The sequence below is a fragment of the Peromyscus maniculatus genome, chromosome 22, assembly GCF_049852395.1.
Source record: "Peromyscus maniculatus bairdii isolate BWxNUB_F1_BW_parent chromosome 22, HU_Pman_BW_mat_3.1, whole genome shotgun sequence".
Taxonomy (NCBI): Eukaryota; Metazoa; Chordata; class Mammalia; order Rodentia; family Cricetidae; genus Peromyscus; species Peromyscus maniculatus.
The window spans coordinates 7171860-7316038 of record NC_134873.1 but is presented as its reverse complement, the minus strand read 5'-3'; the positions used below and the strand labels follow the sequence as shown (position 1 = coordinate 7316038).

The window sequence follows — 144179 nt, the reverse complement described above, 5'->3', positions numbered from 1 at the left end:
GTTAAAGAAACAAAATGTAGAATTCCTACCCTTTCATCAGAAGTTTCCTAGGAAAACAGATTATAAAGGATCCACTGAGGGATTTAACTAGCAGCTGAAGGGAGGCAAAGAAACCTGTCTCCGAATAGCATTGCTGCCATCCTTCAGATCCCAACTCAAAAGACTAAGACAAGTTCAAGAGCTCCTGGGTGCAGCTGGATATTGATTTCTCTGGATACCAGTGTTTCTGGAAATGTCAAGGCCTCTATACACCAGCACAAAGAGGGCCCTGAGCCCCTAATATGGACTGAGACTCAACAAAAGCCATTTAAGGCTTTAAAAACAGCTATGATTTCCACTCCAACTATAGAATTCCCAGATGTCTCAAAACCTTTTCATCTGTTTGTTCACAAAATACAGATAAAAAAAGGAGTTTTAACCCAAACTCTGAGGCCATGGAAATGTCCTGTGATGTACCTGTCCAAATGACAGAACCCTGTAGCTACAGGTTGTCCCGTCTGTCTAACAGGAATCAAGGCTAATGCCAGTTTAATGAAACAAAACAAACAAGTTAACTTTGTGTGAAGATCTTATACTCACAGCACACCACGACATGTGTGAGGCAACCCTCTTCTGTGTTGACAAAGGTGCTCATCCATGACTGTCAAGAGATGGAAGATAAAACCAGGTATATGGGAGCTATAGCAGTTCCATTAACTGAAAAAATTAGCAACCACACTGGGTACCTCAGCCCAGAGAGCAGAACTGATTGATTTGACCTAGGGTCTCAGGTGGGGAAAAGAAAAGTACTCCACCATACACATGGACAACTGTTGGGCATGTCCACAGTATGATCTACAGAGAAAGAGGGCTTTTCATCACATGGAAAAAGGACTTTAAAAAATCTTGGCCATTCTAGAAGCTATTTGGCTTCCCCTACAAATTGCTGTCCTCCACTGCTGGGCTTCTGACCTAGCTGCCAACAAACCAGTGGGGCTACTTAATATTATGGAACTGGGGCGGGGTAGGGTGGGGATGACATTCTGATGACATACTGTGACCCTTTACTGCCTGACACTCCATGGTAAAATAAAATGGACAGTTCAAAACCGCAGGATGATGGAGGACACCAGAGGGAAGGATCATTCTCCCCAAAACAACTGACTGGACTGTTGGTAACTAACCTCAAAGGCTACTCATGTGGGGTTCACAAAACTTTCAGAGTTGAATCAGACCAAGGCATATTATACCTAGATGGGACAGCCTAGCAAAGGATGTCTCAGCCAGATGCCAGGTTTGTGCTCAAGTGAATCCAAAACAGAGAGCCCTTACCCAGGAAAGCATCCAAATGACAGAGGAAGACCCCCAAGAATTCTGGGGAAAATGACTTCACCAAGATCCACTCTGTCCAGGGAAGATAACAGTACTGGCTAGTTTTGATAGATACACCTTCCTGGTCAGCAAAAGTGTTTCCCCACCCAGACTCTAAAACTCAAGTAGTAGCTTAAAAAGCTCCTTCAGGAGCTGGTCCCATGATTTGGACTCCCTCTAGCAAAGGGGTCCAACAATGGCCTGGATTTCATAGCCAAAAATCTCTCAATGGATAGCCAAAGCTTCACATAGAGACTAAAAACGTCATACATATCTCATACATACTGCATACAGATCTCAGAGTTCTGGCCAGATAAAAGGAATAAATAGGACACAAATTAAAAAGAAAAAAATAACAAAACTCTCATTAGAGTCTACCAAGAACTGGACAGGCCTCCTTCCCTTGTGTTGCTTCTGCCAGCTGCACCCCATATAATGAGAAATTGACCCCGCTGTGAGATTATGTTTGAAAAACCTCCCCCACTGCTCCCAGGCTCAGAAACCAACTGTTTGCAATCAGTCTATTCATTAATTTCTCAAGTCATTACAGACACTCTAGCCCTCCATAAAGGCTATTCACTGGACTAGCCTAGACACCCAGCTGACCTCCAAGTCCACCACCAGTTTACCCTTTTTCCAGTCCAATGATACTGTCTGGGTCAAGCAAGTAGACAAAGAAACACTGGAACTAACCTGGAAAGGACCCTAAGAGGTGATTCTCTCCACTAATATGGCAGTGAAGAAAGCTGGCATTACACCATGGATCTACCACACCCAGGTCAAGAAAGCAGAAGCCACAGATGCTGCCACCTGGACTGTCTCTGGACTATGGACCCATTAAAATTAGGTTTCATTGATCCCAAAGCTGTTCTACTTCCTATCCCTCTACTTCCTCCTCCTGAGTCTTACATTGGTTATGAATACAGGGTAAATGTTGCAACCCCCACTGCCCTTAGGCCTGGACTAGGGAACTAAGGACAGATAGAGGGAAGGTATCTCAGACCAGCAACCCATATTCACTGTGACCTTGCTCACTGATGCCCATGTTAAATGTCTGGTTGTATTTGAGAAAGGAAAGATATGGGGGTTTATCTTTTGATATAGAAATACAGAGTTTGCAATTCTCTGCATACCCTGTGGTTGGACACCCTGGTTGTCAGAAACAGAGTATCAATTGTGAAAACTGGGTTTGTGAAACGAGCTTCCTGGAAAACATCATTAAAAAGATTCTGACCTATGGGAAACAGGAAATCCTTGCAGAATCAGACCCTATGCTACAGGAAGGAACACTGAGGGTGCACTCAATCATTCCCAGCCAGAAATAGGCCAGGATTGCTGGTTATGTTTAAACACCTGGCCCCTGTCATACTACATAGGGATAGGAGTTAACCAGACTGTCAGCACATTGACTGACAGAACTTGCTATGACAAGGTGTCAGCCCAAATTAATGTTCTGCTTTATGGACTAATTCATGGGGATAACAATATTTCCAAGGCCCTGAGACTATTTGGTGGGCATGTACCAATGGTTTGACTAAATGTACCTCGTCTGATGCTTTCCACACTAGGCAGACGGGTTGATCAGCACCTGATGGTAATAAAACGTTCCATTTCTGAATTAAAACAACAGTTAGATTCCCTTACAAAAATGATCCTACAAAACTGAAAAGATTTATGCTTTCTTCTCATACTTCTCATGAGACAAAGAAAACTATGTAAGGCTTTGGAAAAATTTGTTGTTCCTATGATAATTGACCAAAGTAATTTATAAAAAAAAATTGCTGTCATGGTTGGGGAAATAATTGATACCAGTCTATGTTCTCCTTGTCCCACTGGCTAACTTCTGTGCTATTGGTACTGACCAGGCCTTTAATTCTCATTCTGATTGGATTAATGGTGGGGCCCTGTATCTTAACTAAAACAACATGAATCCATGATGTGACTCATTCATTAAGTCCAGGGGGAATGTAACAGGCCCAAGGTTTTAGTAGGCCGCCAGACCTTAGCACAACTGACTCCAAGATGGAAGTGCCATTCAGGCTGCAAAACTCAGCATGTAGAAAGTACCACTAGCTAAAAGAAAACAAATGCCTAATCCATCAAAGTGCATATTTATAGGAACTCTCTAAATGTACTAACCTTGCTTTTTAGACTGTAGTTCTGCTTCTGGCTCAATGTTCCTGTTAACTGAAGTATGTCAACCCAGGACATGATTTTTGTGCTTATAAGCTTATTGTGAAAAACGATCAGGGCTACACTGGGATCCAGAACATCCAGTGTACTTTCAGGCAGATAATAAAGACTTTCTATTGGTTTAAACCCATGTCCAAGCTGTTGTTTGTTTTTGCTCTTTAGGGGGGCCCACCATCCAGCTCCCAAATAAATCACACACAGAGGTTTATTCTTAATTATAAATGGTTGGTCTTGGCTTGGCTTGTTTCTTGCCATCTTTTCTTAACTTAGATTAGCCTGTCTGTCTTTTGCCTCTGGTCTTTCACCTTTCTCTATTTCTGTATATCTTTCTTTCTTACTCTGTGGCTTGCTGTATAGTGGGGTGTCTGATTCCTGGAGTCCTCTGCCTTCTCTGGATACTTCTCTTCTCCAAGATTTCTCCTATATATTTTCTATGCCTGCCAGCCCTGCCTATCCTTTCTCTTGCCTCGCCTTTATTAGACCATCAGGTGTTTTAGATAGGCAAAATAACACAGCTTCACAGAGTTAAAAAAAAAAAAAACAACAGAAACAAAAGCAACACACCTTAAAATAATATTCCCCAACACAAGCAGTATTCTCTCACACCAAGCACCCCACAGAACTTTCTCCAAAACTGACCACATACTCAGACACAAAGTAAGTCTCAAGAGATAGAAGAAAATTGAAATAACTCCCTGCATCCTATCAGACCACCACAGATTAAAGCCGCACGTCAATAATAGCAGAAGCATCAGAAAGCTTACAAACTTGTGGAACCTCAATACATTTCTAATAATGAATAATGGGTCAGGATATATAATAAAGAAAGAAATGAAAGATTTTCTAGTCATAACTGTTCCACAGACTGAAAGCTTTCTCAAGGAATCAGTCCACGGGGCTGGAGAGATTGATCAGCAGTTAAGAGGATTGGCAGCTCTTCCAGAGATCCTGAGTTCCATCCCTGGCAACCACATGGTGACTCACAATCATCTGTAGTGGGATACAATGCCCTTGTCCAAAATAAAGGCATATATGCAGATAGAGCACCCATATATAAAATACATAAAATAAATAATTAATCTCCAAAAAAAATCACTGTTTCTCAAAACCAACATTCCCCCCGCCCCCCGCCCAAAAAAAAAAAAAAAAAAAAAAAAAAAAAGATCAGTCCATTACTCTTTCATTTAGCCTTATTTGATTTCCCAGGACATGTACAGAATAGAGAGAGATAATATAACAAAATATTACACAACCTCTCATACTGACTCTTCCTTGCTGTGAAGAAGCACTATGACCAAGGCAATTCTTATAATGGAAGGCTTTTAATTTGGGGATTAATTACAGTGACAGAGGGTTAGTCCATTCTCATCTTGAAAGAAAGAATCACAGTGGCAGGGATGGAGCCGAGTGTTACATCCTAACACAGAGGCAGAAAGGAACACTTGCCTTGCACAGGGCTTTAGAAACCTCAAAGTCAGCCCACGTTGACACACCAATACAAACAAGACACACCTACTCCCACAAGGGCATACCTCCTTATTTTACACAATTACTTCTCCCTAATTGGGGCCAACCATTCAAAGATAGGAGCTTAAGGTTGTGAGCAAATATAAACCATGGAAGAAATACAACCTTAGAAGAAAGAGCTCTAAAGGAAAGGAGTGAATGATATTAAGGAAAACAGAGAGAGGAAGATGGGACAACAGAGAAAAAGACAGACAGAGAAACAATGGAAAAAATATTCCATCCAAATAGGAAGAGACAACTCCTCTGGCTGGATTACAGGCTTCCTTAATATAACCTTCTCTACCCCATCTAAGAAGAGATTAAACAATTCAAGGTCCCCAAATTAGGTTTAAGTCCCTATCTTTTCTCTGAGTGCATGGCATTATCCCTTGTTTCCCTCCCTACGCAGTTCCTTTGCAAAATCTGGGACACCTTGGATCAGGTCTGATGGACACAATGAAGGCAGTCAGTCTCCTGGTGTGCTGACGTGTGACTGCTGTAGATGAGGCCATCTGGAAGCTGCATTTCTAACTCAGTTGTTGTGCCACACAAGGCCACAAAAGTTTTAAATTTTATTTAACTTTTTTTTTTTTTTTTTTAAGACAGGGTTTCTCTGTGTAGCCCTGGCTGCCCTGGAACTCACTTTATGGACCAGGCTGGCCTCTGCTTCCCAAGTACTGGGTTTAAAAGCATGCACCAACACCGCTGATTTAACTATTTTAACAAATTAAACCCAAAAGACTTCAGTCCAGCAAACATGGAGAGTCACAAATCTGTCTGATCACAGCCCAGACCAGACTCAATTGGGAGAAAATGGGGCCAAGCAACATCTTGTGTCTGGGGACTGAGGAGAAGGTGAAAGACCTGGATGAGAACAACTGGCTTCAACGGTTACAATCATCGATGGATTCAGCTGTCTCTGGTTGGAGTCATGGAATTCTTTCCTCTGTTCCCTAGCTGCATGTGGCCTACCTGCCTAGAACACAGGGACCATCTCCTCCTACATACATGCAAACCTAATTAAAGAGTCTTTTAAAGGAAAGGGTGTAACAGTGCACATTTAACCATGGAGAATGGGGATCCCACTGGAACTGTGCCTGATGGAGGAGGGGCTTCCTTAGCAGGGAGCAGGACTAACCCTGGGTAGAAAGCAACCCTGTGGTTTGCTATCATCTTGTCTATTATGTTAATATTATATTACAATACAGAATTTGAGCCATAGAAACAGCAAAAGTCCAATGAAAAGTCTAACAATTTATGCTATAAGCAACAGAAATCGCGTGAGAAAAGGTCATCATGAATGATAAAATGATCAACACATGACTGAATAAATAGTACACACAGTGACCATCTGACTTTTAACTTTGAATGAAACTGTAATAAAGACTGCACTGAACTGGGCGGTGGTGGGGGCACACACCTTTAAACCCAGAACTTGAGAGTTTGAGGTCAGCCTGGTCTACAGAGTGAGTTCCAGCACAGTGAGGGCTACACAGAGAAAACCTATGGGGGTGGGGCCGGGGGCCGGGGGCCGGGGAAAGACTGTACTGTTCAGGAAAGAATAAAGAGATTAAGAGAACAAGGGAGGAAACTTAGAAATAAAAACACAATAAATATAGAGTCAAACGTGACAGGAGGCCAGGAAACCCAGGAAGGGTGGCCTTACTGCTATATTCACATATTCAGTAAGGCATCCACATGCAAATGAGTTAATGACACAGACTTTACGCCCTGCACAGAATTAACTGCAGACGGCTCCTACACCTGAATGTTCAGTGCCAAGTCCAGAACTTCTCGAAGACACTACAGTGACCAGGGCTCTGCAAGTTAGCAAATCTGCCTTCCCCGGCTACAGTAAAAACGCCGCGTGCGGGTGTACTGCATGGTGACTAGGAAGTTGCCACACAAAAGCTCACACGCCCCCATGCTCTGCGCAGGCGCACACCTCAGAGCTAAATCCTCACAGGTCCCGCTTGTGCCTGGGAATTGCATGGATCAGGGGACCAAAGGGAATCACTCCGGACACCGCGACCGGACGCCATTTCCACAGCCCCGGGAGGACACTACACAAGCTCCCGTGGCTCGTCTCCGTGGGGACAGCGGCCCCTCACTCACCATGGCGAATTAGGAGCTCGCCTGCTCTCCTCAGGGCTCCCAGAAGCCGGTCACAGCCCAGCATATGAAACAAGACAGTTTGCCTCAGCCGTGGTCCCCACAGCCGGCAGCACTGGGGAACGGAAGTGCCCTCCCCTTTCTGACTGGCAGTCCATCTCGAGGTCCTGATTGGCTACTGAGACCCTGATTGGCTAAACAGCTCCCTTAGCGGACAGAGTGCTCTGAAGTCAGCTTCCACCCCAGGCACAGAACTGCCCCAGACCTGCAGAGACTGGCATTGCAGCAGAACTTGGGGCTGGACTGCAAAGTCTTCCCTGAACTATTCCTGCACTCAGGAGGACTCTTTTCTGGGGAATTAGTCAGATTTGCTAAGAAACTGAGAAAGGACAAAGGAAACCTGCCACTTTCTGGGCTAGCAAAACCTCAGGCGAGCTGTGGAAAACGTGCTATGATTTTTGTTTTTGTAAGAAGAAAGTTTAATTAAAAAAAAAAAAAAACAGCTATGCACTCTCTTAAACTGTTATTCTGTAGAAAAAGCCCATCAATGTAAATACAGGATTTAGAGAAGTAAACACTATGGGATCAGAGTGAGCTTTTTACTTACCATTCCATATTTACTATAGAGTCTCAATACTCTGATGACGAAATTATACATACTTAGTTGCCCACTTGACATAGGAGTCTACAGATTTGTTTTCACTTAATTCTGCATCATAAGTGAAAATAAGTAAAGCAAATTAAGAATACTTATTTTTTCATCATTCTCCTATTGTTTCATCTTCTTTATCAAGGTCTCACTCTGTAGCCCTGGCTGGTCAGGAACTCACTATGTAGACAAGGCTAGCTTAAAAATCATAAAGATCAGTTTGCCTCTGCTGCACTACCATGCCTGACTTCTATGAATTCTGCACATTTACTAATGAAATAAACAGAAGCTAGGTGTGGCATGCAACTGTGCTCTGCACCGAGGACACTGTTGCAGGGAGACCACTGAGAGATTTAGGCAAGCATGGTTATAAGGGAGACTATGTCCCAAAAGTGCAAATGGCAAACATGTGCAGGCTCTGACACCCCAGAATTTTTGGACCATTAGTGTCAGTCTTTGTCCTGGAGTCCACATGGGACAATGGCACCCTGGCCTTTGCCCCCAAGTCCACTGTCCACTTTTTGACACCCTGTCTGGCATCTGTGACGGTGCTGAAACAGCAGCCAGCAGCAGTGGCAATGGCATGAAGAATCCCTGTCCAGCTGCTTTACTGCTGTGCTCCACTGCTCTGTGGAGGAATTTTATCCTGTGTCCTGCCTGCAGGCCTTCCACTGAGGGTTCTTTAAAGCCACAAGAACACTTGACTGGCATGTTCAGTCTGGGTCACTATAGGATTTCTGGCTCAGTAACCTAGTTTCCCAGGGCTACTCTTTTGTACCTGAACTTGGAAAATAGCAGGTGGATCCACTTGCTAATGCTGATTAGGGAATGTATGGGATGTTGGGGGAACAGAGGTTCTTGTACTCACAAAGAAGCACTAACAGAACTAGGATGTTAATCATCCACATGTGTCCACTCAATGGAGGAGACACAAATCAAAGAATTGAATTGTATCCAGAAGACTAAGAGTGGATTTTGTTAATAACTTGGTGACCTTTTGCTATCTGTGGAGCAGACCTCACCAATATTCCCCAGAATAATTATCCCAGAGTCTTCTCTCCCTAGTCCACTAAGCATTTAAGGGGAGATGTCTCCTTCTCTCTGGCAAGAGGAACTAGTGGCCCTTCCATTAACATATGACTGTGATGTCTAATAACCTCTCATGGTCCATGCTAGCTCCCTCAATCCCTGTTCACAAACCCCCACCCAGAACACCCCTTCCTCCCATTCCCATTTAATCCTTTGTGCAATTGTAGAGTATGAAATAATAAAGAAAATATTTAAAAAATATTAAAGAAAAATAAAAAAATTTCTTTAATAAAGCAGCAGCTATTCAGATTTCACCTCAGATCCTGTCAGTCTATGCCCTCACCAACTCTACATCTCCACTTTTGGATCTGAACCTTGATAGAGCTGGACTCTGGCAATAAAGTGCCTGTTAAATAGTTTTTATAAAGTGGAGTGAGAAGGAGAGGGAGAGAATTTTCTGCTGGACACATCTTGGCTGCAAAGGCAGAATGGACCCCAGAGCCTTTAGGATTCCAGGCCAGGCATGGACCTTTGGGACTTGTCCCTTCTTAGGATCTGACTCAAACTCAGATCTCTTTTCCTGATCCTTTAGTTAATGCTTAAATTAGTATTTAATTTTCATAGTAAATGAACTAACAGAGCAAATTTCATAATTTTAAACTGTATCATTGGGTGTGCTTGAATAAAAAATGAAATGCAAAGGACATGATTGCTCCTAAGTATGGTGAAGGAAGAAGTTTTTTGTAGTTGTGTGGGAGAGCATAGTCAGAAGCAGGGATATCTGGGGGAGTCCAAAGTGGACAAGAGCAGACTGAGCTGGGTCATGTGGAGAGAGTGGGAGGGGAAGGGAAGAGATGGGAACCAGGTGGAGCAGTCAGGAGGCCAAAGATACAAAAGGGGCAGGAGACAAAAATGTCTAAATTATGTATGGATGAGTCTCTGGGGGAAGGATAGCCCAGCCCTTCAGCAGAAGACTTCAGGGTAGGGGGTGAGATATGCTAGACATACCTTGTAACAGGTAGGGACTGAGCGATTCTGGGAGAAACTGGTGGCCTGTGAGACAATGGCGAAACAATGCCCAGTGGACGGTGACTCCCCAGCCTCTCTCTCTATCGATGGCCTGAGTGCCGGGTGTCCCTTCCATGCTGCCCTTAGTAAAGATGGTGGTGAGGTCATTTGACCTGCCTCTTTTGACTTTATTCAAGATGGTTCTCTTCCCTGCGCAGTAATTCTTAACTTTATCACCCAACATCACCAGGCAATCTCACTGCTTTCTCCTGCCCACCTGCAGTCTGAGGAGCTCTGGGATCATCTACCACCCACTATTTTTTCCAGGCTGGAGCACCACTGGGGACTCTTCATCCTACAGGATCAGCATCCTACAGGATCATCCCCTTCTCGCCATTTTCCCACAAGTGAGGATTTTTCTCATTTTGCTGGCTGGTACCACGTGCCTTTCAGGCTCAGAGTCCTTAGGTCCCCATCCCTATATGACAGCATATGGAGAAGGCCTGTGCCCTCTCAATTCCACGGCCCATAGCCTTTGTGACAACTGAGGGTATCCCACACATGCAGGGAAACATGCTAGGCAGATGCAGTGGTGGGCTGGGCAGATGCATGCCATGCAGGCATGGTGGCTGTGGCAGTGGCCAGTAATTCACACAGATGCTGCATACATGTGGAGAGTTTATTATGACAGAGAGATGACGAGAAAGATAGGAGAGAGAGAGGGAGAGAGAGAGAGAGAGAGAGAGAGAGAGAGAGAGAGAGAGAGAAGGAGTGTTGTGCCCAGATCGTGACCCCCAGAGAGACCACCAAAGACAAGCATGCCAGAATGCAAAAGCAAGGTTTAATTCTGGATATCCAAAAGCAATACAAGCCTAGGCAGGGACTTCGTCCAATATACCCAACGCAGTGGAGGTTGGAGGAAGCTCCCACCTATCTGCAAGCTCAGCTTTTAAAGGGAAAAGTCACAAGGTTACATCATTTAGGGGTGCTAGTATGGATACAATTCTGATTGGCTCGCTTCTAGGGACTTCTAGAAATTACTTCTAAGGGAGTGGTTGCCCGCCACCATTTCTCATTGGCTGCCCTCAGGTGGGGGCATTTCTGTGGTCAGTTACCCTGGAAACCAGGGAGAGGACATTCCATAGTCTGGCAGGCATTACCTCATGACTATCTTGTGACTCTGTACTTTTACACTTCCTGGTTTCTGGAATCTGAACTGACTGGTTTTAGTAACTAATGGCCTATTCCCAAAAGGAGAAATCTTAGGCCTTAGTTTTTGGGTGAAAGCATTTTGGTCTTATTTCTAAGATGGCTCATTTTGGTCTCACAGAAGTATATTTTGTGGGAGGAAAAGTGGGAGAGAAAGAGGAAGGGGAGGAGTTTTTCCTTAGAATGAGGCTTTTATGTCAGGACACAGGGCGGGATTTCAAGGGGTGGATCAGAATATTAACAGTAAGTGATACCACAATCCAGGCCGAGTTGCCCTGTACCATCTATCTTCTTTGGATACCTTAATCATTCCCTCTATGTTGAGGCAGATCTATTTATTATGGGGCACTTAAATATTTTAAATTCCATATTCTTCAGATCTCTGAAGCATTTGAGGACCACCTGTCTATTAGGTATGTCTGAATAGACAAAGTTCACTTACTTCTAGTTACTTGTTTTAGGATTAACTTTGAAAATATATACAAGGGGCTAAATAAGACTTATTCTTATAATTAATTACATTAGTATTTAGAATGACTATAAGCATAGTTCTGAGCATATTAAAGAATTTCATCATTTAAAAGGTGACTAACCATTAACTTATATTTCTTAATTATCTCTAAAAGTTACAATAAGTTAGGAGCTTTCATAAGACTAGGACTTGACATTTCAATTGTATTTAAGGTGACTGACCATAAACTGGCATTTCTTAGTCATCCTTAATAGGTTACAATAAGTTAGTAATTTCCCTAAGACTAGGAATATATATATTTTCCATCTCTTTTACATTTAGCTTTAAAAATGATTTTGATTTGATGCTTTTCTAGTATCAAAATAAAACTTCTAAACATAGGTGTAGTCCACAGAGAGACTGGCAACTTTACTGATCCCTTTATAGTGCACCATGAATGAAAATGGGCACAGAGAAGAAACCAAAATACACATTCTGAGGGATAAAAGGTCAAAAGTTTATTGTCAAGGCTGTCTCACAAGAAAGCAAGGAAAACTGACAGGAGAAACATTTCCAAGGTTAAATGGGAATGAGAGAAATCAGACTTGTGAACTGGGATGAGACATGTGAGCAGGGATTGAGGGAGCTAGCATTGACCTTGACAAGTTAATAGGCACCACTGTCATCTGTTAATAGATTGGCCACAAGTTGCTTTTGTCAGAGATAAGAATGACTCCATTTTTAGTAAGCAGGAAGTTTCTTCAAGCCCCTCAGGGAATCCTGGCTTTTGTGTAAATGCCTGACCTTGGGAAAGGGACTTTCTTGAGGGACCAGAGACACCATTATATAATATTGAATTTTTTTAGTAATACTTAACTTATCCATATCGCTAAAGCTTAAAGTGAGCAAAGAGGAAGCTAGACAAATATTATTGTGAACCTGAGTAGATCTTAGGAATTTATAAATCTTGATAATCAAATATACCTTATTATCAAACATGTTACTTATCTAAATCTTTCTAGCAGCTTGGTGTTAAACAATAAAAACATTCATGGTTATCTTTTATCTATATATCTTAAATCAGCTTTTGTTAATGTGAATAGACATTGGTAATCTTAAAATTTCCCACCATACATAGTATATTCTAAACCATAGTTGAATACATATATAGTATGTTGTAACAAATATAACCTTAATTTTTTATCTTCATATAGAAATCTATAATAATCACTGTCATTTCTCCTGTTATGCCCAGATCTCAGGGACCTCCAAAAGGCCACCATGGAAACCGGATACCATATGTAAATGCAAAGAGCCTTTATTTCAAGCTCTGAGCTTGGACTCTGTCTGTCCAAGACAATAGAGTGAGCAGAGAGCCCCAACCCAGACAAGGTGGGGGTTTTATCATAGCAGAGGTTGGGGTGAGGGGATTTACAGGGATCAGGACCCTGTTTGGCTGACATTTGTCTGTGGGTATAGGGCATGTTTGGAATGCCAGGTATTTCCTCTTAGATGCAGGCCCCACTGGGTGGGGTCAGCTCATAGCTTTTTCTGGGTCTGGGTGTTACCTGCCAGTAAGCCTGTCACAGAAGCTGTGTCTGGGCCTCTAACCCTGTCATGGCAGCTGTGTGTGTTAGGATTCTGCTGCCACTCCAGCTGCATGTTTGCACATGTGCAGTTCAGGAGATAAGTAAGGGGTCTTGTGTCCTATGTCATCAGTGCATGAGTGATTACATACATGTGGCATAGTCATGCAATCTGCACATGCGTAGCTTCATAAGCCCACCTGTGCCTTAAAAAGCCAGACGCAGACTCCTCCTTTTCCACTCTCTGTTCTCTCCTGCCCCCACCACCTCTATCTCTCTTTCTTTCTCTCTGTTCTCTGCACATGCTTCTTCCCCAGGCCTGGTTCTTTTGTCCCTCCATCCTCCTAATAAAGCTCTGATACTGGGTTTTGTCATGGCTCATGCCTCATGACCTTTTTTACACATGGTAACCAATGTCGCTTATCTTTAAAAACAACAACAACAGTGTGGTCAAGCTGTTTTGGTTGTCCCCATTCCCTTAGTGTAAAAGGAGATACAACAAAAAGCAGAGAGCTCATTAGGGCTAAGAAATTTTACATTTGTTGCTTTATGCCATGTGGTCCTCCTAAGATGGTGAAGTTATGTGGCATGGACTCTAACCTTAGTAAAGATGATTGCCAGCTATATGGCTGCTTACATTCTGATGAGGTTACCAGCCAAGGTGGGGGAGAGGCATGTGATGGCTATTTAAAACATGTTTTCCTATACAAGAGTTGAATCTAAGTTACAAATTCAGTATATTCTAGATAAGAGTTTAATCACATACATAGGATGTTGTTGCAAATTAAAATTCCTATGTATAGGCTTTAACTATAATAAGCCTTTTGCTATACGTTTAAAGTCAAATTTTATTACAGATTTTAGATTCTTTAACCATACCCACTGAACTTACAAATCTATCCTGAGATAAAGACTATTTATATAATAGTCTTAAATTGTTTTTTGAGAAAAAGCCCAGAGAAATCATAGGAATAAAAGATTTAAGAGTAGGAAATTGTAGAACCTGAGAGATAAGGGAATTTGGGATCATTTGCTTGTGCAACGACAAAAATTGTTATAATCTGTGAGAACTTGGAACTCAAGTGTGCCATTTTTGGCCAGAAAGCTATACTGAGGCCAAGCTATTTTCAGTAAGACAGGGAGGCATTAAGAAAATCTGAGTCTGGGACAGAAATTGATTCCAAGGAGAAAAGGACAGAGAGTTACACAAAGAACTCTTTCATAGGGAGGGTTAGGCAGCTCAGACACAGAGAAAAGTGTAGCCATGAGGGACAAGGAGGAACAAGCTGGATCTCCACCTGAAGGAGGGTTCCAAAGTTACAGAAGCCAGAAGATTATAGAGAAGCTGTGGGAATTAGCAGGCAGTTCCTGGGGGAGAAAGGGGAACTCTCACAATGTATGGGCCCAGTAGAGCACGAGGAGAGAGAGCTGGTAGCAACCTGGATCATGTAGGCAGATGGGGAGGTGAGGAAGGCACTGAGAGGAGGTGAGGAAGGCACTGAAAGGTACTGAGAATAGCCATGAGGGAGCAGAAGTATTAAGAGTCTTAGTAACAACAATTTCAGTCAGGGGCATCCTCAAGCAGACTGAGAGGCTTCTCACAGAGAAATATCCCAATGTACAGAGGAGAGGTATTACTTTTCAAGTGATGGGGACCTGGTAGGGTTAGAGGAGGGTTTCTGGCACACCGGTGTGGCTTTCATTAGTGAAAGTAGACAAAGAATGGAGCTCACTATTGACACTTGCCTTGTAGGAGGGGAGAGACAAGTGGCTAGAACTGGTAGAGAAGAAAACAGCTGGAGAAGTGCAAGTGTCTTAATAAGTAGAATTGCCCAGGTGGTGAGTCCCCCACATGCACTGCAAGGGGTAGGCCATGGGGTGGGCAGGCCAAAAAGGGTATGAAAGGGAGATGACCTTGTTTCAGACAGCTGAAAAAGAGCATAGGAGGGAAATGCCCACATGGTGGGTGACCCCAAGGGGCATAGCAGAGAGGGGGGACATTTACTGTACAGGGACGAGATGGATGGTTAGATAAAGTGAGGGAAGAATCAGCTGAACATATTTGGAATCAAATATGGTGGGTGGCAAATTGCAGCAGAAGCAAATGATCCATACACACCTTAGGAGAGTCAGATCAGCAGCTTGGGTCAGAGGCGGCAGAGTTCCTTGGGGAGGGAACTCATTTAAACCACTCCTGGATTTCAGCTCTGTTACACCTTGTCTGCTGTGCCCACGAGGAGGGAAAGAGAAAGATGGGCTCATGAAACAGCAAAGCCTTTATCAAATCACCACATAATTGGGGTCGCTGATCCACCAGGGCTGCAGGACAAGGACTCGGGAGCCTTGCTGCTCCTGGCAGCCCTGAGCAGGGGCAGAAGAGGGGTTTATAAGCATTAAAACATTTGTTGCTAAGTTACAGTTACAATTTTCACCAATTAGGAGTCAATGATTAGGGATTTCCCATGTATGTACAATTGTCTACTGACACAAAAAGCTTTTCAGCCAAACCATTAAGATTCATTTGTTCTCTCTGCTGTTAGGAACAGCCATAATGTACTAGAGAACGAAGAGGCATCACAGACAGTTTCTGTTGTCTAAGGAAGAAGTTGGTCAACTATTAGGAATTCCCCAGTTCCCCTAGGGCTTGGAAACATGAAGTTTATTTCACTCTACAGGAAAAACGGAGTCTGAAGTCAAAATGGCAGTACTCAGGACAAGGTGCTTTTGCCTGCTCCCTTAAGCACCAGATGAATGAAAAAAAGAAATAAAAAGGAAAGAAAAGGACACGACTACTCCTAGGTGTAGTGGAGGAGAATGTAATCAACCAGCTCTATTAGACGTTTCTCAGCCATTGGATGTCTTTGTTTTTTGTTTGTTTGCTTTTGGAGTTTTGGTTTTACGAGACAGGGGTTTGAAGCATGATCCTAACTAGTCTTATCAGTAAAAACCAGGATATCAGGGTGAAAGCTTAAAGATCAGAGAAGCAGAGCAGAGAGCCACTGGACATTTCTTTCCTTTAAGATTCCTCTCACCTAAAAGGGCAGAGATCCTGTCTCTGCCCCACCTTATCACTTCCTATCTCCTGTCTGTATAGACCTCCAGACCTCTATGGTTAACTAGTGGCTAGCTTCACCTTCTGATTTCCAGGCAAGATTTATTTGTCAGAATATCACCCATCATTTCCCCCTTTTTTGTCTAAATAAAAAGTGAAGGTTTTAACTAGCATAGAGAAACTATATACAATAAACATAATAACTATACACATTGTACATATATTATACATTATAACATATATGTAATAATTACATTAACAGTGTCTAGTCCATTAACCTTTGACAAAATCAGAAGAAATACTTCATTATCTGTCCTATCTTGGTAAGTCCAAAGTGTTGTTCCTAATTTGGTATCTATCCTAACTTACATTACCAACTCAACACTATCTTTTTATGTCTCTCAACCTTATACACTTTATACTCCTTTTATGAGTGTCTTTTCTGATTTTGTTAAAAAGGAAAACTATAACTATAACTATCTAGTCTTCATCTCCATCAGAGCCCTGTCTCGAAAGAAAAAAAAAAGAGAGAGACAGCCATTATATACAACCTCATCTTCCCATAAAGCCTGCACAAAATTTCCCAAAGGAAAAGGCATAAAGAAACTCCTATAACACATACTGAAAATTATTAAAACTGGGAGTAAAAAGCTGCTGAAGAATTGTGATCTGAGACATAAAACTGCTGAAACTTTTTCAAACGGCAATGGTCATCCTGCAGTCCATGTCAGGTTCTAAAGTGCTGAACCATCTCTCATCCCTTTTTATTGCTTGCGCATAAATAGTATACTTGCAATGGCAGATGACAGCCTTTGTGTACCAGTCCTCTCCTTCTACCATGTGGGTCCTGAGGACCAAATCATGTTCATCAGGCTTTGTCGCATGTACCTTTACCTGCTGAGCCATGTTGGGACATCCACTGAGCCCTGATCCTTTTTTTTTTTTTTTTTTTTGTTATTCATTGTTTTGGGGGTTTTGTTTTTAAAATGGGCTCATGAAGGCCAGGCTAATCTTGAAATCATGATCTTCCTTTGTCCAGCTCCAAAGACTGGGATGACAAGTTTCAATACCATGCCCTGTTTATGCAGAGGCCTGATGCTGCTGGGATAGTGCTCTATCCAATAAGACCATATGAGCTGAAAATATTCATGTAGCTGAGTTTTTGATGCACAGGTCCACACTGAGACCTTGTCTCAAAAACAAAAACTGTGAACAAAAATTTTTGTTAAAAGAAGTTGTGTGTGTGTATGTTGAGACAGAGTCTCTCAGTTACCTAGGCTGGCCTAGAACTCACGGTAGACCTTGAATTCCTGCCCCTTGACCTTAGCCTCCTAAGTATGTGGAGAACAGACCTAGACCACAAAGGGAGGAAGCCAGGGCACAGAGAGGCTTAACTATGTGTCTGGATACACACAGCAGCAGCCAGATATTCATGACAAGATCAGAATGTTCCTAGGGTCAAGTCTGAATCCAGAACCTTCCTTGACGTGGAATGCCATCAGTTCAGTGCAGAAGGATGGGAAGAGGCCCAGGATCTAATCCACTTTGGGGTCGAAATGTCCTGAGAGTCTCATGTGGGCTAGGGCCACAAATGCAGTGTGAGGCATTGCTTATGAAGAGAGAGATATACACTACTGAGGCCATGGTCATGGCTCTGTTGCAGGTTCAGTGGCCTCATATAGGGAGGCCAGAGCTGTGCCTAGGAGTCCCTGGAAAATGATGAAAAGGAGGTTCACTGGTGGGGCACATTAAGCTGAAATTACACAAAACTGAAGAACCTCTTAGATGGAAAGATTTTGCAAAATTCTTCCACTTCTCACATGGGAAATGTGGAGACCCACAGAGGTTTCCTAGTGAGAACTTTCTCAGGGTCCGAGAATCTGAACTTGCTTTGTCCAGCAGGGTTGCATAAGGGGATGATTTGACCACAGACAGGCATGGTTACCAGGTGTTTGAAAGGGTCTACACTTGGCTGTGTGGTGTGCTTTGATCTGAAAAGGGGGAAGTCTTTTGCCCCACCTCTTGGCATTGCTATAAAAAGTCATTTTGAATAAAAGGAAAAGGTCATTGGGTAGATACCTCCTGAGGCTATCCTGTGTTTCTGTCTTTCTTCTCATTAACTAGGTCTCTCTTTCTAATATTTTCCTATCCCTCTCTCATAAGAACTCTCCAAAAGGTGAGAACTGGCCTCCCACAGGGAAACTAAGGCATAGAGAAGGAAGACAGTCTTGGCTAGAGCAATTCTGGGTTTTGATGCTCCAACTGGTTATTGTAACCATGGTAACAAGTGTGCTGTACTTACATCTCTCTAAATAGGCACAGGGAGGTGATGCCACTCTCACAAAGTCACAATGCAGTAAATGGATCATAAGCCAGGATTCGAACCCAGTTTCCCATGTGTACCCTTATAAAGATTTTAAGATGGCTTGTATTTGTTAATGTAGGGGCATGCATGTATTTGCTGCTCATGGGTAAAACCTCTGCCTAAAATATCCTGATGAAGAATTTGGGGCATTTCTTAGGGCTGAAGCCTCTGCCTAGAATCTCCAGTGAGGTGCTTGGGGGCATGCCTTAGGCATTGAGTCCCTGTGTAGTATCACTCAGTAATCTCTTGGGAGCATGGTCAGTGGTGGAGTCCTGTATGCTCTACAGGAAGTGGATCTGGGACAATGGAGCTGATATTTTTGGTTGACTAAACTGTATACAGTAGTCAACTTAATTTCCAGCACCAGAGAGTATATACTCTGAAGTATTAGGAACTATAATATGAGTAAAATTCTCATGAGTTCAAGCTGTATATGATCAAGGACAAGCCACAGGTGGCAAAAACATGTTTATCCGTAGAGGCATAAACATTTGACTGGATAACAGAAGCAAGCAACAATAATTAATTCAGAGTAAATGCCCTCCTGTCAGCTACCCTTGGCAGGAGCACAAAAACACATCCGAGAACATGTGTTTTGAAGAATCTGAGGTCCCAAGACTCTTGTTTTCTTGTCATGTTCTCACAAGCACTCAGAAATCCCACATGACTCCAATCCTGGACCGTGTTCTGACAAGCATGAGCCATCCACTTATGCAAGATCTACTTATCGAAATTGCCTATGCATGGTAAGTGTCAATTGGGTGGTTTAAATTTGACTGTGAGGGGATGGGTGCCCTTTCCACTGTGAGGCAGGTGGATATCTCCACTGCAGTTCAGTAATGGTCTGTGTATGCTAGAGACAGTGTACCCAGGAGGAAGAAGCTGAAGTGCCTACTGTGTGCAGGAAGACTGCAGGGCCAGGTGCAAGATCTAGTACAGTGCCAATCATTGCAGGTCTGGGAGAGTCCTGTGGCTGGGGTGGAAGTGCTGTGTCCCTTCACAGTACTCCTGTCTCTAAGGAAGCTGCTCCTGTCACTTTGGCCTCAGTAGCTAATCAGAACCTCCAAGCAGATCTGCCTCTCAGAATGTTGGAGGGCAATTTTTGTTTGCCATGCTGTAGTCTAGTCTCTCAGGCCGAAGGGGCACTAGTGGTCCCCTGTGCAGCTCTATAACCCACTGCAGGGGAGGGAGCTGGGCATATAGTGCCAGAGGTTCAGAAGCCACCCCACAGTGAGTTCCTGCACAAGATGGATGTTCAGGAGACACTGTAGATATGCAACCAGGGTTGGTTTGGAAACAGCAGGCAGACTCAACATCCCAGGACTAGTGTGAGATCCCATGAGGACCCATGAGGTCCAGTGAGAGATTCTATGATGATCGCAGCAGTTTTATGAGGTTCCTTGAGGTCCCATGAGGCCCAGTGACATCACATGAGGTACTGTGGGTTCCCTTGAGGTAACATAATGTTCTGTGAGGTAGGTTTCATGTCGTTTGTCAGAACTTACTATATTTTAATTGTGTGTTTATTTCTAAGTTTTCTTTGATGTGCTATTGATCTCTTTATTCTTTTCCAAACAGTACAGTCCCTATTGTAAGTGTATGGAAGTTTTGAAGTCAGTTGATGTCTCTATGTATGCTATTTATTTAAATGTGTGGATCATTTGTTTTTCATGGTGATCTTTAGTCACTACTTTTCAATTATTGCTAGCATTAATAGTTAGACATTTTGTCAGATGTCTGTTGAATCTACAGCTCAAAGCTGTACTGATATAGTGTTGAGGCTTCCTGTCTACAATCATGGAATTCTATCCTTTTATATAATTCCTTGATTCTTTTAATTACCAATGTATAGTTTTGTCTACAAATATTTGTCACATTTTTATGTATTTCTGGTTGTTTTATCCATGGTGATATATAAGAAATATGAGGAGGTTGGTATTTAATTTAGTGTATTTTCTTGTTTTATTTCATGTGTTTGAGTGTTTTGCATTCATGTATGCATGTTCCCCATGTGTGTTTGGTGCCCATAGAACACAGAAGGGGGCATCAGATCCCCTGCAACAGGATGTAGGAACAATTGTGCACCACTATGTCAGACCTGGGGATGAAACTCAAGTCTTCTTCAAGAGCAATATGTGGCCTTCACTGCTGAGCCATCTCTCCACTTCTAAACTTGACAGATTATCAGAATTGTGTGTGTGTATGTGTGTGTGTGTGTGTGTGTGTGTGTGTGTGTGTGTGTGTGTGCATGCAGATGCTCACACTGAAAACTGAGTGTTCAGAGAGTTGAAGTTTGATTAAAAATCTGTGTTTGTGAGCTGGAGATGATTCAGTAGGTATGCTTATTGGATTTGGTCAGCTTGATACAAGCTAGAGTTAGATTGACATGTAGGCAAAGATTGCTCCCTTTCATTACAAATTATTTACTCAGATTGCCCCCTTTCATTATAAATTTGGGTGAGAGCAACCACTGGTAAGCACACTACAGAGTCAATACTAGGCTGTCTTGAAATCTCTTCTCCAAATGCCATTAATCCAAACCTCTTATATTTACCCCCCCTTCATAAAGCAAAGTAAAAAGCAGCCAGATTCTTTATCAAAATACCACAGGAATGCTCTCTATGGCACTTACTAATGTTCTCTTCTAAAAGCTCCTGAGCAGAGCCATCGTTGTCTACATTTCTCTCTGCATTGCCACCTCCAAGCTCTTTCTAATGTGGCCCATTAAGACCCCTTAAAGCATTCAGCCACTTTCTTAATCCAAAGTGCCAAAGTCCACAGTCCACCAACAAGCAGCATGGTCTGGCCTGTTACAGCTTAACCCTGTTCCCTGGCACCAGTTCCTGTCTCAGTCAGTGTTCTCTTCCTGTGAAGAGACAGCATGACTAAGGCAAGTATTTTAAAGGAAAGCATTTCATTAGAGTTTCAGTGTTTATTCTATTATCATCATGGTGGGGAGTGTGGCAGCACCCAGGCAGCCACGGTAGCTGATATTTCTACCTCCAGATCCACATGCAGCAGGAAAAGTGAAAAGCAGTGGGCCTGACTTTGGCCCTTGAAACCCCAAAGCTCATTCCCAGTGATAGACTTCCTCCACCAAGACCACACCTTCTCCAACAACACCTCACCCCCTAATTCCTCCTTAGTAGCATCACTCCCTGATGAGTAAGCTTTCCAACCTATGTTGTAATGGAGGCCATTCTCATTCAAAACACCACATTATCTCTCTTTTTTATTTCATTGTTGTACATAGGTCACTAATTTAGGTTTCCTACATTTCTGATGTTTCTCAGTCATTAAGAACTTTTTTGATTTTCTACAAATGGTTATTTATTTCTTTTTAGAGCAAGTTGTCAGGTAGGTGTCTTAGTTTTGGTTTCTTTGCTGTGATGAGACACCATGAAAAAAATACATATTGGGGAGATAACAGTTTATCTGGCTTACACTTGCATATCATCAAAGGGATTCAGGACAGGAACTCAAACAGGGCAGAGACCTGGAGGAAAGAGCTGATGCAGAGGCCATGGAGGGGTGCTCCTTATTCTATTGCTCCCCATGCCCTGCCCAGGCTACTTTCATATAGAACTCAGGAACACTAGGTTTGAAATAGCCCCACTGAACGAACTGGCTGTTCCCTATCAATCACTAATTAAGAAAATGCCTTACAATCCAGCTTACTACTTGATCATGCAGAGGAGTTCTTTTTTAATATAGGTCCCTGGTTCCCAGGTGATTTCAGCCTGTATCAAGTTGACACCAAACAACCCAGCCCATTAGACCAAATGTGCCTTGCCATTGAGAGTTGCTTTGAACACCTAAAACTGCCTGTGTCACTCAGTGCTGGGAACACAGGAATGCAGGTCAGTGGGAAGGAGAATGAGACAAGAGAATGAATGTCCTCCTTTTGTTGTGGAGTTGCAGATGCATAGGGACCTGTGTAAGAATCACAGTCCATTGTCTACTTGCAAGCTGGTAGAGTCAAGAAAATTAATTTTTGATGAAAAACTTGCAAATAATCTAATTTTATTGATTGAATTTTTGGTTTAACTCCCCTTAGCTTCCCAGGAGATTCAAGAAACATACAAATATGGTTGCATTTTTTTGGCCCTCATATTATCAAGAAGAAATATTTTACAGACTTTCTTATTTCAATTTACTCCTATTTTTAAAAATGCATTCTAAATTTGTTTATTTTGTTATATTGTACAAAAGTGTAAATTTCAAAACAATGTTTGAATAATAAAAGACAATATAAAATGTCTTTTTCTTAAAGATTTATTTATTAAATAAAATTTCTTATTTTCCTATCAGTTATTGGATAGATGCATAATTTGATCAAGCAACAGCTATTAACTTTACCTAATTTTTAAGTGAACTTTTTTGTTTTTAGTTAATCACTTTAGGCTTAAATTTTACAATATATATAGAAGGGCAAATCTTGTCTTTTATAGTGAATCATATTTATACTCAGTATGACAAAAAAACTTAATTTGGCATATTATAGGATTTGCTCATTATATGATGATTGGCCATTAGTTTACATGTCTTAATTTTCTTTAACAGTTTACAACAATCTAGTAGCTTTTATAAAATTAGGATTTTACAGTTTTAGATATAGATCTCTAAGTTAATTTTTGTTAGCTTAAGTATAACTTTGTAACCTTAGGAGTTTATCTTTGTACAAAAATCCATTTTAATCTAAAATATTTTGTGAATTTGCTGTTGCTTCTCAAGTTTAAAAAGGAGATGTAATAATGAACAGAGGACACATTACCACTAAGAAATGTCACAGGTGCTGCCCTTTTCCAGTAACAGTCAGAGCTGCTCCTGGCTTTCCTCCTATGCAGGTTTCTCCTGCTAGTGTTTCTAGAGATGGAGGTGCCCGCGGTTCAGTATTACAGTCATGCTTCAATAAGAGCTTATTTATTTACTTATTTAATAATTTATTTATTTATCATTTTTATAGCAAGGAAACTGAGGTGAAGGAGCACATTAAGCCCCTTTTCCACTTTTTTGTTTCCTTTCCATTTCTGTCTCAGAACAACTAGTGTTTCATCCATTCCAGCTTTCTGTTAACTAGACTCGAAACTCAAGTTCCTCATTCCAAATGTTTCCTCCTGCTATATCATTTGTACAGTTACAGTCCTTCCGTAAAATTCTTTCAATTTCACATTCGTTCTCACTTTTTAAATAAATAACTACCTGTATTAATTACCTGAATTGATAATTCCACAAATGTTTGCTTGTATGGAAACATCTTATTGCCTTCCATATGTAAAACTATTTTTTAATTTAATTAACATTTTTTCTTTTATTTTAAATACCCACTACAGTTTTCCTCCCTTATCTCCACCTCTTACCTTCCACCTACCTCCCATCTATCCCATTCCCCATTCACTGCTTTTCTGTCTCCATTCAGAAAGATGCAAGCCTTCCATGGTCTTAACAAAGCATAGACATCAAGTTGAGGCAGGGCTGAGCTCCTCCCCTTACATCAAGGCTGACAGGATCTGAGGGTGAATCTGAACAGCTGCTGCTTTATTAAAGAAGGCTACACTTTCATACTCTACAATTGCACAAAGGAGTGACTGGGAATGGGAGGAAGGGGGCTTGTGTGCTGGGTTGGGACTTGTGAGCAGGGATTGAGGGAGCTAGCATGGACCATGAGAAGTTATTAGACACCACAGTCATATGTTAATGGAAGGGTTACCAGTTCCTCTTGCCAGAGATAAGGAGAATGGCTCCCTTTATAGCAAGCAAGAACTTTCTTGATGCACTTGTGGAAATGTCAACTTTTGTTTAAATGCCTGAACTTTGGAAAAGGACTTTCTCAAGTGACCATCCCTTCTATTATAGAATGTTGCTTAGTTTATCCAATAGCTAATGCTTAAAGTTAACAAAGACAAAGCTAGACAAATACTAGTGTGACCTGAGTAGACCTTAGGAAATTATATGTGGTGATATTTTATTTGTGCTGAAATGTGGTATTTTATTTGTATATTAATAAATAAAGTTTGTCTGGAGATCAGAGGTCATAGCTAATCATAAACAGATGTCAGGGGGTGGTAGCACATGCCCTTAATCCGATAACATGGCAGGCAGAGTCTCTGTGTGTTTAAGGACACAGCCAAGCATGGTGACACACACTTTTACTCCCAATACCAACCATAGAGACCTGGAGGTCTGTATAGACAGGCACTGATGAGGAAGTGAGGTGGCTGGGCTTAGAACCAACTAGAAGGCAGAACAACAAGGCAATAAAGGCACAGGTTAGACAGGAAGAAGCTGTTTTTGGCTCTCTTGGGAAGCTATTTTGAGGTGGTTGGCACCTTAGCAAAGCTAAGGTTAGTTGGCGGCTATTGCTCTGATCTCTACAGCTTGCATCTCTGTATTTGGCTCTGTGTTTCTTATTTAATAAGACTGTTTAGAAATTTGTCTATGATTATAAATCTTGTTTGTCAAATATACCTTATTTATATAAAAAAAACTTATTTGTCAAATAAATCTTATTAATCAAGAATATGTTACTCTTCTAACTTTTTTAGCATTTTGATGTTAACATGTGCAGGAATAGGAAGAATTATGGTATATGGTTTCACAGTGGTAGGGATTTTTTTCCCAAGAATTATTTTGTGTAAATATGCTCCCATTGTATACGTCTCCATCTTCCACTGAAGCCCACACAAAATTTCTCAAAGAAAAGGGCATAAGGGAACCCCCATAAGACACAGTGAGAATTATTAATTAAAAGTGAAAGTCAAAAGTTGCTGGAGAATTGTGATCCACAATGTCAAAATCCTGGGAAATTATCAAGCAGCAGTAGTCCCCACATAGTTCATTCCACATCATTATCCTCTTTTCATGGACTCTCTTTGCTTTAGTTCCTATGCATTCTAGTTTGTAGACCTCAAGCTCTAAATATTTTGTTCCTCTGGATCTTAACAAATATTTCAATAATTGTACAAAATACTTTGTTGCAGATAGCTGAGAAGAGCCCGTATTTAGTCCCCCTCTCTCACTTTAAGGCCACGATCACTTATCAGTGAAAGGACCCTTATTTTCATTAAGGTAAACTCTTCTTACCTTCTTCAAGGGTCATGTGCCCCACATTGGGCACCAGTTGTGGGGGTCCCTCAGCATGAGAATGAAAGCCCAGTGTGGATTTACTTCATCAGTCTGGATCAGACTTCAGGAACACTGCTACCAGATAGAGCATGGTCAACATATTTAAAACAGTACAATTTGAGAAAAGATTCCTAGGTAACAATCAGTCCAATTCCAGGTGCACAATAAAGCTTAGGGTGTGATTACATAGACATTCCTTTAAGTGCATGTGACCATAAGAGTGGGTTCTATAGCTAAAAGGCCTATAACCTCATGTGATCTCTGACCAAGAAAGCATAGATATCAGCAGGCCATAGAGTACATGTGACATCTCCCCTCAAATGCTTAGTGGACTAGGGAAGGAAGACTCTGGGATAATCATTCTGGGAAATATTGGTGAGGTCTACCTCTGCAGCAAAAGGTGTGTAAGGTCTACTGCATAGAGAGCAAAAAGTTTACCAAGTCATTAACAAAATCCACTCTTAGTCTTCTGGATGCAATTCAATTCTTTGATTTGTGTCTCCTCCATTGAGTGCACACATCTGGGTGATTAACTTCCTGGTTCTGTTAGTGTTTCTTTGTGAGTACAAGGACCTCTGTGCCCCCAACATCCCATACATTCCCTAATCAGCATTAGAACGTGACTCCACCTGCTATTTCCAAGTTCAGGTACAAATGAGTAGCCCTACCAAAGTAGATTTCCTGAGCCAGAAATCTACTATAGTGAGGCATACTGAACATGCCAGTCAAGTGTTCATGTGGCTTTAAAGAACCCTCAGCGGAAGGCCTGCAGGCAGGACACAGGATAAAATTCCTCCACAGAGCAGTGGAGCACAGCAGTAAAGCAGCTGGACAGGGATTCTTCATGCCATTGCCACTGCTGCTGGCTGCTGCTTCAGCACCGTCACAGATGCCAGACAGGGTGTCAAAAAGTGGACAGTGGACTGGGGGCAAAGGCCAGGGTGTCATAGATCCAAGTGTACTCCAGGACAAAGACTGACACTAATGGTCCCAAAATTCTGGGGTGGCAGAGGCTACATGTGCCTTGCCATTTGCTCTTTTGAGATAGGGTCTCCGTTATAACCATGGTTGCCTAAATCTCACTGTGGTCTGCAAACAGTGTCCTCAGTGCAGAATACAATTGTGTGCCACACATAGCTTCTGGTTATTTTATTAATAAATGTGCAGAGTTACTAGAAGTAAGGCATGGTGGTTCAGGCCTTTACTCTTAACACTCTGCAGCGGAGGCAAACTTATCTTTATGTTTTTTAGGCTGGTCTGGTCTGCATAGTAAGCTCTTGTTCAGCCAGGGCTACAGAGTGAGACCCTGATAAAGAAGATGAAGCAATAGAAGCATGATGTAAAACTACATATTCTTAATGGGGCTCACTTATTTTCACTGATGATGCAGAATGACAGAAAACCAAATCTGTAGACTCTTATGCCTCATGTGTAGTAAAATATGTTTAATTTAGCCATCAGAATATTGAGACTCTCTAGTAAATATGCAGTAATAAGTAAAAAGCTCACTGATCCCATAGGGATGGGCTTTTTCTACAGAATAACACTTTAAGAGAGTGCTTATTAGTGGATAGTTTTTTTTTTTTTTTTAAATCAAACTTTCTTCTTACAAAAATGAAAATTATAACACGTTTTTCACAGCTCGCCTGAGGTTTACCTTAGCCTGGAAACTGGTTAGGTTTCCTTTGTCCTTTCATAGCAAAACCTGACTAATTCCCCAGAAAAGAATCCTCCTGAGGAAAGGAAGAGTTCAGGGAAGACTTTGCAGTCCAGCCCCAAGTTCTGCTGCAATGTCAATCTCTGCAGATCCGGGACAGTTCAAGTGCCTGGGGTGAAAGCCAGGGCTGCCAATCCTTGGTCTCCCTCACTTCACAGCACTGCCCCTAAGGGAGCTGTTTAGATCACTCAGGCCTCAGTAGCCAGTCAGGACCTCCAGATGGACTGCCAGTCAGAATGGGGAGGGCACTTCCGGTCCGCCATGCTCTAGGCTTGGCTGCCCGAGTTTTAGGCAGGCTTTGGTGTCAGGATGCTGGGCTGAGACCGGCCTGTGAGAGACGTGAGGAGAGCGGGTGGCACGGAATCCGCCATGGTGAGTGAGGGGTCGCTATCCCCACGGGGAGGAGCCGCGGAAGCCGGAGTGGCGTCCCCCGCGGTGTCGCGGTGTCCGGAGTGATTCGCTTTGGTCTTCTGAGGTCCCTGCAACTCCCAGGCATAAGGGGGACCTGTGAGTGATTTAGCTCTGCTGTTTGCGCCTGCGCATAGCATGGGGGTGCGTGAGCTTGTGTGTGGAAACTTTCATGGTGCGGTGCAGGGCGCGCGTATGCGCTGTTTTTTCCCCTTGTCGGTTAAGGCAGATTTGCTAATTTTGCTAAGCCCTTGTCACTCTAGTGTCTTATGTAAGGGTGGTCCAGTCATGTGTGTCACTAAGGCCAGCTTCCTGGATATCTTTGCCTCCTGCTGTTACATTTGACTTTATATTTATTGTGTTTTTATTTCTAAGTTTGCTCTCATGTTCTGTTGATTTTGATCTCTTTATTCTTTCCTGGACAGTACAGTTTTCCCCACGCCCCCACTCCGATAGTTTTGTTTTTGTTTTTGTTTTTTCTGTGTAGCTCTGGCTGTGCTGGAACTCACTCTGTAGATCAGGCTGGCCTCAAATTCTCAAGTTCTGGGTTTAAAGGTGTGTGCCCCCACCACTGCCCAGTTCAGTGCAGTCTTTATTGCAGTTTCATTCAAAGTTAGAAGTCAGAGGGTGTCACTGTGTGAACTGTTTATTCAATCATGTGCTGATCAATTTTTCTCTCATGATGCTCATGTGATTTTTGTTGTTGGTAGCATTAATTGTTAGACCTGTATTGGACTTTTGCTGTATTTATAGCTCAAATTATGTAGTCATAACATAATGTTGACATAATAGACAAGATGATAGCAAACCACAGGGTTGCTTTCTACTCAAGGTTAGTCCTGCTCCCTGCTGAGGAAGCCTCCATCAGGTACATCCTCCATCAGGTACAGTTCCCAGTGGGATTCCCATTCTCCATGGTTAAATGTGCACCCTTACACCCTTTCCTTTAAAAGACTCTTCAATTATGCTACCATGTATGTAGGAGGAGATGGTTCCTGTGGCCTAGGCAGGTAGGCCCTATACAACTAAGGAACAGAGGAAAGAATTCCATGACCCCAACCAGAGACAGATGAGCCGATCCATATGTTTCAACAACAATTGTAACTGTTAAAGCCAATTGTTGTCATCCAGGTCTTTCACCTTCTCCTCAGTCCCCAAACAAAGATGTTGCTTGGCCCCATTTTTATCCCAATTTTAGCCTGGTCTGGGCTGTGATCAGACAGATTTGTGACTCTCCATGTTTGCTGGACTGAATACTTCCAAGGTTTAATTTGTTAAAATAAAATAAATTAAATCAGTGGTGGTGGTATATGCATTTAACCCAGTACTTGGGAGGCAGAGGTCAGCTTGGTTTGTAGAGCTAGTTATAGGGCAGCCAGGGCTACAGAGAGAAATCCTGTCTGGAAAAAAAAAGATAAATAAAATTTAAAACTTTTGTAGCCTTGTTATTGCCTAGTTCGAATGCATATTCCAATGGCATCATCTACAGCATTCACAAGTCAGCACACCAGGAAACTGACTGCCTCATTGCTTCCACCACACCTGATCCAAGGTTTCCCAGGTTCTGCAAGGAATCAGGGTAGGTAGAGAAACAAGGGATAATGCTATGCACTCAGAGAAAAGATAGGGACTTAAACCTGAGTTTGGAGACCTTGAATTATTCAATCTCTTCTTAGATGGTGTAGAGAAGGTTATATTAAGGAAGCCTCTAATCTAGCTGGGGGAGTTGTCTTCTGCTATTTGGAGGAAATATGTTTTCTTTTTGTTTCTCTCTCTCTCTCTCTCTCTCTCTCTCTCTCTCTCTCTCTCTCTCTTTTTCTCTATCCTCCTCTGTTCTTCTCTTTCTGTTTTCCTTAATAACTTTTAGTCTTTTCTTTTAGAGCTTTTTCTTAGGTTGTATTCCTGTTATGGTTTATATTTGATCAATACCCTAAGGATCTTATCTTTGAATGGTTGGCCCCAATTAGGGAGAAGTAATTTGTGTAAAATAAGGAGATATGCCCTTGTGGGAGTAGGTGTGTCTTGTTTGTATTGGTGTGTCAATGTGGGCTGACTTTGAGGTTTCTAAAGCCCTGTGCAAGGCAAATGTTCCTTTCTGCCTCTGTGTTAGGATGTAACACTCGGCTCCATCCCTGCCACTGTGATTCTTTCTTTCAAGATGAGAATGGACTAACGCTCTGTCACTGTAATTAATCCCCAAATTAAAAGCCTTCCATGATAAGAATTGCCTTGGTCATAGTGCTTCTTCACAGCAAGCGAAGAATCGATAAGACAGGTTGTGTAATATTTTCTTATATTATCTCCTTTATTCTGTACATGTCCTGTATGGTGATTTTTATTTGTACTGAAATGTGATTTTATTTGTATGTTAGTAAATAAAGTTGCCTGGGGTCAGAGCTAATAGCAAGCCATAGCAGAAGCTGGACGGTGGTGGTGCACGCCTTTAATCCCAGCACTTGGGAGACAGAGGTAGGCAGATCTCTGTGTGTTCAAGGGTACAGCCAGCATGGAGACACACGCCTTTAATCTCAATACCAACAATAGAAGACCTGGAGGTCTGTATAGATGGGCAGTGATGAGGAGGTCATGTGGTTGGGTTTACAACCAATGAGAAGGCAGAATAGAAAGTCAATAAAAAGGACAAACACACAGGAAGTAGGTCTCTTGCCGAGAGGTAGGACAGCAGCAGCAGTGAAGGGTAAGGTTTTTAATCTCAGCTCTTAGCTATTGCTCTGACCTTATGGCTTTTAACTCTGTATTTGGCTCTGTGTTTCTTATTTAACAAGACGGTTACATCTACAGTCCTGGGAAATCAAATAAGGCTAAAGGAAAGAGTAATGGGAAAAACATCATGCAAGTGACAACCACATGAAAAGTTTTATTATTAAAAGGGGGAAGGGAAGGTGGGAAGGAGAACGGAAGAGAGAGAGACTGGAGGTGCGAACCTCATCGGAATTGAGAGTTTTCTCTTAAAGTGGACTTTATGTAGGATGATGTTGTCATGGACCAGGGGCAGGTCTGAATGCTAACAACTTTGTGTCTGAGTATGTATGTGGTGGTATTCTAATTGTACTGAAATGTGATTTTGATTGTATGTTAATAAATAAAGTTACCCAGGGGGGTCAGAGCTATTAGAGCCATAGCAAGAGTGTGGTGGTGGTGGTGGTGGTGGTGGCGGCGGCGGCGGCGGTGGCGGCGGCGGCGGCGGCGGCGGCGGCGGCGGCGGCGGCGGCGGCACACGCCTTTAATCCCATAGATCTCTGTGTGTTCAGGGATACAGCCAGCATTGGAGACATATGCCTTTAAGACCTGGGGGGCTGTACATACAGACAGTGACGAGGCAGTCACGTGTTTGGGTTTACAACCAATGAGAAGGCAGAAAAAAATACTATAAAAAGACGGACAGACAGAATATAGCTTCTTTTGGGAAGCTGGGACACCGCAGGAGGAAGGGTGAGATTTTAGCTCTGAGCTCTGACCTCTCGGCTTTCTCTTTTACATTGGTTCTGTGTTTCTTATTTAATCAGACTGTTGGTTACATCTACATATGTAACCATATGTAACCAGTTTTGGAGAAAGTTCTGTGAAGTGCTTGTTGTGAGGAAGACTGCTGGGACATGGGTTTAAGCCAATAGAAAGTCTTTATTATAATCTGCCTGCAAGTACGCTGGATGTTCTGGATTCTAGTGTAGCCCTGATCCTTTTTCAAGATGAGCTTTTAAGCACAAAAACCATGTTCTGGGTTGACATACTTCATTTAACAAGAAAAGCCAGAAGGAGAACTACAGTCTAAAAAGCAAGGTTAGTACATTTAGAGACTTCCTATAAATATGCATTTTGATGGATTAGATCTTGTTTTCCTCTTGGCTGGTGGTAGTTTCTGTGTGCTGAGTTTTGCAGCCTAAATGGCATTTCCATCTTGGAGTCAGTTATGCTAATATCTGGGGGCCTTCTAAAGACTTGGGCCTTTTACATTCCCCCTGGACTTAGTGAATGAGTCAAATCATGGACTTATCTGTTTTAGTTAAGATGCAGGTCTCTGCCATTAATCTAATAGAATGAGAATTAAAGGCCTAGTCAGAAATTTAAATTAGAGTTTTAAATGTCATCATGGTGTGTTTTACCTTTGATAAATATATAGTGTTCTTCATCTCTTTTGACTGAGTTTTATTTGAAGAGCTTCAGATGCATGTTATATACTTATGCACATATTGGATGAACAATGAGGCCACATTAGTTATTTATTTCCTCCTGTGAGCTAGGGATCAAAACCATGCACTTCCATGTGATAGTCAAATAATCTGCCACTGTGTCAGGTTTTATATGGAATTTTCTTCAGCCAGTCATGGTGACTCATAATTGTACTCTAAGCACTTGAAAAACTGAGGCAGGAAGTCTCTAGCTTGAGGCCAGACCAGAGCACAGAATAAGACCCTGTTCCAAATATGTGAAACAATTTCCTCATATAGGACCAAGATCTCTCCAGGACATATACTGTTCATATTCTACAGTGTTTCCTCGAGAAATGAAATACCAAGTTTTCCTAGACCCATAGGAGACCACGTGGTTATGCCTGTTACATGGTTAGCCTTTCCATTGGCAAGAGTTAAAATCTGTCACTTTCACTTTAGTTTTGCCCTTCAAGAAGGTGCCCCATATCTTTGTATTATACTTTGATTTAATCAGTATATTTATTTAGCTGAGCATGAAGTCATCCTAGTATTTTGGCAGCAGATGCAGAAAGTTCAAGACTAACCTGGAGGAGCTTTTGTGGAGGAATGTAGTCTCACCATATTTCTTTGTTTTGGTGAAAGTGAGCAGCCCCTTTCCTTTTAATGTAGTCACACCAACACCATCAACAGAGACTTCATTTCTAAACAATGTAAGGTAAAATAGAAGCAATTGCTTTTCCCTGCTAATTCATTTTTCTTGCCTGATATTTTTATGTTTATATTTTTGACAGATTGAATCAGGTTTTTGTACATGTCAAGCATTTGTTCTTGTGCTTAACTTTACCCACTTCATGACTTTTGAACTTTGGTAGAGAGTGTCATTTTTCAGACCAACAATGTTTGCAGTCATGAAATTAATAGTGATCTCCTGAATCACTGAATTGCAGGTGTGTAACATTGTCCCTACCTCTGTGTATTTTTTTTACATTTTTATATTGTTTTCAAATGTCTGAAAAAATATATACATATATACACACACACACACACACACACACACACACACACGTGTGTGCGTGCGCGTGCGCGTGCGCGTGCGTGCGTGCGTGCGTGCGTGCGTGCGTGTGTGTGTGTGTGTGTGTGTGTGTGTGTGTGTGTACCACTTGTCTTCCTGGCATTTACTGAAGGCAGAAGACAGAGCATTGGATTCTCTTGACCTGGAGTTAGGAATAGTTGGTAACCTCTAGTCTGTGTTGAGAACTGGTCTAGGACCTCTTCAAAAGCAACAGGTGATTTTTTTTTTTTGAGACAGGATTTCTCTGTATAACAGTCCTAGCTGTCCTGGAACTTGCTTTGTAGACCAGGTGTGAACTCACAGAGATCTGCCTGCCTCTGCCTCCCAAGTGCTGGGATTAAAGGTGGGCACCACCACAGCCAGGCACAACAGGTGATCTTATCTGTTGACCCATCTTCATATATTCCCTCCCTTTTATTGTTTGTTTTACTGTTTTAGGATCAGCATCTACTTTACTAATGTTCTTGAGAACTCATTGATCTGTGAGTCAGTAACTTCTTAAAAAATGCTTTCCTTCCTGGGAATTATTAGTCTTACAGTTCAATAGGGGTCACTCCAGCTTTTATGATAGACAAGTGTAGATTAGAGTGAATGTTTAACTCTGTGGAGGAATTTTGAGTGAGGCCTGAGTGCTTTCTGTTTTTTTGTTACAGACAGGGTCTCACTACGTACCTTCTGCACAGGAATGGAAGGTGTCATCCTCTTTTTCTGTTTCCTTTTAAAATGTGTTGGTGACTGCATTTGATATTTACTGACCCATGTCATAGAATTTTTCAAGCACACAGAATTATGTAAATATATTCTCAATGAAGTGTACATTTGCAATTCATTCAGTCTCACTGTTTCAATTATGAACATGCATGGGACATTTTAGGATGCAGTGACCTATAAGGATGTGCATGTGAACTTCACTCATGAAGAGTGGGCATTGCTGGATCCTTCCCAGAAGAGTCTCTACAAAGATGTGATGCTGGAAACCTATTGGAACCTCACTTGTATAGGTAAGAATGTGAGGTTTCTGTCAGTTTTTAACTTAAGGGGACAAGCTTTTCTTGGAGATTGGTGCTTTTCTGTGATTTTGATATGAAAGGGGAAGAATCTGTTGAATAAATCAAGCAGGATACTAAGATTAATGATAGTAATTTCAAGTGTGCCCAATTTTCAGTAATGTAGCATGAATCTTAAAAAGTTCTTATTAATAAGATCAAACCTGGACCAGGTATTGGGGTGAATTCTGGAAGATCAGAGAGACAGAACAAGTCACAGCTAACCTCACCTGGCCAACTTCTCAGCTGGTCTTGTTTCCTCAGACTGGATGCTTCTGTGTCCTCATCCCAATGGCTCTCAGCTGAACTGCTGCTTGAAAGCCTGAAGCTTAAAGCTTAACCAGCCAAATGCTTCTAGTTTCTGGTCTTCACGTCTTATATATCTTTCCTTTCTAACATCACTCCCTGGGATTAAAAGGCTCGCTTTCTGGGATTAAAAGTGTGTGTCACCATGCCTGGCTGTTTCCAATGTGGCCTTGAACTCACAGAGATCCAGAAGGATTTCTGCCTCTGAAATGCTAGGATTAAAGGTGTGAGTGCCACCATTTTCTAGCCTTTGTATCTAGTGGCTGTTCTGTCTCTGACCCCAGATAAGTTTATTAGGGTGCACAATATTTTGGGGAACACAATACCACCACACAGTAATATATCACATACATTTTCTGGTACTATATTTTAGGTTACAAATGGGAAGACCACAATATTGAAGAACATTGTCAGAGCTGTAGAAGAAATGGAAGGTAATTTTCATGTGCAAGCTGATATATTTGTATGACTGAAGAAATGTTAATGTACCCTGAACTTTTAATGAAAAGCAACTGTGTGAATAGGCATAGCCGTGTGATGGTTATTAAATTGTCACAACACCATTCACTCCAATGTCAGTCACTGTTTGCAAAGCATTTCTTTAAGGACAAGACAAGTTAACAACGTCATAGTAGATGTCACAGTTTCAATCATAGCCATGTGAGAGGCAGGCTGTAGAACTGTCCATCCACTTACTGTCATGCCATTCAATTATCATATAAGGTATACGCATTGATGAGGGGATTAATGTATGTCTAAGACCTTTTATAAGCAAAGCTGTCATATTAAAGCTAGTGTTCCTCATATGCTTGTAGTGAGTGACTTAGCATAGTTTAGTGAGAGGAGCACTTTATGAGCAACTAGGAGGTTGTCTTGATGTAGCAACATGAATCCCTATTTGCACATCTGTATGACACACAAAACGTTTGACTATGTGAATGCAATGTGAAAACTTTATTTGTTATCTTCCTTTACCAGGGATGTCATCTGTCACTCTGGATACAAGCCACGTGAGCATAAGGGACATGGAAAGAAGCATTGTAGTTCTGTCTCTCTCAGAACAACTGGAAGATATGTGATAGTCCCCACTATGAGAAGACATGATGACTGTGATGCAAGTTTACAATTAATTGGTTTTCCACCTTCAGTGGGAATTCATCAAGAAACTCTTATTGGAGAAAAACTTTATGAGTACCAGGAATATGGAAATTCATCTCTCTCTACTGGTTCACTGTGCACATGTAGTGTGGCTCACAGTATAAGAAAATGTTATGAATGCAATCTGTGTGGTCAGACCCTGAGTTCTTCAAGTTTTCTTCAAAGATATGAAAAAGCTCATGTGGGAAAAGAAAATAGTAAATGTGAGTCATCTAGTAAAGACTTTAGTCATGACAGCCATCTTCAAACACACCAAACACCCAATAATGAAGAGGATCTCTATGAATGTAATCAACATGATAAAGCCTTTATATCTGATTGCTGTTTAAAAGTACACCAAAGAACTCATTTGGAAGGAATACACTCTGAGTATGATCAAAATTGTAAAGTTTTTGCATGTCCAAATCTTCTTCAAGTAGATAGAATTCAAACTAGAGAGAAAAGGTATGGACATGATCAATGTGATAAAGCCTTTGAATGTCCCACTTATCTTCAAATACATAATAGAAGTTATACTGGAGAGAAAGCCTATGAATGCAATCAGTGTGGCAAAGCCTTTGCTTATAACAGTCATTTTCTTACTCATCTAAAAAGTCATACTGGAGAGAAACCTTATGAATGTAATCAGTGTGGTAAAGCATTTGCACATAAGAGCTATCTTCGAAGTCATGAGAGAATTCATACTGGAGAGAAACCCTATGAATGTAATCAGTGTGGTAAAGCCTTTACGTGGAAGAAGACTCTTCACTGTCATGAAAGAAGTCATACTGGAGAGAAACCCTATAAATGTAATGAATGTGGTAAAGCCTTTGCAAAGAAGACAAGTCTTCACAGTCATGAAATAATTCATACTGGAGAGAAACCCTATGAATGTAATCAATGTGGTAAAGCCTTTGCACTGCAGAGTAGTCTTCACAATCATGAAAGAATTCATACTGGAGAGAAACTCTATGAATGTAAACAATGTGGTAAAGGCTTTGTCCAGAAGAGTAGTCTTCTCAGTCATGAAAGAAGTCACAATGGAGAGAAACCCTATGAATGTAATGAATGTGGTAAAGCATTTGTGCATAAGAGTTATCTTCGCAGTCATAAAAGAATTCATACAGGAGAGAAACCCTATGAATGTAATTATTGTGGTAAAGCCTTTGCACAGAAGAGAAGTCTTCACAATCATGAAATAATTCATACTGGAGAGAAACCCTATGAATGTAATCAATGTGGTAAAGCCTTTACACGGAAGAGTAGTCTTCTCAGTCATGAAAGAATTCATACTGGAGAGAAACCCTATGAATGTAATCAATGTGGTAAAGCCTTTGCACAGAAGAAATATCTTCTCAGTCATAAAATAATTCATACCGGAGAGAAACCCTATAAATGTAATCAGTGTGGTAAAGCCTTTGCACATAACAGTAACCTTCTTAGTCACAAAAGAATTCATACTGGACAGTACCACATGGATTTAATCAATGTGGTAGTTTCAGATGTGAGTTACCATGTGGGTGCTGCAAGCTGAACTGTGTTTTCTACAAGCAGTACTTGTTAGAGTCCAGCTCCGTAGGAGTTCAGATCCCAACGAGAACAGGCATCAGCAAAGGAAGGAGACTGCCATGATTTGAGGGTGAATCAGGATAGCTGCTGCTTCATTGAAAAAAGATTAAATCTTTTACACTCTCGATGCAAAACTCAGTTATGGCAATAAACACGAGTACAATGCAATATTTAAAGAATCTAGGGAATGTTGTGGCTTAGGGTAAAGCCCCTGTGTAGAAAAGCCTATGGTTTTTTCTAGAGGTAATTCAAAAGGAAGAACTCTGCTTTCTGGAGTACGCAGAAGGTGTGGAAAGGCCACATTGGACTGAAGAATGTAGATCATCTAGGGACAGACTAGGTAAACTTTTGTCATTGGGAAATGTCCTGAGTGTGCCTGCTGGAGGCCCCAATATCAAATTTTATCTAATTCTCTGTCAGCATCAAGATCCCCCCCAAAGTAAGATTACACAATGCTTTATTTTAAATTTTTTAAATGCTAATGAGAATGAGTAATAGTTGCAGAGAGATATTGTAGAGTACAAAAAGCTCCTGAATTAAATCAGGTTTTATATTTTTTATTTTAAAGATATGTTCACCTCAGAATGGAAACTGGGATGTATGTTGAGTTGGGGAAGAGATTTTGCTTATGTTTTCACAGTAGAAGATACTATTCAGATTGATATATTGAGGTTGATAAAAGTTAAATTTGAACAAGACGGATCTGCTAAATGAAAGATGATATTTCATTAGACAATTCAGTCATTCAAGGTAAACTAACTTATAAAGAGTAATAAATACCTTTTATTTAATCAGGCAAGAAAAAGTAAAAATGAAAAATAATATTTTTAAATGATAATTTACCCAAGGCACACATGCCTTACTGGCATAAAATGAAACATTGGTTGTCTTACACCACATGTGTTACTTCTATGTTACAATGTTAGAGTGTAGATTGTAATGTCGCCCACAACATTTTGGACATGAGCTTTTGAGTTTTCTTAAATAAAAAGGATATTTTTTTTTTATTGTTTGCTGTTAAAATCACAGTGAAGAGATTTAAAATTTTAGAAGTAAATTCAAAGGGTTACTACAATTCAAACTTGTTTTCTAAATCTCTTAAGAGTTGGAGTGATTTGGAGCTAAGATAAGATATTTGAGCAGAGTAGTGGTAGCCTGTACTTTCATCCCTGCAGAGACAGACAAATGTCTTTAACTTGTTTACTAAATTCTAAACTTGGTGGTTCACACCTTTAATCCCACTACCCAGGGACAAAACTCATACCACTCCTAACTGGTATGTATGTACTCTAGAGAAATCAGATACCATATTTATAGGACATTGTAATAAACCCTCTACAGAATTACTAGAAAGGCAGCTAATAACCAATGGGACAGGAGCAAAGATGTAGACGAATTTCTAAATGGTCTCATTAGATTAAAAAACATGGAGCCAAGTATAGGGGTGAAAGCCTTAAAGAGATCAGGAAAATAGGGAAAGCCACCAGCCAACCTTACCTCACCAACTCTGCAGCTTCCAAATGTGAGTTACTTCCTATCTACCCATGTCTGTATGCCTTGCTGCTCTGCCATCTGCTTTGTTCTCTCTGTTCAGCTACATCACTTCCTCTTCCTACTCAGCTCTGTCACTTCCTGTCTGTTTGTACAGACTCCCATGATTAACTACTTCTGGAATTTAAGATGTGTGCCACCACACCTGGCTTTGTTTCCAGTGTGGCCTTGAACTCAGAGATTCTGCCTGCCAAATGATAGGATTAGAGGCGTGTGCTACTGTTGTCCAACTTCTTTGTTTACTTAAAATGGCTTGCTATTTTCTCTGATCTCCAGGCAAGCTTTATTTATTAAAGAACAAATAAAATATCACCACATTTCAGCACAAATAAAATATCACTACATTTCAGCACAATTAAAATATAACCACACAAAGAGTTTTTGCAGCTGCCATTAACCTCTTCTCTGTGCATGCAACTGTGACCATTATTGAAACAGATGATACCCTAATTATGGATATCATGTTTATTAGTAAATTGGAAAGTAGGAACTCTTCATAAAGCAAAAAGGAGTCTATCTACATTTGCCTTTTGGATTTTATTGCAAATGCTTTCCATATAAGGAGAATAAATATCCTCTCTTTGAGAAACAAATCTGGACATTTTATGAGACATGGAGAAACTCATAGTGAATGGCATCTATCCTGTGGTCATCTTGGTATACCTTACAATGATGGATTGGATCTCTTCAAAGTCTGAGTCCTCAGCATGGAAGGAAAGGTATTACAGTGGAAATGGTACATATCAGAATTCCTTAGTGACTAGGATATGTGTAGCACTGAAGAAATAGTTCAGAGCCTAAAGTGGTCACCCCTCCTCCAAGAGAGGTAACTATTGAACTGCAGGGACCAAGAAAATGGTCAAATCATTTGGCTAAGGCATGGTTTACTGATGGCTCATCAACCATTGATGGATCTCAAACTAAAATGGAAAGTGTCACCCTCTAGACTTGAGATGGAATGGCCAAGTTTGAGGAAGAAGACACCACAAAATCATTAAACCACAATTGGCTAGAAGACAAACAGCTAAAGGAGGCCAAAGGAACATCTTCAGTTTATGGTGCTGTGCAGTAGTATAGTTATACAGCAATCAAAATGGAAAAGCACTCACTGGCAGGTGAATGGCAAAGACAGCGGGTCATGGGAGGCATGGGTGGAAATGGAAGTGCCCGGCAAAACTTAGCAAAAACATGAAATTTTATGTATTTCAGAAGAGTAAGACAGAGAAAATGTCTCAAAATAATAAAATAATGGGCAAATTGGCATCGTGTTTAAGTCTACAATATTAAAATTTGCTGTGGAACATGTAAAATGTTAGATTATACACTTAAAAATGATAGATTATACACTTAAAAAAGGAGAAAGTTTACCCTAATACTGAAAAATAAGGAAACTGTAGAACCAAATATACCAGGAAATCCTAATTATCAAGGTTTTGGGCAGTCTAGGCCCTCAAAAGCCCACTCCCAGGTTCTGGGAAGAATCTATGACCAGCTGATAATCTCATCTTTGATGATATTAAATGAATCTATGCACACAAACCTCTTTAGTCCATTAATTTTATTTTTCTGATTCAAGATTCTATCTACACAGCTTCGATTCTTTTCTTACACTTAGCTCCTCTCTGTCCCGTCTCCTCCCACCCTATCCTCATTCTAATTAAGCTCCTTTTGCCTCATCCTCATCTTCCTTTCTCTCTGTCTTGAATCCTACCCATTCTTTTCTCTGGAACAGGTCCCTCACCTACCAGCAGCCTGACTCTGACAGTACCATGCAATGCTTCCAGACCCTCTGAAAGGGTATACGGCACTGGTGGCTGGAGCTGGTTACCAGGGCGGTGCTGGTTTTAGAGCTTTATTAGGAGGGGAGGGAGAGAGATAGAGAGCGGCAGAGAGAGAGAGAGAGAGAGAGAGAGAGAGAGAGAGAGAGAGAGAGAGAGAGAGAGAGTATGGGGGTGCATGTCTGGCTTTTAGGCAGGGATGCAGTCGCCTGCTGATGACATAAAAAAGTGCTAGACAAGACCCCTGAGCTGCACATATACAGAATCCGTACATTCCAGACTTTTGCTTATCATAAAATGAAGTAGATGGGAATAGGGACTGACTTGGTGGGTGTTCGTTTGGCTCTTGGGGGGAATAGGAAAAGGGGTGTCTTCTGAGGTAGACAGGTGTTGTTGGATAATGGGCTATCCATCCTGGAGCTGTGCATCTTTCTTGGCTTGGCACTCTGGTTGCTTTTGTATCTGACAGGATGCTGGTGAGACAGGAAAAGCCTGAAGTAGATCCGACCTGTCCAGATGGATTTAAGCTGGTTTATGGAGCATGGGAAAAATTTGAACATGTTAAGAAGCAGCTATGAGAAGATTAGTGACCATATGTGGTGTTTAGTACTTTGCTTATATTGGTTAGTGTTAATGGGAGAGACAGAGAGATTGGACCATGTTAAGCTTTATCAGAGAGAGATTATTTTAAGGCACCTGTTTCCTTTACTAGTTTGGTATCCAGGACACAGGTGATCAATTGTTAAAAGCATTTCACAGTAATAGATGTTTTTATTAAAGTCTGTTTGGGTCTGGGGGTGTAAATACCTTTTAGCTGTTACAGTTTCTTACTTGATCTCTGGACTTCACTTCTGTGATGATCCTGTACCATTAGCTGAGCAGTGGGTTAGAACAGGGAACTGGGAAGAGAAAAGCTTGTGTGCATGAGAACTTATTTCTTTGGAATTAGGGACAAGGCAGAGAGCAGGGCCCTTGTAAGCACAGGCGGGGGAGTCTGGAGTGAGGCAATGAAATGAAAGCTCCTATCTTAGCTGGAAATCTTTTCCCATTTAGTAACCCTGAAAGTGCAATTAAATCTGGTGAGGTGGGTAAGGCTGTCCTCCCTACCCCGACAATAGGGAAACAAGGAGAGGTGATACTTCAACACTCCCAGGATTGAGTCAGTGGCTCTGGTGTCCAGAAGGAAAAAAACAGATCGCTTCCCTGCTGCATTCTGGGTTCCCTGCCACGTCTGTAGCCAAGCCTAGGTCTGCTGGAGGTCTTAGCTTGATGTACCCATGCGTCTTGGTGCCTGGGGGCAGTCAGCTGACTGGTTGTCTTTCTAGGTGGTACTTTCAACAAGGGTATTGATGGCCTGGCAGGGCACTTGCTAGCCCATGGCCTTTCTCCACACTTAGAACAGGGACCCAACAGCATTTGGGAGTCAGTGAGTGCCAGCACTTGGCAGTTGTGTTTTCAGGCTTTTTTTTTAAATCTCTCCCCTAGGGCACCTTGAATGCCACAGATGACACTTTAGCCTGTGGGGTCAGGATCCTTGCTCTCCAGATGCTTAAGTTTTAGTCGGGGAGGTCTGGGGAACAAGAGACAGATTTTTTTTTTGGGGGGGCTTGTTTTGTATGCTTCTTTTTTTTTAATTTTTCTTTCTATTATCAGCTTGATAATACAGTACAAATTCTTACCCTAATAGTGAAATGTTTCACTGAAGCTTGCCCAGTGATTGAGTAAAACCAAAACTTATTATAAGCCACAGTCATTCTAGGGTCCCTCCTGCTATATAGCGTCCCTGGATCTGTGGGTTGCAGTCTGATTGTTCTTTGCTTTATATCTAGAATCCACTTATGAGTGAGTACATACCATGTTTGTCCTTCTGGGTTTGGGTTACCTCACTCAGGATGATATTTTCTAGCAAATTTCATGCTGTCATTTTTTCCCCTCTGCTGAGTAGTACTCCATTGTGTATATGTACCACATTTTCTTTTAATTTTTATTTTTTTAAATTTTATAATTGATTTCATTTTACATATCAGCCATGGATTCCCCTGTCCTCCCTCATCTCACCCACCCCCTACCCTCCCCCCATCCACCCTCATTCCCACCTTCTCCAAGGCAAGGACTCCCCTGGGGATTCAGCTCAGCCTGGTAGATTCAGTTGGGGCAGGTCCAGTCCCCTCCTCCCTTCACTTAGGCTAAGCAATGTATCCCAGCATAGGCCCTAGGTTCCAAAAAGCCAGCTCATGCACTAAGGACAGGTACTGGTCCTACTGCCTGGAGGCCTCCTAAATACTTCAAGCTAATCGACTGTCTCACTTATCCAGAGGGCCTGATCCAGTTCCATGAGGGCTCCTCAGCTATTGGATCATAGTTCATGTGTTTCCACTAGTTTGGCTATTTGTCCCTGTGCTTTTTCCAATCATGGTCTCAATATCTCTTGCTCATATAATCCCTTCTTTCTCTTGCCGATTGGACTCCTGGAGCTCCACCTGGGGCTTGGCCTTGGATCTCTGCATCTGCTTCAATCAGTCACTGGATGAGAGTTCTATCATGACAGTTAGGGTGTTCAGTCATCTGATCACCGGAGTAGGTCAGTTTGGGCTTTCTCTCGATCATTGCCAGTAGTCTATTGTGGAAGTATCTTTGTGGATTTCTGGGTTCCTCTCTTGCACTTTGCTTCTTCCTATTCCAATGGGGTCTTCATCATGGTCTCTCTTTCCTTGTTCTCCCTCTCTGTTCTTGATCCAGCTGGCATCTCCCACTCCCCTAAGCTCTCTTTCCCTCAGCCCTTCATTACCCCTGTCACATCCAGTTTGCCATGTAGATTTCATCTATTTCTCTGTCATTGGGCAATCCCTGTGTCTTTCTTAGGATCCTCTTTGCTAGGTAGCCTCCCTGGAGTTGTGAGTAGCAGTCTATTCATCCTTTGTTTTACATCTAGTATCCACCTATGAGTGAGTACATACCATATTTGTCTTTCTGAGTCTGGGTTACCTCACTCAGGATGACTTTTTCTAGATCCATCCATTTGTCTGCAAACCTCATGCTTTCATTGTTTTTCTCTAATGAGTAGTATTCCATTGTGTATATGTACCACATTTTCTTAATTCATTGGTCAGTTGAAGGGCATCTAGGTTGTTTCCAGGTTCTGGCTATTACAGATAATGCTGCTATGAACATAGTTGAGCATGTGTCCTTGTGGTATGATTGAGCATTCCTTGGGTATATGCCCTAGAGTGGTATGGCTGGGTCTTGAGGTAGATTGATTCCCAATTTTCTGAGACACTGCCATACTGATTTCCACAGTGGTTGTACAAGTTTACACTCCCATCAACAGTGGAGGAGTGTTCCCTTTGCTCTGCATCATCTCCAACATAGACTGTCATTAGTGTTGTTGATCATAGCCATTCTGACAGGTGTAAGGTGGTATCTCAGAGTCATTTTGATTTGCATTTCTCTGATGGCTAAGGATGTTGAGCATTTCTTTAAATGTCTTTCAGCCATTTGTGATTCTCCTGTTAAGAATTCTCTGTTTAGCTCTTTAGCCCATTTTTTTTTTAATTGGATTGTTCAGTATTTTGATGTTTCTTGAGTTCTTTATATACTTTGGAGATCAGTCCTCTCTCAGATGTAGGGTTGGTGAAGACCTTTTCCCATTCTGTAGGCTGTCTTTTTGTCTTATTGACCATGTCTTTTGCCCTGCAAAAGCTGCTCAGTTTCAAGAGGTCCCATTTATTAATTGTTGTTCTCAGTGTCTGTGCTACTGGTGTTATATTTAGGAAGTGATCTCCTGTGCCAATGTGTACAAGAGTACTTCCTACTTTCTCTTCTATCAAGTTCAATGTAACTGGATTTATGTTGAGGTCTTGGATCCACTTGAACTTGAGTTTTGTGCATGGTGACAGATAGGATCTATTTGTAATCATTTACATGTTGACATCCAGTAATGCCAGCACCATTTTTTGAAGATACTTTCTTTTTTTCATTATATAGTTTTGGCTTCTTTGTCAAAAATCAGGTGTTCATATGTGTGTGGATTAATGTCAGAATCTTCAATTTGATTCCATTGGTCTGTATGTTGGTTTTTATGCCAGTGACAAGCTATTTTTATTACTATAGCTCTATAGTAAACTTGATGTCAGTGATGGTGATTGCGGCGCGCTCCTCGGCCAGCGAGGAAGAATGACCACCATGCGAGGATTCTTCTCAGATCACATTTTATTGGAGCACCTCTTGGTTAAGGGAGAGTGGGAGGTGAGGGGCCGCGAGGACTAAACTGCAGCTGCTTATATAGGGAATCAGGCAAACGTGCCGTACTGTGATTGGGTCCTGCCAGAATGCTAGCACGGGGAGCCACGGGATAGGCTGAGGACATAAGGCCAATTACCATACTCATGCATCATAGCCAAATATGGAGTTGTTTACAGCTAGGCTACCAGGAAGCCAGCGCCATCTTAGAATGGCGGCTCCCTACATCTCCCCCCTCTTTATTAATTAAGCAGCAGGAGAGAGTATAGGTCTGATTTCTGCAGCACAAGTATTTCATCCGATCAGGTCCCCACCTCATGATGTGTTGACCGATCGAGGATGAGTTAACTGTGAGTAATTGCCTGCATACCTTCCCGAGTGCAATGGACCAACCAGTCCCTGGGGTGCAAAGGCTATGCATGTAACAATTGTCCACATACCTTCCCAAGTGCAATGGACTAACCAGTCCTAAGGGTGCAAAGGCTATGTGAACCCATATGCAGTCAGACTTGCTCTCCTTGAAGGAAAGAAAATGTCCTACACTTCAAGTGCAGTGCACAAGCCTGGCATCCTGTGCTTAATACAAGTATTATGTGAGAGCTGTCCACATACCTTCCCGAGTGCAATGGACTGCCAGTCCCAGGGGTGCAAAGGCTATGCGTGCAACAATTGTCCACACACCTTCCTGAGTGCAATGGACTAACCAGTCCTGGGGGTGCAAAGGCTGTGTGGATATTAGGTAAAGCCAGATCTGGGGGGAGGAGCCACACTCCAAAGTGGCTAATGCTTGAGTGACAATGACCTTGTCCTTTTTTGTACCTGCTTGCAAACAGCAGACCAACCACAGACAAAACACGCATCCTCCAAGGCAGTATGCCAAAAATATACCCTACCCCCACCCATTCTAAACAGGGAGAAGGTAGAAGCGATCCAGGAGGACAGTCCCTCTGCCATGCTGAGATCCACTCGTGTAGAGTTGATGGTCACCACCGCCACTCTCAGTTTCTCCAGCGTCTCTTCAAATTCTCCGGACCAATTTCCTATAAGATAACTAGACAATTGTTTAGACAAATTTGCTGCTCGGGAACCATTTTGGAATTGTACACTAGTGACACACAAACCAGGCATCCTCCACTCACGGCCCAATTGGGCCAGCTGCCAAAGGATGTCAACTTGTTCTTGTACCAAGTCAATGCACTGGTTAAGCACCATAAGGCCACCTTTCAACTGTGCATTTAGGGAAGTAGAGGTATGAAGGATAGTTTGGAGCCATCAACTCCTTCCACCTGAAGAGGCTGAAATGGCCAAGCCTGCATCTCTGGAGAAAGGGACCAGCTGCAGCAGTTTGAACCGCCACTGCAAAGGTGATACCTAGCACCTGGCCCCCAGCCAGCCCAAGGATTCCCCATAACCTCTCTGAGAATGATTAGAATAACAAGTAATGTGTAAACACCATAATTCCCTCCTTGGAGCATAATTAAAGGAGCTATGTCAAAGCAGCTAGCATCCATTCGTGCAGCTCGTGTGGCTGCAAGGACTGCCGCTGCTAAGCCAGCATTACTTAGCGGTCCCCCAATTTCCCGACAGGCTTTTAGCCAAGCTTCTAATCCCTTTCCTTTCCACAGGGTAATAGCTCTACGACATTCTTTTGTGCTTTGCTCATATACTAATTGTTGAACCAGAGGCATAGCTGTTTCTACATCACCAAATATCTTTCCTGCTGCCTCTACCAGGTCTTTTAATTGTTTGTAAGGCACAGGTTCATGATATCTGTTGTTTGTTTGCGGATCTTCAAAGACTGGAAACGCGGACGCTAGCCGCGCCCAGGTGTCTCTCCTGATAAAATGACAACCTCCACCTGTTTGCAGGCACGAAGGTGTTGCCGAGGGTGGATGTGGTCCCGAAGGCGCCGTTGGTTCCACATTCACCCCAGCAGAAACATTATAAGGAGGAGGTCGCCGCCGCCCATATCTCTCTTTTTTATATTCAGTGGCAGCTTCCTCTAAATTTTCCTCCTCATCTGAATCTAATTCATTATCTGATAAATCAAGTTTTGCAAATCTCTCTAGTACTAGATACAAAGGATCCCCTTTCTTTTCTGAATTTTCTTCCTTTTCTTCATTCTTTTCTTTCTTCTTTTTTGGCCTACTTAAGTTCTCCCCTTTAAAGTCTGATTCTGATAGACTATCCTGGTGCTTAATTAATGCCTTGCGTCCCTTTCTAATGATTTCCACATTGCGTCCTTCCTTGAGACATGCATGTACAAAACAGCAAAGAAGAACAACAATTGTCATAAGAATGAACACAAGAGCAAGCACAAACGGATTAATCCCAGCAATCAGCATACCTGGAGAACTTACCGACCTCATCGCTGTTCCTGGCGAACTTATCGACGTCACCGCTCCGTGTGCTGAGTTCTGAATCCTCTTTGACCCCTCACCTGGTGTCCGAAGTTTCCCAGGTTTCGGCACCAGTTGGTGTCCGAAGTTTCCTTCCCGTCCCGGGTTTCGGCACCAGTTGCGGCGCGCTCCTCGGCCAGCGAGGAAGAACGACCACCATGCGAGGATTCTTCTCAGATCACACTTTATTGGAGCACCTCTTGGTTAAGGGAGAGTGGGAGGTGAGGGGCCGCGAGGACTAAACTGCAGCTGCTTATATAGGGAATCAGGCAAACGTGCCATACTGTGATTGGGTCCTGCCAGAATGCTAGCACGGGGAGCCACGGGATAGGCTGAGGACTCAAGGCCAATTACCATACTCATGCATCATAGCCAAATATGGAGTTGTTTACAGCTAGGCTACCAGGAAGCCAGCGCCATCTTAGAATGGCGGCTCCCTACAGGTGATGCCTCCAGAGGTTGCTTTATCATACAGGATTCTTTTAGCTATTCTTGGTTTTATGTTTTTCAATATGAAGTTGAGTATTGTTCTTTTGAGGTCTGTGAAGAATTGTGTTGGTATTTTGATGGGGATTGCATTGAATCTGTAGATTTCTTTTATTAAGATTTTTTACTATTATTTACTATGTTAATTCTATCCATGAGCATGGAAGATCCTTCCATTTTCTGTTATCTTCTTCAATTTCTTCCTTTAGAGACCTAAAGTCCTTATCAAACAAGTCCTTCACTTGTTCAGTGTTATCCCAAGGTATTTTATATTATTTGTGGCTATTGTAAAGGGTGATGTTTCTCTGGCTTCTTTCTCAGTCCTTTTATCATTTGTGTATAGGAGGGCTACTGATTTTTTTGAGTTGATCTTGTATCCTGCCACTTTACTGAAGGAGTTTATCAGCTGTAGGAGTTCCCTGGTAGAATTTTTGGGGTCACTTATGTAGACTATCATATCATCTGCAAATAGTGAAAGTTTGACTTCTTCCTTTCCAATTTGTATCCCCTTGATCTCCTTTTGTTGTCTTATTGCTCTAGCTAGAACTTCAAGTACTATATTGAATAAATAAGGGGAGAGTGGACAGCCTTGTCTTGTTCCTGATTTTAGTGGAATCACTTTGAGTTTCTCTCCATTTAATTTGACTGTAGCTGTTAGCTTGCTGTAAATTGCCTTTATTATGTTTAGGAATGTTCCTTGTATTCCTGATCTCTCTAAAACCTTTATCATGAAGGGGTGTTGGATTTTGTCAAAGGCTTTTCCAGCATCTAATGAGATGATCATGTGGTTTTTTCCTTTCAGTTTGTTTATATGGTGTATTACATTGACAGATTTTCATATGTTGAACCATCCTTGCATCCCTGGGATGAAATCTACTGGATCATGGTGGATAATTTTCTTGATGTGTTCTTGAATTCGGTTTGCCAATATTTTGTTGAGATTTTTTGCATCAATGTTCATGAGGGAGATTAGTCTGCAATTCTCTTTCTTTGTTGCATCTTTGTGTGGTTTGGGTATTAGGGTAATTGTAGCCTCATAAAAAGAGTTTTGTAATGTTCCTTCTGTTTCTATTGTGTGGAACAATTTGAAGAGTATTAGAATTAGTTCTTCTTTGAAAATCTGGTAGAATTCTGTACTGAAACCATCTGCTCCTGGGCTTTCTTTGGTTGGGAGACTTTTAATGACTGTTTCTATTTCTTTAGGGGTTATTGGTCTATTTAAATAGTTTATCTGGTTTTGATTTAACTTTGGTATGTGGTATTTATCCAGGACATTGTCCATTTCTTCCAGATTTTCCAATTTTGTGGGGTACAGGTTTTTGAAATATGACCTGATGATTCTCTGAATTTCCTCATTGTCTGTTGTTATGTCTCCCTTTTCACTTCTGATTTTGTTAATTTGGGTGCTCTCTCTTTGCCTTTTGGTTAATTTGGCTAGGGGTTTGTATATCTTGTTGATTTTTTTTCCCAAAGAACCAGCTCTTTGTTTTATTGATCCTTTGTATTGTTCTCTTGGTTTCTATTTCATTGATTTCAGCCCTCAATTTGATTATTTCCTATTGTCTATTCCTCCTGGGTGAGTTTGTTTCTTTTTGTTCTAGACCTTTCAGTTGTGCTGTTAAGTCATTGGTATGAGATTTCTCCATCTTCTTTATGTGTGCATTTAGTGCTATGAATTTTCCTCTTAGCACTGCTTTCATAGTGTCCCATAAGTTTGGGTATGTTGTACTTTCATTTTCATTGCATTCTAGGAAATCTTTAATTTCTTTCTTTATTTCTTCTTTGACCCATTGGTGCTTCAGTTGGGCATTATTCAGTTTCCATGAGATTGTAGGCTTTCTATAGTTTCTCTTGTTGTTGAAACCTAACTTTAAGGCATGGTGGTCCAATAAGATACTGGAGGTTATTCCAATGTTTTTGTATCTGTTGAGATTTGCTTTGTGACCAAGCATGTGGCCAATTTTTGAGAAGGTTCCATGGGGTGCCGAGAAGAAGGTGTTTTCTTTTGTGTTAGGGTGGAATGTTCTGTAGATATCTATTAAGTCCATTTGAGTCATAACATCTGTTAGGTCCTTTATTTCTTTGTTAATTGCATTTTGGTAGATCTGTCTTTTGGTGAGAGTCATGTGTTGAAATCTTCCACTACTAGTGTATGGGGTTTGATGTGCATTTTAAGCTTTAGTAATGTTTCTTTTATAAATGTGGGTGCCTTTGTATTTGGGGCATAAATGTTCAGAATCGAGACTTCATCTTTGTGGTTTCCTGTGATAAATATGTAATGTCCATCCCAATCTCTTTCCATTGATTTTAATTTGAAGTCTATTTTATTAGATATTAGGATAGCTACACCAGTTTGCTTCTTAAGTCCATTTGATTGAAAAACCTTTTCCCATCCCTTTATTCTGAGGTAGTGTATGCCTTTGAAGTATAGGTGTGTTTCTTGTATGCAGCAGATGGATGGATCCTGTTTTTGTATCCATTCTGTTAGCTTGTGTCTTTTTATAGGTGAGTTGTGACCATTGATATTGATGGATATTAAAGACCAGTGATTGTTAATTCCTGTTATTTTTTTGTGGTAGTATTGTGTTTCCCTTCTTTGGTATTTGTTGGTGTGGGATTATCTATTGCCTGAGTTTTCATGGGTGTGTTTAACTTCCTTAGGTTGGATTTTTTTCCTTCTGGTGCTTTCTGTAGGGCTGGATTTGTGGATAGGTATTGTTTAAATCTGTTTTTTTCATGGAATATTTTGTTTACTCCATCTATGGTGATTGAGAGTTTTGCTGGGTATAATAGTTTGTGTTGGCGTCCATGGTCTCTTAGTGTCTGCATAACATTTGAGCAGGACCTTCTAGCTTTCATAGTCTCTATTGAGAAGTCTGGTGTTATTCTAATGGGTCTGCCTTTATATGTTACTTGGTATTTTTCCTTTGCAGCTCTTAATATTTTTTCTTTGTTCTGTATGTTTAGTGTTTTGATTATTATGTGGCGAGGGGATTTTTTTTTTTTTTTGATCCAGCCTATTTGGTGTTCTGTAAGCTTCTTGTATCTTCATAGGTATTTCTTTCTTTAGGTTAGGAAAGTTTTCTTCTATGATTTTGTTGAATATATTTTCTGTGCCTTTGAGTTGGTATTCTCCTTCTTCTATACGTATTATTAGGTTTGGTCTTTTCATGGTGTCCCAAATTTCTTGGACGTTTTGTGTTATGACTTTTTTGGCTTTAGTGTTTTCTTTGATGAATCTATTTTCTCTATTGTGTCTTTAATGTCAGAGATTCTCTGTTCCATCTTTTGCATTTGGTTGGTTATGCTTGCATCTGTAGTTCCTGTTTGTTCAGTCAGAATTTCTATTTCCAGCATTCCCTCAGCATGTGTTTTCTTTATTGTCTCAATTTCAATTTTTAAATCTTGAACTGTTTCCTTCACTTGTTTAATTACATTTTCTTGGCTTTCTTTGATTTCTTCCAATTTTTTGTTTGTTTTTTTTCTTCCATTTCTTTAAGGGGATTTTTCTTTTCCTCTTTAAGGGACTCTATCATTTTCTTAAAGTCATTTTTAGGATTGATTTCTTCTGCTTCTCTGCCTGGGTATGTTCAGGTCTTACAGGTGTAGAATCACTAGGTTCTGATGTTGTCATATAGGTCTTTATGTTGTTGCCTGCATTTTTGCACTGGCATTTACTCATCTCTTCCTCTGCTCAGTGCAGGTTGTATCTGTGTCTGAAGGTGCCTCTCTTGTTCTACTTGATAGTCTTAGTCTATTAGGGGTTTTTGGTCGAATCGGTGTTGTTGGGCTCTGTTTCTCCAGGAGCACCTTACTCCAGTCAGTGTTAGTGGGTTCTATCTCAGGGAGCAGTTGTTCACAATTGGTGCAGGGTGGGCTTATAGATCCAGTGGTTGTTGGGTTTGTAGGGGTTAGGTTTTTTTTTTTTTTTTTGGTGGGGGAGCAGGGAAAGGTAGCTGTCTGGTCACTGGGACTCTGATGGCTGAGACATAGGGCTAGATACCTGGTCTGCCAGTCTGGGAATGGGGGCTTACCTGTTCCTAGTCGGTGTAGGGTGGGCTTATTTGGTTCAGTAGCTGGGTGGCACCTTCTTTTGTGTTCTCAGGTTGAGTTTTGCTCATTTGTCAACTCCTCAGCTAATCTTGTTTCCTCAGACTGCAGACTGTAAGATTCTGAAACCTCTCCCGAATGGATCTCAGCTGAGCAGGTTGTTTAGTAGGGTAATCTCACCAACACCTCCAAGTTGTTGGGTTTCACCGGAACAGCAGCTGGGCCCTGGGTTGGCCTCAGGCAGAATGTTCAGATCTGTTCTGGTTGGTCCCACAGAGACAGCTCCTTCCCCAGTGCTGGGATTAAAGGCACCCCTACTCCAACCTCTTAATCTCCATGTTCTTACCAACTCTTCAGCCAAAGAGATGGATTTTACTCTGTGTCTTGAATTTTTTTTTCGTTGATGATTACTGGCTTAAGGGCAGCTTTTTGGAAGATCTGTCAGGAGGCAGATTGTAAACTAATCTCTGTATTGAGCCATCTTCATTACTGTAAACTTATTTGTATGGATCTTAGCCTGCTTCCAGACCCGTCTGTGCCTCTCACAGCAGCTTGAGAATGAGTGGCAGGAGTGAGAGTCAGCAGAAGTGGCCCACACAACAGTAGAGAGTCCTCCCACTGCCGGAGAGCAGAAGGCAGAAGTCAGACAGACACAAATGGTTGCACGTGGCAGAGAAAAGGAAAACATCAGAAATGTGGAGGGAGAAGCGTTCAGAGCTTTAGCAGAAAGCTTGGGGATAAAGTAACTCTTTTTATTTGCCCATTCGCTGGCAGAAGTTCCCTCGAAGCTGTTATGTGGCCAGATTTACTGATATCTGCCAATTTAAGCAGTATCCTCCCCTTTGTCCCATGGCTTCAACCGAGAGAAAAATAAAAAATTAACATAACAAACCTGGACCCTAGGCTCCTTTCCCAAGCATCCCTGAGGCTAGGAGGGGGATCTATGAATCAGCACAAGTTACCCAAACCCCTGTCTCATTATGGGTAAGAGTTGAGAGCATACTCGGTATGTGGACCACCTGGTGGTCTGACAGCATCAACCTCCTTGTCAGGAGCGAAAATTTGTCATTGCCAGCACAGCCCAAGGATAACACCCCCCAGCCGCGCCCCCGCGACCCCCCCATGTCTTTCTCAAAGTATATAGGTCAGGCTGTAGCCTCGGGGAATGGTGGAGGACTCACCAATTGCATGGTGCGGTGGAGGATGCAGCAGCAGGAGCTGCGGTGTGGTGGAGTGGTGTGCAGGTCCACCATCTAGAAGCCGCAGCAGGCGTGGAGGCTTTAGGGTGGGGGATGCGTGCTCTCGGTCTCACTGGAGGGAGGTGGCAGTGGCAGCGGCAGCAGCGGTCGCATGAGTGGTGGGCAGGGTCGAAGCCCTCGGTGATCCTCCGAGTCCAAATGGCACCAATGAAAGCGAATATGGTGCTGGTGGCTGGTGCTGGAAAGGTCACCGTCACAACAGAATCCAGTGGTACCTTTTAGAGCTTTTTGGGAGAAGAGAAAGAGAGAGAGTCGCCCGCTGATGACTTAATAAGGCGCTGGACAAGAATCCTTGAGCTGCTGCGCACATATAGAATCCTTACACCTGTGATAGCCAGTTTCATTTGCAACCCAAAAGGGGAGTGAATAGAGGAGGTGGGGTCAGATAAGGCCTGGAATAAGTCAGAAAGGGAATTTATGTGCTCAAAATATATTCTTATAAGTGGTTAGGTGGAACATTATGAGTCTATCATAAATGTACTCAAACTACAATCTTTTTTTTTCTTTCAAGACAAGGTTTCTCTGTGTGGCTTTGTGCCACTGGAACTCACGCTGTAGCCCAGGCTGGCCTCGAACTCACAGAGATCTGCCTGCCTCTTCAAACTACAATCTTACTGGTGGTTAGGTAAAGGAGTCTATAAGTCACTAAAATAAAACTGCCTCTATTTTCCTATGCTGCCATAAATAACTCTGCCAAGAATTAGGAAACCTGCCTCAATACTTCATTGTACCTAGTATGCAAAAAAAAAAAAAAAGCCCTTTTGTTCTGAATCAATTGCTCTGGCATGTCATTTGGACTGTGAGAGAGAGGAGGGTCTGAGCTGCTTTTGCACAAGAATTAAAGCTATGCCGAGGAGACAGGCAGCATTTCCCTGTGGGTGTTTACTTTAATTCAAGAGACAGCATTTGGTTTGCTTGCCATTTTGGCCTAGGAGGCATGAGAGGTATATCAGATAAATATACTGTTAAGAGTTCTTGGAACCAATACATAGCATACAAGAAAATCAATGCAGGAACTGGCTAATATATCTACAGAAGCTAAAATATCACCAAGATTTCTTAAGCCATGGCTTGATCTTTGGAAAATTCTTAACGTTTCCAAGCAATAGCATTTGTCATAGCTGAATTCCATTACATTTTCCTGCAGGTTACAGCACCCTATGAGAATAACCATTATAAGAAATCCATAGATAGGTGGTGGTTTACACCTTTAATCCCAGCACTCGGGAGGCATATGCCTTTAACAGCAACACTGGGAAGCAGAGGCAGACACATAAGAATTAAAGTGTTTTAAATGAAAAGCCACTTGCAAAAGGCATGCTGAAATTAAAAGTGAATGTTGTTACATAATATTCCTTTACACTGCTTGAAGATGTGTCGCCTATGGTTGGTTTAATAAAAAGATGAATGGCTGCTAAGTAGTCAGGAATGAGTTAGGCAGGACTTCTGGCTGGAGAGAGGTCTTACAGAAGAAGAAAGATGGAGTCTCCAGCCAGACAGGGGGGAGGGAGACATGCAGGAGGAGAGGTAACAGCTACAGGTGACGTGACAACAACACATAGATGAATAAAAAGAGGTTAATATAAGTTATAAGAGCAAGTTAGACGTAAGCCTAAGATGTCTCCATGTTGATTTTTATGTGCTGGTTGCCCAAAGAAAAATATGGCAACCAAATATCCTTTGATCTTAAAATAAATACACTTAGACCTTGAATTTATATATTAAAGAAAAATGGGAATATGTATATTTATCCACACATACTAAGGTATATTTAGTTTCAAAGTTGCAAAAAGAATTTTTTTAAATTGAAAGATAATACTTTTTCTGTTGCCCAAAACAATTTTGCCCTAGGAAAGATATAACCTGCTGAAAAAGGGAGACCCCAGAGTTATACTGGGGCATGATTTCCCTGTTATCTTTCCAGGAGAATAAAAGCATCCAACAAGGAAAGCAAAGACCACTAGACAAGTGAAACATCTGAAGAGATGTCCCATGAAAAAGAGTCAATTGTCCAAGTGTTATCACCTGCTTCCAGGTGACCAGCCTGAAATCCTGGCTTGCAGCTCTAGAATAGCACTGGTACCCATGCCACCATCTTGCCTGACTGGCTACTCCTTCACACAGGACAACAACCCAATGTGGGCTGCAGATGAAACAGCCTGGGTAGGCCCTCCCTTCTTTCTTCCTGCAATGGTGGATTTCAAAAAGGTTGTCTCTACTGCCCTCTACAGACGTAAGTGGCAATTGCTCTCTATGTGGTCCTGATTCAACTAAATATTAAAGTTGGCTTTGGAGTTGCAATGTGGCTCTCACCTCTAAATGCACACATTCTTCTTAAAGGAAAACCCAAAATCTCTCTCTCATGTCAGAATAGCCACCTGGTATGGAACAAAAGAAAAACCAGCACTTGGGAGGCAGAGCCAGGTGGATCTCTGTGAGTTTAAGGCTAGCCTGGTCTACACAGCGAGTTCCAGGACAAGCACCAGAATCACACAGAGAAACCCAGTCTCGAAAGACCAAAAATAAATGAATAAATAAGATAAAATAAAATAAAAAAGAGTGACCACTAACAACCACTCTGTAGAGTCAATACTAGTCTGTCTTGAAATTTTTTGTCTCAATGCCATTAATCTAAACCTCTTCTATTTACTCTCCTTCAGAAAGAAAAGCAAAACACAGCCAAATTCTTTGCCAAATTACCACAGGAATGGTCTCTATGGCACTTACTAATATTCTCCACTAACTTCTCTTGAGCAGACCATCATTGTCTACATTTGTCTCTGCACCTCTGCCTCCAAGGTCTTTCTAATATGGCCCACTATCCATCCCTTAAAACATTCAGCCACTTTCTTAATCCAAAGTGCCAAAGTCCATAGTCCACCAACAAGCAGCATGATCTGGCCTGTCACAGCTGTACACTGTTCCCTGCACCAGTTCCTGTCTCAGTCAGTGTTCTCTTCCTGTGAGGAGACAGCATGACTAAGGCAAGTATTTTAAAGGAAAGCATTTCATTACAGTTTCAGATGTTTATTCTATTATCATCATGGTGGGGAGTGTGGCAGCACCCAGGCAGCCATGGTAGCTGATACTTCTACCTCCAGATCCACATGCAGCAGGAAAAGTGAAAAGCAGTGAGCCTGGCTATGGCCCTTGAAACTCCAAAGCTCATTCCCAGTGATAGACTACTCCACGAAGACCACACCTTCTCCAACAACACCTCACCCACTAATTCCTCTTTAGTAGCATCACTCTCTGATGACTAAGCTTGTGGACATATGGGCTAAGGGAGGCCATTCTCATTCAAAACACCACATTATCTCTCTTTTTTATTTCATTGTTGTACATAGGTCACTAATTTAGGTTTCCTACATTTCTGATGTTTCTCAGTCATTAAGAACTTTTTTGATTTTTCACAAATGGTTATTTCTTTTTAGAGCAAGTTGTCAGGTAGGTGTCTTAGTTTTGGTTTCTTTGCTGTGATGAGACACCATGAAAAAATACATATTGGGGAGATAACAGTTTATCTGGCTTACACTTGCATATCATCAAAGGGATTCAGGACAGTAACTTAAACAGGGCAGAGACCTGGAGGAAAGAGCTGGTGCAGAGGCCATGGAGGGGTGTTCCTTATTCTGTTGCTCACCATGACCTGCCCAGGCTACTTTCATATAGAACCCAGGAACACTAGGTTTAAAATAGCCCCACTGAATGAACTGGCTGTTCCCTATCAATCACTAATTAAGAACAAGCCTTACAATCCAGCTTACTACCTGATCATGCAGAGGGATTCTTTTTCAATATAGGTCCCTGGTTCCCAGGTGATTTCAGCCTGTATCAAGTTGACACCAAGCAACCCAGCCCATTAGACCAAATGTGCCTTGTCATCGAGAATTGCTTTGAAAACGTAAAACTGCCTGTGTCACTCAGTGCTGGGAACACAAGAATGCAGGTCAGTGCGAAGGAGAATGAGACAGGGGAATGAATGTCCTCGTACAGTCCTGGCTTTTGTTGTGGAGTTGCAGATGCAGAGGGACCTGTGTAAGAATCAGAGTCCATTGTCTACTTGCAAGCTGGTAGAGTCAAGAAAAATAATTTTTGATGAAAAACTTGCAAATAATCTATTGGTGAAAATGTTAAGGCCATTCTACATAGTTAAAAGGTGTAACATTTAAAGCTTAAACTGAGGATCTTTGAAATGTTTTGAGGTCCAAGAAAAGGGGTTTTGAGTTGTGTAAATGCAAGTTTTTGTAAGGTGTGAAGATGTCAAAGTTTAAATTGTGATAAGGTATTGAATTGAGGTATATAAAAGAATGAATAATGCTTCACATTTCTGTCTCTCACCATGCTACATTTATGTTAAGACTTCAAGCTCAAAGTCTTATTAATCAATGCAGTTCTGATAAGCTATTAACGTAGCTCTAGGAAAGCTTTGCTTCTATTGTCAGAGTCACACCCTCAAGATTTTAAATTCCATCTGGTTGTTTTTGAGGTACAGATTTAAAAGTTCTTCTTATTGAGCTAAAACACCAGAATAATCTATATGCATCCAGTCTTCTGGATAGAGAGAAGAGGCCCTGCTTTTTTACATATTTGAAATCAAGATCAAGTGAGCTATTGCCCTTCTGCTCCCCAAAATGTTTCTGTCCTCTCTGAGATCACCTTAAATAGTGTTCATGCTTTTAACCCAGAATAATTTTTGGGTCCCCAAGTTTTTACCATGACACAAGGGCATGAGTCTACTGCTCCTCCCACAATGTGTATATGAGTACAGATTATAAACAGTAGTAATGCTAACATATCTAAATGTTGTGCCTCTTTATATAAACTTAAAAAAGTCTTGTAAGCTTCAGGTCATCTACTTCCATCCACCCCTCACATGTCAAATGGACTCCAGATATATACTCTTGTCAATCAACAGCCTGCTTCCTCACCTGACTATTCCTGAGGGTGGAATCTTCCTCTTTCTCTGGTCTTTGGACTCCCCTCCCAGAGTGACAAGGATTGTGGACCTAAAGGTTTCAAATGGACATCTAAGAAACAAATTTTCCCCTAACCTCCTCAGCTTTATCTTCTGTTGCTAATATGTGTCTCTTCCAGCAGATCTCTAAGCAATCAAATGCTGCAGACTGCTCTAACTGCTGCCTGATTTTCTATCAACAAAAGGCTGGGATGTTAAGATTCAAGCTTGGGACAAATGGCTGAGGTGACTATTTATCATAGCAAGTCAGGATTTTGTCACCAATTTCTCCCATAATCCTTCAGTCTCTACCTGTTTCAGGGTATGGCTGGCATACTCTACCCCCTTCCCTGAATTCTTCTGCCCAGAGGCTGGGCTATCCTTCCCCCAGAGGCTCTTCCATATGTAATTTAGACATTTTAGTCACCGGTCTCTTTTGTATGTTTGGCCTCCTGACTGCTCCACCTGGTTCCCATCTCTTCCCTTCCCTCCCACTCTCTCCACATGACCCAGCTCAATCTGGTCTTATCCAGTCTGGACTCCCTCAGATATCCCTGCCTCAGACTATGCTCTCCCACACAACTACAATAAACTTTCTCCTCCACCATACTTAGGAGCACTCATGTCCTTTTCTTTTTATCCTTTTCCTCATTGAAGCACACCTAATGATACAGTTCAAAATTATGAAATTTGCTTCATTATTTCATATACCATGAAATTAAGCATTCACTTAAGCATTAACTAAAGGATCAGAAGAAGAGATCTGAGTTTCAGTCAGATCCTGAGAAAGGAGAAGGCCTGGAAGTCTAAAGGTCTAGAAAAGATTCGATCTTAGTGGTCAAGATGTGTCTGTAGCATGAATCTTAAAGAGTCTTATTAATAAAATCAGACCTGAGGCAGGTATTGGGGTGAACACTGGAAGATCAGAGAGACAGAACAAGCCACGGCTAACCTCACCTGGCCAACTTCTCAGCTAATCTTGTTTCCTCAGACTGGAAGCCTCTGTGTCCTCATATCCAAATGGCTCTCAGCTGAACTGCTCTGCTTGAAAGCCTGAGAGCTTAACCAGCCAAATGCTTCTTCTAATTTCTGGCCTTCACACCTTATATATCTTTCCTCTCTACCATCACTCCCTGGGATTAAAGGCTCACTTTCTGGGATGAAAGGCGTGAGTCACCACGCTTGGCTGTGAACAGATGGATTTCTGGCTCTGGAATGCTAGGATTAATGGTGTGTGCTATCACTGTCTATCCTCTATTTTTAATATTGTGGCTGTTCTGTCTCTGATCCCAGATAACTTTATTAGGGTGCACAATATTTTGGGGAACATAATACCACTACATTTTCTCTCTTTTTGTCTAAAATTTAAACTTTTAACTAATACAAGAAAAACTATATACATAATATAAGTATATACAATATATACAGTCAAAAATTACATTAACAATGTATAGTCCATTAACATTTGACAGATTCAGACAAAAAACTCCATTATTTATATTAACAATGTCCAGTCCAGTAACATTTGATAAACTCAGACAAAAATTTCATTACTTATCCTATTTAAAACAAGTAATTCCTTTTTAAAAGTATGTTTTTCTTTTCATAATAGATTTAGTAATCTACCTTTTGTCATTTTTATATCTTCCTCTTTTTCTTTTTAGTGTAGATTCAGTGATCTACCCATTTATCCTATTATTTCTTTATCTTTTTTCTCAGAGTAGATTCAATCTACTTCATATCTATATTGTCTTTTTTTTAAAAAAACAAAACCTCTGAATCTACTGTCCTTGTTCAGTTTTTTTCCTGACCGTTAACAATCAACAAATTGTAACCAACCATTGTAAACAATGACAATATCCATATCTCATTAAATGACCAAAAACTACCCACCCCACTGCTTGGGAATGTGGGCGTCTTTTTCTTAAAATTACTTCCTGCTTTCTAGGGGTGAAGACATCTTTAAGGAATCCTGAAAAGAAAAATTTTGGGTTAATTGTCAAGTCCTGTATCATTTGTCCAGTCTCTACAAAACCAGAAAGTGTAGGGCTTGTTTCAAGTCCTGGTTCAAGTAGTCTGTCAGGCTCGATCATCTCAGCTAGCCATCTCAAAATTGCTCTGAGCAGTTTGTAGTCCAAAAGCAAATCTTTCCGTTGTGTTCATCATCTTAGTGGCTTTCCATGTGGAATCATCTTTGTGGAGTCCCGTCTTCCTTTTGAAGATTTCAAAGTCGCTGTTAGGCATGGTCATGGTTCCCTGCAGACTTGTGTGTGTGTGTGTGTGTGTGTGTGTGTGTGTGTGTGTGTGTGTGTGTGCCTCCTCTGTGATTTGGAGCAATCACAGCCTGATAAATGTCTGTCTCTCAAAACCATGAATGTACTTCCCTAGAAGAGAAAATCTCCACAGCAATTTCTCCCCACCATTCATCTTGCCAAACTTTTCCAAACTGACCTTTGATGATGCTTTCTTGTAACACGATGGTCCAGGCAATTATTCTGTGAACAAAGAGCAGTAAACCCTTTGTCCCATGTAGCAGCATCACCATAGTCACCAACAGGATGAGAAGGAGCTGGCATTTCAGAAAAGCAGCCACTGTGTCCATGGTCCCACCAGTGTTTGTGGTTTGCCCCAGGCTGAAGCTTCTCTCAAGCCTCCTAGGCCGGCCTCAAACTCGGGATCCTCCTGCCTCTTCCTCCTTCAGTAAATCCTACTGGTGTTTGCCACCACAACCTGCCTAGTGTAGATCGGGTCTGAGCTGGGGCCCACAAGGCCACAGCAAGCAGCTTTTTCATGAATTCTTACTACGAACGTTGGGCACCAGATGTACCATATGTGTGTGTGTGTGTGTGTGTGTGTGTGTGTGTGTGTGTGTGTTCTGTGTCTGATCCCAGATAAGTTTATTAGGGTGCACAATATTTTGGGGAACATAATACCACCACATTTGTCCAGCAGAAAATTCTCTCTCTCCCCTTTATGAACAAGGAGGCTACTTACCATTATGCGTCTACATAAACAGAGGAAGGGAACTGTTACTACCCTCGCGTCTTATAGGTGTGGATTAGAGTACAAAGCTTTCAAGTGTAAATGCACCATGGTGCTATCCAGGCATATGACAAAAGCATTTTTTAAAGCTTCATCACAGTTGAGTTTAGTTCTGCACATGGTAGCTATAAAATATAGAACAGACGTAATGCCATGTAAGCTAGACTGATGAGTCATGTCCTCGCAGGCTTGCAAGGCTGTATGCTAAAACTGCTGGTACCTATTATAGTTACTCATAGGGTAAAAGAAGACTTTTATGAAGGCCTTTTTATTCCAGGTCAGTAAAAGCTTTGATGTCAAGGCTCTCAGTCTTTCCCATGGCTGTCTGTCTGTAGCACTGTTGAGAAGGTCCATGGAGCCTCATGATGGATATTGCAGTGGACTATCTGCAATGAGGACATGGGTTAGATGTCAGCCTCTCTACACACCTGAAAGCATGGATGCCTATTTATTTCTGTGTCTTCAGCATCTTCCTGAATGTTACTAACAAGTGTGTTACCATGGAAGAATGCCAGTTCTGTGCTGGTGAATAATTTAGGTATCAGCTGGTAAGGTGAGATTCTATTACTTAGACAGACTCCAATATGTGTTAAACTTTGACATCAAATCGAAAAAAAATGTTTCTTTTGTGAGAAAGCACCATTACAAAAATTGTATATATTTATATTAATATAATATATTATTATATATTATAATATATATACAATTAAAATTAAAATCCCATTTAACTTAAAAAAAAAAAAAAGTCTTTGACAGGGACTTTATTGCCAGAGTCCAGCTCTGTCAAGGTTCAGGGCCAAAAGTGAAGGTGTGGAGTTGGTGAGGGAAGCAGACTGACAGGATCTGAGGCTGAATCTCAACAGCTGCTGTTTATTTCGTTAGTAACTGTAGAGAATTACTAGAAGTCATAAAGAGTGGAGCAGACCTTTAATCTTAGCACTCTACAGCAGAGGCAAACTTTTCTTTATGATTTTTAAGTTAGTCTGGTCAGCAGATCAAGTTCCTGTCCAGTCAGGACTGCACAATGAGACCCTGATAAAGAACATGAAACAATAGAAGCATGATGTAAAAATAAGTATTCTTAATTTGTTTTACTTATTTTCACTAATGATGCACAAGTAAGAGAAAACAAATCTGTAGACTGTTTCATGAATCTTAAAACGTCTTATTACTAAAAACAAAGCCGGAGCTAAGCTATTGGGGTGAACGCAGAAAGATCAGAGAAATAGAACAAGCCACATCCAACCTCACCTTGCCAAATCCTCAGTGATCTTATTTCCTCAGACTGAAATCTTCTGAGTCCTCATGGGAATGGATCTCAGTTGAACTGCTGCTAAAAGCTAAAAGACTTAAAAAAGACTCTTGTTCCCCCTCTTCATGCCTCATATACCTTTTTGCTTCCTGCCATCATTTCCTGGGATTAAAGGCATGTGTCACCATGCCTGGGTCTTTCCAGTGAGGCTTTGAACTCACAGAGATCTGGATGGACCTCTGCCTCTGGAAGGCTAGGATTAAAGGGGTGTGTGGTATCATTTTCTGGCCTCTATGTCTATCTAGTGGCTGTTCTGTTTTCTGACCCCAGATAAGTTTATTAGAGTGCACAATATATTGGTGGACACAATATCACCACAGTAGAATACTATGTCAAATGGGCAATAACATATATATTTATTATTTAAATTATTAAAAATATAAATTTATATATTTATTATTAATTAAATAAATATATAAATTATATATAATTTAGTCATTAGAGTATTGAGGCTCTCTAGTAAATATAGGTATAAGTAAAAAGCTCACTCTGATCCTGTAGGGTTTACTTCTCTAAATCCTGTATTTATGTTGATGGGCCTTTTCTACAGAATAACAGTTTAAGAGAGTGCATATTAGTGTATAGGTGTTTTTTTAATCATAATTTTTTTTACAAAAATGAAAATCATAGCACGTTTTATACAGTATGCCTGAGGTATTGCTAGTCCAGAAAGTGGCAGATCTCCTTTGTCCTTTCTCAGTTCATAGCAAAACCCAATTCCCCAGAAAAGAGTCCTCCTGAGTGCAGGAATAGTTCAGGGAAGACTTTGCAGTCCAGCCCCAAGTTCTGCATCAATGTCAATCTCTGCAGATCTGGGGCTGTTCTGTGCCTGGGGTGAAAGCCAGAGCTGCCAATCCTTGGGCTCCCTCACTTCATGGCACTGTCCCTAAGGGAGCTGTTTAGATCACTCAGGCCTCAGTAGCCAATCAGAACCTACAGATGTACTGCCAATCAGAATGGGGAGGGCATTCCTGGTAGGCCTTGCAGGATGGTCTGTGGCTCAGTGGTTAAAAGTGGATCTCCTGTTCTGTGTGCTGGGCTGTGACTGGGAGCCACGAGGCCAGCTGGTGAGCAGGGAATCTGCCATGGTGAGTCAGGGGCCACTGTACCACGTGTGGAGAAGCCATCGTAGTCAGTGTGGGATCCCCCCCCCCCCGGGACTGGGGAAATGATGTCTGGATGGAGTGTCTGGAGTGATTCCTTTAGGTCCCCTGAGGTCTCTGCAACTCCCAGGTAGCAGCAGGACCTCTGAGTGATTTATCGCTGGGGTTTGCACCTTCACAGAGCATGGGGGAGTATGAGCCTTTGTGCGGAAATATCCTAGTCACCATGCAAGGCATGGTGATCATGGTGATCATTTTTTCATTTCTTTTAGTAAAAACTGTGGCTAGCAAAGGCAGATTTGCTAACTTGGAGAGCCCTGGTCACTCTAGTGTCTTCTAGAAGTTCTGCACTTGGCACTGAACATTCAGGTGTAGATCCGTCTGCAGTTAATTCTGTGCAGGTGTAAAGTCTGTGTCATTAATACATTTTCAGGTAGATGCCAGGGTGGTTCATTTACCTGTGTCATTAAGGCCAGACTTATCGTGATTTCTGGCCTCATGTGGTAAAATTGACTCTACATTTATTGTGTTTTTATTTCTAAGTTTGCTCTCATGTTCTGTTGATCTCTTTATTCTTGCCCAGATAGTACAGGTTCCCCCCCCACGCCCCCAATGAGATAGGTTTTCTCTGTGTAGCCCAGGCTGTCCTGGAACTCACTCTGTAGACCAGGCTGGCCTCAAAAACCAAATGCTTCATTTAAAGGTGTGTGCCATCACCACCGCCCAGTTCATTGCAGTCTTTATTGCAATTTCATTCAATAGAAGTTGAAGTTGAATTCAAGTTAGAAGTCAGATGGTGTCACAGTGTTTATGTACTATTGATTCAGTCGTGTGTTGTTCAATTTTTCATTCATGATGACATTTTCTCATGTTATTTTTGTTTCTCATGCAATTTACTTTGTAGCATAAATTGTTAGACCTTAATTGAACTTTTGCTGTATCTGTAACTCCAATTCTGCATTATCATAATATAATATTGACATAATAGACACATGTTTGCATTCTACTCAAGGTTAGTCCTGCCCCCTGCTACGGAAGCCCATCTTGCATTAGGCACAGTTTCCAGTGGGGACCCCCACTCTCCATGATTAAAAGTCCATGTTTACACCCTTTCCTTAAAAAGACTCTTTAATTAGGTTTGCATGTATGTAGGAGGAGATGGTTGCTGTGTCCTAGGCAGGTAGGCCCCATGCAGGTAGGGGACAGAGGAAAGAATTCCATGACTCCAACCAGAGACAGCTGATTCCATCAACGAGTTTCACCAACTGATTGTAACAGTTGAAGCCAGTTGTTCTCATCCAGGTCTTTCACCTTCTTCTCAGTCCCCAACCACAAGATATTGCTTGGCCCCATTTTCTCCCAATTGAGTCTGGTCTGGGCTGTGATCAGACAGATTTGTGATTCTCCATGTTTGCTGGACTGAAGTCTTTTGGGCTTAATTTGTTAAAATGTTTAAATCAGTGGTAGTGTATAGATGTATCCAACCGTCTTATTAAAATAAGAAACACAGAACCAATGTAAAAGAGAAAGCTGAGAGGTCAGAGCTCAGAGCTAAAATCTTACCTCCTTCAGTGCTCCTAGCTTCCCCGAAAGAGAGCTACTTCCTGTGTGTCTGTCTTTAAATAGTCTTTCTGTTCTGCCTTCTCATTGGTTGTAAACCCAAACCCATGACTGCCTCGTCACTGCCTGTAAGTACCGCCCTCCAGGTCTTAAAGGCACATGTCTCTAATGCTGGCTGTATCCCTGAACACACAGAAATCTACCTAGCTCTTCTCCCAACTGCTGGGATTAAAGGTGTGTGCTGCTGCTGCCGCCACCGCCGCCACCACCATGCTCTTTCTATGGCTCTAATAGCTCTGACCCCTGGGCAACTTTATTTATTATCATACAATGAAAATCACATTTCAGTACAAAAAAAAATACCACCATAGTAGTGTTACTTGCTATTTCTCCCAGCACTTGAGATGCAGAGGCCGGCAGATCTGTGAGTCTGAGGCCTGCCTGGTCTACAGAGTGAGTTCCTACAACAGCCAGGTCTGTTACATAGAGAAACCCTGTCTACAAAAACAAAAACAAACAAAAAGAGTTGCCTTGGTCATAGTCCTTCACAGCAAGGGAAGAGTCAGTAAGATAGGTTATGTACGACTTTGTTATATTATGTCTGTATTCTCCACATGCCCTGGGAAATCAAGTCAGGCTAAATGAAAGAGTAATATGCTGTGGAATATTATCTTAACTGGACAAAGATTTGTTACCTTTGTTTGTGATGTGGAATGTTATCTCATGTGAAGGTGTTATATTTGTATCTGCTGCATTTGTTTAATGATGCAAGGATGTGTTACCTTTGTTTATCCTGCGTTTGTTTAATTATGAAGAGATGTGTTGCTGTTTCACCTTGCCTGTCTAAGGTACCTGAGTGGTCTAATAAGAAGCTGAATGGCCAATACCTGGGCAGAAGAGGGATACACACAGGGCTGGTGGGCAGAGAGAATAAACAGGAGCAGGATCTATGCTCCAGAAGAAAGAGAGGGAGGAAGAAAGGAGAGAATGAGGGGGAAAGAGAGGGACACACCCAGGGCCAGGAGCCTGGCAGCCCCCAGGCAGACCTGGAGACAGGAAAGATATACAGAAAGAATGAAAGGTACAAAGCCCAGGGGCGTAGGGCAGATAAAGAGAAACAGGTTAATTTAAGTTGAAAGAGCTAGCCAGAGGTGAACCTAAGCTAGGCCAAGCATTCAAAACTAATAATAAGTCTCTATGCCATGGTTTGGGAGCTTGCTGGTGTCCCCCTAAAATTGCCTGGTACATTTGGTGTTTCACTGTGGGGCATAGAATTTCCACATACAGCCTGAGAAAGCTGAAGAAAAACTAAAAAGAAAACAACAACAACAACAACAACAACAACAAACCCGGATCCAGCTCCTTTAAGGGGTTCTGCCATAGAAAAAGCATTTAAACAGCCTTTTCACCTGTGGACAATCAAACAGTATTGGACTATCACATAATATGGGGATCTTTGAAATCAGACTAAATGCATTTTACATCATGGTTTGACTTGAGCCTGTCATGACCTGTGTCAAAATGTTGAGGGTTGAATGAAAAATCTTTCATGTAGTGTGCTGACTTTGAGCATTTGTCTTTGGTGTGAGCCTGCATTGGTGACTTACAATAACAATTGTGACTTAGATTCATAGTTGGTGACTTCTCCTTAGGAGGAGGATCCTTTCTGGAGGACTATAGTCTCACCACATTTCTTTGTTTTGTTGAAAGTGAGCAGCCCCCTTCCTTCTTAGGTAGGCATGCCATCAGCAGCAGTAGAGACTCCATTCTGAAATAATGTAATGTAAAGTAGAAGCAATTGCTTTTCCTTGCCAATCCATATTTCTTGCCTGATATTTTTATGTTTATATTTTTGGCAGCTTGAATCAGGTTTTTGTACATGTCAGGCATTTGCTCTTGTGCTGAACTTTACCCATGTCATGACTTTGAACTTTGGCATTGGTGTCATTTTTCAGAGCAAGAATGCATTCATTCATGAAATTAATAGTGATCTCCTGAATCACTGAATTGTCGGTGTGTAATATTGTCCCTACCTTTGTATATGTTTTTACACTTCCATATTGTTTTGAAATGTGTGGTCTTATCTGTTGACACATCTGTCTATACTCTGTCCCTTTTTGTGTTTGTTTTACTGTTTTAGGATCAGCATTTACTTTACTAATGTTCTTGAGAACTCATTGATCTGCCAGACAGCAACTTAATAAAAATGCTTTGCTTCCTGGGAATTATTAGTCTTATATTTCAATAGACAATTATCGAACTGGCATGAATGTTTCAGTCTATAGAGAAATTTTAAGCAAGGCCTGAGTGCTTATTATTTTTTTTTTTTTGTTAGAGACAGCGTCTCACTATGTACCTTTGACTATCCTGGCAATCTCTCCATAAACCAAGCAGGTTTGGAAATCACAAATTTTACCTGTCTCTGCATCCCAAAGGTTGGAATTAGAGTTGTGCACCACCCACCCTTATTTTCCACCCTTTCTTGAAGTTAATAATTTTCATAAAGTTCTGCTGATGTATACTAGATAGACAGTGTTACTCTGTTTGCATGTCTCTCTGTATATATTCCTAGGCGTTTCTCCTGCTGTGCCGTAATCTATTCTGTGGACAGTGGAATGGAAGGTGTCATTCTCTCTTGATGTTTCCTTTCAAAATGACTTGGTGACTGCACTTGATATGAACTCACCCATGTCATAGAATGTATCAAGCACACAGAATTATGTAAATATATTCTCAATGAAGTGTACATTTGCAATGTAGTCAGTCTCACCATTTCTATTATGTACATATATGGGATATTTTAGGAAGCAGTGACCTATGAGGATGTGCATGTGAACTTCACTCATGAAGAGTGGGCTTTGCTGGATCCTTCCCAGAAGAGTCTCTACAAAGATGTGATGCTAGAAACCTACTGGAACCTCACCATTGTAGGTAAGAATGTGAGCTTTCTGTCAGTTTTTAACTTAAGGGAAGAAGCCTTTCTTGGAGATTGGTGCTTTCCTATAGTTTTGAATGTTAAAGAAGAAAATATCTGGTGAATATATCAGGCATTGTTCTAAGGTTCATGAAAGACATTAATTTCAATTGTTCTTAATTTCCAGTAATATATCACATTTTCTGGTACTGTATTTTAGGGTACAAATGGGAAAACCACAATATTGAAGAACATTATCAAAATTCTACAAGACATGGCAGGTAATTTTCATGTGCAAGCTGATATATATGTATGTCTGTGATAAGTATTTGATTTCTGGTTGCTGGGTTCCTCCGTCACTGATGCAATAAGTCTAATCAAACCAAATTAATTAATCCAGATTTAATAAACAGAGCATAGCAAAGCAGAGCACTCCAGGGGCTTTCAGGAAGTCAGGAGACACAACAGGGGAGCACCCATGCAGATCTATGGGCCAGGTCTTAAATAGCCAGTAGGCATGGGCATGGTCCCAGGCATCTCTGGGGGGAGGAGCCACATATGGTGGTTTTTGTGGAATGAGGCCCCCTCAGATGTAGATTATAAACATCCCAAATTTTTGGGTATATGTGGGTGCAGGTTCAAGTCTGTGTACTTCCTGTTAGCATGGGACCATGTAGGGAGGGGGAAGGTTCAAGTCAGGTGGACCCATGCTCAGCAGGGGTATGGGTTGAGAAGCATTTGGATAGCTGCCATCCAGGAGGCCTCAGGCATCTGTTCTTGAGAAGGCGGAGAATGCGGGTTTCTAGGAGAAAAAACAATAGCTTTTTTATCACTGGCCTTACAAACAGGGATAGCCATTGGTAGTAGGAAGAATGATAGAAAGAATGGAACTGAGAAATGTCCTGATTGTACAGAAGAGTCAAGGGTGAATGAGTGAGGCATGAGGGCAGATATGCCCTTAATTGGGACATCTTGGAAAACAAGGTTTCAGTTGATGGGTAGATGCTCACTTTTGCCTGGAGAGGTGGTACCAGCAGGGAAGTCCCAGGAGCTTGGGGAGATGGCATGCTAAATCTAGGGATGATGTATTCCAGGATTACATCTGCTGTTTTTCTGGAGGTTGGGAGAGCATCCATCCTATAAATGTGTCATAAGAGTTAAGAGATGGGCTGGAGAGATGGCTCAGAGGTTAAGAGCACTGACTGCTCTTCCAGAGGTCCTGAGTTCAGTTCCCAGCAACCACATGGTGGCTCACAACCATCTGTAATGAGATCTGGTGCCCTCTTCTGGCCTGCAGTCATACATGCTGTATACATAATAAATGAATATATAAATCTTTAAAAAAAGAGATAAGAGATATGGAGCCTTTTTATGAGCAGGCATGTGGGTGAAATCCACCTGTTAGTACTTGTCCAGTTGGCATCCTTGGTTGGTGGTTGGCACCCTCAGAGCTGTTCCAGGAGCTGGTGTATCTGCAGGGCCCCCTGTGGGGTTGGCCTTGGCCCAGGCAAGAGGAGTGAACCTACAGAATATGCTCCAAAATTGGTGGGGTCAAAAATAGGCTCTGGAAATAGAAATTAATTTCCACTAAGTCAGACTTCTTTATAAACTCCCAGAGCCCTTTCCCCAGGATCCTTCAGGTGTCTGTAAAACTACTGGAACAGATTCACATCTTGGTGTCATAGTACAAAGCTATGGCTTTGGGTTAAATGGCATGAATATTTTTAAGTCTCAATTCACTGTAGAAAGGAGGTTGTGTGAGTGAAGGAGGAGGGAATTGAACATGCCTGCAGGGATCTATATCCTCTCTAATGCTAACCTAGCTCTAAAAGGTGGACCAGTAAAATCTACAGAAGTTTAAGGAACCCTGAGAACTGTTTGTAATCAATTTTTTATCAGTTTGTCAAAAGTGCATTTATCAAACCTAAAACTTTGAACCTCTGAAGTTATATCTGAAACCAGTTTATCCTGTACCATGGAGTCTGGGAATGAGGCCCACCTGTCTTTATTTGTAACAGGAAATGTACTAATGAATTACTAAAGTGCTTGTAGCCTTGAGATTGGGGGTGCTGTTGAACTGGCAAATCTATTAGTACCCTAGTCATCAAACATCATCAAATCAGAGAAGGATAAGTAAATGAGCAGGAGTGAGCCAGCTTTCCAGTTACCCAGGTAGTTCCAAGTCTCTCAGTGGTCACTGGGCAACAAGTCCCAGAGGTTGCACTCTTTCAGATGCCAAGCTCAGAGGATCTTACAGATTCTTTGTGGAGTAGAAATTTGGGGAGATCGGCCTACCTGTCTTGGCAGAGTGGGACAATTGTTCCCCCATTGCTCCACTTATTCACATTCTGGACATGATCTCAGCAGCAGTTAAAGATGTAAAGCAGCTTTTCACTGTGTGACTGGCTTTTTTACATTCAGACAAGGGTCCAGGTGGAAGTTCTTCTGTGGCCATCCATCTTCTTGGAGAAGATACAGGATGCTTCCAGGAGTTGCCATGTCTCTCATAAAAAGCTTTTATATTAAATGGCATATTCTCAGATCTCAGAGAGTGTTTGAGAATGGGGGAACAAAATCTGTTAGGTATATCTAAATTAGACAAATTTTTAGGTTTAACTTTGAGGGCATATGTTGGTTAAATCTAAACATACAGTTTACCCAATTAGTTACAGCTTACCAATGTTAGCAAAAGCCAGAAGATTCAGTGTGTAGTTTTCAGTGGTGATCCTAAGATATATCAGACAAAACCAAGTATTAATTAACATTGCTAACAATTTATATTTCAATATCAATTGTCAAAACATGCATTGTTTTAAATCCTGTTTAATAAACCTTGATTTTAGGACAGGACAGAAATTATCAAACAGAAATATATCCTAACTCAAATTATATTGGAGACCTAATGTTCCTTGGTGAGGCTAGTCCAAGTGGTTACCCTTACTAAAGATGGTGTTGAAGTATTTCTTTAAACTCAATCAAAATGGTGGCTGGTGATGTTCTTCAGAACAGTTTCAATCTGGAGTCACAAGCATTACAGATTTTAAAAATACCCAATTAGCAGGACACATTAAGGACATGTAAACTCAGGCATTTAAAACTAGTCAGAAACATACATGCGTGGCCACACCATTCACACATTTCCACCACACATAAAAAGTAAACAGGATCATTAACAGAAACAAATTTTTTTAATGAGGCTCCTAGCAGTTTGGGCAGCCTGATACCCGGATCCCAGAGAAGGCACTGCAGAGGGAAACTGAAAAACAGAAGCAGCACATGCTGCCCAGTTGAGTAAGTCAGAGCAGCAAGTTGAGAATTTTGGAAAAAGAGATTTTTAGGAGGGAAGAACGTGTAGCAGAGTGTATTGAAGTAGAACAGGTTTAAGGGTGGAGAGGGCAGGTATAATTTTAGGGATGGGGAGTATGGGAACAGGGACCCCCCCACTGGGGTGCAGCGAGGTGGTGGTGGTGGTGGTGGTGGTGGTGGTAGAGGTAGTCGGGAAGGTGGTGGAGGCAGCGGTGGAGGTGGTGGTGGTGGTGGTGGAGATGATGGAGGTGGTGGTGGTGGTGGTGGAGGTGGTGGTGGAGGTGGTGGAGGTTAGTGTTAGTTGTGGGGGTTAGTGGTGGCAGCATTTCTGGTGGGAGGGAGGAAAGAAGGAGGGAGCAAACAGATAGACAAATGGGCTGGACACATTCATGCAGTAGTTCAGGGTGTGAGAGCAGACAGGAAAAAAGAAAATGGATGTTTTACGGGGAGAATCCTGCTGTGACTGGATCATATATCAGGAAGGAGAGAGGCAGGAAGACAGACAAAGAAAACAGGGGAGGGAGAGGAATAGGAACATTAGAATCACAGTGCGGCCGATCTATATGCTGGGAACAAGATACAGAGTAACAGGGAAGAGAGAGGAATGGGGGCAGTATTCTTGCAGCCTGAATTTGGAGGAGACAACCCCAGAGTTTCTGGGCACAGAAATTGGACTCAGCAAGTACCCATTCACAAGCCATTTGCTGGGAATCTGGTTGTGAGGGCAGGTACACAAATCACATCTGGGAGCTGTGTGTGGATGGACTCTGGTGAAGTCTGTGTCACACAGGGGAATTCCAAGGGCATTGACTGTCTCTACCTTGAAACAGGCTGGAGTCACCTGGCATTGCAGTGACTCAGTAGGCAGTTTGGAGGTTGGAAGAGGTCCTGTACCTCTAAGACATTTTTGTTTGGGAATGGGAAGCTTACTGAGCTGTTCATTCAGTGTGGTAAAAGTGGAATGGGGAGAGAGAGTGACTGGTCTTCCACAGCCATAACACATGGTTGTGGAAGGACTACTCACCCCGGCCACTCCTGGGTTCCTCTGTCACCGATGCAATAAGCCAAAGCAAACTGAATTAATAAATCCAGATTTAATAAACAGGGCTGCGCAAAGCAGAGTACTCCCAGGTGGTGGTCAGGAAAGCAGGAGACAGATTATGAGAGCACCCATGTCAGATGTATGGGCTGGGTCTTAAATAGCTGGTAGGCATGGTACCAGATATCTCTGGAGGAGGAACCATGGATGGCAGGCTTTCTGCAATGGGGCTGCTTGAGCAGGAGATTTCAAACAGTTTGAAAAACTGTTAATGTGTCCTGAAATTTTAATGTAAAGCAACTGTGGAAATAGGCATAGATTTGTGATGATTATTAAATTATCACAACACCATGTACTCCAATGTCAGGTAGCTGTTCAGTGTTTGCAAAGCATTCTATAGTAGATGTCACTATAGCCATGTGAGAGACATGTTGTTGGACTGTCTATCCAATTATCATCATGCCTTCCAATTATGATATCATTGATGAGGGCATTAGTGTATGGTCAAGACCTTTTAAAAGCAAAGCTTTGGTATTAAAGCTAGTGTTGCTCTTATACTTGTAGTGAGTGATTTGGCATAGTTTAGTGAGAGGAGCACTTTATGAGAGACCAGGAGGTTCTCTTGGTGTATGAATGAATCTCTATTTCACATCTGTATGACACACAAAACATTCAACTATGGGAATGCAATGTGAAAACCCTTTATTTGTTATCTTCCTTTATCAGGTATGTTATCTGTCACTCTGAATACAATCCATGGGAGCATAAGGGATATGGAAAGAAGCATTGTAGTTCTGTCTCTCTCAGAACAACTGGAAGATATATGGTCGTCCCCACTAAGAGAAGACATGATGACTGTGATATAAGTTTACAATTAACTGGTTTTGCACCTTCAGTGGGAATTCATCAAGAAACTCTCATTGGAGAAAAACCTTATGAGTACCAGGAATATGGAAATTTATCTGTCTCTACTGGTTCACTGTGCATATGTAGTATAGCTCACAGTATAAGAAAATGTTATGAATGCAATCAGTGTGGTCAGACCCTGAGTTCTTCAAGTTCTCTTCAAAGATGTGAAAAATCTCATGTGGGAAGAGAAAAAAATAAATGTGAGTCATGTACTAAAGGCTTTAGGCTTGACAGGCATCATCAAACACACCAAAGAATCAATAACGAAGAGGCTGTCTATGAATATAATCAACATGATAAAGCCTTTAGATCTGATTGCTCTTTAGAAGTAAACCAAAAAATTCATTTGGTAGGAAAACCCTATGAGTATAATCAAAGTTATAAAGCCTTTGAATGTCACAGTCTTCATCATCAAGTACATAGAATTCAAACTCGAGAGAAATGCTATGAATGTAATCAATGTAGTAAAGCCTTTGTACAGATGAGTGATCTTCACAGACATGAAAGAATTCATACTGGAGAGACACCATATGTATATAATCAATGTGATAAAAGTTTTGCAGAGACAAGTAATCTTCACAGTCATGAAAGATTTCATACAAGAGAGAAACCCTATTTATATAATCAATGTGGTAAAGCCTTTACAGGAAAGAATAGTCTTAGAAATCATGAAAGAATTCATACTGGAGAGAAACCCTATGAGTGTAATCAATGTGGTAAAGCCTTTGCACGAAAGAGTAATCTTCAAAGTCATGAAAGAATTCATACTGGAGAGAAACCCTATGAATGTGAACATTGTGGTAAAGCCTTTGCACGGAAGAGTCATCTTGAAAGTCATGAAAGAATTCATACTGGAGAGAAACCCCATGAATGTAAGCAATGTGGTAAAGCCTTTGCAATGAAGAGTTATCTTCTCAGCCATCAAAGAATTCATACTGGAGAGAAACCTTATGAATGTAATCAATGTGGTAAAGCCTTTGCACTGAAGAGTAGTCTTCAAATTCATGAAAGAGTTCATACTGGAGAGCAACCCTATGAGTGTAATCAATGTCGTAAAGCCTTTGCAAAAAAGAGTTATCTTCTCATCCATGAAAGAATTCATACTGGAGACAAACCCTACGAGTGTAATCAATGTGGTAAAGCCTTTGCATTGAAGAGTAGTCTTCACAATCATCAAAGAATTCATACTGGAGAGAAACCCTATGAATGTAATCAATGTGGTAAAGCCTTTGCAATGAAGAGTTATCTTCTCAGCCATCAAAGAATTCATACTGGAGAGAAACCTTATGAATGTAATCAATGTGGTAAAGCCTTTGCACAGAAGAGTAGTCTTCAAAGTCATGAAAGAATTCATACTGGAGAGAAACCCTATGAATGTAATCAATGTGGTAAAGCCTTTGCAAAAAAGAGTTATCTTCTCACCCATGAAAGAATTCATACTGGAGAGAAATCCTATGAATGTAATCAATGTGGTAAAGCCTTTGCATTGAAGAGTCATCTTCACAATCATGAAAGAATTCATACAGGAGAGAAACCCTATGAATGTAATCAATGTGGTAAAGCCTTTGTTCAGAAGAGTAGCCTTCTAGGTCATGAAAGAATTCATAATGGAGAGAAACCCTATGAATGCAATCGATGTGGTAAAGCCTTTGCACAGAAGATTAGTCTTCAAAGTCATGAAAGAATTCATACAGGAGAGAAACCCTATGAATGTCAGCAATGTGGTAAAGCCTTTACAACAAAGAGTTATCTTCTCAGCCATGAAAGAATTCATACTGGAGAGAAACCCTATGAATGTAATCAATGTGGTAACACCTTTGCATGGAAGAGTCATCTTCACAGTCATGAAAGAATTCATACAGGAGAGAAACCCTATGAATGTAATCAATGTGGTAAAGTCTTCATACAGAAGAGTAGCCTTCTAAGTCATGAAAGAATTCATACTGGGGAGAAACCCTACAAATGTGACCAATGTGGTAAAGCATTTGCAAAGAAGAGTAATCTTCACAGTCATGAATGAATTCATACTGGACAGTAACATATGGATGTAATCAATGTAGTAATTTCAGATGTCAGCTAATGTGAGCTGCCATGTCAGTGTTGGAAACTGAATTATGTATTCTACAAGAGGTACTTGCTGGAGTCTGGTGTCATAGGAGTTCAGGTCCCAAAGAAGAGAGCAGGCATCAGTAGATGAAGGAGACTGCCATGATCTGAGCGTGGAGCAGTATAGCTGCTGCTTTATTGAAAAACGACTACACATTTTATGCTCTATAACTGAATCTTAGTTTAGATTCAAGCAGGTTAAAAACAGACTTAATTATTCCAGGATAAAAGGAGCCATCAACCTTATTACAGCATTTTTCCTGTTGCAAGAAGTGATAAATTCAGCAAGTATCTTAATGCCTTTCTGGATATGATCCCATTGTTTCTTTTCATAGTTGCTTTCATCCTTGGAACTAGGTGTATCCAGTTAGTAAATCATTAAGTTCTCCATTTTTGGTGTAATCAGAATGACACAATGGGGCTTCTTGTGTGGGAGTAGGCATAGTAATCACATTGTGTCGTTCCATTCTGGTGGGGATTTTTGCCAAGAATTTTGTTTAAAGAGAGTACCTTGCCTATGTATATGTTCCCATCCTCCAGTGTAGCCAGCAAAATAAATTTCCCACAGTAAAAGGCATAAGGAAACTCTATAACATATAGTGAGAATTATTAAAATAAAAATTGAAATAAAAATGAGGTAGAGAATTAAGATCAGCAATGTGGAAATGCTGGAACTTTGTTAAACAGCAATAGTCACCGTGCAGTCCACTCCAGGTACTAAACTGCTCAACAATTTCTCATCCCTTTTTATTTCTTTTAAGATTCATTTTATTATTGTTATCTTTGTGTGTCCTCATGAATAATATAGTTTGAAATCAGATGTCAGCCTGTGTGACCCAGTTCTTCCTTTCTACCATGTCTGTTCTGAGGACCAGACCAGGTCCATCAGTCTTGGTTGCAATCACTTTTACCTGCTGAGCCATGCCATGATGAATACTGAGCCCTGATATTTTTTCTTAATTGTTGATTTTTTTTTGTTTCTTTAAAGAGGCTAATGAAGTTCAGGCTGACCTTGAACCTCAAACCTTTCTGCTTCCACCTCCAGTTACTGGGATGACAGGTTTTACTAACATGCCCTGTTTATGCAGAGGTCTTTTGTGTGCTGAGCAAGTATTCTATCCAATGACCACCATCTGATATGAAAACATTGATGTAGCCGAGTTTTTCATATACAGTTCTATACTGAGAACCTGCGTCAAAACCAAACCAAAACTGCAAACACAAACTTTTGTTAAAATAAACTGTGTGTGTGTTAAGATGGAGTCTCTCTCAGTTGCCTAGACTGGCCTAGAACTCACACTGTAGCCCTTGAATCCTGCCCCTTGGCCTTGGCTTCCTAAGTATCCAGAGAACAGGGCTGAAATAAGGAGTAAGCAAGACAGAGAACAGAGTGGCCTAACTGTGTATCTGGGGGCTCACAGGTAGTAGCCAGAGGTGCATGACAAGATCAGAATGTTTCTAGGTTTGGATTATATTCCAGAACCTTGCTTGAAATGGAATGCCAGCATTTCAGCATGGAAGGATGGGATGAGGCCCAGGATTCAATCCTCTTGGGGGTCAAAATGTGCTGAGAGTCTCATGTGGGCTAGGGCCACAAATGCAATGTGAAGCACTGCTTATGAAGAGAGAGATGTACACTGCTGAGTCCATGGTCATGGCTTAGTTGCAGCTTCACTGGCCTCATATAGAGGGTGAGTGAACATGCCAGGGCCAGAGCTGAGCCCAGGAGTCCCTGGACAAGGACAAGGAAATGGTGGAAAAGAGACTTCCTTCTTGCTCACTGGTAGAGCACACTAGGCTGAGATTACACAAAATTGAAAATTCTCCCAGGTGGCAAAGTATCGCAAAATCCTTCCACTTCTCACATGGGAAACTGAAATAGAGGAGGAAGACAGTCATGGCTAGATCAATTCTGGTTATTGTTCCAACTGGTTATTGTAACTATGGTAACAAGTGTGGTGCACTTACATCTGTCTGAATAACAGGCATAGGGTCGGGAAGTCACTCAACAAAGGCGAAAGACAATAAATGGACAATTAGCAGGATTTGAACCCATGCTTAATTGGCATCTATGGACTCTTCATAAAGCAAAAAGAGTCCACCTACATTTACCATATGGATTCTATTGTAAACACTTTCCATATAAGGAGAATAAAGATCCTCTCAGAAAAAAAAATCTGCACAATTTTTGGAGGCATGGAGAACCTGATAGTGAAGGCCAACTATCCTGTGGTGATCTGGACACCCCTTACAATGATGGATTGGACCTCTTCAAAGGCAGAGTCCTCAGCATGGAAGGAAAGGTATTACAGTGGAAATGGTACATATCAGAATTCCTTAGTGACTAGGATATGGTTAGCACTAAAGAAATAGTTCAGAGCCTAAAGTGCTCACCCCTCCTCCAAGAGAGGCAACTATGAACTGCAGGGGCCAACAGAATGGTCAAATCATTTGACTAAGGCATGGTTTACTGATGGCTCATCAACCATTGATGGATCTCAAACTAAAATGGAAAGTTTCACCCTCTAGACTTGAGATGGAATGGCCAGGAAGAAGATACCACAAAATCTTTAAACCACAATTGGGTAGAAGACAAACAGCTAAAGGAGGCCAAAGGAACATCTGCAGTTCATGGGCCTGTGCAGTGGCACAGTTAAACAGTAATCAAAATGGAAAAGCACTCACTGGCAGGTGAATGGCAAAGACAGCAGGGCATGGGAGGCATGGATGGAAATGGCAGCACCCGGTAAATAGGGAACTATGAGGTCTTGTGAGAGTTTCCATGGTGATCCAGGTGGTCTTATCCTTGAGATTCCATGACTTCCCATGGTGACCAGTGAGGTCCTGTGGGTTTCTCCAAGGAAACATGAAATCCTTTGAGATGGGTTTCATGTCCTCATTTGTCAACACTGACTATATTTTTATTGTGTCTATTTCTAAGTTTTCTCTGATGTTCTGCTGATGTCTTTATTCTTTTCCAAACAGTACAGTCTTATTGTAGGTATATGGGAAGTTTTCAAGCCAGTTGATGTCACTATGTGTGCTATTTACTCAGTCTTGTGTAGATCATTTGTTCTTCATAGTGATCTTTTTCCATTTTTCTATTGTTGATAGCATTACTAGTTAGACATTTTGTTGTACTTTTGTTGAATCTATAGCTCAAATCTGTACTGACATATTAATGAAGCTTCCTGTCTACAATCATGGAATTCTATCCTTTTATCTACTTCCTTGATTCTTTTAATTACTAATTTATAGTTTTACCTACAGGTATTTGTCACATTTCTATGTTTCCCTGGCTGTTTATCCATGGTGACGTATAAGAGATTTGGGGTTGTGTTTTTAATTTACTGAAGTTACTTATTTTATTTCAACTGTACGGGTGTTCTGCATCCATGTATGCATGTTCTCCACGAGTGTTTGGTGTGCACAGAAGACAGAAGAGGGCATCAGATCCTCTGCAAGACGATGTAGGCATGATTGTGCATCACCATGTCAGATCTGGGGATGAAACTCACATCTTCTCCAAGAGCAATATGTGGCCTTCACTGCTGAGCCATCTCTCCACTCCTAAATTATCAGAATTGTGTTTGTGTGTGTGTGCATGCAGATGCTCACACTGAAAACTGAGTGTTCAGAGAGTTGAGGTTTGATTAAACACTGTGTTTGGGCACTGGAGATGATTCAGTAGGTATCAGAGTTCTGGGGCATTTACCCACCAACCCCACAGCTCCCCAGAGTTTTTTTGAGTGTGAGCAGCAGGAAATATTAGACAGAAGGATTTATATTGTGGAGAATATTGCGGAGATAAACAGATAGAACATAGAGGATAGCCTTGAGAGGGCCTGGAATCTATTCCAATGGGCCATGTTGTCTCTGCAACAGGGTATTTATAGGGACGCTAAGGGTTGCAGCAAAAGACCTCCTCCCCCAGCACAGCCAAGTGCAGACCATTCCATACACCTGCATTCAGGCCCATGGCCCATAATCATCCTCTATGTGGACCTGATGGGTAAAGCCATGAGGGACCTGAAAACAGGCTCCCACAGGTCCCTCTTTCTTAATAAAAACAACTCATTATTACAGCAATCTCCGTAGCTGTTATACCTCACAGTATGGAGTAGAGTATGATAAAGATGGCATTTCTCTTTTGAATTAGGTCCAAGGTGACTACAGCAGTCTTTAGCTGCGTCAAGCCTTTTCTAATCCAAAAACTCTTAAAATGACTACAAACTTAAAGAATCCCTTAGCTTCATCATTACCATTAACAGGTTAACATAAATATTGCTATACATAGTCACAATTCTCCCAATCTTACAACTCAAAGCAAACTCTTAACAGAACCATATGAATTAGCATATATGGTGCTATCTATAGTTAACAATTTTCTCAGTCTTACAACTTTAACTCTTAAGCATTTGAACTTTCTTGCTAACAGAACATAGGAAAAACTTCTGATGTATTCACATCAAACTTAAATATTTCCTCAACTCTACAAAAGTAGGGCACATTAATATCAATAGGTCAAACATAATTTCTGCAAACATAATTCAACCTTAATTCAGTCATAACTCCTCCTTTTCTTTATAACTTTTTAAACAAAATCTCAAACCTAATTAGAGAAACCCAAACTTTTCTGTTTAAACAGTTCCATTTGTAACCCAAAACCAGTGCCATAAGTAATTCCATTTTTACATAAATAGTTCCATAAAACAATTCATGAATCACCAGTTAATAAAGCATATATGCATACACAAAACTGCATCTTGATTCTAGGTAGAAATAAATTTCTTCATTTAAACAGTTCCATTTTTAATCCAATTCCAGAAAACAGTTCTTAGGTCATTACTATAAGTAAACTCAAAATTGTCCCATTGCAATGAAATCTATTGTTCATTTCATTTCTTAAGTCCCAAAATTCAAATAAAAAATTCTGGTACTAGCCTTCCAAATATGAAGAAATCCGTAACCAAAATCTTTTTGTAGTTTTATCTCATTATTTTAAGTTCAAAAAGTTCAAAAAAAGTAAATTCTGATATCAGGCTTTCACTTCCAAACATGAAGAGACGTTTTACAACCAAAACTTTTTGCAGTTAACAATTTTAGTTCAAACAAGAGTCTCTGCAACTTTTATTCTCAAGCCAGAGACCTTTTTAGGTACAGTAGTAGTGTAAACCACACCGTTTCTGATGTTAGCTCAGGTTTTTCTGTGTTGCATTTGATTTTCCATGGATCTCAGCTGCAGATGCCTTGTTGTGCTGGTTCTGGCGTCTGCCATTCTTAGCTTCTTAGCAGCTTCTGCAGCTTTTGAAACCATTCAGACTGCCTGCTTTGCAGTCTACTGGACACTAACTTCTGTGTTTCTCTCCCCCCCCTTTTTTTTTTACCATGTATGTTAAGCATAGAGTCACACTCAATATTTACACTGTTCACAAACTCACATGTAACATATCTTGCAAAGCATTTAGACTCACAATCAACATTTACACTTTTTTTTTAAATAAACTCATATATACTTCTTATTTACTTATATCCTTAAGGAAACTCTAAGACTACCTTAACAAATATAATTCTTATTTACTTATATTCATCTTATGCTTATTTAAACTTACATTTACAACTAGCATCTTTACTTCTTACAAGCTTATTATTACATGTTTTAGGACTACCTTAGATACTTCTTGCAAGCTTATATTCTTAAAGAAATTCTATAGCTCTATTTTACAAACTTATAGGGCTACCATTAGCATATATCTAACTTAGCAAACACCTAAATATTTCTTAACACTTAGAGATTTAACATTTTCTAACAAGACAGAATAATTTTCTACTTATTACTCTTAATTATCACCACTATCTGTAGCAGTGTTCTTTGCTGTTGTTCCCTTTGGGGGTGGGGGCTAAGTAGGACCAGAGTCAAACCACACAGACTCAGAGAGAATGTTGAAACAACAAGCTCAGTTTATTCAGGAAGAGGCAAGCCTTATATACCCTCCACCCCACCCTAGGGGGAGGTCTGATGAATATGCATCTGCTGGTGTGACATGACTGCCTCTGATTGGTCCAGGTCATCTCCAGATCATGTTTCAGCTGTTGTTGCTAAGACCATCAGGCAGACCCAGGCTGGCTCTCAGAAAGTATCTTTTTTACTTGTTTGGGTCATCTGGCCCTCAAGCCTGTTAGGGATGGCCCTCAAGCCTGTTAGGGATGAGTCATCCCACAACTATCTGTATTAGATTCTCTTAACTAGACAAAGTACACAAATCATTTCTAAAGTTCAGAGCTTATCATTCTAAAAGTTCTTGAAAAACAGGAGTTTAATTCTTTATTGGCTCTCTTAACTCTGAGATTTAGTGACTTCTGTTGCTATGCATTTCAGATGTTTCATAACAACTCTATTGAGAGCTATCTCAGTTTACAGCAAACCCAAAATGAAAAAAGAGAAAAACCTTGTAAGGAATATTCTGTTTCTGAATTGCTTAGCTAGTCATTCCATAACAGTCAATTTTCCAACAGAAGATAGTTGTCTAAATTGGAGTCAGGTTCCAGACCTCCAGCTTTCAGCAGGTCTGAAAACATTGTTGAAACATATTTACAATTGTCTTAAACTGCTCCGCAGTCTGGAAGCCTCTTTATACTATTATCCCCAGATTAGGATGGAACCTTGATATCCCAAAAATTTAGTTGCTTTTTATACTCAAACTCTGATACAATTTTCCCCCTTCTTAATTTTTTTTTTTCGAGACAGGGTTTCTCTGTGTAGCTTTGCGCCTTTCCTGGAACTCACTTGGTAGCCCAGGCTGGCCTCAAACTCACAGAGATCCGCCTGCCTCTGCCTCCCAAGTGCTGGGATTACAGGCCCTTCTTAATTTTTTAAAGCTGTATTTGCCATGAGTTTTTTTAACAACAGTGATGTTTCTGATATTTTTACTACCCAACATTTTCATCAAAACTGCTACTATTCAAAAGAGTCAAGAACATAGATGTTCTTTCATGAAATGTATCCTTCATTAGCTTACACTGAGAAAAAGCACTTTCAGGATTTAGTATTTTCATCATTAGCTTTAAGTCCTGATGTTTTTACCAGCTGTGATATTTAGTATTGATTTCTTATAAGGAACTTTTAGGTGAACCAGCTCTTTTGTAAAACAGCTAGATTTTCTGAAGTTTTTTTCCCCATCTATAAAGCAGTCATTTCTTTTTGAATGCCTGTTTCCTTGTCTCCTTATTAGATTTGCAAAGGCATTACTCATTGCAGGCAGTTTGTTCAAAAGGCAAAGAACTTTATTTTCTTCATATCTAAAACAATGTTCAGTGTATAAACTGCTTTCTCTTGCTTTCTTAACCATTTTAAGTGGCTTGTTTGCTCTTAAAGGTAGCTTTTTGTCATCCAACTACCGTAAAAATTTTGCAGAGCTATTAGGGTAAATAAGGCATTTTACCAATGGAGCCCCGAACCGTGAAGCACCTAGTTCAATATCCTTTCAATTTTTCATTGGAACTGACACTTAAAATCTTAGATGATTTTCCTCCTTATTTTTTTAAAAGTTGTATTTTAAGTTTATCATGAACATATTTTCGAGCTGACAAAAGTGTTTCAGGGCAATGTCTCTGTCTTTAGTGGAAAAACTGCCTTTCCCAGAATGCATTTCCCATATATCAGTCCCTTATTGCAAGCTAGCTTTTGGACTTCACTTCCCATAGTTCTTTTTGGGTCTGAGAGTCAACTGGATCTCTTTTACCAAACTTGCTTACAGATTCTTGCCTGGGAGGTTTGAACCAAGTTTTTTGCTTTTGCAACTGGAGATTTGAACAAGCATTTTACATTTTCAGCTATGGCACATTGGGAGATTCCTATTCTCTCCTCAACTGGCTTTAACAGGTGTCTCTCCTTCATTTGACACTGGCCCCAAATCAGAACTGCACCTGCCTCGTTAGTGGACATTGAGGCTGGCATTCCTGATAGTAACTTCCCTAGGGGCTTGTGTTTGCCTTAGACAGTCAGTGAAAAACATTTACAACAGAGCTTTTCCATAGCTCCTTCAGAGAGATTTTCTCCCACTGATTTTATTCTCATTTTGCTTGTTCCTTTCCCCCCAGATGCAGAGCTTCAGGTATCTGTCTGCAGCTCTGTACCTCTGCTAGCTGCCTTAGGGGGTGGGGGCTTTCCCCCCCAATCTGCCTCAAATTCTTAGCAGCTTTCACAGGTCATGCATTTTCTGGGGAAGAATCTGTCCCCTCTGTTTCTTCAGAGTCTTTCTCCCTGACAGTACCCAGTTTGGTCTCAGTTTATTCCCTCTACCCCAGAGCAGTTTCCCTGCTACTGAAGGTAGGGGCTTTTTGTCTGTTTCTGTTTTTGGGGTCTGTGTGGTTTGTGTACAGACTGAAAATCTAACAAGGGAGGGTTTTGCCATTTCTTTTTTTTTGTTTGTTTGTTTTTTAAGATTTATTTATTACATATACAGAAGAGTGTGCCAGCTCTCATTACAGATGGTTGTGAGCCACCATGTGGGTGCTGGGAATTGAACTCAGGACCTCTGGAAGAGCAGTCGGTGCTCCTAACCTCTGAGCCATCACCTCAGCCTGGGTTTTGCCATTTCTAAACTCCCATTAGGACAGGTGTTTTGCCTCATCAGGCCTTCACCTGGCCCAGTCCCCCAGTGGGTTGCATTTGCTTGTCTGGGTGCTCAAGGACAGAGCTTATGCCAGAGGCAATAACTCCTCAGGGCTACACTCCCTCATCTCAGGGAGTCAGTTGAAACAAAGTTTTTCTCAAAAAGATGCTTTCTCTGACAGAAAAGAAAGGTTTACTCCTGGATAGTTCTGTTCTGCCCTGGCTGGGCTATTGGTTATTCTACGGCACTTCCCCTCGTGGTTGGTCACTGCTCCCAGTGGCCATGCTGGTAGAGGAGCGTGCTTGATTGAAAGAATCATAGCCATGGCTATCTTTTTAGAGCTTTATTTGGGGCGGGGGGGGGGGGGGGAGACAGAGACACAGAGAGAGACACAGAGAGGGAAACACACACACACACACACACACACACACACACACACACACACACAGAGAGAGAGAGAGAGAGAGAGAGAGAGAGAGAGAGAGAGAGAGAGAGAGAGAGGAGGTGGGGGTCAACTTCTCCAGAAAGCTTGGAGATAAAGTAACTCTTGTTTTTTTATTTTTATTTTTTATTTTTTTGAGACAGGGTTTTTCTGTGTAGCTTTGCGCCTTTCCTGGGACTCACTTGGTAGCCCAGGTTGGGCCTCGAACTCACAGAGATCCACCTGCCTCTGCCTCCCGAGTGCTGGGATTAAAGGCGTGTGCCACCACCGCCAGGCAATAAAGTAACTCTTACTTGCCCATTTGTTGGCGGAAGTTCCTTCAACTCTGTTATGCAGCCAGGTTTATACTGTTATGTGACCAGGTTTACCGGTGCCCCCCCTCATCCACCAATGTATCCACCCCTTTGTTCATGGCTGTAGCCAAGAAAAAAATAAAAAATTAAAGTAACAAACCAGGATCAGACTACAATCTTGGGCAACCCCAAAGAGTGGAGAGAGATGCATAAATCAGCTCAAGTTCACCATGGTCTTTGTCAAGGGATGCGAAGGGATGCGGCTGCACTGCAGTTGGTCCACCCGGTAGACCTGAGACAGCATTTACTTTCCCCATTAGGAATGAAAATGTGCCATTGCCTGTACACCCCAAGGACAACCCCCAGGGTGTTCATCACAAAGAATATAGCTCAGGCTACAGCTGCGAGAACAGCGGACTTACTGTGGTGAGGAATCATGGCGGTAGTGGTGTGGGGGTCCAGCAGAGGCAGCGAGGGACACACACATATTTTTAGTCTCACAGTCTCACTGTCTTGCTGGGATGGGGGAAGAGGCAGCAGTGGTCACAGCAGGTCCTCGGTGCTCAGTGGTGTATCCGAGTCTGAACGGTACCAATGTTGTTTATTCTATGGCGCTGCCCCTTGTGGCTGGTCGCTGCCCATGGCAGCCATGTCTGCAGAGAAGCGTGCTGATTGAAAGAATCATAGCCATGATTACATTTTTAGAGCTTTATTGGGGTGGGAAAGAGAGAGAGAGAGAGAGAAAGAGAGAGAGAGAGAGAGAGAGAGAGAGAGAGAGAGAGAGAGAGGGCGGGGGAGGGGCTGAAGGGAGGAAGGAGAGGAGACAGAGAATGCACAGAGGACCTGTGCATTTTAGGACCTGCTTTTTAGGCTGGGACACCATTGAAGGCTGATGACAGAATTAAGGACTGAATCCTTACATGGGCTCTTTCCCCAGACAGAGTTCTGACTCAGCAGCATAACTGCTTCAGACACAGTTCAGCTTTACTGTTTTCCCAGAAAGGTCTTTACTCTGATAGGAAAGCTTTTTCTCAGATTTCTTTTTGCAGCTGTGGACCTATTAACCCGGGACTTGTAGGAAAGCAGACAACTGTGCCGTTCCCACCGGCTTTAGCTTGCTTTGTTCATTAGCAATCTTCCCCTGGGTCCTGCACCTTCCTGCCTCAGCTCTGTGCTCCAGGAAGTTTACAACTGTAGGAACCCTAGTATCCCCGAAATGCATTTCAACTCAGAGACGCTGGCCAGTCACCTCTGGGTTTTTGGTCAGAAGCTAGGATGCAATGCTAACAGATTTTGCATTGCTTCAGGGGATCTTTGGTTAGGAAAATTAGGAGCATCCTTTCATTCTGAACCACTCACTCAAACAAAACCCTTGATACCTCAGCTCAGCTGTAACTAAAAAGCTTGGCTTTTTTGTTTTTCTCAGGTAAAGTTTCCTGCCCTTTTGGGTTCTCTGTAGCTCTTTACCCACACTCTCCCAAGTGTTTCCCTCAGGGTACTCTGACCCACTGTCTTTTACTAGCTTGAAGAGACAGAGCTTAGAAGAGGTTTGTAGGAACTTGTCCCTGCCTCCTGCATTGCAGGGAGAATTTTTAAAGATCGAAAGAGAACTTAGAGAGGTTTTGCTGTCTTTAAGAGGTTTGTTGTTTTCCCTTAGAGCTAATCACAGGTGGTCCCCATACTAATATCTTCAGGTGATTCTAATTTGTCCTTTTGAGAGAGTTAAAGGCTTTAGTTTTTAAGTTTTTTAAGAGAGAAAGATTAAAGCTTTTTAGAGAGATTTCCCCCCAAATTTTCCAAGAAAAGTTTTAGTTTAAGAGAAAGATTTTGTTCCAAAAAGAGAGAAAGACCAACTTTCCCCAAAACTTCTAAACTTTAAACTTTGGCTTTTTACACCCCCATTTTTGCCCCAGGGAAAAAACCACTTTCTCCTGCCGCTTGGACTTAGCATTTCAGCTGCTCCCAGGTCAAAAGCTTCCATAAGAAAATTTTTCTTCCCCTAAGCTCAAATAAGAGCTTTTCTCCTACTCATAATCCCTAAAGAAAGATTTGTTTCCCCCAGTTTGGGTTCATAGCCCCCAAAGTTAGAAAATTGAAGTTTTTCTGTCTAGTTGCCTTTCTTATTTTTTTATATATGATCTTATGCTTCTAAGTTTTTCCTACACTATTTACTACATTATACCTTATACTTATTCACAGATAGAAATTGACAAAGGGATAGAAGATAGAAAATTTTGACAGAAGGGAATTTTGTGCTGCAGCATCGGACATCCTTCCAATTTGTTTTCCTTTTTTCTCAAGGGTAGAACCCCTGCCCCTCAATAATTTGCCCCACATGGACACCAGATATTGGTGAAATTATTAAGGCCACTCCACATAGTTAAAAGGTAGGTTTATTTTGTGGGGTAGCCTACAAATGAAAGGATAGGTAACAGGGTTTGGGAAAGGTGTGGCACAGTCCAACGGTGTTCTCAGGAGAACTCTGCTAGGTCTATCTCCAGCGACCAGGGTCCAGGAACCAAGAGAGCTGGCCCATCTGGATCTCATGTCTTCAGTGTCCTCTCTCAGCACCCCCCCCTTGTAGGCGTAACAGTTACCAAAGCCTCAGTGGGGGTTGGAACTTCCAGATCAAAGTTGGAATGGCTACCCAGTACAATAATCTAATTTTTTTTAGTTTTTTTAAATTTTATTTTACAATACAATTCAGTTCTACATATCAGCCACAGATTCCCTTGTTCTCCCTCCTCCTGCCCCCTTCCCCTTCCCCCTAGCTCACCCCCCATTACCACCAGGGCAAAGCCTCCTCGAGGACTGAGGTCAACCTGGTAGACTCAGTCCAGGCAGGTCCAGTCCCCTCTTCCCAGGCTGAGCCTAGCAACCCTGCATAAGCCCCAGGTTTCAAACAGCCAACTCATGCAATGAGCACAAGACCCAGTCCCACTGCCCGGATGCCTCCCAAACAGATCAAGCCAATCAATTATCTCACCCATTCAGAGGGCCTGATCCAGTTGGGGGTCCCTCAGCCATTGGTTCATAGTTCATGTGTTTCCATTCGTTTGGCTATTTGTCCCTGTGTTTTATCCAACCTTAGTTTCAACAATTCTCGCTCATATAAACCCTCCTCTTTCTCGCTAATTAGACTCCCGGAGCTCCACCCAGGGCCTAGCCATGGATCTCTGCATCCAGATCCCTCAGCCGTTGGATGGGGTTTCTAGTACAACAGTTAGGGTGTTTGGCCATCCCATCACCAGAGTAGGTCAGTTCTGGCTGTCTCTCGACTATTGCCGGCAGTCTATTGTGGGGGCTATCTTTGTGGATTTCTGTGGGCCTCTCTAGCACTTTGCTTCTTCCTATTCTCATGTGGTCTTCACTTACCATTGTCTCCTATCCCTTGTTCTCCCTCTCTGTTCTTGATCCAGGTGGGATCTCCTGTTCTCTTTCCCTCGACCCTCGCCCTTCATGTGTCATCACGCGCGGGCCCCCCCCCCCCCCCCGTCATGTCCAGGCTGTTCATGTAGATCTCATCCATTTCTTCATCATTGAGTGATCCCCGTGTCTTTCTTGTGGTCCTGTTTTCCAGGTAGCCTCCCTGGTGATACGAGTAGCAGTCCAGTCATCCTTGTTCCACATCTAGTATCCTCCTGTGAGTGAGTACATACCATGTTTGTCTTTCTGAGTCTGGGTTACCTCACTCAGGATGATCTTTTCTAGATCCATCCATTTGCCTGCAAATCCAATGATGTCATTGTTTTTTTCTGCTGAGTAGTATTCCATTGTGTATACGTATCACATTTTATTTATCCATTCTTCAGTTGAAGGGCATCTAGGTTGTTTCCAAGTTTTGGCTATTACAAATAATGCTGATATGAACATAGCTGAGCACATGCTCTTGTGGTATGATGGAGCATTCCTTGGGTATATGCCCAAGAGTGGTATAACTGGATCTTGGGGGAGATTGATTTCCAGTTTTCTAAAAAAGCATGATATTGATTTCCAAAGTGGTTGTACAAGCTTGCATTCCCACCAGCAGTAGAGGCGAGTTCCCCTTGCTCCACATCCTCTCCAGCATAAGGTGTCTTCAGTGTTTTAGATCTTAGCCATTCTGACAGGCGTAAGGTGGTATCTCAGTTGTTTTGATTTGCATTTCCCTGATGATTAGGGATGTTGAGCAATTCCTTAAATGTCTTTCAGCCATTTGAGTTTCCTCTGTTGAGAATTCTCTGTTTAGTTCTATAGCCCATTTCTTAATTGGACTGTTGGGCATTTTGATGTCTAATTTCTTGAGTTCCTTATATATTCTGGATATCAGTCCTCTGTCAGATGTGGGGATGGTGAAGACCTTTTCCCATTCTGTAGGCTGTTGCTTTGCCTTGTTGACCATATCCTTTGCTCTACAAAAGCTTCTCAGTTTCAAAAGGTCCCATTGATTGATTGTTTCTCTCAGTGTCTGTGCTAGTGGTGTTATATTTAGGAAGTGATCTCCTATGCCAATGTGTTCAAGACTACTTCCTACTTTCTCTTCTAGCAGGTTCAGAGTAGCTGGATTTATGTTGAGGTCCTTGATCCACTTGGATTTAAGTTTTGTGCACGGTGACAGATATGGATCTATTTGCAGCCTTGTACAAATTGACATCCAGTTATGCCATCACCATTTGTTGAAGATGCTTTCTTTTTTCCATTGTACACTTTTGGCTTCTTTGTAAAAAATTATAGCCGGGCAGTGGTGGTGCACGCCTTTAATCCCAGCACTCGGGAGGCAGAGCCAAGTGGATCTCTGTGAATTCGAGGCCAGCTTGGTCTCCAAAGCGAGTTCCAGGAAAGGCACAAAGCTACACAGAGAAACCCTGTCTCGAAAAATAAAAAAAAAAAATTATATGTTCATAGGTGTGTGGATTAATGTCAGGGTCTTCAATTCAATTCCATTGGTCCACATGTCAGTTTTTATGCCAATACCAATTGTTTTTAATACTGTAGCTCTATAGTAGAGCTTGAAGTCAGGGATCATGATGCCTCCAGAGGTTGTTTTATTGTACAGTATTCTTTTGGCTATCCTGGGTTTTTTGTTTTTTCCATATGAAGTTGAGTATTATTCCTTCCACGTCTGTGAAGAATTGTGTTGGTATTTTGATGGGGATTGCATTGAATCTATAGATTGCTTTTGGTAAAATTGCCATTTTTACTATGTTAGTCCTGCCTATTCATGAGCATGGGAGATCTTTCCATTTTTTGACATCTTCAATTTCTTTTTTCAGGGACTTAAAGTTCTTGTCATATAGGTCCTTCTCTTGCTTGGTTAGTGCTACCCCAAGGTATTTTATATCATGTGTGGCTATTGTAAAGGTTGATGTATCTCTGATTTCCTTCTCAGCTTCTTTGTCAATTGTATATAGGAGGGCTACTGATTTTTTTTTTGAGTTGATCTTGTGTCCTGCTATGTTGCTGAAGGTCTTTATAAGCTGTATCAGTTCCTTGGTGGAATCTTTGGGGTCACTCAAGTATACTGTCATGTCATCTGCAAATAGGGAAAGCTTGACTCCTTCCTTTCAAATTTGTATCCCCTTAATCTCCTTATGTTGTCTTATTTGCTCTGGCTAGAACTTCAAGTACTATATTGAATAAGTATGGGAAGAGTGGACAGCCTTGCCTCGTTCCTGATTTTAGTGGGATTGCTTTGAGTTTCCATTTAATTTGATGTTGGCTGTTGGCTTGCTGTAAATTCCCTTATTATGTTTAGGTATGTTCCCTGTATTCCTGATTGCTCCAAGACTTTTATCATGAAGGGGTTTTGGATTTTGTCAAATGCCTTTTCTGCATCTAGTGATATGATCATGTGTTTTTTTTCTTTGAGTTTGTTTATATGGTGTATTACATTGATGGACTTTCGTATGTTGAACCACCCTTGCATCCCTGGGATGAAGCCTACTTGATCATGGTGGATAATTGTTTTGATGTGTTTTTGGAGTCTGCTTGCCAGTATTTTATTGAGTATTTTTGCATCGATGTTCATGAGGGAGATTGGTCTGTAGTTCTCTTCTTTGTTGTATCCTTGTTTGGTTTAGGAATTAAGGTAATTGTAGCCTCATAGAAGGAGTTTGGTAATGTTCCTTCTGTTTCTATTGTGTAGAAAAATTTAGAGAGTACTGGTATTAACTCTTCTTTGAAAATCTGGTAGAATTCTGTGCTGAAACCATCTGGTCCTGGCCTTTTTTTGTTTGGGAGACTTTTAATGACTGTTTCTATTTCCTTAGGGGTTATTGGACTATTTAAATAGTTTATCTGGTCTTGATTTAACTTAGGTATGTGGTAACTATCCAGAAAATTATCCATTTCTTTTAGATTTTCCAGTTTTGTGGAGTAGAGGTTTTTGAAGTATGACCTGATGGTTCTCTGGATTTCCTCAATGTCTGTTATTATGCCCCCCTTTTCATTTCTGATTTTGTTGATTTGGATTCTCTCTCTGTCTTTTGGTTAGTTTGGATAAGGGCTTGTCTATCTTGTTGATTTTCTCAAAGAACCAACTCTTTGTTTCATTAATTTTTTGTATTGTTCTCTTTGTTTCTATTTTATTGATTTCACCTCTCACTTTGATAATTTCCTGGCATCTATTCTTCCTGGGAGACTTTGCTTCTTCTTGTTCTAGTGCTTTCAGGTGTGCTGTTAAGTCACTAGTGTGAGATTTCTCCAACTTCTTTATGTGGGCATTTAGTGCTATGAATTTCCCTCTTAACACTGCTTTCATAGTGTCCCATAAGTTTGAGTATGTGGTGTCTTCATTTTCTTTGATCTCTAGGAAGTCTTTAATTTCTTTCTTTATTTCTTCCTTAACCCATTGGTGATTCAGTTGAGCATTATTCAGTTTCCATGAGATTGTAGGTTTTCTGTAGTTTTTGTTGTTGTTGAAATCTAAGTTTAAACCATGGTGGTCTGATAGAACACTGGAGGTTATTCCAATTATTTTGCATCTGTTGAGATTTGCTTCGTGTTCAAGTATGTGGTCGATTTTAGAGAAGGTTCCATGGGGTACTGAGAAGAAGGTATATTCTTTTTTTGTTAGGATGAAATGTTCTGTAGATATCTATTAGGTCCAGTTGAGTCATGACATCAGTTAAGTGCTTTATTTCTCTGTTAAGTTTTAATTTGTCCAGTGGTGAAAATGGGGTGTTGAGGTCTTCCACTATTAATGTGTTGGGGGTTATATGTGGTTTAAGCTTTAGTAATGTTTCTTTTACACATGTGGGTGCCCTTGTATTTAGGGCATAAATGTTCAGAATTGAAACTTCATCTTGGTGAATCTTCCTGTGATGAGTATGTAATGCCCTTCTTGATCTCTTTTGATTGATTTTAGTTTGAAGTCTATTTTGCTGGATATCAGGATGGCTACACCTGCTTGTTTCTTTTTTTTTTTTATACATTTTTTTTTTGGTTTTTCGAGACAGGGTTTCTCTGTGTAGCTTTGCTCCTTTCCTGGGACTCACTTGGTAGCCCAGGCTGGCCTCAAACTCACAGAGATCCACCTGGCTCTGCCTCCCGAGTGCTGGGATTAAAGGCGTGCGCCACCACCGTCCGGCCACCTGCTTGTTTCTTAAGACCATTTGATTGGAAAGTCTTTTCCCAGCCTTTTATTCTTAGGTAGTGTCTATCTTTGAGTTTGAGGTATGTTTCTTGTATGCTGCAGAAAGATGGGTCCTGCTTTTGTATCCATTCTGTAAGCCTATGTCTGTAAGACTATGAATTAAGTCCGTTGATATTAAGGGATATTAATGACCAGTAATTGTTCATTCATGTTATTTTTGGTGATAGTGTGTGTGTACTTCTCTTCTTTGGGGTTTACTGCTGTGGCTTTATCTATTGCCTGTGTTTTCGAGGGTGTATCTGACTTCCTTCGGTTGGAATTTTCCTTCTAGTGCTTTCTGTAGGGCTGGGTTTGTGGATAAGTATTGTTTAAAACTGGTTTTGTTTTGGAATGTCTTTTTCACTCTGTATGTGAGTTTTGCTGGGTATATTAGTCTGGGCTGGCATCCATGGTCTCTTAGTGTCTGTATTACTTCTGTCCAGGTCCTTCTGGCTTTCAAAGTCTTCATTGAGAAGTCGGGTGTTATTCTGATGGGTTTGCCTTTATAAGTCACTTGGCCTTTTTCCTTTGCTGCTCTTAATATTCTTTCTTTATTCTGTACATTTAGTTGTTTAATTATTATGTGGTGAGGGGACTTTTTTGGGGGGAGTCTAGTCTGTTTGGTGTTCTATAGTCTTCTTGTATCTTCATAGGCATTTTCTTCTTTAAGTTGGGAAAGTTTTCTTCTATGATCTTGTTGAATATATTTTCTGTGTCTTTGAGTTGGTATTCTTCTCCTTCTTCTATCCTTATTATTTGTAGGTTTGGTCTTTTCATGGTGTCCCAAATTTCTTGGACATTTTGGGTCATGTCTTTGTTGGCTTTAGTGTTCTCTTTGACTGATGAATCTATTTCTTCTACCGTATCTTCAATGCCTGAGATCCTCTCTTTCATCTCTTGCATTCTGTTGGTTATACTTGCATCTGAAGTTCCCGATCGTTTACTCAGATTTTCTATTTCCAGCATTCCCTCTGTTTGTGTCTTCTTCATTTTTTCTATTTCCCTTTTCAGGTCTTGGACTGTTTCCTTCATTTGTTTCATTGCTTTTTCATGATTTTCTTTCAGTGCTTTATTGTTTTCTTCCAGGATTTTACTGTTTTCTTCTACTTTATTTGTCCTTTCCTATCGTTTTTTATAGCATTCTTCCCATTTTTTTTGTCTTTTCCTCTATACAAGCCTCTACCTTCTTCATGATGTTATTCATAAGGCTGTTTTCTTCTGATTCTTCCAATTTTTGATGTTCAGGTCTAGATGTTGGAGGAGATCTAGGTTCTGGTGATACTGTATTGCTCCTCATTTTGTTGTATGTACTTCTGCCTTGATGCCTGCCCATCTCCTTGTGCTTTGTTCTTGGTCTTATCAGTACACTTGGTTCAGACAGCGCTGACAGATTCAGGAAGTCTCTCTCTCTTGTCCAGATGGGAGCTCTCTTGTCCAAATGGGAAGTCCGGGGCAGGATGGGAGCTCTTGTCCAGACAGGAAGTCCGGGGCAGGATGGGCGCTCTTGTCCAAAAGGGAAGTCCAGGGCAGAATGGGAGCTCTGGTCCAGAAGGGAAGTTGGAGGCAGGATGGGAGCTCTGGTCCAGAAGGGAAGTTGGAGACAGGATGGGAGCTGGCGGCTGATGTCTAAGTCTCAGGAAGTGGCTGGGGTCTCAGGTGGATGGGACGTGGGGGCAGGGCGTGGAGATTTCAGGGTCTGCCGGGGGTCTTGGAGGAGGGGATCCTTCCTGGTAGGGTAGAAGGGAACCTGCCCGGTGGCCAGAACCTGGGGCCAAGTTGGGCAGGTCTTCCCCGGAGTGGCTGGTGCCCAGGGATGGGGTCTAGGCTGAGCCCGGACACTCACCTCTGGTCCAGAAGGGAAGTCTGGGGAAGGATCACAATAATCTAATTTTATTGATTGAATTTTTGGTATAACTCCCCATTGGCCTCCCAGGAGATTTAAGAACATACAATTATGGTTGTTTTTTTTAGCCATCATGTTATCAAGAAGAAATGTTTTAAAAACTTTCTTGATTTCAATTTACTCCTGTTTTTAAAAATGCATCCAAGTTTGTTTATGTTGTTTCTTATCACTTATTTTTTGTTATTTTGTACAAAAATGTAAATCTCAATACAATGTTTGAATAGAAGAGTATAAAATTTCTTTTTCTGAAAGATCCATTTATTAGATATAATTTCTTATTTTCCTAGTGAGTTTTTGGATAGATGCATAATTTGATCAAGGAACCAGCGATTAAGTAAGTATACCTGACTTTAAGCCAACTTTTTTTTTAGTTAATTGTTTTAGGCTTAAGTTGAGAACATATATAGAAGGGCAGATCTTATTTTTAAAATGAATCGTATTTGTACTCAGTATGACTACAAACTTAGCTTTGAGCACTTTAAAGGATTTGACCTTCATATGGTGATTGGTCATTAATTTACATGTCTTAATTATCTTTAACAGTTTACAACAAGCTAGTAGCTTTTACAAGATCAGGATTTTACAATTTTATTATTTATTTATTTATTTATTTATTTATTTATTTATTTATTTATTTATTTATTTATTTATTTATTTATTTATTTAGTATGTCCTACTCCTTGTCTAGCTGGCTGTCAGCTGCCTGCCTGGCTGGCCCTAGGTGTCTCCCTCTTTTTCTCCCTCATTCTCTCCTCGCTTCTCTCTCATTCTCTCTCCCTCTTATTCTGTCTGCCTGCCAGCCCCCAGGATTTTACAATTTTAGACATAGATCTCTAGTTAACTTTTCTTAGTTTGAGTATAATGTGGTAACCTTAGGAATTTATCTTTGTACAAAAATCCATTCTAATCTAAAACAATTTGGAGATTTGCTGTTGCTTCTCAAGTTTAAAAAGAAGATGTAATAATGAACAGAGGACACATTAGCACTAAGGAATGTCAGAGGTGCTGCCCTTTCCCAGTAACAGTCAGAGCTGCTCCTGGCTTTCCTCCTATACAGGTTTCTCCTGCTAGTGTTTTCATGAGATGGAGGTGCCAATGGCTCAGTATTACTGTCATGCTTCAATAAGAGCTTATTTATTTATTTATTTATTTATTTATTTATTTATTTATTTATTTATTGTTTTTTAAGAGCAAGAAAACTGAGGTGAAGCAGCACATTGAGCCTTTTACCCACTTTTTGTTTCCTTTCCATTCCTGTCTCCAAACAACGAATGTTTCATCCATTCCAACTTTCTGTAAGTAGACTTCAGACTCAATTAACTCATTCCAAATGTTTCCTCTTGCTATATCCTTTCTACATTCACAGTTCTTCTGTAACATTCTTTTTCTTTCACATTAGTCCTCTCTCATTTTTTTTATAAATAGCTATATGTATTAATTATCAAACTTGATAATTCCACAAATGTATGCTTATATGGAACCATTATATTGCTTTCTATATATAAAACTTTTAAAATTTATTTTACATATTAACTATAGTTTTTCCTCCATGCCCTCCTCCCATTACCTCCCCACACCTCCAATCTATCCCTTTCCCCATCCACTTCTCCTCTGTCTTCATTCAGAAAGGGACAAGACACCCATGGTCTTGAACAAAACATAGCACATCAAGTTGAGGCAAGTCTGAGCTCCTCCCATGGATTAAGGCTGGTTGAGGTAATTTGACATGAGGAACAGGTTCCCAAAGCCATCTAAGCACCAGAGACAGGTCCTGATCTCACTGCTAGGAGCCTTACAAATAGACCAAACTACACAGCTATCATACACATGAAGGGGCCTAATTGGTCCCCTAAAGGCTCGCTAATTGTTGGTCCAGAGTTTATAAGCTCCTACCAGCTCAGGTCAGCAGTCTTTGTAGGTTTCTCCAACATGAACTTGACCCCCTGGCTCATACAATCCCTCCTCCCTTTCTTCAGGAGGATTTCTGGAACTTGTCCTAGTGCTTGCCTGTGGATCTCTGCATCTATTTCATCAGTTATTGCATAAAGGCTCTCTGATGACAATTAGGGTAGTCACCAATCTAATCACAGTAGATTTCCAATTCAGGTACCCTCTCTACTATTGCTAAGGTCATCTTTATGTATTCCTGGGAAAATTCATGCCCATGTGGATCAAACACCTCAACATAAATCCAGTTACAACCAACCTGATAGAAGAAAATGTGGGAAGTAGCCTTGAATGCATTGGCACAGGAGGTTACTACCTGATTACAACACCAGTCACACAGAGATTGATAGTTAATAAATGGTGCTCCCTGAAACTCAAAAGCTTCTGTAAGGCAAAGGACACTGTCAGTGAGACAAAACAGCAGCCCACAAAACAGGAAAAAAAATTTTTCACCAACCCCACATCTGATAGAGGGCTGATCTCCAAAATATGTAAAGAACTCAAGAAACTAGACATGAAAGTACCTTTTAATGCTCAGAATATGTATTTTGCTTTCTTTCTTTCTTTCTTCTTTTTTTTTTTTTTGGTTTTTTGAGACAGGGTTTCTCTGTGTAGCTTTGCGCCTTTCCTGGAGCTCACTAGGTAGCCCAGGCTGGCCTTGAACTCACAGAGATCTTCCTGGCTCTGCCTCCTGAGTACTGGGATTAAAGGCGTGTGCTACCACCACCTGGCCTGTATTTTGGTTTCTCTACTGCCCCCATTTTGATTCATGGTACACTATAGAAGGATCAGTAAAGTTGCCAGTCTCTCTATGGACTATACTGAGGCTAAACGTTTTATTTTGATACTAAAAGAGCCCCAATAAAAAAACATTTTTAAGGCAAACCCTAACTGGGAGGGAACATATATTCCTACTCTTATGAATGTTACTCACTTAATGTAACCTGTTAGGGATGATTAAGAAATGCCAGTTAATGGTCAGTCACCTTGAATACAATTGGAATGTGAAGTCCTCTTCTTATGAAAGCTCCTAACTTATTGTAACTTTTAGAGATAATTAAGAAATACAAGTTAATGGTTAGTCACCTTTTAAATGATAAAATTCTTTAATATGATCAGAAATATACATACAGTCATTCTTAGTACTAATGTAATTAATTATAAGAACAAGTTTTTCTTTTCTTTTTTTTTCTTTTTTGAGACAGGACTTCTCTGTGTAGTTTTGTGCCTTTCCTGGAACTCACTTTGTAGACCAGGCTGGCTTTGAACTCACAAAGATCTGCCTGCATCTACATCCCAAGTGCTGGGATTAAAGGCGTGCACCGCCGCCGCCGCCGCCGCCGCCCCTCCCCCTCCCCGGCAAGAACAAGTCTTATTTAGCCACTTTTATATATTTTCAAAGTTAATCCTAAAACAAGTCACTAGAAGCAAGCAAAATTTGTCTATTCAGACATACCTAATAGACAGGTGGTTCTCAAATGCTTCAGAGATCTGCAGAATATTGCATTTAAAATGTTTAAGTTCTTGAGGCCAGCCTGGTCTACAGAGTGAGTTCCAGGACAGGCAGAAAAATTCACAGAGAAAACCTGTCTTGAAAAACTAAAAAAAAAATGTTTAGGCTCCCTATTGCAGATAGAATTGCCCAAACATAGAATGAACCATTAAGGCAGCCAAAGAATATAGATAGCACAGGGCAACTCTGTCTGGATTGTGGTAACACTAGCTGTCAATGGACGAATCTTTCCCACATGCCTGTTCCCAAATAACCACTCAGAGGCTTATATTAATGATACACATTTAGCTGATTGCTCAGACATGTTATTAGCTAGCTCTTACATTTAAATTAACCCATTTCTATCCATCACTGTATATTTGCAGGTTCTACCCTGCCCTTCTTCATCCATTACTTAGCTTGAATGGAATGCCTAACCTTATTCTGCCTGGCATTTGGACAAAATAGCTTTATTTATCAACCAACAAGAGCAATACATATTAATGGCATACAGGAAAAAACATCCCACAGCAACTAACCACTGGGAAAACTGCCCTATTCCTTACCTGCTGTCAGGGCTCTGCTCAAACTGAATATTGTTGGATTCATTGCCATATTTTGCCTAGTTAAAATAATGTCACTCCCCCAAGTTGCTCCTCCACAGAACAAAATCTGAGACTTGGGTCTAGCAACCAAAGTCCTATGTACTGTGGGAATTCATTCCATTTAGCAAATGGCTTTGGGGAAGAAGCTCTAGGCTGTGGCTTTGTCTGCATATGTGGCCCCTTAAGAGCTGAGGGAGAGTTGTCATTCATATTCTTGGATTGTCAAGTTTGGGCCAGGTGGTGGAGAATGGCTTTCAGTTGGGGCCCATCCGACCTGAGGATATTGGCATCTGGTTCAGCAGCAGATCAGTAGCATGTCTATCTTGCTTTGTATTAGTGAGTCTGTATTTCCATTGCACCCCTTAATAAATTGAGATATATACACTTGTGGGCTCTTGCTACACATATGCTGTCTTGTATGACAGCTGAAGACCTAAAACTACTGTCCCCACTGAAACTGTGGAGACCACTGCAGTGCTGTGGGATATCTTTCTGTATGCTGTGAATATGTGTTGCTTTGATTGGTTGATAAATAAAACTGTTTGGCCTATAGCAAAGCAGCTTAGAGGAAGGCAGGAAATTCAGTAAAGAGACAGGAGGAAGAAAGACAGAGGCAGAGGCAGAGGAGCCATCCTGCTGTCCAGGGAGCAGCATGTAATGGCACACAGGAAAAGCCATGGAACAGTGGCGACATATGGATTAATAGAAATGGGCTGAGTTCAGGTATAAGAGCTAGCTAGCAAAAAAATTGAGTCATAGGTCATGGCCATACAGTTCGTAATTAATGTAAACCTCTGAGTAATTATTTTATAAGTGGCTGTGGGACACCAGGCTAGGTAGGACTGGAGAAATCTTCTGACTACACTGCCTACACTATTGTAGCCTGTATAGGTAATGGGTCACTCTCATTTTATTTGATACATAAACCATTTAGATTATATATCCAGTATAATGTATCCTTCTCAGATCTCTGAGGATATTGACTAGGTAGCTTTATCAGCAGCAAGCACCCAGCTGCTTTCTCAAGACTTCAGCTGCCTTCCAATTCTCTTCATATATAAAAATATGCCCACAGGCCTCACTTTCCTGGAGTTACTTATGTGTCTAATCACCATTTGCCCTGTTATCAGACTCCAAAGGAGAGAAACTCACAAAACATACTTCAGTATAAACTTTTACTATTTTTTTAAAGGATAATTGTGTTACAGTGACCTCTGTCTCATTGTGAATGTTTGGATAGAAAAAAGTATAACATTTAAAGCATAAGTTTTGAAGACCTTTGAAATGTTTCATGGTCCAAGAAAAGGGGTTTTGAGTTGTGTAAATGCAAGTTTTTGTAAGGTGTGAGAATGTCAAAATTTAAATTGTAATAAGATATTGATTTAAGGCATATAAAAAGAATGAATAATACTTCAAAATTCTGTCTCTCATCATGCTACATTTATGTTAAGACTTCAAGCTCAAAGTTTTATTAATCAATGCAGTTCTGATAAGCTATTAGTGTAGCTCTAGGAAAGCTTTGCTTCTATTGTCATAGTCACACCCTCAAGATTTTAAATTCCATCTGGTTGTTTTTGAGGTACAGACTTAAAAGTTCTTCTTATTGAGCTGAAATACCAGAATAATCTACATAAATCCAGTCTTCTGGACAGAGAGAAGAGGCCCTGCTTTTTTTCATATTTAAAATCAAGATCAAGTGAGTTATTGCCCTTCTGCTCCACAGAATGTTTTTGTCCTCTCTGAGATCACCTTAAATAGTGTTCATACTTTTAACCCAGAATCATTTTTGGGTCCCCACGCTTTTACCATGACAAAAGAGCATGAGTCTACTGCTCTTCCTAGAATGTAGATATGAGTACAGATTACAAATAGTAGCAAAGCTAACATATCTAAAACGTGTACCTCTTTTTATAAACTTAAAAAAGTCTTGTAAGCATCAGGTCATCTACTTCCATCCACCCCTCACATGTCAAATGGACTCCAGATATATACTCTTGTCAATCAACAGTCTGCTTCCCCACCTGACTATTCCTGAGGGTGGAATTTTCCCCTTTCTCTGGTCTTGGGACTCCCCTCCCAGAGTGACAAGGACTGTAGAACTAAAGGTTTCAAATCGACATCTAAGAAACAAATTTCCCCCTAACCTCCTCAGCTTTATCTTCTGTTGCTAATATGTGTCTCTTCCAGCAGATTTCCAAGCAATCAAATGCTGTAGACTGCTCTAACTGCTGCCTGATTTTTCTATCAACAAACAGCTGGGATGTTAAATTTCAATTTTGGACAAATAGATGAGGTGACTATTTATCATAGCAAATCTGGATTTGGTCACCAGTTTCTCCCAGAATCCTTCAGTCTCTACCTGATATAGAGTATGGCTGGCATACTGAACCCCCTTCCCTGAACTCCCCTACCCAGAGGCTGGGCTATCCTTCCCCCAGAGGCTCTTCCATATGTAGTGGAGACATTTTGGTCACCTGTCTCTTTTGTATGTTTGGCCTCCTGACTGCTCCACCTGGTTCCCATCACTTCCCTTCCCCTCCCACTCTCTCCACATGACCCAGCTCAGTCTGCTCTTATCCACTCTGGACTCCCCCAGATATCCCTGCCTCTGACTATGCTCTCGCACACAACTACAATAAACTTTCTCCTCCACCATACTTAGGAGCATTCATGTCCTTTTCTTTTTATTCTTTTTCTCATTCAAGCACACCTAATGATACAGTTCAAAATTATGAAATTTGCTTCATTAGTTCATATACCATGAAATTAAGCATTCACTTAAGCATTAACTAAAGGATCAGGAGAAGAGATCTGAGTTTCAGTCAGATCCTGTGAAAGGAGAAGTCCCAAAGGTCCATGGCTGGCCTGGAAGTCTAAAGGTCTAGAAACGATTCGGTCTTTGTGGCCAAGATGTCTCTGTAGCATGAATCTTAAAGAGTCTTATTAATAAAATCAGACCTGAGGCAGGTATTGGGGTGAACACTGGAAGATCAGAGAGACAGAACAAGCCACAGCTAACCTCACCTGGCCAACTTCTCAGCCTATCTTGTTTCCTCATACTGGAAGCCTCTGTGTCCTCATATCTGAATGGCTCTCAGCTGAACTGTGCTGCTTAAAAGCCTGAAAGCTTAACCAGCCAAATGTTTCTAGTTTCTGGTCTTCATGCCTTATATATCTTTCCTTTCTACCATCACTCCCTGGGATTAAAGTCTCACTTTCTGGGATTAAAGGTGTGAGTCACTATGCTTGGCTGTATCCTTGAACAGATGGATTTATGCCTCTGGAATGCTAGGATTAAAGATGTGTGCTACCACTGCCTATCCTCTATGTTTAATATTGTGGCTGTTCTGTCTCTATCCCAGATAAGTTTATTAGGGTGCACAATATTTTGGGGAACACAATACCACCACCTTTGTCCAGCAGAAAATTATCTCTCTCCCCTTTATAAAAAGTCTTTGACAGGGACTTTATTGCCAGAGTCCAGCTCTGTTGAGGTTCAGGTCCAAAAGTGAAGGTGTGGAGTTGGTGAGGGAAGCAGACTGACAGGATCTGAGGCTGAATCTTAACAGCTGCTGTTTATTTCATTAGTAACTGTGCAGAATTACTAGAAGTCATGCAGAGTGGAGCAGCCCTTTAATCTAGCACTCTACAGCAGAGGCAAACTTTTCTTTATGATTCTTATGCCAGTCTGGTCAGCAGATCAAGTTCCTGTCCAGTCAGGGCTGCAGAGTGAGACCCTGATAAAGAAAATGAAACAATAGAAGCATGATGTAAAAATAAATATTCTTAATTTGCTTTACTTATTTTCACTAATGATGCAGAAGTAAGAGAAAACTAATCTGTAGACTGTTACATGAATCTTAAAAGGTCTTATTACTAAAAACAAAGCCGGAGCTAAGCTATTGGGGTGAACACAGAAAGATCAGAGAAACAGAACAAGCCACATCCAACCTCACCTTGCCAAATCCTCAGTGATCTTATTTCCTCAGACTGAAAGCTTCTGAGTCCTCATGGGAGTGGATCTCAGCTGAACTGCTGCTAAAAGCTAAAAGACTTAAAAAAAGACTCTTGTTCCCAATCTTCATGCCTTATATACCTTTCTGCTTCCTGCCATCATTTCCTGGGATTAAAGGCATGTGTCACCATGCCTGGGTCTTTCCAGTGAGGCTTTGAACTCACAGAGATCTGGATGGACCTCTGCCTCTGGAAGGCTAGGATTAAAGGGATGTGTGGTATCATTTTCTGGCCTCTATGTCTATCTAGTGGCTGTTCTGTTTTCTGACCCCAGATAAGTTTATTAGAGTGCACAATATATTGGCAGACACAATATCACCACAGTAGAATCCTTTTTCAAATGGGTAATAAAATATATATATTTATTATTTAAATAATTAAAATATAAATTTATATATTTATTCTTAATTAAATAAATATATAATTTATATATAATTTAGTCTTTAGAGTATTGAGGCTCTCTAGTAAATATAGGTATAAGTAAAAAGCTCACTCTGATCCTGTAGGGTTTACTTCTCTAAATCCTGTATTTATATTGATGGGCCTTTCTACAGAATAACAGTTTAAGAGAGTGCATATCAGTATATAGGTGTTTTTTTTTAATCATAATTTTTTTTTTTACAAAAATGAAAACCATAGCACGTTTTCCACAGCTTGCCTGAGGTATTGCTAGTCCAGAAAGTGCCAGGTTTCCTTTGTCCTTTCTCAGTTCATAGCAAAACCTAATTCCCCAGAAAAGAGTCCTCCTGAGTGCAGAAATAGTTCAGGGAAGACTTTGCAGTCCAGCCCCAAGTTCTGCATGAATGTCAATCTCTGCAGATGGGGGGGGGGGCAGATCTGTACCTGGGGTGAAAGCCAGGGCTACCAATCACTGGGCTCCCTCACTTCACAGCACTGCCCCTAAGGAAGCTGTTTAGATCACCCACGCCTCAGTAGCCAGTCAGGACCTCCAGATGGACTGCCAGTCAGAATGGGGAGGGTACTTCCGGTCCGACCTGCAGCTTAGTCTGTGGCTTGGTGGTTAAAGGTGGATCTCCTCTTCTGTGTGTTGGGCTGTGACTGCCTGCTGGAAAGGGCAGCTTGGCTTTTTGTGAATTGGGGAAGAGTTTGTTATCAGATAGGAGAAGGCTGTTGGCAGTGACCCTAACAGTCCCTTCTCTGGAAATTCTGTTGTATCCTGGAGAGCCCGTGGCATCTTTTGTGAAATCACCAGTGTTGTGGCAATGCCAACTGCCCTTGAGGCATTCATTAAGTGCGTATAGGGTTCACCAATTAACATGTTGGCAAGACTGAGCATACTGACTGGAAAAGAGGTCTTTGGTTTTTTGGGAGGAGTTGAGGCCAGAACTGGATCTTCTAGTAATGGGGTTTAGTAGCTGTAATCATCTGAAGCCATGGGCCAATGCTGCTTATCTTGGTTCCTAAAGAGCAGATCCAACGTGGAGGATTTCTGATGGTAAGTTGGCTGAGGGCCAGGAATGGTCAAGGATGCAGTGCTGTGCTGGGACCTTTTTCAGTTCATTCTGACTGTCAAAGAATGCCAAAGGAGGCCCAGAACCACTAATGAGGCATCAGGGTAGCGTGTTGCTTCACTTTATTCTCAGTGGATTTCTGTAGGTTTCATGGATATTTGATATAAATACCAGAGAGTAAAACTTTCCATCCATGTTCCCAGGTCTGAGACATTCAGTTGCTTTTAGTTCTGCACACAGGTTATCGGGCAGGGAGGTACAAAGCACCAGGCAGTCCTGGACTTTCTTGCATCACATCAGGTATTGGCTGACCATTCAAAACCAACATGACTGGCCTTGCTTATGCCCTTCAGGGACAGTGGGGCTGCAATCAGGCCTGAGGCATATATCTATCCTCAGAGATTGGAGACAGACACATGGCTTATGATCCCCAGTTTAAGGATAGCTGCTCTGATTTTTGAGGGCTTCACTGGGTGCCATGCATTTCCTCTTCCTCATTTCTCCTCTCAGGACTCCACATGATCTCTCTTGGTCCTATGGCATTCATCTGTACAAATTCACTGTGTTTATGTACCTACAGGGACTACTAGGAAGGCATCATCCACAACCTTCGTCCTCACTGAGCAGGAGCAACAGCTGATCCAGGTAGATAAACTGACCCTTCAGCTACAGATGATGACCAATGAGAGGAATGAACTGCCCTTTATAACAACAACGAGTTGAACAATAGGTATTCATCATGCCGTGTTCTCTGGTGACCGTATTGACCCTACTGTGTCCTGAGTGCATCTGAGAGGCAGAACTGAAGCCTGTAGGAGTGAGATAGGACATAGGCTGTTCTGATTCCTCCAAATGAAAACCAGAGCCTGTGGCCTGACTTACAATCTACAGAGGGGCAGTAGGGTGTAAGATCACAACATGCATTTCAAGAGGCCTTGACAGGCATTGGCTTTTAGGAAATGCTTGGTGCTCTGAGTTGAGTGTTTATATTTGACTAGATATTTATTTTTGCTTTTTGCTCTGGGAACAGCCTGAAAGGCCTTGTGGTCCTACTCAGTCCATCTGTGTGTCTGGAAGGCCTGGAGTTCATCCCTGCTCCTCTCTGGTCTTGTTCCTTATACTAGGAGGCAATGCCCCCTACCTGCATTTCTTTGGTATCCTAACTGTGTGTGGGTTTATGTGTGTGAAGTGCTCTCTAAGGGGCCCAAACATCACAATCATGGCAGTGGCAGGTTTTGCCCTTTTCACTTCTCTCTCCCTTGAAAAACCGTAAGATAACATTCCTAAATTTAGTCCCCACAGTCCATTTCCTTTTGTGGACACTGACTCATTCTTGAAACTAAACATCAAAGTCCAACAATCAAAATTCATAACTTGGTTACACTGGCTAACCTGTCCCATCAGAGCTCAACAATTTACCCAGCACAGACTTAACCTTTTCTACTTACAAACTCACTGTTAAAAAAGCCTGCTGCTTGGTGTGTGCCTTCGCCTGCTCAAGAGACAGGCTCCCAAGTTATGCTTGCACTGCTGGGTTAATAAATCTCCTTGTGTTGAGGATTGTGTGTCTGAGTGTGTTCTGTACTGTCTCTGAGAGGCTCACTTACTCTGTGTGTGTGTGTGTGTGTGTGTGTGTGTGTGTGTGTGTGCGCGCGCACGTGTGCGTGTCCTTCCTAGTGTGTGTGTCCTTCCTGATCCTTAGAGTCAGAGATTGATAGTAGGCCTAAATAATCACATGTCTCAAAGATTTCTGGTGATGTAAGTGCTGAGGCCAGGGAGCTCTACATTGAACATCACTGCTCTCAGCCTTTGTGCTCATCCTGGTCCCTCATTGGAATCCCCTTGGGTGTTTATAAAGCCATCCTCATGTAGAGCCTCCCCCATGGCACTACAGATTATAAGTTCTGGGTATCCTTGTAAGGAGAAAGAATCTCTGTTCTCAAGACAGTGGGAATGTCATCACAGATTTCAGATAGACCTGGATCTGTGGCACAGACTCCTCAGGACTTCTTAGCCAGCTAGTCTGCCCCAAAGGCCTACTGAGGGAGCTCATGTAGCCCTGTCTCCTTCCCTATTGTCACCCAGCCTTTCCTGGCCCTGGGACAGTAAGGCAAAGTCTAATACACATCAGGAGGTCCAGACATAGGATTCAGGTGTGACATCCAGTGGGCTAGGGTAGTACAAACAGAACCTTAATTCATGTGGTCCCTGAGGCCTGTGTTCATGGGGTTCTTTGCTCCTGGGGCCATGCCCTACCACAGGCTGAAATCTGAGCTTGAGATGCTGAAAACACAGCATAAGAAGGAGATGTCAGATGTAAAGAAACTCCCCAAGGAGATCTGTGAGGCCTCGTACAAGTGCAAGGAGCTGAGTGAGCAGAACAATTCCTACTGGTGAGTGCCTAATTTAGATGGGACCCCAAAAATTGGTAAGGACTGCTTCTGGTAGTCTGAAGTTTCTCCAGTCCTACCTGACCCAGCTGTCAGGAGGAATCTGTCCCACCCACCTCCTGCAGCCAAGTGGTCCCAAAGACACACACAGAGGCTTATAGTACTTACAAACTGTATGGCCAATGGCTTAAGTTTCTTGCTAGCTACTTTTATCTTCTTAAATTAACCCATTTCTATTAATCTGTGTTTGCCACATGGTTGCTGCATGGCCATGCTGCTGGCATGTTTCTCCTTGGGTGGCAGCTGGCATCTCCTCCACCTCTGACTTTCTTCTCTGACTCTCCTGGATTTTTCTGCCTGGCTCCATCCTGCCTTGCCATAGGCCAAAGCAGCTTATTTATTAACCAATGGGAGCAATACATATTCACAGCATACAGAAAGACATCCCACAGCAGCTTCTTCCCTTCTTCAGCTTTGAACAAAGTTGGGCTGTGGTTCTAGCCTGTTTACCTCTTAGCAAGCAGCCTGTCTGATAGCTCTTGGACTTGTGCCTCCTAGACTGAGTTCTCCTAAGAGTGAAAAGTCTGAGAGCCCCTCCCAACATTTTCCTGTCAGTTTCTGGAACTTCTAGACAGAAAACATGGTTTTCACCATGAATGTTTTCTGTGGCTCTGGCAGGAGCTTACAGAGCTGGTTTCTATGGGGAACATGGAATGTATTCCCATTGGGTCTTCTGTCCCCCCTCAGAGCATGGTTTTCCTCTACCTGCTCATGTTTTCTCAATACTGTGAACAGGTAAGCACCAGGGTGTGTGGTGGAGAGGTAGGGGATCTAGTTTTCAGAGTTACATGGATACCTTTTGCTGTCAGGGTATTCAGAAGTAGTTTGAATATTTCTGGAATTTGGCTATTCTCTGGCTTTAGTCTGCTGGCATGGCTAATGTGGGTTCATTCCAGGGATCTGGGGTTGGGGACATGACACCTCGCAGGAATGATGGTATTGGGAGGCAGGAGTGCAGATGGAGGTGGAGCTCATCATTTTTGGTGATATTTCAGCACCCTCTGCAGTCAGCTCCTGAGTGAATGGACTAAGCTGATGGAAAAAGTGAGCACGTTGAAAGAGGACAACAGAAAGCTGCAGGGGGAGCAGATTTTACTACAAGAGTCCTGTGAGGAGGCCAGGAGGCTCTGTGAGGAGGCCCATGAGAATATCTATGACCTCTGGACAAAGCAGCAGCAGGGAGGTTGAAACAGCAGGGCCAAGCCCCCACTTGTCTACCCATACACACACATATACACACACATATACACACACATATACACATACATATACACATACACATATACACACACACATATACACACACATATACACACACATACACACACATATACACACACACATATACACACACACATATAGACACATATATACACCCAGATATACACACACACACATATACACACACACATATACACACACATATACACACGCCCATGTAATCATCTACTAGTCACTTATCCGCCTGACCCATCCCACCCAATAGTTCATTTCTGTGATCATTCACAAGTCTTTCTGGGGAGTTAGCCTCTTGGAAGGCATTGCATGACTGCCGAGGAAACCCCACTGCTCTGCTAGCAGCTGCAGTCCATTGAGAGAGATGGGTAAATCACATTTCACTCACCGATATGTTAGTATGGAAGGAGCAGTGCTATGATGGGGGTCACATAGGGAGTTGCACAGAGATCTGAGTGAGTGAGGTCAAGGGTCTGGGTCTCACTTGCTTTGCAGAAGTCATATGAGATCAGAGGCAGAAACAGTATGGAAGGAGGAACATCCCCTACAAACGCCAAATGGCTGGGTCTTGTGGACATCTTTTTGGGTGTCATATGGCATTTTACCCCCTTGTTCCCAGACTGCCATGGTGTTCTCTTTACCTGGTTAACCTCTTGGTTCACACTGACAGAAACTAAGTAACCGCTTGTCAATACTGTTTCCTGTGACTGGCATAGGCCAGTTCTCCCATCCTGGATCTTACACTCAGAAGCTCACTGGATGACCAGGGATGTGGCAAGGGCTTATGACAGGCAGGGGTCAGGGTGGCAGATTTGAGATTTTAAGAGAATTATTTCTCCAACTGCACCAACATAGCCTGCAGAAGCACAACATGCTTCCCCAGGCATGTTTAGTCTCAAAATGATGGAAAGCAGAACTGTGGGTCTCACTTGAAACAGCTAGTGTGAGGAGTCTCAATTCAACTGGTAATGCCATCCTCATCCAGTTGATGTCCTCCTCATTGCGTTCTGTTCACTTATGATTTGAGGTGTGTGTGTGTGTGTGTGTGTGTGTGTGTGTGTGTGTGTGTGTGTGGTGTATGCATGCTTGAGGGTGCACACATTTGTTTGTTTGTTGGAATGCCACATCAAGCGACCTCTGTTGTGTTCTCCCTTATTCCCTTTAACGCGGGTCTCTCACTGAACCTGAAATTTCCTCTTCTGGCTAAGCTGGACAGCCACAGATCTTTGGATCTCCTGTCTCCTCACAGTAGAGCTTCCTGTCTTTTTCTGTCTCATCTCATTGCTAAATGATTCATTTGGTCAGAAAAAGAACTGACTTGTTGGTTTCTCTTAATTTTTATAACTTTGAAATTAATGCATTTTGTAATAAATAGCAAAAATCAAACAATGGAGCTATTTGAAAAATCAACATAGACTTTTCTTTCATAGCATAGAGGTAACATCCCAGTATATTTCTAGTTTGTCTTACTGCCTACACAATATGGAACCTGACATTTTGATGCTCACTCTATCATGTATATGACTGTGTCTTAGGACAGATTCCTCTTCATAGTTGTAGAGTGTGCATTTCAGGAAAGTGCTGTAGGTGACCTAAGTAGCCTCCTAGTGACTTCCTTGGGGCTGTTTTCATATAATATGCACTGTAATCTGGTCAAAAGTTATTGGGTAAAGTAATGACAATGGGTGACTTCCATTCTCTGGTCTATCACTGTCTTCTGTGGAGGTGCCTGGGTAGGTTTAGTGAGGAGTCTATGATGGGTCAACTTGGATCTGTCGGGAGGCTTCATGTCCAGCCGTCTTCCATTGGCACTTGGTCTTGTGTGGTCAAAGTCAGTTGTGCAGAGGTTGTTACTTTTCTGTACACTCAGTGAGTCTGGCGATAAAAACTTCCCTAGGAGGGGAAATAAGTTCAGGTCAGGGCAGAAGAACCTGGATGGGTCTGAGTCTTTTAGATAGCGGGGAGGATCCAGTACCTCCCCCTAGAGTAGAAAAGGTGCTGCAGCATTCTAGTCTTCTGCCTTGCTCTTCTGGGTTCAAGAAAGGTGTGTGTGTGTGTATGTGTGTGTGTGTGTGTATGTGTGTGTCTGTGTGTGTTATCTTTATGTGCATCTTTGTGTGTATGGGAATATGTGTTTGAGCCTTGATCTGCCTTGCTCTTCTGGGTTCAAGAAAGGTGTGTGTGTGTATGTGTGTGTGTGTGTGTGTGTGTGTGTGTGTGTGTGTGTGTGTGTGTATGTGTGTGTGTGTGTTATCTTTATGTGCATCTTTGTGTGTATGGGAATATGTGTTTGAGCCTCTATGTGTATGTTCACTCACTCACGGAACAGTGGAACATCTTTAGGAATGATGGAGACAGACAGTTAGGTACTGTGCCTAACCTGGTTAGTACCACTTTACATCAGTCAAACAATAGATGGAGCTACCCATCATTCTGCATGTCCATAAAGCTAACAACAACAAAAGACAGAAACTTGATGCAAGGCAAAAGTTTTTCAGGTATTTGTAGAGGCAGAATTTATTTATCTGCAAAGAAATCCTTTGGAGAAAAACAAAGTAATGAGGTCCATGAAGGTGAGAACGAGGCTACTGAGAGGCAGGAAAAGCTGCCTGAGGGTTTGTGTCCTTCTCTGCTCTGGGTGAATGGAGGCTGACCACTGATGACTTACTGCATCCTGTTTTGTTCTTCTCCTCATCGCCTGCTGCCATTTTCCTTTCACCTTTGCCTAACCTTGGTTCAGCTAACCTTGTCATTGGAGCTTGGCCTGGATTTTATTCTCTGAGAAATTCTGAACTGCAGAGGTGCTTGTGGCTGCATCCCAGCCCAGCAGAAGTCCCACAGCTATGCTGAGGTGTGAGAAGAGGCTGTCTCAGGGCACCCCTTAGGCTCACCATACTCTAAAGCACCCACTCCATGTTGTGTCTGCAGCACTCAGAAACTACTTTTATTCCAAATTTCTTCATACTGAGTTAAAATTCGTCCTGATGGAGGGTTGGCAGAAATGAGAACTCTCAGATATTGGTAGTAGTGTAAAATGGTGCAGCCCTGTGAGAACCTATGTACAATTATACAGAAAATTGAAATACAGACTCTAGGTGGACCATTGATTCTAGAATGGAAATGCGTCTGGGCTGGAATATGAGTAAAGAGAGTGTGGGTTAATGAAACTAACTTTCTTCTCCATACTATCCCAGGTAATCTCTTCTTACAATAGTGTTATCTGGAAAACTAAACATGGATGCAATGTAGTGTGCTTGTATGTGTGCATCCATGCACATGTGTATGTTCAAGAGTGTATGCTTCCATGCATGCATGCGTGCATATGTGTGTGTGTGTGGTGTGTGTGTATGTGTGCTTGTACTTGTGTGTATTTAAAGGGGTGCACACAATCCTCTCCTAAAAACACAATGTTCTAATGAACAGAAACATCAAAGACTTGAGGAAGATCTTCAGTCCCTGCTGAAGCAGAAAGATCTGCTCACCCAGCAAAGGGACTTGGCAGTAAAGCTGCAGCATCACTTCACTGTGTCCCAGATGAGGTAGGAGTCCAGGCTTCCAGAAGCAGGTGGGTCCAAGTGGGTCCGCTGTACCTGGATCTCTCTCCTCTTTGAGTTTCTGTTCAACTGGCAAAGCTCCCAGCCACAGCCAAGGAAAGAACACCTCAGAGTATCATTACTGGCTCTCTCAACAGGAACTTCTGTCCTGGAAGCAATATGCTTTCTCCTTGGTCTTATGGGGATTGTGTCCTCCTCTTCCCTTCTGAGACCTCTAGTATCCTCTGAGTATCTCATCTCTAACATTAGATCTCCTCACAAATATTCACATGGTAGCCAGAAACCTAGAGGGGGATCATCAATCGTGAAGGAAAATGTGTCTTCCTGCAACTTTATTTTCCATCAGGAACATCACGTTTAGAGATAAGTGTCTACACTTTGGCATATTTGCATACAGCAGCCCAGTGCTGATTGCTGGCTCTCTGCACTGTTTATCAGTTTCTCATGAGAAGATTTACTCTGGTTATAAACAGAGTAGGAGTTGACAAGTTAATCCCATGCAGGGGTCTTGACTATAGGAATCATCAGAGCCTCCTTTGCATTGCTGTGTAGGCTCCACTAGAGGGGGGCATAGAGTTTTTCAGGAAGTTCACATTCACCTGGTATCTAATCAAGGCTAGCTACATCTTTCCTGATCTGTGTCTCAGAACTTGTCATACTGATATTTCTCCAAAATGATGTCTTTGGACTGTTGGAGAAATACACTGTTTTTCTAATCCAGCACAGTGTGTATTTTCCAGTTCAACTTCTATCAGTTTTTAAAAGTTGAGAAAAAATCCTGTCCAGGACCTCTCTGACCCTTTTCCCTTGGGGAAGCAGGGAATGAACTCAGCTGAAAGGTAATGCTCGAATGTCTAGCTGAGTAGATTTGGTGGGGGCTCAAAAGCTGACATGGCAGGTCCCCACCAGGCTTGTGTCCCAGCTGTCTTCCTCCCCTAGGTTTGAAAACCTCCAGCAGAAACTGGAGCAGACCACAGCCCAGGATGACAGCCTCCTGCAGATGGAGCTGCTGAAGCAGAAACACTATGTCCCAGGCACGGAAGTCACCATTGAGCCCCATCCCCAGCAGCCAGGGATCATGGGGTGGGGTACTTCCTTAACTTTTGTTTACTAGGAATGAATAGGCCCTGATTTTTCATGCCAGTGGCACAGCAAAAATGTTTCTAAATCATATTTTCTATACTGATTTTCCTTGACAGTGCCTGTTGAGAAGACTGAGAAGGCTGGAAGAAGCCAGAGAAACCTTGAAGGCATGACATTGTACACTCCAGGTTCAAGGCCTCCTCAGAAAATGCCACCTCTTTTCAGCTTTGAACTCAGTAGTGAGGCAAATATCAACCTATCATCAGGAGATCCAGCCTCAATCTGATCCATATCTGTTGGCTCACTATCCCTGGAGAAAATTTTGTGTCAGAAATAAGTTTAAAATACAGAGAACACAATACAAATCACTAAGAACCCTGACTCCATATGTGATGGGAAATCTGACAAGGAAGACTGTGTTTATGTCACACTGCCATCCAGACAGACCACACCAAAAGCACAAGAGCCTCTCTACTGCAGTGCTGACACCATGTCATGGGCAAGTGTTGCTGAAGATAATTCATTGCAGAGAATAAGCCAGTTCCTCACCCCATTTGCTCTTCCATAATGAAATTACAAAGAAAACTGTAATTTCCTTAATATTTTTGTTTTATATCTTGGGATATTTATGCTTTGTTTTTTGGTTTTCTTCATTTTCATTTAAGGTTTTGTTAACTTTTATTATTACTTTTATTCTTGTCATTGTTTTAATAATTTGCTAAGTATATAATGATACTGTTTTGAAGGCCCCATTGAGACTCTTCTTTAGTCGGAGGTTTCACACTCCTGTAAACCCAGAACTCACAGGCTTGGATGTATCTCAGTAAGTTCCAAGAAGCTCGGGCTGCACAAGGATTTTCCATTCATGGCTCTCAGGGCTACACAGGGGGATGGCAACTTGGATGTGGATGGCATAGCCTACTCCATGGATATCAACTACATAAGAAAAGAACTAGACATATTGTATCTTTGAGGTCATATATTTAGCTACCAGTAAAATGTAGTACACTGTACACACATGTTCACAAAATCATCATGTAGACCAAATTAAGGGAAACAAAAATATATTGCTCCAGGCCTCTCAGGAAATAAGAATGTTCATTAAAATTGTATAAAAGAAATCAAGAAATGAAAAGCAATATGCCTCTGGTTTTCTTGAAATATATCATGAGTGATAACAGATCAGTAGAGATAATTTCCTGCAAGACATGTTGGGATATTTTGTGGTGTTTTCTTTATACTTAGGCGTGTTTTACCACCACATATATGCAATTCCCACAGAGGCCAGGTGAGGGCAGAGTCCACCTGGAATTTAAGTTGAAGAGGTTTGTTAGCTGTCCTGTGGGTCTTCTGAGACAGCAATAAATGCTCTTCATGGATGAGCCATCTCCCCAGTCCCTGCATTGACCATTGTCCTCCCAGCCATGTGTGCTGTATTAGGTGGATTGGATCACTCCCAACCAAAGACTCAAGTTTCTTGAAACTTATAGGTACAGGCATGCTAATTGTCTTAGGCTGCCACACATCCATTCAGGGCTCTCATAGGTTCAGGATCCTGCCCAAGTCTCACTGACTGTCAAACTGGAACAGATTTGCTAGATCTCTTCTAGGTTGACAACACCTATTAAACCTGTCTGATGAAATGCAGAATTGAGAAGACCCTCCTGGGGGTGGAGGTAGGATGAGGAATCCCTCTTGATGGTCCAGATAAGTAATGTTGGGAGGAACCTCATGACTAGAGGGAGTGGATAGAGTTTGCATCAGGGCCACATGTCTCTGGTGCAGAGTGATTCTGGGCAAATCTAAAAAAGGAGAGAAGTGGTTGAAGCTGCTCTTTTACTACAGCAGATCTCGATTATATTGAGAAAGTTCTTCAAGATGACTGATTTACTCTTGTGAAGCTATTCTGGGATAGATCTGACTTCTGAGACTGAGAGTGAGGCAGAGATTTAATATGTAAAGGAAGTAATTCTGTGTGCCTCCAGGCTAGAACTATCACTATCAAGAGCAAAAAGTACCTACTGTCTTCTGATCTTAGTGTGTGTGTGTGTGTGTGTGTGTGTGTGTGTGTGTTTTGCCAGGTCTTGGCCCACATAAGCTAAGAAATCTGGTTTTTCATTCCTCATTTAAGCTAGAATATCTCCATCTCATATAATTTTACTCATTTAATTAGATTACTGTGTGTTCTATATGAGAAGTTTCAGACTTGTGTTATTTTACTTTCTTGCCCAGTGATTCTTGCCCAGAATTCATAACTGGTAAAATGCTGTTGTGAGGACCAAACTACTCTAAAAGTTTTATCCTGTCTGGTGTATTGGTCAGGGTTCTATGGGGTAACAACTTATAGAATGCATTTCTATATATACAAAAGCCTATTTTTAGAATGACTTAGAGGCTGTGGTCCAGCTCATTGAACACTGGCTGGCTATAATGGCAAAGTTCAAGAATCCAGTAGTTGCTCAGTCCACAATGCTTCATGCCTCAGCCCATCAGTAGTATAGTCTGGAATCCCAAAGAAGTTGGCTCCAATGCCAGTGAAGGAATGGACTTGCTAGCAAGGTGAGAGCTAGCAGCTAAAGAGCAAAAGCTCCCTTCCTCCATTTCTGTATATGGGCTAACAGCACAAGGCCTGGCTGAGATTACAGGTGAGGTTTTGGGGCTCAAAACATCTGAGTTAAAGGTGTTTCTTTCCTCATTAACATGCAGATAATGTCTTCCAACCACAAAGAGCTGGATTCTGTGTGAATCTTCTCTCTTCAAATTAAGCAAAAATACCTCAGAGGTGTGCCCCTCCATTTTTGGGTCTTAGTTAATTCCAGATGTAATAAAATTGACAACTAAAAATAGCTATCACAACTTCACACCATGTCAACTTGACACACAATTATATCTTTTATATCATGATTAATTTCTAAATGTAAAAAAATAACAGGGTCATAATAATGCCTAAACACGATATAATTATTCCAAGTACAAACCAAACACATTATGTATTAGACCAGCTCAAAATTATGCCTAGCATGATTTAACTATCCCTGTACAACTACAAACACAATAAAAAGTTACAATAAGTAGCAATGTCCCTTGAGGGACATTTTTTAGTATTTCAAATTTAAATATGATAAACATCAATATTCTCCCTTCTTTTAGAATGAATGATTTTATTTATTTGTTTATTTTTGTTTTTACATCCTAACCAAAATTTCACCTCCATCCTCTCCTGTCAACTCTCCGCCCACCTCCACTCTTCCTGATCCACATCCATTCCTCCTTCTCTTTCTTCTCTTCAGAAATGTGCAGGCCTCCTATGGATATCTGCCATGTCATATCAAGTTGTGGTGGGACTAGGCATGACTTCTTCTATTAAGGCTGGATGTAGCAATTCAGTAGGAGGAATGGGTCCCAAAAGCAAGCATTAGAGACAAGCCCTGCTCCCACTGTTAGGAGTCTCACAAGAAAACCAAGTTATACAACTGAAAAATATATGTCAGTCCCATGCATGTTCCCTGGTTGGTGGTTCAGGCTCTGAGTCACTATGAGCCTAGGTTATTTAGTTCTGTGGCATGCTTGTGGGGCTCCTGATCCCACTATCACCTACAAAAATTTAATTGTTAATTCACTAATTTAAATGTATTGGTGTTTTGGCTTCATGTATGCCTGTGTGAAGGTATCAAATCCCCTGGATCTGGAGTTACAAATAGTTGTGAGCTGCATCGATTTTTTTCATTATTTTAAAAATTAATTATTTCATATGAATAGTGTATGGAAATCTACTGATCGGAATTTAAAATAATAACATATCCATTTACTTATTTTGAGAGGAGGAAATACATACATATATACATACATACATACATACATACATACATACGATAGAGAAAGAATGAACATACAATACACACCATGCCATTTTGACATTCTGTTCATATGGAGGTCAATAAACAAATTAGGAGGAGTAACCTCTTTCCTCCCACCCAACTAGGCATCTCATTGGCCCTTCCCTGGTACTTTTCATGATCAACTTGTGGCTTTCTGCCTTAGAGGATTTTCTTGTGGTTCTGAAACTTAGAGAATATTTTAATATTAAAGTACATTGGGAAAATTTGTGCAGAATTTTGTTTCAAATGATTGATACTCTTTTTTTTTTCTTTTTCGAGACAGGGTTTCTCTGTGTAGTTTTGCGCCTTTCCTGGAACTCGCTTTGTAGACCAGGCTGGCCTTGAACTCACAAAGATCCGCCTGCCTCTGCCTCCCAAGCGCTGGGATCAAAGGCGTGCGCCACCACCGCCCGGCTCTGATTTGATTGATACTCTTAATAAAAGCTCACCCTAGGGGTAAGAATTCTTGATGGGAGGAGGGTTGCTGTGTGTCTAGCTTGAAGAAACTGCTTGTCCAGAGTAATTTATGGGAAAAGGCAAAAGTAAAGTTACTCTGCCATGCAGGTCAGTGAGTTCACTGGAAATAACCAGTGAAAAAGCTCCAAGGAAGGTTCCAGGGTGAGTCATTGAAATGCCATGTTCCTTCTTGGCATTGTGCCTTTGAGAGTCTGTCCTATGTGCCCCATGCACTTCTCAGGTCTAAGGCTATTAGTCATTAGTGCTCTGAGACCACTGTGGTCAGTTCCAGTTTCAGCATTGAACCAGTTACAGCAATCATCACATACTTCTCCCAGTATAACATTCCTACAAGGATCAAAATTTGCAAGGCACTTCAGAAGTTAAATAGCCTTTGTGGTTACTACATGTTTTAGAATACTAATGTCTCAGAGACTTAGTGAATCTAGCTAGATACTCTAGATACTTTTTTTGTGTGTGTGGGTTTTTGAGACAGGGTTTCTCTGTAGCTTTGCGCCTTTCCTGGGATTCACTTGGTAGTCCAGGCTGGCCTCGAACTCATAGAGATCCGCCTGCCTCTGCCTCCCAAGTGCTGGGATTAAAGGCGTGTGCCACCACCACCCAGCACTAGATACTTTTAAAACAAGAATCACTGAAAAGTTGATGCAAAATGACATGCACAGAACGTGATATACTGAGATGCATCTTTAAATTTATATAGAAGTTACACTTCAGGATCAAATATGAGCGCAGTCATTAATTATACCCAGACTTTTGCTTTATTTCATACTTGTTGGCATTCAGAATATGCTATCTCAAAACATGGGGCTTGACATAGGTAGGTATTTGAGTGGATGAATGAATGTGAGGAAGGACTCAGATCTTCCCCTGAAACTGCTCATAAAACCTAGGAAGGACTTCCTGACAATTTCCTGAAGCAGTCAGAAGCACCACATGCCCCTCCATGGAGGAAAGGTGCAGCCTCATGTCTGAAGACTGATGAAGGCACACAGAGAGGACGTGATCCAAAAGCCCTCACTATTTGCCATTCATCTGCTTGACTCCTATTGCTTTCATTTTGACACATGTTTCATAACATTCCACTTTCCATCAACTCTAGAATGAACTCTCAGGTCGACTACGTGCTCTCAGAGGCAGAGTGCTGGCCCTGAGCCATGGTGCATGTCCACGGCTCAATGTCATGCCGCATGGGTGAAATGACTGGGCCCACCAGGAGTTGAGTATCAGGATAGGCCCCTGAGGTGAGAAGGGTAAGGGTATTGGGAAACATGGGAGATACATAAAGGCATCATTTTGTGGTATGGAAGGAACTCTGGTGAACATGAAGGCTGTAGCCCACTCCAAGGATCAGGACCATAGTAATATCTAGAATAAGGGCCCATAATTTTGGGGCCATGTGTACCTCTGTCCCTACACATTGTAGAATTTGGGGACAGAGGCCTGATATGAGACCAGATGAGTGTTTGGAAGACTCCCTTTCTTTGGTAGCCTTGTCCTGGACTCTAGCTGCCTGCAGGGTCAGTAATTCCTCTTGAGATCATCACCACAGCAGGACTGATGCCCTTTCACCATCTCCATGGGCTCCATGGGCCACTCTGACCTGCACCTGGGATAGTACCCCACTTCTAAACTAAGGAGTGTTCTGGGGCTGCTGGGTGTCACTTGGGACAGTTTTTGGTAGGAGTCTGTGAAGCTTGTGGTAACTGCCATTTGCATGAGGCATGGGGACTCTTGGGGGTGGATTAATCCTGTTTGCTTGCTCTTCCTGTTGAGACTTTAGGCACAAGTGAGATATTGGTGTCAAAGACTTTGTTCTTGTCTTTCATGCTTGGTAGCCTGACTAGGGATGACATAGACCAGGGAATGAGACCTGTTCAAAAACAGTGTAGGCAGGTACAGTGCTAGCAGTTGCTCTTACACTTTCATACATATCAAACAGTTTCAGTGATAGATACCTCTTTCCATCCTTTTCCTGATAGCTGGAAGCTCATTAAGTTGGGTCTAAGAGGGACCTCTTCAAATGAGTAGGGTACCTGGCTGGGTGCACAGAGGTCCGGGATTCAGGGTTAGAGGCACCACAGGGCAAATGGCAGTGAGGTGGGGATGGATGGCAGCTGATGATGCTATGTTCACCTTCTCCCAACTCCCTTGCTTACTCAATGGCTGGGCATCAATACTATATGCTTTTATATTTAATTAATTTGATACTGATAAAATGAAGTCAAAATGTTGCTATTAATGTAAATTTAAAGTACCTGACTCTCTAAATTAAATTGTAAATTAGAGTATTTACTTAATATTATGTGAAAATATGCACATTTAAGGATTACTTCTTTTTTTTTTAACCAGCTCCACCTTCTTTTTGTTAAGCCAACACTTTACACAAACTTCTATTACCACAGCCTTCACAGCTGTTTATCCACAGAGGTATGTGAGATATTTGGCTGTATGCAGGTGAATTTTCTATTCCGATCCATTTTTATTTTTTTAATGTGCTTCAGGCTAATGGTAGCTAAACGTGATGTATAGCTGTTACTGAATTAAAATATTCCCTCATGGAGGGAGAAAAGACCCTCACGGGGCTCATGAAAGTCACAAGAAACTTTTAAAACAAGGTGAGATGTAAAGCTCAGAGGTCCCTTCCGGAGGTTCTAGGAACAGTCTCTCATTGATGGAAGGGAGGAGAGGGCAGTGGGGATGCTGGCCAATCATGTAGGGATGCTAGCGGCATGGGTTCTGTGAATGGTCAACCCCGGGAGAGTGGATAGTTGGTGATGTAACAGCTCCAACGGTCATCTTGACTTGCGTAAGAAACTGTCACTCAAGCTTCAGTAAACAACGCTCAGCAAATTCACTGGCTCACCAAGACAAACGTGATGGAATCTGTCCTTCAGGTTGTCATCGCCCTGTCTGGGTGAACAGGTGTTTCTGTGACTCTTCACAGGGTAACTGACACAGCAACGTGATAAATACATATGATTGTATCCACCATTCTCAATAATAAATGCTTTTTGTTTGTTTGTTTGTTTTTCGAGACAGGGTTTCTCTGTGTAACAGCCCTGGCCTCCAACTCACAGAAATCTGCCTGCCTCTGCCACCACAGTGATGGGATTAAAGGCATGCGCCACGACTGCCAGGCTAAAAATAAAATCGTATGTTTTTTATAAATTAGCACATTCACATGTACTCAAAGTGAATTTTGGTAAAAAAAAAAAAAAAGAAAGAAAGAAAGAAAGAAAGAGAGAAAGAAAGAGAGAAAGAAAAAGAAAAAAGAAAAAGGAAAGAAAGAGACGTGGTGTGTTTCCTACTGGCTGGATTCTGTGATGGCTTTAGGTCCTTGGAAAAAAGAATACTGGGACTATGAACAATCCCTCAGCCACCTTATGAGAACCCCTAGTGACTTTGTGCCCACAGCTACAGCTGCCCAGAAGGATACGATAGAGGACTGAAGAGCACCAGGGAGTTCAGTTCAAGGCTTAGAGTGTCTTGAATCTGTCAGGGTGAGAAATGAAACTTTGAGTTCCATGTGCCTGCTGACCATGAGGCTCTGAGAGACATTCTTAGAAAGAGTTAGAACTTTGAGGCCCGGAAGTAGACTTAGGGGACAGAGTGAATTTGGAGCAGGGTGTGCACAAAGGGAGGAGCATCAGACCTGGGTGGTGGTGGGTGGCGCACACCTCTAATCCCAGCACTCAGGAGGCAGAGGCAGAAGGATCTCTGAGTTCGAGACCAGCCTGGTCTACAGAGTGAGTTCCAGGACAGCCAGGGCTACACAGAGAGAAACCCTGTCTCAGGAAAAGAGAAACAAAACAGAACAAAACAAAAGAAGAAAAAAAGGAAGTGAGAGGCAGCAGAAACCAAAACATCCAGGCAGCTGAGGCCGAGGCAGCTCAGATGTGTGTCCTTGGTTCATTCTTTAAGTCTTAAAAATAGTTTTATCTAAAAAATGAAATCTTGTTTTAGTTGTTTGCTGAGGGGGTTGGAGAGGTGTGTGCATGTGTGCATGCCATGGTGCATGTGTCTCGGTCAGCAGACAGCTTCCAGATTGGTTATCTTCTTCCAGTAGATGGGACCTGGGGCTCGAACTTGGGTCATCAGGCTTGGCAGCAAGTACATTTCCCTGCTGAGCCACGTTGCTGGTCCTCATTCAATCACACTTGCATGGGTGAATGAAGGCTCCTGGTGGTTCCCTCTTCACCAGAGGCAGAAATCACAGCTAGGCAGGTTTTGGCCTGAACGATCCTCCAGTGGGTCTCATGCTTTAGACTCTGCATTGGCGTCCCAGGGTCTACAAGGTCACAGAGCTAGGGAAAGGCACAGCTGGATTGGAACCCATGTCTTCTGCGATCTACCTCAGCTCCTGTATATAGTCAGCCATCTTCTGAATACAAGTTGTCTTGCTGTCTTTGAAGAGTCTCCAAAAATCAAGGATTACTTCTTAAGCACAGGAAATTCTATGTAATGACAATTAATTCTGGATGAAAACAATCTTGAAAAAATTATCTCATGTCTAAGCAATTTTTGGGTTTTTTCTTTCTACCTTAGGAAGACTTGTGTTGTGAAGGTTTATACTGGGCGAGTGTTCATGCTTTTCTTTTGGTAATCTCTGTTTTGTTGTGGAGTCCCTAAAAAGGAACCTAAGATGGGTAGAAACAAATGATAAGACTCTCCTCTTTTTAAAAAAAGTACTCTCCTCTCAAAAACATCTTCTATTAGCCCCACCATAATCTGTTTTATTATGCCTTCTAAGTATATCTTGGACGTTTGTTAATTTGAATGCAATAAGCCCCCATAATCTCATAGGGATTGGCACTATTTGGGGGTGTGGCTTTGTTGGAGAGAGTGTGGCCTTGTTGGAGGATTATGTTACAGTGGGGGAGGGTTGAGATCTCTTATGCTCATGCCATGCCTAGTGTCTCAGAGCACATTTTTGCTGCCTGTGGATCAAGATGTAGCTTCATCTCCACATTTTTCTCCTTCTCCAGCACCATGTCTGCCTGCATGCCTCCTTGTCCTGCCATGATCATAATGAACTAAACCTCTGAAACTGTAAGCCACCTGATGAAATGTTTTCCTTTATAATTGTCGCTGTGGTCATTGTGTCCCTTCACAGCAATGAAACCCTAACTAAGACAGTAGGTATCCAACATAAGCACAGAGAACAATGGACTCAGGAAAGAATTCAACTTCTGGACAACCCTTTGAGCATGGACTTTGGTATAAACCAGCTCTGATGCAGAATACCTTGTAAGGGTTTGTACATTTAGGTGTATTTGTTACAAATGCTTTTAGACCTGTATCATCTTTATAGACACCACTGTAGAGCAAGCCAAGGACAATCATTTCACCATGCTAAGTAGAAATCTGGGACAGCCATGTGTCTGTCATGCAGTGGGTAAGAGCTGATCTGTTGTTCTACACTGAGTAGCAGCATGCAGTCATAAATACCTTTCTGTTGTGTTCTGCCTTTTTGCCTCCTATTACTTCAGACATGACCTTTCAACAATTTAACTAGAACTTTCCCAACACATGCAGTCAGCCCACCCAAGCCATCTCCTTCCCATGCTACTCACCCTAGTTACCTCCGTTTCTTCAAAGCCTAGTGTACTAAATGTTTCCTAAGTCTACACAGAAACATAAACTAGTCCATGCAGGAATTAACAACTTGACTTCTAGGCAACTAGAAGATGTTTTAGATAGAGACAGTAGTGGCCACTACCATCACAGAGAATGATAAGTCATGACTTATATATATTGAAGACTGCATTATCCAGGTGAGAAAAAAATTTAAAAATAAGATTAATATTAAAGTATTGAAATGGTATACAGTTATAGAAAAAAGTGTTGAAGGAAGTTTTGATATTCATTTCTAGATACTGAAATCAAAGATTATTTCTCATGTTTCTGTTTTTTGAAAGTTACATTTTACATATTTTCTAATAAGGCAAAACAGTGTCTCTGTTGTGAATTAAAAAGTTATGCCTTTCAAACAAACATAACAGGTACTCAGAGTTGAAGGTAGAAAAGAGATAACACAGCAAGGTGGCCACTCGGAAAGTTCTGCTGCCTCCTTGGCTGGTGTCTGGGAGTTGGGATTTCAGTTTATCTTTATATTTATATACACATGTATATGCAGTTAGATATGGTTGTACATATTATGTATACCATATACTTATAAAAAAAATATGCACATAATTATACCCATAGCTCTGCATACAACATGCATACCACACACATGCGTACCAATACCACAAATGTTGTTTGTTTCTTTTTATTTTTCGTTATGCCAAATTACTGTACATCTAATTAATTTAATGAATATTTCTATGTGTCTGCATGTGGGTGTGTGGGTGTGTGTGCATGCAAAGGTGTAGACAAATACATGTTTCTAAATGTATGAATGTGGGCACATATATGTGAGTATAGTGTGTGAAAAAGCATGTGTGTATTGTGGCACAACAATGATGGTGCCCTGAACCATTCTGATGGGCTGGTGGCACTATTACTTTTGGGTGGGGCATGTTTGATCATGCTGCATTCTGTGCATGGAATTTCCATGCTTCTCAGAATACTGATGTTGTCTAAGATGTTGCTAACAATGTGTAGATGCTTCAGGATCTTTCTTAGATGGAGATCTACAATCTATGTCACATGTTAAGCCCTTCAGATAACATTTGACACCAAGCATATGTAAGTTTTCAGTTTCTCCTTCCTCTTCTACTGCACTTTCAGATTAGAGTAAATCATCAGCATCAAGTAAAACTAAAAACACTTACTGACTATCCAGAACTTGGTGAAGACCAGGAAATTGTGGGTGCCCAGGATACAATGATGTCCACTGGAAGACTTCCAGGTGGGGCGTTCCTACTGTAACTGTTACTACAGGCATCCAGGCTGAGACAGCAAAGAGGCATCTCTGCTGCGCAACCATGTAAGTTCTCTTCTTCTGGATTCTGCTGCTGCAGACAGGAAAAGCATTTCAAGCTCTGTGATTAGATAGCTGGTTTTATTGAGGCCACCCTCCCTAAATCCTGTTTGGCTTTTAGGATAGCATAATGCTTACACTGCATCTAGAGATAACAGGAAGAAATTCCCAAGAGTTTTTCTTTTATAACTGAGATTTCATTGGTTGAGGACCAGTAGAAAAACATGTTAATTAAGCTTTGTTTTCTTTCTTTTTGCATGCCACAATTCTTAAGTCTAAGATTCCATCCTCATAAGATAGAGGAATGGAACACTGTGATACCTTGACTAACTCTTCAGATCTCTAAGATGCTTCCTTCCCACTACCCTTAAATGTCATATTAGGGCAAGAAAAAAAGCATCCATCATAAAAAATAAATAAATAAAAAGGAAACCCAACACTTGGAGATTGAGTTAGAAGTATTGCAGGAAATCTGAGGCCAGCCTTGAGAGATAAACTGTCAGGGAAGGAGAGAGGCATGAAGGGAAAGGACAATGGGAGATTGGGAAGGGGTTTGCTCAAAGTGGGGTATGTCCCTTGTTTTCTACTACTAATCTCCACTAGCATTTGTTAGAAAAGGTGACAACAGCTGAGGCAGAGTCAGCACTTGTCCCAGGACTCCACTTTCCAAAATGGGACAGGATGAACTGCTGTTACACTGCTACCCAGTGAGTGACAACCTCAGAAGTCATCAACTACCATGATGAGAGGAGGTAGGGAAAGCCTCATGGCCTTCTGCTTTCTGGTCAATCCCACTCAAGATGTGTTTAATGTTGGTGAAGGGACAGGCTAGAGGGCAAATTTCAAACAGCTCTTTTCCCCAAGCCCCAGCTACTGCAGATGGCACAATACCAGCCTCATGATAAGAGAATCTTGATGATAAAGTGAGTCTCAGAAATATAGACCAGTATTTGAACTGTGTACATATGGCCTGAGTCTGCCCCATCCCCACTGACCTTCCTCTTCTCAGCAGTGAACTTCTGTAGTAGGAGAGGATGATTGGATGGGAAGCTGTCCCCAAGCAATGATGATAGCTGTAACTTTCAGGCACCTTCCCTAGTTACGAATCCAAAAACATCTGCATAGCTCGACCACCTTTGTGCTCCCCTGAGCAGAGTGAGGCCTGGCCTCTGTGACTTTCCATAAGGAATCATTGTCATGGTTACATATGTGTCCTTGACAGGTTGGCAGGTCACTCTATTAAAGTGGCCTGTAATTCACAACAATAATGTGAGCAGGAATCAATTTCTGGTAAGTCAGTGCAGACATTCTTTATGGGAAGACCTGATCACACATCAGTGAGTGGACATGACAAGGAGCTTTCTTGCAAGGGATCACTAAGGCATGGTTCATTGCTCCAGGGGTTTTCAAGGCAGAAGACTAATGACATTTTGAGAAGTGTTTCCATAGCAAGAACCAGAGGAACAGCCTCATTAGTGCATGCCATGAATGCCATACAGGAGAGGACACCATGCTCACACTGCATAAGAGGCTCCAGGAAGTTCTGCATAACCTTCATGTCCCTAACAAGGCAGCCTTAGATCAATGGAGGACCAGCCTCTGCTGTTATATTAACTGCCTGTGATATGCCTTCATGGGAGCAGATTACAGAAGGAAGGAAAGGCAGCAGGGACCTTGTTGGAATTCTATTTTGTTATCTCTACTCAGAAGCAACAATTTTCCACATGAGCTCAGGGTGCCTCTTTACCATGCCCACAGTCACCAATGCAATAGCAAGGACTCTCCCAAGCACCACTGTCTCCTCCCTACTTCACCTTTCTATTTGTGTAATATGTAGTTTATTTCATCTGGAGTCTCTGCTGTGTTGGTGTCTGTGCCTATTTCCCTTGGAAAGTGCCAATGTTCCTCAGAAAATACTTGAGATGTAGAGAAGGGCTACAATATCTCTATCAATATCCACATGTTATTTTTTTTTCAGAAAGGCTGAGCATAATCCAAGGCTAATTACAAATTACAAAGTAGCTTCAGACAAACCTGGACTCAAATGTATCCACTGTTTCAACCCTAAAGAGAAAGAGGTACCACACAGTCCCAGAATATCAATGTAAGCAGGCTTAACTCTAACACAAAAACTGCCTGGATACCACCATACCCTGAAAATAGTCCAGGCCAACATGGTCCCTGAAAAAGCCCATGCTAAGTACCTAGAGTGAAAGTAGACCAGGATTAACCATTAAACCAAGATGTCAAGACAAAAGTATTCCAAGGCTTGAGGATGAACCTGATGAAGAACAGGAATAAAGCCTAAATTAGCAATGGCTTTCTCTCATCCAGAAAGGCCAGGGACCAACCCTAAGAATAAAATTGCCAAACCCTGACCTAAGAGGCCTGCACCAAAACCTGAAGCTGAATAAACTCTGACCCCGAGGAAAAACAGAGGTATCCTGGGCCAGTCCATTAAATGGAAGAGCCAAGGCCAAAAGAGAAGGGAAAGTAACAAAATGAGATGCAACAAAAAGAAAAGAAAAGAATGGCCATGCCTAACCTTGACCCTGGAGGAGGCTGGCCCCAACCAAAATGGAAATGAGTACTACCCTATCCCTCAGAAGAAAAAGACCTGGCTTGAAGAAAGAAAAGGAGAATATCCTGTGGGAGCCCGTTCTGGGGTTCCTCGTGGCTTTACCCAGCAGGTCCGAATAGAGGATGATCAGGACCACGGGCCTGAGTGCAGGTGTCTGAGATGGCCTGCACTTGGCTGTGCTGGGGGAGGAGGTCTTTTGTTCCACCCCTTGGTGTCTCTATAAAAACCCTGGGGCAGAGACAGTCCGGGCCCGTTGGAATAGGTTCCAGGCCCTCTCGAGGCTATCCTTTATTTTCTATCTGTTTATCTCCGCAACATTCTCCGCTATAAATCCTTCTATCTAATATTTCCTGCTGCTCACACTCAAGAAAACTCTGGGAAGCTGTGGGGGTGGTGGGTAAACGCCCCACAATATCCATGCCTCAAATTTACCTGGACTGAAGCCAGGGCCCTCACCACGATGAGATGTTGGCTTCAGCATAACTCTGACCCTGAAGACTGGGCCAAACTAAGAAAAGTCGTGGGCCCAGACCAATCCCTCAAATGAGAGGCCGGGACAAAACAGGAAAAGGGAACAGAAACCTAACACTTACCCTGAGAAAAGCCTGAGACAAAACAAGGAGAGGAGAAGACCTGCGACATTCTCTTAAATGAAAGAGGCCAAGAATAAAGCAAGAAAAAAACTGTCTGTCTATAATCCTTACCCTGATGAAATATGCGCCTAAACAAGAAGAGATGTGGGCCACTTCATAACCTTAAGGCTGAAAAAGACCAGGCCAAAACCAAGAAAATTAGTGGGCCTGAGTCCAGTCCTAACTATGAATATGCCTGGGCCCTAATAAAGAAGAGAAGTGGGACTGGGCCATCCCCTTAAAGAAAGAACACCCAGAGAAAACCAAGAAAACATCTATGCCCAGCTCTAATCCTTCTTCTGAAAACACCAAGGACCAAATAAAGAAAGAGGTCTGGGGCAAATATTGACTGGGAAGAATTCAGAGCTCATACAAAGCTCATAAAACAAACTAGGCAAAATCAAATGTTACAAGCCAACCACAGACCTTGATGAAGAGAAACCACAAACCCTAAAATCAAGGGAGCTCCTGCCAACCCAATGAGAGATATGTGGTCAGACTTAATGTTGACCCTAGGAAGTCCAGTTTGAAGAGATAATTTAAATGGAGCCTGCTCCAACCACAATGAAGAACTCTTCCTAGACCAAACACTGATCAAGTAGCCAAGGACCAAGACCTGTGTGAAAGGAGTCCAGGGATTCCAAGAAGAGAAGCATGCCTGACCATAAACTGCTTTCAGTGGAGACCTGCAGCCTACTGAGCAAGAATTAAACCCAGAAGCTCTGAACTTTAAGGATGTGTGGGCAGAATATTTTCTTCTTCATCCAACACCCTAACCAAAAGGGAGCCAGAAATACCATGTTCTCAATGGAAGCAATGGTTCCCTTACAGATGAAAGCAAATGGGCATCATTAACATATTTGGTAGTTAGAGGCAACTCTGATCCCAGACTTTGATATTTTATAGTCAATCAAGGCCTCAAAAGAGACACACGGAAGAATGTTTGTTGAAAATCTTAGACTCTCAAACTTCATATACAGATATAAGTCGATATCCTGAGTACCAACTGTGTGGAACACATAAATTTCATTTACAAGACATACCATCCTCAATACATGCACGCCAGGATGTACTACTCACCATATGATCCAAGCTCTCATCTGGGTAACCAATGAATATGGACATAGCATAATACAAATGGTGTTATACTGCACGCTGTTGTAGCTTGATAAAACTCCAAATCTTGATTTCAACTGATATTTTTAGGAACAAACAAGTCTCAAAAGTAACACCCCTTCATGATAAAGGTCTTGGACAGATCAGGAATACAACGAACACACCTAAAACTAATAAAGGTAGTTTACAACAAGCCAACAGCCAACATATAATTAAATGAAGAGAAACACTAAGCGATTCCACTAAAATCAAGAACAAGACAAGGCTGTCCACTCTCCCCATATCTATTCAATATGTACTCAAAGTCCTAGCTAGAGCAAAAAGACAACAAAAGGAGAGCAAGGGGATACAAACTGGAAAGGAAGAAGTCAAACTTTTTCTATTTCCAGATGATATGATAGTCTACATAAGTGACCCCAAAAATTCTAACAGGGAATGCCTACAGCTGATAAACCCCTTCAGTAATGTGGCAGGATACAAGGTTAACTAAAAAAAAAAACCCAGTAGCTCTCCTATATACAAATGATAAATGGGCTGAAAAAGAAATCAGAAAAACATCACCTTTACAATAGCCACAATTAATATTAAACACCTTGGGGTAACTCTAACTAAGCAAGTGAAAGATCTGTATGATAAGAACTTTACTATCTGTAGAAAGAAAATGAAGAAGATATCACAAAATGGACAAATCTCCCATGCTCATGAATAGGTAATAATAACATAGTAAAATGGAAATCTTACCAAAAGCAATCTACAGATTCAATGCGTTCCTTAACAAAATCCCAACACAATTCTTCACAGACCTGGAAAGAACAATACTCAACTTCATATAGAAAAACAAATAACTCAGAATAGCTTAAACAATCCTGTACAATAAAGCAACCACTGGAGGCAACGCCATCCCTGACCTCAAGTTTTGCTATAGAGCTACAGTAATAAAAACAACTTAGTATTGGCATAAAACTGACATGTGGACCAATCAATTGAATTGAAGACCCTGATATTAATTTGCATACCTATGAACACCTGATTTTTGACAAAGAAGCCAAACCTATACAATGGAAAAAAGAAATCATGCTGGCATAACTGGATGTCAACATGTAGAAGGCTGCAAATAAATCCTTATCTGTCACCCTGCACAAAACACAAGTCCAAGTGAATCAAAGACCTCAACACAAATCCAGTTACATTGAACCTGATAGAAGAGAAAGTAGAAGTAGTCTTGAATGCATTGGCACAAGAGACCACTTCCTAAATCTAACACCAGTAGCACAGATACTGAGAGCAACAATTAATAAATGGGACCTCCTGAAACTGAGATGCTTCTGTAAGGCAAAGGACACAGTAAATAAGACAAAATGAGAGCCTACAGAATGGGAAAAGATCTTCACCAACCCCACATATGACAGAGGGCTGATCTAAAAAATATGTAAAGAACTCAGGAAACTAGACATCAAAATACTAAACAATCAAATTAAAAATGGGGTGCAGATCTAAACAGAATTTTCAACAGAAGAATCTCAAATGGCCAAAAGACAGTTAAGGAAATGTTCAACATCCTTAGCCATCAGGAAAATACAAATCAATATGACCCTGATATATCATTTTATACCTGTCAGAATGGCTAAGCTAAAAACACTGATAAAAGCTTATGCTGGAGAGAATGCGGAGCAAGGGGCACACTCTTCGACTGTTGGTGGGAATGCAAACTTGTACAGCCATTTTGGAAATCAGTATGGCAGTTTCTCAGAAAATTGGGAATCAATCTACCTCAAGAACCAGCTATACCACTTTTGGGCATATACCCAAGGAATGCTCAGTCATACTACAAGGATACCTGATCAACTATGTTCATAGCAGCATTATTTGTAATTGCAAGAACCTGGAAACAACCTAGAAGACCCTCAACTGAAGAGAAAATGTGGTACATATACACAATGGAATAATATGCAGCAGTAACAGACAATGACATCATGGAGTTTTCAGGCAAATGGATAGAACTAGAAAATGTCATCCCGAGTGAGGTAACCCAGACTCAGAAGGACAAACATGATATGTACTCACTCATAAGTGGATACTAGATGTAAAGCAAAGGATCTACAACCCACAGCTCCAGAGAAGCTAGGTAACAAGGTGGACCCTAAGAGGGACACATGGATTGCCCTGGGAGGGGAAATAGATGAGATCTCCATGAGTAAACTGGGGAGGAGGGGAGTGATGGAGGGTAGGGGGTTGGAGATGAGAAAATAAGGGAACAGGATGGTCGATCTGGAACAGGGACATAGTGGAAGAGCAACGAGATACCATGATAGAGGGAGAAATCATGGGGATAGGGTGTAACTGGGTGCTAGGGAAGTTCCCAGGACTCCATCAGGATGACCTAAGCTTAGATGACTAGCAATAGTGGAGAGAGTGTCTGAACTGTCTTAGTCCAGTAATCAGATTGGTGAATACCCTGTCATCATAGAGCCTTCATCCAGTAACTGATGGAAGCAGATCCAGAGATCCACAGCCGAACACCAGGCCAAACTCTGGGAGTCCGGTCAAAGAGAGAGAAGAGGATTCTATGAGTAAGGAGGCATCAAGATCATGATGGGAAAACCTACAGAGACAACCAAATCAAACTACAGGGAACTCATGAACTTCAGACCAACAGCTATGGAGCCTCTGTGGGACTGGACTAGGCCCTCTGCATAATCAAGACAGTTGTTTAGCTTGATCTGCTTAAGGAGCCCTCTGGCAGTAGTATTGGGATCCATCCCTGGTGCACAGGCTGGTTTTTGGAGCTCACTACCTATGGTGGTACACCTTGCACAGCCTTGATGCAGAGGGAGGGGCTTGGACCTGTCTCTACTGAGTGGGCCTGTCTCTGCCGACTCCCCATGAGAGGCCTTACCATGTTGGAGGAGGGAGTACAGGGAGGATTGAAGGGGCAAATGCTGAAAAGACGAGAGGAGGGAAGAGAGGGGGAATATCTGGTTGTTATATAAAATGAAAAAAATTCTTAATGAAAAAAAGAAAGAAAAATATATGTGTGAGAGAAGCAGTACATTATAGCCAATTCACTGGACATGATGGAGCGGTGCTTAAAGAAGAGATGAAAATTAAATGGTTGCTTCATCAGGGACTCCAGGACCGGTGTGTGGCTCTCCAGCTTTTGCAGAGCTCCATGGAAGAAAGTGATCTTGTGGAAACAATGAACAGTTTAAGGAAAGGGTGAAGTGTTGTATAACAATTTTCCTTATTATGACATGATATTCTTTTCTGTTATTTTTGAGATTATAATCACATTATTTTCTCTTCTCATTCATCCTTCTAAATCTTCCCTATATTCTTCCTTGCTCTCTTTCTAATTTATGACCTGCCTTTTCATTAATTGCTGTTATAAGCTTATACGTGTGTGTGTGTGTGTGTGTGTGTGTGTGTGTGTGTGTGTGTGTGTGTGTGTGTGCATGTAGTTATATATTCCAAAATGTAAACCAATCATTCTGTATAGCTAGAATATATGTTTTCAGGACTGATCATTTGATATTGAGTATCCAACTAGTGTTCTCTTCCCTGGGTAGGGCTATTTCCTTAAGTCTCAGATAGTTCTATGGAGGTTCATAATACTCAGCAATTAAACTATGGCTGGGAAAGCTGAAACTTACAGGATTAACAAGGCCCTTCCACTCCCAAGCTTAAATAGGTGGTAACTAAGGAGAACTGAAGAAATGAGACCCTCTGTCTCATTCAGCTGCAAACAAGTCATGCAGACACATTCAGAATTCTAGTCTTCATGAGTCACCCATTCTAATGTGAGACATTGTGATGCCACACATTACAGATATTCATATTCTTATAATTAATTCCATACCTATTCTCCTGTATTAACCTCAATAAACTCATTAATTTGAGGGAATAGGAATTACACAGTCTTCCCTGGGAGGCAGACAGATAAAGGGGAACTGATAAATAATACAAATGGCCAACTTCTGGCTTCCTTTTTATTTTCTGTACTGTGACAAAGGCTTAGTAGGCCTTGTCTTCCACCAGCAGACTGCCTCTTCCAGCTGTCTGGTTCAGGACAGATAGGTGTGTTCACAGTCAGTCCCGAACAGGGTCACCTGAAGCTTCAGGGGATCACAGCTCTTGTGAGTGAGCAATGGCTTATGTCCAAAAGACAGCATGTCACAGCAGTTCCCCTCACACTCAGTCAGGACACTCAGGGCCCATTTCCACAATGTTTCCTATGTCTAACAGAAGTGGTTAATCTACAGGTTCTATTTAGCAATGACATTCATGGTCACTTCAACATTCTAATGTTATGAGGCTGTGCATTCACTGATGCCTACTACAGAAAGAAGGACCTCTGACCAAGACTGAGAGCTGAAGAGATCTAGATGTAGAAACAGAAATATTTACAAAGCAGTTGCTATTACACAAAATAACAATAGTAGCATCATCTTAAGGGTTATGACCTGTCAAGCCAGTGACTTTCGACCAGGTACACAGTACTAGGTATTAATTCCTTCCTATAGTGCAGGCCTCACGAGATCAGAAGGAAGTTAATTAAACAGTGACTCCCATGTCACTATTGCACCAGTGATTTTCTCATATTCTGTAGGCCACCACTTCAATTATATTTGCTTATGCTGAAATAAAAAGTCATAATTTCATAAGATCCTATTTGTGGATTTTTTTTGTCTCATTTACTATTGGATGAGAGTCCTACTCAGAAATCCCTTACCTGTTCTTGGAAGTGGAAGGATTTGCTCTACAGTGACCTTTGACAATTTCAGGGTATCAGGTCTCATTTTGACATCTATGATGCATTTGGTGCAGAGCTTGCATATGGTAGAAGATAAAGAGCAGAGTTTCATTTTCTACATGCTGAAAACAATTTTTCATAATGACCATATCTGAGACAGTATCTCAAATGCCAACATATATGTGAGACACAAATATGTGTGCAAAGTTATACTAGGTACTCACAAGTGCATTCTGCTTACCAAGTGGACCACTTTGAGGGAACCAGCCATGCAGTAATATGAGGTCAAGCTCTGACCACTCAGAGTAAGGAAGGCATGGCAACCACTTGCATTAAAATAAATTTGCAACAGGACTTATAGCCTGGCTCAAACACTACAGATTATGTGGTCATTTTCTTGGGTCCCCAGACCCATTCTCACACTAGTAAAATAAAAAAAAATGTAAACACAGAAGAGGACAAATGATTCTGTGGTGATGTGGATATTTAGATTGCCCCATAATTCCAGCTCTAAGTGTTTTTTTAATGATTACAATTTTCACCAAATCTAATTTTTTAATGCTGCACAGGAAGTGTAAGAAAGAGCATATATGCTGTGTTTACTGTAAAATAAACATCCTGGGTACTATGGATGCTATAATGATAATAATTATGAATGAAAATTTAACATAGACATACCAGCTGTGTCACTCCTGGGTGTGCCTACTTCTAAAAGTGAACTCACTATACTGGATCATGTATGTGTGTGTATATGGGTTTGTGTGTAATTTTTATCATTGTGTTACCTACAACACAGATGATTTATGGAATGAGCTTAGATGACCACCAATATACTAATGGATAAAGAAAGCATGATATGCATAAATAATTCAATAATTCAATAATTATTCAATAAAGAAAGAAAAAAACTATAGAAAAAATTAATTATATAATTCTCAAGAAAATTGCTGCAACTATGTATCATCAAACTTAAGAAATAGATAATTCTCCAAAATACAAATATCCCATATCTTCTCTCATAAATGGAATCTAGAAAAAAATATCAAAGTAGGAAGAAATTTTTTGAGGAAGCGTGAGGGCACAAATTTTAGATGGAGGGAGTATAACACAATAGTGAGGGGATGTATATGAGCAAATTAGTGACTTTGTATAATTAATATGTACAGAAAAATAAGATTAATTTTAGAAGTAACAAAACAGAAAAAGAATTACTTATATGCATAAGGGCTTATAGATATTAATAAAACTAAACATAATGACTACATTTTTGCTATCTTCTAAACTTCTCTTAAAATGTTTGAATGATGGGGCTAGAGTTGGCCTCACTGAAAAACACACACTGTACTCTTTCAAAGAACCTGAGCTCAGTTTCCATTACCCATCACAGTGATTCATAATCAAACACCAATATCCCTAGTTCCAGGAAATCTGGAGTCTCTCCTTATCTCTGTGGGAACTGCTCTCCTGTGCACATACCTCCCCCTATAAACACATATGTGGAATTTTGTATTCTCTCCAAATTTCCCTGTTGAGTTTTATGGAACCAGAGAGGCAGAGAGGGTTGCATGTATGCTATCCATGATGTCAGTTCATTCTCACACTCACAGTTGTAAGAATAAAGAAGTGTAATTAATAAATTATAAGTACTATAAGGTGATTCTGGAACCCAGAATCATAAAAGATTAACACCAATATATAAAATAATTGGGCCACGTAAGAAATCTGAGTTGTATAAAGTTGATGCAAATAAATCTGCATAAATAAGGGCTTTCTTGGCATTTCATTAGTTTTAGTCACTGAAAGTTACAGTGTGCCTAAATTCCATCACCATATTGTCATACATCGTATTTATTTAATTAAGAAGGATTTCAAAAGCTTTGAAGTCCACCATAACAAAAGACAGAAATTTTGGCATGAATAATCTGTAAACTATAAACTATTGTTTGGTCTGACATTAGTCAACCAAGGAAGGAGCTCTGAGTTTAGTATCCCATGGGCCTTCAGTGCCTGAAAAACAGCTACTAATTTTTTTTAAAGATGTCAAATAACAAGCTAGGTGAGGGGATAAATATAATAAAAACCCAAAAGCAGACACAGAAAGACATTTTGGACAGAACCCGTGAAGTTAAAACTATCAAGATAGAAGACTCAAACTAACCATGTAATTGCATTAAACATAAAGGTCTAGATGGGAGAAATTGCCAGACTAGATAAACAACCACAAAGGATTTCACTCTATGATGAATAGAAAACAAATGTATGGACAGAGTATCAGAGTAAGGAGACAGGAAAAGGCAGAGTTCTTTAAAATATCCTGGTACCCATGTTACCACTAAAGTGAACTGCTGAACATTAAGTTTTACTAGGGAAAGTATCTATTATGAATAACACAAATATTGTAATATACATGTGTGTAGTGAAAAGGGATCAATTTTCCAGGCAGACAGAACACTCCACTTGAAAAGTATTTAACTAGGAATCCTCCAACCTGGATGAGAAAGTGGATGGAAACTGACAAATCCACAATTAAAGTTGAAGATGGGAGTCGACAGGACAAAAGGAGGGAAAGTCCAACAGCTTCACTTGCAAATATTCGTTGTGTAATGAGATGTTGGTCAGGTTCAAGGCGCCTGGCTTCAATACACCATCAATACTAGACCTGCATGAGACTCAGCAGCTCCCAATGCCACTAAGATGATGGAGAGATGATGGAGAGTTTGAAAAGATGGGGGTCGGGGGAGTGGAGTGCATTACTTTTTCTTCTTTTTAATTATTGTTTATTTTGTCTCATTTATATTCCCCTTTTCTTTCCTTTGTGGGGGGGACTCAAAAGAGTGAGGGGCAGATATGGAGGGACTGGGAGATGGGTGGGATTGGGGTACATGGTATGAAATTCCCAAAGAATCAATAAAAAAAGAAAAAATGCATAGGTTAAAAAAATCAAATTTCACTTTCTACCATTTGTTAACATGAACTAAATAATAAGAATTCAAATGAATGAGGTTTTTGACTTTTAAAAAATATGAACATATGGAGTAATTCAGTGCAATTTTCTGTTCCAAATGCATCATCTTTAACCCTTGTTATATAGGAACTTTTTTCATTTTTTTCTTATTACCCAATCTTATCCTGTGGATAATAAGAAAAAAAATGAAATTATAATTAAGTTCTTGTACTATAAAAAGAGAAAATAAGAAAGAAGCAAAGAGAACATGAACACCGCTGTCAATCAATTTCACCTAACAGACATTTACAGAACACCTCCTCAAACGACAGCTTAAGACAACATTTCCAGAACACACAAGTCTCTTTTCAACACACTCCATGTTACAAGATACTAAACAGGTTTAAATAAACATAAAAGATCCGATATAAAGTGATGTGTGCAATCTGACTACAGCGAAATTAAAATATAAGTTAATAGCAGAAAGGTATCTTAATAATCCCCAATAAATGAAAATTAAACATTTCATTCTTACAATAATCAATAGATTAAAAGAGAAAGTCATAGTAAAAGTATCGAAGTGGAAATAAAAGATAACAAAATTTATGGAATAAAGCTAAATCATAATTAGAAAAAAACTAAAACATTAAATGATTTTATATGAATGTGAATACATTTAGATTTTGTGTGTATGTTCTACAATAAGATCTCGCTCTGTAGCATAGCCCAGTGTAGCCAGAGCTCTGTGTGGAGCCCAGTCTGTTCTCAAACTAATGGAATCCTGTTTCCCAAGGTCTTGGATTATAGGTATGAAATACTTAACACCTGACTTATGTAATTTGTAATCTGTGACATAAATTTTATATAAATACTAAAAAGAAAGTGAGTAAGAAGCCCCTAATCAATTTTTAAAATTCAATAAACTGAAAATAAATATGACAAGAAGTAAGAGAAAGATACCTATCTATATAACACTGATAAATCTCTAGGCACACTAGCGACGAAAAATCAAAGAATGCTAAAGTTACTCACATAAGGAATGAGAAAAGGGATATCGCAGATCCCACAGGCACTAAGATGAAGTAAAGAAATACAGAAAGCGTTAAGCCTATAACAATTTGGATGAAAGCCTATAATCATTCTTTCAGAACTGCATCCTGCCATCCTGGATCTTCACAGCAGGCATTGCGGCCTCAGGAGAACTGGGCTGTGAGGAGTCTCCAGGCTCTGAGAAGACTGCCCCAGCCCTCACTAGACCTGGCCTAAGAGGAGACTGCTGCTAAGAAGGCCTTTGCCTTCACCTCAGCCTCCCCAGAACCGGGGCTGTGAGGAAGTCCAGACTCTGAGGAGATGGTGGTCTCCCACCCGTGTGGTCCACCCTTCAGAGACCCTGAGCCTGGCCACCCTGGCCTGGATCCGCCTTCACCAGAATGAACTCCACAGACTTCCTCCAAAACGGTTCAGCAGCTCCTCAGCATTTACCTCCCGTCCTCAAGTCTGAGCATGCTCAATGTACCAGGCCGGAAGAACAAGGTGGAATGGGGGAGGGTTAGAGTCTCTGCCCGGATGCTCATTGGGCCAGAGTGCTTCAGGGGCGGGCTTAAGCCTCATATGCCATTTATGATTGGATGTGTTGCATGTGGCTCTATTTGGAGGCTGGCCTTTTCTGGTGGGATGTGGCTCAAGAGAGACAAAAGTTGTGGAGCCTCTCAACACTGGGGGTCTGCACATCGCAGGCTTCCAGCTCAGCACAAGACAAGTGGGTGCTCAGGCCTCCATGGTCTGCTCACAAGTTACAGAGGGAGGCCTTGTGGCCAGAGCTGCACACATACAATCCCAAAGTTCTTGTTCTGTCTCACCTTGCCTCATCTTATCTGACCTAGCCTCACATTCTCTTACCTGGAGCAGAAAATCCATTTGGCCATCTGGGAGGCCACAGATAGCGCTGCTTTATTGCAAAGAGGAGAAAATTAAAATGACAACCAGAGAGTCACTTTCTCAAAATCACACAGCTGCTTATATGTGACAGGAACAGCTAGGTTAGGGTTGACTTCTATTCTGCAGAACTGGCTGTGTTTAGTCCCAGTGAGGAAGTGGTATCTAATAATGTTGACATTGTATCGGGTCATCAGCTTGGCGTTCCTGTGACTCAACATGGACAGGGAGCTTGCATCAGTCGGACTGCGCTCCTATCATTCAACTCTCCAAGTGATTTGGTAAATATTCGGCATGTCAAATGACTTAGTGGCTCATGGCTGAGAAATGTCAAAAGCATACGTTTGAGTGATTTCATGATCTTTAAGATAAGAGCTGTCATGCAGAAGGGAAAGGAGGAAAACAGTTTGTGTCCAGGGAAACAGATTTTGTTTTAGTGTCACTGTGGGGCTTCTCAAGTTGTGCCTCCTCTGTCTTCCATCAGGGTCACTTTGGGGAATGCAAGTGTTGTTGAATCAGTTGGCAAGATAGAGAAATATTTTGGCTCTGGGGATAATGTTGAAAGGAGGCAGAAAGTTCCACCTTCATCAAAGTATCTCATCCAGAGCTTTGTTCTTGCCAACTTCCACTCAATATCGGTAGGATCGTGTGAAAGACACAAGTGCAAGGCTTGAGACAGGAAACTGGAAAATAGACCTATGTTACATTTTGAGCTCTGCAGATGCTTCTAGAGAGAGCAACCTGGCAGTAGCTATATAAACTCCAATTTCATATACCTTATACAAGCAAATACATAGACCTCACCACCCAGTTTGAGAAATACATTTTATCGGGGAATAGTGGTGCATGTTTCTAAACCTAGCAACTTGGGAAGCTGAGGCAGGAGGATCATGAATCTGAGACTGGCCCTAGAGTGAGTGCCCTTCAGCTTTAAAAAATATAAAATTATTATATTCAACATAAATGGTCTTTTTCTATTGGTTAATAAAATAAGTATGCATACATTAAAGAGACAATGTTGTTTTCTTATTTCTATTTATAATTTAATCCAATATTGAATGAGACACTATTATCAGTCAAATGTTATGAATCCATACTACCAAAGATAAGTTATGAGACACTAAAACAATTATTCTTCAAAGAAATTTACTACCCAGTCTATTTCTGAGTTCATAATATTACATTCCAAATTCATTAGAACACCAGATTTTGAGTTTTTTTCTTCTGGATGTCTTTTTAGCTTGGTTTGATTGCCTATTTGCTATGGCATTTATTTTGTCACTATTGGAATTATAATAGACATTATTAACATAATGCTCTGGATGTATATGCACTGTTTCTTTATTGCTGCAAGCCACAGAAATATACAAAGTAGGATTTCAGCTGATTATGACAAAGTTAATACCTGGAAGAAGCCAAGGGCCTTCCAGAGGTCAAGCTGAGGCTCAGGGAGCCTTGGTGATATTTGGCTTTTGAGTATCAGTTGTTTTCTGCTATGAGTTTCTTGTGTGCTATTGTAGATTTTTCTATCATTTTTGGGCACCATTTCCACTCTACTAAAGGAATATTTAGATAACCTTCTGTGCTGACAGCTATGCACAGCCAGAACCCTAGTTCAAGCCTCCCTGTAATTATCATAATTGGAAGCATCTGGCCAGGTCCATCCCCAGATGGAGGAAAGTACCTTATCAGAGATACCTCTGTACTCTCTAAGAACAGACTTAAGCATCCAGACTACCCATTTGTGAAAGCCTGGCAGATGTGCCAATTAAGCTTAACCTTAACTACCTCCTTTCCCAAATCTTACCTATCTCCCTTTTACTATCACCAGAGGCATCTAGCTGTACACAGGTTGCCTAGTGATCAAGCACACCTTCCCTCACCCTCCAGAAAAAAAGGCAGGTAACTTGAATAGATAAGAACCACAGGAAAAAAGGAGACAGTTTTATTTTCTCCCATTGACCTAGCAACTTATAGAGTCTTAACATTTTCTACCAATCACGTTTAAGACTATGGTGGAGCACATAAAATTTCTCTTCTTAGATATTACCCGAATTTAGCCTTTAGTTAATTAATTTCCCCATTAGTCACTTCCCTTTTGGGTTGCAAATGATAATTAAGTATTACTGCCTCTCTATGTGGTTCTTATCACCCCTCCATTTGACCCTGGAAGCCTGGCTTTGTTCTGCCAAGGGATTACTGCTTGTTAAGTGTATATTTTCTGGGACTTCTAGGGCACAGGGGGATGGAAAAGAGAAAAGAGAATGGAAGAACTAGATGGGTAAGAGCTTGAGAGGAACAAACTGAGATGAGGAAGAACTAGATTGAAGGGCTAGAAGAGAGGACTAGAGGAACGAGATGGAAGAGCCAGATGGGAAAGAACAAGATGAGGAAGAAACAGATGAGAGAAGAGGAGATGGAAAAGGAGATGGTATGGGAAAGAACCAGATGGATGAGAACCTAGAAGGGACAGAACTAAGATGAAGGAATTAAGATAGAACCTAGAGGGGACAGCAGATAAATGTAGAGAAATCAGGCAAGAAAGGAGCTAAAAATGAGAGCAGAGTATAAGTTGTGTAGAGAGAGAACTGACACAGAATAATAAAGTGTGTGGACTAAGGAGTTTCATGTACATAGATTCATTTCTTTTCATCAAAGATAATTATCAGCTGGTTGTAGATTCTTCCCAAACCCTGGGAGGGGACTATCGAGGGGCTGGACCCCCTTAGTCCCTGATATTTTATATGAGACTTTTAAAGGACTTGGATTTGGATTTTTAGGATATTAGAATATAGGACATTTAAAAGAGAATTGTATTATACTGTGAACTAAATATGAGGCTTGAGGGACAAAAGATTATATTGTATTTACAATTTAATTTGAAAGTCATTTTCTAAATATATTCTTTTTTTTCTTCCTTTTTTTGTTTCCTTGCTGTGATGTGTGTATGTTTATGTCTGCATAAGCACATGGATTTTAAGGTGGCCAGTGAGCAATGGTGGAATGTGAAGATTGGTTTTAATGTCAATTTGCCACAAATTAGAATTGCCTCAGTAGGGATCCAAACTAAAAACTTGTCCTTATTGCCTTAATTTATGTGGAAAGAACCCACCCCATAAGTGTTGGTGAAACCTTCTGTTAGCAGCCTAGATTAAAAAGGGCAGAGTAGGATGCAGGCTGTTAACCTTGTGCCTGCCTGGCCATTCCTCTTGCTGATGAATTGATTTAACCTGTTGCTGCTGCAGAGGATTGCTCTGTTGATACCAGAGACATCTTTGCAGTATCTCTCCATTGACTAGAGACTATCACCTCTCCAGGAAACTTCTAAAGTTCTAGTACCACATTCAGACTGCTCAGGTAGCCAGATTCATGCTCTGAGCAACCACTGGGTTGTGTGCCTCTCCAATGTGAGACAGCCACTGTGGGACTACTCTATCTGCTGAGGTGCCCAGCCTCAACTTACCAGAATCTCAGGCTTTCAGATAACTATTGTTACTATTCTAACATAACATGATTTGATACATTCTTTTAAAGGAGTAAGCTATGCTCCACAGTCATATCCAGAATCGAGTGAACATCTAACATTGTTAATCCCTTCAGGAGACTGAAAACTGGTTTCATAATGAAAAAAATCTGTATTTTCAGATGTGAACTTCTGTTCTCAACTGCTTCTTTCCCAGAAACAGTTTGGAGCACCGTACTTTACAGAAAGATAAAGCTGTTGAAACCAGTCCTTTCATCACAAATACTTAGTGATAGCATAATATATATATATATATATATATATATATATATATATATATATATGTGTGTGTGTGTGTGTGTGTGTGTGTGTGTGTGTGTGTGTGTGTGTGTATTGGTTTTTCGAGACAGGGTTTCTCTGTGTAGCTTTGTGCCTTTCCTGGAACTCACTTGGTAGCCCAGGCTAGCCTCGAACTCACAGAGATCCGCCTGGCTCTGCTTCCTGAGTGCTGGGATTAAAGGCATGCACCACCACCGCCCGGCTTAGCATAATATATTTTTAAGGTTTGTAATTTTTACATATCTTATGGGTGATGGGAGAGTAAGAGAGTAAGAGAGTTCAGAAACTATGTGGAAGAATAATGATTCTAGGCACAAATATAAATATAAATCTAGAACAATAGAAATATTGGTTTTAATTAGGAATTTTTTCATTTTACATACCAATCAAAGATTCCCTCTTCCCTCCTCCTGCCCCTCCAAACCTAGAAATATTCTTTTTTTATGGTTTTTTTTAAAAAGATTTATTTATTTATTGTGTATACAGCATGTATGACTGCAGGCCAGAAGAGGGCACCAGATCTCGTTATAAATGGTAGTGAGCCACCATGTGGTTGCTGGGAATTGATCTCAGGACCTCTGGAAGAACAGTCAGTGCTCTAAACCTCTGAGCCATCTCTCCAGCCTGAAATATTCTTAACTATATGTATGTACTTGTATAAAACACAGTTTGAGTGGACATTACCTACATGAGTGGCACTGCCTCTTTCTTTGTGGATAGATTTCCACAATCTATCAAATGAAAGGGCCAGTGAAAGGCATGGCTTACTTCTTTTTGAGTGTGTGGGCTTCCTACTGAATTGCCCCCATAGGCTCATTTATTCGACTGCTTTTCGCTTAGTAGGTGGTCTCTTTAGGAAAGAATTAGAAGTTGTGCCTTCATAAAGGACGTTGCTCATCTTGGATGAGTTTTGAGCTAGGAAGGACTCTTTTCAGACATGAGTAAGCAGCACAAATGTAAAGGCATAGAACTTAGGCCTGCTTCAGCATCTCTGCCTTTAACAGCTAGAGTGCATACACAGAATGTTGGAACATTCCTTGTGTCACAGGGAGTGAAGATGATACCTGAAGAGAAACTTCAGTTTCTACATTAATTCTGGTTGAATTTTCACATTCCTCTGTAAATTTCCTCAGAGCTGTTCCTAGTGCTAAAGAGAAGACAGTGAAGTCTAAGTGATGAAGGCAAATGTGACTCTGCTCAGCCAGGCCAAGAAAATCAGCCTCAGCCCCTGTGGGAGAGATTGGTAGCAGGTGTCAGCACAACTGAAGGGGAATGCAGGTAGACAAGGAGGTGAGGAGCTAACAGAGAGAAATGATGGAATAGATTCTTTAAATCCAGTCAAAAACAGAAAAGTAAAAAGAACAAAAGACTCTTGTTAGGATAATTTCCCACCACCTTATGACTGACAAATTCCATTTGGAAGTTTGTATTACATTTAAATACTTCATCATAGTATATGACACAGTATGTCTCTTATAGCAATTCTACTTTAAACATTAATTTTTTCAGGGCATATATTCCTTCCTGCTTCTTTGTGCCTCTTTCTTTGATTTTTATATAATGAGCAATTGATTCCTGGGCAGAAGGGTCATATAACATGTCTCCTTCCTAACTGATTGAAATGACTCAATTACATTCTAAGTAGGAAGTGAGTATCCATGTTTGTGTGTAATATAAAAAAATAGACATTATGTATTAATTGAGAGAATTTATCTAGAAAATCTAAAATGGTGAGAGAACTATGAAAAGTGGGGGAACACATATGGGTGACATGCGTTCAAAAGTGTTTACTTCCACAGCCACTTGAGAAAACAAAAAGAAAGCCATGTCAAAACTAAGGGGGAAATTAAACATTCGGGGCTACTGCAAATGAAGCATTTCTGTAACAACAGTCAACACATCTCATCTCCATTTATATGTTTACCTGAGACTATGTCATCTCTCTTTCCCTTATATGTGGATCCTCTCAGGAAACTTTATTTTAAAATTTCATCTTCCTGATAATATTTCAGATTCCAAAACACCAACAACCCCCTATGCTTGCTACCACACACAGAGACTGGATGCCAAGGATCACAAACCGCATTCCCTGTTGTAGAGCAGAGCCAAGATAAAGAGCACTATTGGCTCTCAGAGGCAGAACAAACTGAAGGTTCTCTTCCCATGCATTCAGACCAGCATCATGAAGGACTTTAGTATAGATATGGGAATGTGATTGAATTAACCTGCTACACCCAACAGAGCCAGCTGGGCATTTCAAATGCAGGTTCAGCACAGGGGTTATTCAGAAGCCTTAAGGACCCTTGAGGACCCTCACATTCTCTTTCTCTTTGGTGGTTGACTAAAACAACATAGATGCTTCCATGGAGAATGACAAATTCTGTGGAGTAGATGCAGATGAAAGTATTTCAACAGAGAGAAAAACCTAGGTGTTTGGGGCCAAGAAACATGAGGGCAAGTCATGCCTCTCTAAGGTCTTCAGTGATTTTTTTCCATGGTCTCCCATAACCTAGTTTATTATAATTACTTAAGTAGTATAATTAATATTATTTTTTCTTTTAGTTTTTAAAGACAGGGTTTTTCTGTGTGATCAACTTGGCTGTCCTGGAACTCACTGTATACAGCATAGTGTTCTCAAACTCACAGAGAGTGTACCACAAGGCCTTAGCTGAAAATTGCAGAATAGACACTATGAAAGTAGATTGCTTTGGAGCCTATGATATCTGTTCATCTTGATGTTTGAACTAAAAGATATCTGTACCTGTGAAACTGAAAGACACTAGCCCTTCAGGCTTACACCCCGAAGCCTCAGGAAAGGAGAAACTTCAAGCACCAGGAAATGAGAAACTAAAAGAACTACTTCCAAGGGCCACCTGACTCAGCCATTATTCAACCACCCCTACAATGTAACAATGTAAAGAGATTTCTGTTAAGAGATGTGCTCAACTGAGACTGGGATAGTTGCAAGTGTTCCAGGAAGGACCACTGTGACCTTTGTGTAAACTCCACTCCTGCCCTGATACCCCCCTTGAGGTTTCAGGAAGAATGTACCTGTTGATGTGACTGTACCCCCTCTGTGATCACTCTGTAACCAGACCATGATCTTGTGAAACAAAACTATATGGGAATTGTAATCTTGTGGGTTTTGTGGGTTTTTCCTTTATACACCCTTATGGGGCTGCAGTAAGATGCGGCTCTTGCTCTTAGGAGCAGAGTTTGCCCTTCTATATAGAATCTTCAATAAAAATCTCTTGCTATTGCATCAACTGGACTGGAGTCTGGGTTCTTGGGGCATCCACTTGAGACTCTAAATTTTGGGGTCCAACAAAACCTCAGTAACCCTCCCCAC

General features: G+C 41.3%; 3 protein-coding genes and 1 long non-coding RNA gene across 7 annotated transcripts in view; 3 read left to right on the top strand and 1 right to left on the bottom strand.

The window, feature by feature from the left end:
- Positions 1–7300, bottom strand: part of LOC102927813 (uncharacterized) — an 18733-nt gene extending 11433 nt beyond the window's left edge. For 2 of the 4 annotated variants that reach the window (XM_015990710.3, XM_042269953.2), the window contains exons 1-2: positions 7165–7300; positions 580–640 (exon numbers count right to left, since the gene is read on the bottom strand). In XM_015990710.3, the coding sequence (XP_015846196.2) occupies positions 580–594 (15 nt within the window). In that variant the 5' untranslated portion in view covers positions 595–640; positions 7165–7300. The remainder of the gene's footprint in view (positions 1–579; positions 641–7164) is intronic. The other 2 variants (XM_042269952.2, XM_042269954.2) reach the window with 1 other exon arrangement.
- A 20312-nt stretch (positions 7301–27612) lies between these two features.
- LOC102928402 (uncharacterized) lies at positions 27613–77981 on the top strand. Its single transcript, XM_076559715.1, is given in 5 exon segments — positions 27613–27724; positions 67603–67729; positions 67933–67993; positions 72784–74664; positions 74666–77981. Coding segments are annotated over 5 exon segments (2298 nt in total). The 5' UTR covers positions 27613–27721; the 3' UTR covers positions 74892–77981.
- On the top strand, positions 31042–39876 carry LOC102928114 (uncharacterized). Its single transcript, XM_076559737.1, has 4 exons — positions 31042–31561; positions 33879–34005; positions 34730–34790; positions 35335–39876. Exons 2-4 carry the CDS (start codon positions 33972–33974, stop codon positions 37025–37027), a joined length of 1788 nt encoding a protein of 595 aa, XP_076415852.1. The 5' UTR covers positions 31042–31561; positions 33879–33971; the 3' UTR covers positions 37028–39876.
- A 16765-nt stretch (positions 77982–94746) lies between the features above and the next one.
- On the top strand, positions 94747–115896 carry LOC143270309 (uncharacterized). The gene is made up of 3 exons (XR_013047439.1): positions 94747–95232; positions 104048–104197; positions 111907–115896. It is a non-coding gene; the product is annotated as an uncharacterized LOC143270309 (long non-coding RNA).
- Positions 115897–144179: the final 28283 nt, after the last annotated feature.

Coding starts and splice junctions, on each gene's coding strand:
- LOC102928114 (XM_076559737.1), top strand. CDS start 33,972: ATGCTGGAAACCTATTGGAACCTCACTTGTATAG. Junction 34,006..34,729: donor TTGGAACCTCACTTGTATAG/GTAAGAATGTGA, acceptor ACTATATTTTAG/GTTACAAATGGGAAGACCAC. Junction 34,791..35,334: donor AGCTGTAGAAGAAATGGAAG/GTAATTTTCATG, acceptor TTCCTTTACCAG/GGATGTCATCTGTCACTCTG.